Source organism: Callospermophilus lateralis, chromosome 13 (assembly GCF_048772815.1).
Source record: "Callospermophilus lateralis isolate mCalLat2 chromosome 13, mCalLat2.hap1, whole genome shotgun sequence".
Taxonomy (NCBI): Eukaryota; Metazoa; Chordata; class Mammalia; order Rodentia; family Sciuridae; genus Callospermophilus; species Callospermophilus lateralis.
The window spans coordinates 44,418,801-44,562,979 of record NC_135317.1 but is presented as its reverse complement, the minus strand read 5'-3'; the positions used below and the strand labels follow the sequence as shown (position 1 = coordinate 44,562,979).

The following is a 144,179-nucleotide window of genomic DNA, read 5'->3' as shown; positions in this document are numbered from 1 at the left end:
AATAAATTTCTGTTTTTAAGTCACCCAGTTTATGATATTCTGTTATAGCCACCCAAACTATTACTACCCTCTTGATATTATCTGTATTTTAACAAAATACAGCACTTTATAAAAATTAATTGCAAACCTGATGTAAAGAGGTCGTGGGAGAGGCAGGGAGTGGGGTAGCAAAACCCTTGCTGTTGGTATAGGGTAACCAGAAACATTTATATTCTTCAGGCAGAATCTAAACTGTTCTTGGCACCCTTAAAAACATTGCCAATACCCTGCTGGGGCCATTTCCTTAGCCTCCTTTATGGTTGCTGAGTAGTACCATCTTGTAGATTATGGTGATAGAAACAAGAGACAGACATTTTTTAAAAAAATGTTTTTACTGGTGAATTTTAATTATACATGATGGTGGGATTCATTGTGACACATTCATGCATGCACATAACATAATTTGATCAATTTCATTCTCCTGAACCTCCCTTCGTCCCTCCCCCTCCTCCCCTTCTACTTTACTGGTCTCCCTTCTATGTTTTTTTTTTAATTGATGCATTGTAGTTATATATAAAAGTGGTATTTATTGTGTACATTCACACATGCACATGTCATAATTTGGTTCATTTAATTCCCCAGTACCTCCTCCTTTCCTTCCTCTCCTCCCTCCTGCTATGATCCCTTCTCCTCTACTGGTCTCCCTTCTATTTTCATGATATCCTCTATTTTTAATTCTTTTTTTCCCCCTCTAGCTTCTACATATGAAAGAAAGCATTGGGCCTTTGACTTTCTAAGTCTGGCTTATATCACTTAGTGTGACATTCTTCGGTTCCATCCATATTCTAGCATATGACATTATTTCAAACTTCTTTATGGCTGAATGAAACTCCATTGTTCATCTGTTGACAGACACGTAGGCTGGTTCCATAACTTTGCTATGGTGAATTGCACTGTTATATTAATATCCAGAATATTCAAAGAACTCAAAAAAACTTAACACCAACCCCCCCTCCCCGCAAATAACCCAATCAGTAATTGGCAAATGAATGAAACAGACATTTCTTAAAAGAAGAAATACAAATTGCCAACAAATACATGAAGAAATGTTCAACATTCTAATAATCAAGGAAATGATTCAAAGTCACACTGATGTTTCATCCCGCTCCAGTGAGAATAGCAATCATCAGGGATACAAATAACAACAAATGCTGGCAAAGATGTCAGGGGAAAGGCACATTCATGCATTATTGGTGGGACTGCAAATTAGTACAAAAGACAAGGTATGGAAACAGCATATAACACAGCTATCCCACTCCTTGCTAACTAAAATCAGCATACTGTACTGATACATGCATACCAATGTTGTTTACAGCAGTGCAATTCACAAGAGGTAGGTTCTTTAGCTGGAAGTTAGTTTACCTGGATAGGAGACTAAAATTCTGGTGGGGTTAGGCAAAATCTGATCATATTTTAATCTCTACTTAATCCTATTGAGAATTTAGAACAGATTTTTAATTGGGGATGGGGGAGACAAAATGCTGCCTATCTAGAGAAATTCCCTAAGCCTGCCACAATAAAGTTGAACTCATTGAGGAATGCATAGACCATGCATTAAGATGCTTTAAGACATCACATAGTGTGACACACACATACCCAACTCTCCACCACCACCCCCCACTGCCCAACCAACAGTATCAACATCACCTGAGTACATAGGAGAAATGCAAATTCTCAGGTTTTACCTCAGACCTAATCAGACAATTTGTAGGTTAGGGCCCAGTGATCTGTGTTTAACAGGCTTTCCAGAGAATCTGATATATTGGAAGGTTTGAGAACAATGACTCTGGATTTAGAATGTGGTTGAATTATAATTGAGAAGATGGGTCAAGGCTATGGCTGGTGCTGTCTTCACGTCCCCAGATGACCTATTGTGCCCAGTCCTATCACCTGTGTTGAGGCCAACCCTGGGCTTGTGTTTTGAGAGCAGTAAGATTCCTGAAAAATGAGATATGGATTGGTGGGCTTCTACTAGCAAAAAAAAGCCAGAAACAGAGCTAAGAGTTACCTTTTTGCCCCAAACCCACCTGCATGAGAAGGAACTGCAAAGATACATTGAGTTTCCTGCTCACCAAGATCCAGTATGGATGAAAAGCCAGGTGCCACCTGTGGATAATAGAGGGACCAACTTCCTTTCCTCCCGAGAATGTGGGGGAAGACGTAAATGCTCTTTAGTTTTGGGGTTGACTGATTTTAAGAGCTAAATGTTCCTTTAAAAATGTGACATCAGTGGTAAGTACTCTTTTAAAAAGCAGCTGTCCTCTATTTCTGTTTTGGTAAATCAAAAACATAGTTTATCTTCTTATTCAACAGAAATGTAAGACAGTTGAAACAGCTGCTCTGCGTTGGCCTTAGAAAGTGCTAGCAGCTGTGCGGTTTGCTGGGCTGGTTTTAAAACCCACTCCTGTTCTGCTTTCCTGTGTGTCCCACTAGTTGTGCTGTAAGAGGTGAAAATGCACAATGACATCAGGAAAACATGGAGGAATGGAGTGGCAAGGAGAAAGCAGCAAAGGAATGATTAGGGCCAGCTTGGCACCAGAAAAGAAATGCCAAGCCATTGTTAACAAAAGGGTAGAAAAGACCTGTGTACCCTGGGCAGGGCTTCTCAAATGTGTCTGGGTGTGCCAACTACTGGGGAGCTTGCTAAAACACAGATTCTGAGTCTGTATGTCTCAGGGGAACCCCAGAGCCTGCACTTTCTCATAAGCACCCTGATGGTGGTGTTGCTGCTGGTCCAAGGGCTTCACATTCAGTCTTGACTCTGGAGATGTCAAGTGGGTATGATTAGGTTGCCCTCTAGTGATGATCCCATGCAAATCCAAGGTATTTCTACCTTAACGGAGAACCAGATCAATTAAAACATTTAAAAAAATGTTAAGATTATTAATAACACATTAAGCAGAAATTTAAATAAATCTATACAAAACAATCAATATCAGGCTCTTTACTACTTGTGTCACTTTATGATCTCCTTTATCATAAAAAAGAGAATCTTTTATTCCTAATCTGCCAACTTTTGAGACCAACAGTACGAAGAGTCATCTTTATCCCACACGAACCTTTATCCACATAATTGCAACTAATTCCTATAGATACTGTTTTTGTCGTATTGATTCTTGTCTTGAAAAACATTTTGCAGCTCTCCTTATCCACAGTGTTAAGATTAAGCTCCACAGCCTGGTACCCTATAGCTTCCATAACGTGGCTCTCATTATTCCAGCCTTGTTGGAATTGGATCATTATATATGCCTAATAATTCTATAATACTGTATTAAGTGTATTTATACTATAGAAATTACTTCTGTTGTCACATTTAAGGAGCACCAAATCTGCCATGTGCTGGGTGCTCTGGGGACTGGAATATACAATCCTGCCATCTACTTATTTATATTTTTTCATTCCACTCTTTTTCATGTACCATTAATTTATAGAAATGCTTTGAGGTATTGACAAGTCCATTGTGTAACCATATATAGTGTTTGAAATTTAAAAAAAATTGTAGCTGTAGATGGACAGAATGCCTTTATTTTATTTGTTTATTTTTATATGGTGCTGAGGATTGAACCCAGTGCCTCATGCATGCTAGGCAAGTGCTCTGACACTGAGCTACAGCCCCAGCCCGAGTGTTTGAAATTTTTTGATGTTATTAATATGGTACTATGTACACATATGTACTTTTCAAGGAGAAATTGGGAGAATCTATCTTCTTGGGCTATATGCCTTAAAGTTGAACCAGTGAATTAAAATCACAGTAGGTTCCATAATTATGTACTGACATATTTCATAAGGTTGAAAATATTTCTAGGTTACCTATTATATATTTACATTAGTTTTCATGCACTATTTACTTCAATGTTTTTTTTATAAATTCTAAGTATTTTGGTTACTTTGACAGATGCATTTGTGGGTCACCGCTAACTTGTCAGGGCCTTTGTGCAAATGAGAAGAAAGCAGCTGTGCAGGCACAAGGCATTTTGTGTGTATTGGACAGACACAGCCTCGTGGCAGGGCAGATGACTTTGTGGTGGAGCATGGACTAGATCCACATGAGAAGCATCAGCCTCCTACCCACTTCTTCACTGTGCATACCCTGGACCTTCATGGGTCTGTGTTTATTTAACAAACATTTTGAATATCTGCTAAAAAAGTAAAATCATAATTTTAATTCCAATATATAATTAAATTATGTCAAAGATTTTTATGCAACTCATTAATAAACAAAGAAGCCAATAAGATGTTAATACTGGCTCTAAGGACATTTGTGGAACTGGACATTTTAAGCAACTTGATAAAGTCTTGTCAGGATAAGACTGATAGGTTAGATTTTTAAAACTAATATTTTACAAGGCAAAAAAAAAAAAACTTGACTTTGGAGTTTATCTTTTCCATCAGACAGAAATTATCTCTTTCTCTACCAGCCCTCTTTAGGTTAATCTTTAAACAGTTGCACAATAGCCCAATTTGATAAGAAAATAAATCAAAGAGGCAACCTAGCATTACACCAAAAGAACAATCAGAAATCTCTTCTGCCTACTTCCAAGTATAGCATAATTATTCTAACAGTCTCCCTAATTTTCAATCGGAAATAATCTCCAAAGATTATACTCAATCATAAAAAGGCAGGTCTTATAATATTAAGTTGGCTTGATCATTTACAGAGTGTAGCAAGAATAGTAATTAACTATTTGCTGACTTGAGTTTACTCTGTGCATCCAGAGCCACACAATATTGAGCAGCTACCAGATCCAAGACACTACCAGATGTCACTTGCAGTACTTATTTAGACTTAAAAAAGAGATATTCTTTCTTTCTCGAATATGGCATTCAGATGCGGTCTTCATCACACAGTTGATTTTTCCATTATTTTCTGGTAAAAAGGAGGACAAATATTATTGAACATATACAAATAATTACAGTTATGAAAAGTATTTTTCCCAAATTCTGAGGGGTCAGTGAGAATCAGATACCAATAAACATGTTTCATTTCAGTTTACAAAAGCATAGGCTACTAAATGGAGAGTTCGCTATAGCTTAGAAAAAAGGGCTTCCTCATATTTCCATGAAATCTAAACTATTAAAAACAATGCCAACAATACTCCAATCAAAATTCCATATGGTGCTACTGTTAGTTGAACATTATGTGATTGATTCTTGTGTAGCTGGATCTGTAGGCGGAGATCTACTTTCACGAAGTCTGTATATCCATACTTTTGCAACTGGACAGTAGGGTTCTGGATATCCTCAGTCAGCTCATTGTCACAGTTTGAATGTTATCAAGCAATGTCACTTCAAATTTTGTGTATGAGAGTCTCTTCTTTCTTTCTTTTTCTTTTTTGGTCGTTGGGTCGTGCTGGGTATGAGACTCAAGGACTTGCACATGCTAAACACATGCTTCACCACTTAGTTATAATCCCAGTTTGAGAGTCTAGTCTTCAAAGTATCAATAATTTAAAGTACCTGTTGTAGTCCTTTCTGTGTGATTCTGCAAGCGTCCTTTCTTGAAAAACAAATTCTAGCTTATAGCAGAGCTTTTGAGAAGTATCTGAGGGAAGTAGACTCCTCCGCTGGTAATGAGCCTGCATAGTTCTTTACCTTATTACATCAATGGTGTCATAATGGAAGACGAGGAAATTCTCTGTTTTGGTCAGTAAATAACTATGTCATATAGTTTAATCAATGTTTCCCTGAAAGACAGTATATGATATAGACAGCAAGAACATTACGAATATCTGAGTCTTCCTATAAAATATTCAAGTTCTGAAATTTTTATATTAATGACATTTTACTGATAATAACTTAACCTAGGGAAGGATGAGCATCTGTTTGGATTTGACAGTTTTTTCCATGCACCTTTTAATAATACTGAGCTAATAAAGAAATAGAGTATTATATATAAAATTATTTCTAGCATCCTCCCTTTTTATAAGGTAAAAGAATAAATCTTGGTAGTTTCCAAGGGCCATCTGAGAAAAGATAGTTTAGGTATAAAAGGTAGCTTCCCTCCTCTTTTAAAAATAATGTTAAGGTCAGATTTTCAGAAGACAATATCAAAAGAATAATCAGAGGATATCTGTATACATGATTATGTGTATGAGAGTCTTTATGTCCCCACTTTGATTTTACAGTTTTCATTGATTAGGATCATTAGGGGGCTTGCGAATCAATGCTTGGTGGCTTGTTCAATCAATGTTAAAATATTTATAGAATTAACCTAGAAGAAAGCCACATGATTTTAAATAAACCGCTCTTTCACTAGTGAGGAATACTCTACATTTTGTTTTGTTTTAAATAATGAAGGACATGATTTTGTGAGGTTTGAATCTCTGTTACCTGGACAGATTACCCAGAAGGTAAAGAATAACGTTATACTACACCTTGGTAAAAACCCCAGGGCCAACCTGTTATTTAACAGAGAGAGAGTCAACTTTAGTTTTACATTAATATTGTACCAGGAAGTAAATGTTTCACAATGCCTGTCCCTTTAAACAATCGTTTAATGAATAAGCCCATCAAAACAAGGCAAACTTGAACATATGTCATGGTTTCTCTTTAGACTTAGGTAGTATTAACCAGGGCAAATAGAATCTACTTCTCTTGCCCTTTGAACAACTTGCTATTCTTTCCACTTTTATCTTTTGTATATGCTTATATATTCTGAACATATTTTATCTTAGGATAAAACTCCTCTTTTTTCCTTGAAAACAAAACCTCTTCCCATGTCTGCATACACAGTTGTATTTTACTGTCCCAGAACTGTACATATAGTCTTAATTAACCATGCATATTAATCATGACTTTTAACCCAAGTAATTAAATTATATTTCAAATAGAAAATTGGGTGACTAGTAACCGTTTATATAGACATATATACATAAAATCATTTCTGCAAACTAGCAAAACTCACAGGTATATATAACATAACTGTCTAAAGCCACACATACAATCATCCCTTTTATGTCTTTATTTAAAGTGGCAAAATAAACGAATTTCTTAGCTTTGCCCAAGGATGTAGTAGCTCTCTCACATACAAAAACAAGGCAAACTTGAACATATGTCATAGTTTCTCTTTATTTAGACTTAGGTAGTATTAACCAGGGCAAAAGGTATATGAACTTAAAATCATAGTGAGTTAATGAGTGTTTCAGTATTCAGTTGTACTTAAAAATTAGTCATGTGTCAAAAGATTATTTATTAAATATTAATCCAAGTTGTTAAGTTACCTAAGAATCTTGGAACCATGTTTAAGTTGATATGCTATAAACAATCACAACTATTTCAAAAACACTTGTTGAAATTATGATTCTATCAAATTGAACATAAATGCATATTTTTAATAACCTTAAACATTTTGTGGATGTAATTGTTAGCATCTTCCATAAATCAATCAATATAAAATGTAGAAAGTTTCTGTAACTAAAATGCTGTTAGAATGAATGTCCCTCCTGCTGGGGTACTTCTGGTTTATAATTTATTAAAATCATAATTATTACTGAGGTTGATTTCTAGAGAGACTTAGTTAATTTTTATCATAGTTTTAAAGTAATTTTCTCTTTGTAGCATTCATTTGAATTAAAAGTCTAAGGGAATATTTTCAAGAACATTATAAACTTATAGGAGGTTTATCTAGAAAACAAAAGAATATAAAATGTTTCTACATAGTTTAATGATGATGAACTCAGCAAAAGTTGTTCCCACTTTGATTTTACAGTTTTCATTTGATTAGCTCTCTTGGGTCCTAAATTAAATTAATGTCCAAGTCGTTGGAGTTATTTTTTGGTGGCTGTAAGGCCATCGCTGTAAATGAAATATCACTTTTTGATTATGTTTTCTTAATGTATTTTGTGGCTAGAAAGGATGTAATGGGTTTTCTGGTTTCTCTTGCAGGAGACTTTGGATAAGGTATAATCCCATGATATGATTCCAGGCCCTGAGGTTCCCTTCTCCACTTAGAGGCAGGTGAGTGATGATCTTAGGATTCCCAAGATCTGAACCTGTGCTCCTAACTGTCTGGAGAGAAGTTAATAAACCTCACTGTGCCTTTGTTTCCTCAATTGAAAAAATGGGAGTAATACTATTTAGGAGGATGGTTTTAGCCGAGGAGTTCAAGATTGACCAGGTCAACTTAATGAGACCCCATCTCCAGAAAGAAAAAATAGGAGTAATGACAGTAAATGCCACCTAGGATTGCCAAGAGGGTTGACTGAAGTAACATGTGTGCAGTTCTTAGAGCCATAACTGGCTGAGAGTGAGCGGTCAATAAGTGTCATTATCAAGTACTACCTCAAGTTAAGTGCAGGCAAAGAAATGGAGAAGCTCCTCAGAGTTTGGGAAAAGTGTGTATCTTTGGTGATAGGCCCCGAACATCCCAGGTTCACCTTGAGTATTGGATGTAGAGGGTCTGCGTACACTTGAAGGCACCAAGTTATGAAAATCGCCTTCTGGCAACCAGGGAACACTGTAATTCTGATCCTTTTTTGATCATTATTGCAGTCTCCATAACCAGTGAAATTTTACTTTATAGTGTTCATTTAGTAAACATTCCTTATTTTATTTTGCATTGAAAGAGAGAGAAAGAGAGGGAAGGAGGGAGATTGGTCATATGTTTCAAGATCAAAACCCCTTTTTTATTTTGCATTCAGAAAGAGAGAGAGAGAGAGAGAGAGAGAGAGAGAGAGAGAGAGAGAGAGATTGGTCATATGTTCCAAGATCAAAACCCCTTTTTTCTATTCCATATGCTGTCACAGTCATTGGTTTTGCCAATGTTTATTGTGCATTATGTTTTGCTTCAATTGGCATAATTTCATGGTACATTAGCCATATGAGGAAGATTTATGGCAAATGATATCAAACAATTTCAATTAGCAAAGATGCCAGGTGTGTGGTGTTGGAAAATTGTAATGGGAAGATTCTAACCTTGTTTGTAGAGCACCCTAGTTACCCAAAACATTCTTTTAACATCTGTTCAAGTCACGTTCATTAGCAGGCATTTGCAGGATGGTGAATGGAATACTGATTTCCAAAGACAAGGCAATCAACAGTTGCTTGATTTGGAAACCAAATGGTTCCTGTTGATTTGCATGACACTGTCAGAGCGTGGCTGCAAAGAACACTGTTCTGGTTTTGACTAAAAGAAAGAGGAGTTGACTGCAGGATCTTCTAGAAATCTGGTTCATTTGGGGGAAGAGCTGGAGAGGGCCTTCTGTTCCCCTGCACATTCATCCATCACTAAGATCAGCAGATTCTTTGCACCTGGCCATTGCTCCTACCTGACCATCCTCTCCATCAGCTCTGCTCTAGTTCTCGGTCCACAGACACCTGTCATTGTCTGCCTCCAGCTTTGGTCCCTCCAATGATGTCTCTGCATTGTTCTTGCCTGAGTGATTTGTTTCTCATGTACAAAGCTGAGTATTCTACTCCCCAGATCAAAATTTCTCAGTGACTACCTGCTAACCATATGATACAACCTAAACTTCTGTGTTTGGCATGCAAAGGCCTCAGGCTTGCCTCTGCCTTCCTGTTAAACCTCTTCTCCTTCTCTATTCCCTTCCATAAGCTTCATCCTCTAGAGTATGGAACTGCTGTGGTTCCCATTCATCTCAATTGCTTTCTTCCATAAAGAATTCCCTGACCCAATCGGATGTGGCGGTACATGGCCTGTAATCTCAGTGACTTAGGAGGCTGAGGCAGGAGGATCACAGGTCCAAAGCCAGCCTCAGCAACTGAAGGAGGCCATAAGCAACTTAGTGAGACCCTGTCTCAAAATAAAAAAAATAAAGGGGGGGAGCTGGGGATGTGGCTCAGTGGTTAAGCACCCCTGAGTTTAATCCCTAGTAGCAAAAAGAAAGAAAGGGGGGAAGGGAGGGAAGAAGAGAGGGAGGAAGGACTAAGGAAGGAAGAAAGGGAGAGAGGGAGGGAAGGAAGGAAGGGAGGGAGGGAAGGGTCTTCCCTTCTGCTCCAACAGCAGAATATACTTTCACAATAGAAATTGAAACATCATGTTACTGATGTTAGTATCTCTCTCCACTAAAAGGAAAGCTCTATGAAAGCAAGGGCTGTTTCATTCATTTTACTGTTTGAATTCCCAAGGTGTGTTGCAGGCAGGCAATATCTAACTGTTAAATGAATTTTAAATTGCAAGTTAAATGTAAATATCAAATTTCACAATAATTGAAATAAAAAATAAATGAAAGTGTTTTTTAAAAATGCTATCTCCCTTTCTGCATCCTATTACCAAGCATTTATGCAAACATTTTATGTCAGAGTTCTCCAAATTTCAATAAATACAATTTTCTTTAATTTGACCCACTTTTAATAATATAAATGTATTTTAAAAGACAATTTTTCTTTCTTCCATGTGTGGAAAACTGGTATCACTTGCCATGAATGGAAATAAAGTAAATCATGTAATATATGCCATAGAATAACCAATTTGTCAAAGTGTTCTCCAAAGAGAACAAAAATATTTAAGATCAGTTAAGATTTCAGCTCAATTTCATATAACTTTAAAAAATCATGAAGGTCTACATTAATAAAAATTGTTAGTTTTGATGCAAACTTGAACCAAGAATTTTAATTCATGTGCATTCATAATTTGAGAGACGATTACATATAATTTACTCTCTTGGCAGTTACTAACCAAAGTCATGTGAGAGACATTTCAATGAACTTTAGTTAAAAGAACCATCTGAATAGATTGTCAGAATTTGTCCTGTGTCCACCTAAAATGATAGAAAAAGAATTCCTGTTCCCTCAAGGCTGCCAACAGGATTAGAACATGTCTATTAAAATATATTTTAAAATTCTTTGAGTTCTTTCTTTGTTTGAAATTTTTTCAGCAAGATTTTTGGCAGAGTAAAAAGATCAATTTGTTCAGTTAACAAACAGTAGCAAGCATATCACAATTGAGAAGTGCCCCTTCATTTAGTTTTATGCCCAGGTGTACACTGTCTTGCCTAGGGGCCACTGCTTTACAGGAATAAATTCAAGTCGTTCAATCAGCAAATGTATCTGAGGGTGAGGCTAACTTGCAAAGTCATATGGTTATGCATATCAACCCAGAGAATAAGTTTCTCTCAGACTAACTTTCTCTTCATGATTTGGAATGGAGACTGGGAGATTCTTTTGCATTTTCCACTGTTCACCTTCCTGTGGCTTTTTCAGCCCTGGCCACTCTCTGAAGTATCCCTGTTGCCTTCACATTCTGGACTCGCCCAGGCTTCCTTTGATGCTGTGTGTCTCTGAGTAGCCTTGTCAACCCAGGAGTGTGCTACTTCTCTGGGCTGCTCAAGAATGGGGCCCAGATGCACTCTGTTCTAGGATACACAGTTCCTTTGCTGTCATTTCTCTAGCATGGGGGAATGTCTATCTTGCTGAGGATCTTTCTCCCTCCATGTTCCCATGAACTTTCTTCATGTTCATCAATACTCTTCCCAATCTTAGGACTTCAACTTTGGAAAGTAAAATCAGAAGAAGGATTTGGTTTTCTAGGCTGGGGTTTTCTTTATAGAAAGCTCTTTAGCCATGCATTCAATGTCTGCAATCGACACTGAGCTAATCAGGGTTTCTGTTTCTTCTTGAATGAACTTTGCTAGTTTCTGTTTTTCAAGGAATCTTCATTTTATTGAAGTTGTCAAATTTATAGGCATACATTTGCTTATATTCCCTTATTATTCTTGTAACGACTTTAAAAATCTTTAGAACTGTGTTTTCTTTCATTTCTGAAAGTGGTGACCTGCCCTTGGTCATTCTAGCCAGATGTTCATCAATTTTCTTGGTCTCAAAGAGTTTCTTTTTATTTTATTGTTTTTTTCTCCTGCTGCTTTTCTATTTTCTATGTATTGATTTTTGCCATTACGTTTAGTATTTCCTTTCTTTTGTTGTTTATTTTGGGTTTAATTTGCTCTGCTTTTTGAAGTTTCTTAATGTGGGAGCTTAGATTGCTGATTTTATTATTATTATTATTTACTGTTATTATTTGTAGTACCAGGGATCAAACACAGGGCATTATACAAGCTATGCAAGTGCTCTCTATCACTCAGCTAGGTCCCCAGCCCAGATGGCTGATTTTAAATCTTTCTTCTTTTCTAATATTAGGATTTAGTGTTGTAAAGTTCCCTGTAAACACAACTTTACCCACATCCTACAATCAGAAAACATACTTTGATTTCTTTCCTTCAAACTTATGGAGGATTATATTATGGCCCAGAATATAGTCTTCCTTGATCTAATTTCTATGTATACTTGAGTGTGTATTCACATGTATTGTGCAATGGTTTGTGGTATATCGTTATGTAAATTTTAATTAGGACATGTTAGTTGACAGCATTGTGCAAGTCTTTAATGTCTTTAGCGATAGTTTGGATTTGTTGGTTTTGTAGCTGTTCAGAGAGGAGTGTTAAAATTTCCAGTTATGATGGAGAGTTAGCCCTTTATCCTTCCAGTTCTGTCAGTTTTTCCTTCATGTAGTTTGGGACTCTGCTATGGGTGCATATAGTTTTAGAATTATTATGCTTTCTTGACTAAGTTCATTATGAAATGTGGCACTTCATACATGATAGCATTCCTTATTCTCTCTCCTATTTTTTTCTGATACTAATCTGGACACTCCCATGGTCTTTTTGATTAGCTTTTTCTTTCTGTATCTTTACCTATCCTTTTACATTCAAATAACCTGGGCCTTTGAATTTAATGCCACTTTCTTATAGTCAGCACATTGCCAGATCTTGATTTTTACTCTAATTTGATAACCTTTGTATTTTAATTGGAGTGCTTAACAATTTATATTTGATGTAATTATCAATATGGTTGTGTTTAAATCTGTCATCATTCTATTTTTTTTTTCTAGATCACTCCGCTAGAGATATCCCTCTTTGCTTGATTGTTTCTGGATTGAGTATTATTTATAATGTAATTTTATCTCCATCATTGATTCACTAGTGATATCCCTCTTTATTTTTTTAACTAGTGCTCTGGGTTTTACTGTAATCTAATATTATATCACTTCACATAAGGTAGAAGAGCTTTCCAATAGCATATTTCTGTTTCCCCTTTGTCTTTTGTAATATATTCATGTATTTTACATCTACATATGTTATACCCCCTAAATATGGTTGTTACTATTTCTGCTATAAACACTCAATCATCTTCTTTTTCCCTGGCAGTGCTGGGGATTGAACTCAAGGTAATTTTTGTACAAGGCAAGCTCTGTACCTTCTGAGCTATATCTCTATTCCTGGTTGTCTCTTCAGTAAATTAAAATGAAGAAAAAACTATTTTATGTTCAGTCACATATTTGCCTTAACCTGTGTTACTCATTTCTTTGTTTACATCCAAATTTCCATGTGGAATTTGCACGCATGCGCATGCACGTGTGTGTGTGTGTGTGTGTGTGTGTGTGTGTGTGTAAAGAATTGTTTTCAACATTTCTTGTAAGCAGAACTCTGTTACTGGTTAATTATTAAAGTTTTTGTTTATCTAGAAATTCTTTATTTTACCTTCAACTTTGAAAGATATTTTCTTTTGGTATAAAACTCTAGCTCTAAGAATGCAGAAAATGGTGTCGCATTATATTCCAGCTTCTCCTGTTTGGGATGAGAATTCTGCTCTGGTCATTCTGATCTTTGTTCTTTGCCCATAATGTGATACTTGCCCCTCAGGTGGCTAAAGGTTACATTAAAAATCATGTCCAAAATTTGAAAGGGTGACAAAGTTACATAGGAAACTGGATTCAAGGGCTGTAAAGTCTCCTTTGCAAATTGGGATGTGTTTCCAAGGTAGTGTTTGTCTAGCACGTGGAAGACCTTAGGTTTGATCCCTGCGTGTGTGCGCACATATGCGCACTCCACCCCGGCCACCCTTCTCCTTTCCTGAAGTCAGGACTCTGGGATGTGGCTTGATGGGTACGCTTGAAAACAATAAAATACCGGAGTCTGTTGAAGATGCTGGCAAACAGAAATCGACTCCAACTGCCTGGTGACCATGCAGAGTTCTCACCTGAAGCATATTGCCAGATGATGCTTATCCATCTCAAAATCTGCCTTTGTTTATCCTCATTACTTCTAGACATATAAACACATTTGGTCCTTATAAAGATTTAAACAGGAAAGCAAAGCATTGTCTCTGGAATGAGATAAGAGTGGATTATCCTCCTTACCCTCAAACCTGCAGGACTTGGGTAATAGGTACCAATAGGAATAAGGAGAGCAAGCATAGGAATGAATATGGAAGATATCATGTGAGTGGGTGGGGGAATGGGATTAAATCTGAATGGGGGAGAGTTCATTCATACGGGGGTTCAGATCAGTATGGATCTCCCATGACTCATGATTTAACTTCCTGGTCAGGATGGCTGTGGGCAATCCTCATATACAGCTGGACTGCATCCTTGAAACTTGGAGATAAAGATGGCCCAAGTGAGCTGAGATAGTTTCCAAAATTGTCCTAACAAAATAGTAGGAATAGTTCTGCAGGTTTAGAAAGCTAGAACAGACTTGCCATATAGGACCTGGGAACTTGCCAGCTCACTATGTTCTTCTCCAAAGTAATAAAAAATGAAAGCATTTCATAGGAATCACCATGAAAAGTACACATATGGAAACATGCTCAATTAGGCTGAAAAGATTAAATTAGAAATGAGATATAACTGTATTTGTAAAACTTTATTCATTCAAAAGTCTGATAATCCCTTTTGTCCACTACCACACACCACCTTAAATCTTCCTGTGATTTTTTTTTTTGCCCCCAACTTTATTGACAGTCAGTTTTCAACTAAAAATTGTATGTATTTTTAAGGTGTACAATTTGATAATTGGATATATGTAGACATTGTAAAATATTAACCACAATCAATTAAATAACATCTTCATTTCATATATTTACCTATGTGTTAAGAACACTAAAGATCTATCTTCTAAGTAAACTACAAGTATGTAATATTGTTGACTATAGTCACATTGCTGTGTAATAGCTCTCTACAGCTTATCTTACCCGCTGAAATGCTGTACTCCTTAACCACCCTCTCCCCATATTCTACTCCTCCCAATCCCTGACACTCACCAATTCTACTCTCTAATTCTACAAATCTGGCTTTTGTTTTTTCAATGCTGGGGATTGAATCTAGGGCCTCGCACATGCTGGTAAATGTTGTACCACTAAGCTACATCCCAGCCCTGAATTCGACATTTTTAGAATCCACCTGTAAGTGAGATCATGCAGTATGTGCCTTCCTGCATCTCATTTGACTTAGCATTATTGTCCCAACTTATATTCCCACTAACAGTCTACAAGGGCTCCTTTTTCTCTGCATTCTCTCAAACAGTTGCTGTCTTTCATCTTTTTGATAACAGCCATTCCATCAGGTGTAAGGTGGTATCTCTTTGGATTTGGGTAGCATTTCCCTGATGATTAGTGAGATTAAATTTTCTTCAAACATCTGTCAGTCATTTGTATGTCTTATTTTGAGAAATGTGTATTCAGATCCTTTGTCCAATTTGTAATATCTTTTCTAAGTTGCATGAATTGCTTATATATTTTGAATTTCAACCTCTTGTCAGACATATGGTTTGCAGTATGTCTTTTCATTCTGTTAACTGTCTCTTTTGCTATGCAGATACTTTTGTTTTGTTTTGTTTTTGTTTGTTTGTGACTGTATCTTCTCTGTATACCCTTTTATTCTGTTAACTATGCTTTTGGTATGACATTAAAAAAGATGCCCAACTAATGCCAAGAATTTCCCCTGTATTTTTTCTAGTGGTTTTATGGTTTCAGGTCTTATATTTAAATCTTTAATCTATTTTGAATTGATTTTTGTATATTGTGTGAAAGGAGTATCCAGTTTCATTCATCTGCATGTGGAGAGCCAGTCTTTCCAACATCATTAATTGAAGAGATACCCTTTACCATTGTGTGTTCTTGGTACCCTTGTTGAAGATTAATTGAATGTAGACATGTGTATTTATTTCTGGGCTCTCTATTTTATTCCATTTGTCTATATGTTTATTTTTATAACAGTATGATACTATTTTGGTTATTATAGCTTTGTAATATATTTTTAAATCAGGGAGTGCGGTGCCTCCAGCTTTGTTCTTCTTTCTCAAGATTGCTTTGGCTATTCAGGGTCTTTGTGCTTTCATATGAATTTTAGGATTTTTTTTTTATTTCTATAAAGAATTCCATTGGAATTTTGATAGTGATTGTGTAGTATCCATAGATTGCTTTGGTCAGTATGAACATTTTAAAAACATTATTTCTTCTAGTCCATGAACATGCAATGGCTTTCCATTTGTTGATCTTAATTTCTTTCAACATTTTATAATTTTTAAATTATAAGTTTTTTGCTCCTTTGGTTAGGTTTATTTCTAAGCACTTTATTGTTTTTGTTGCTACTATTAATGACATTTTCTTGGTTTCTTTTCTTTCCTTTTTTTTGACAGTTTTTTGTGTATAAAAATTCAATTAACTTCTATATGTTGCTTTTATATCCTACAACCTTACTGAATTTATTTATTGATTTAACAGTTTTTGTTATTGTTGAGTTTTAGACTTCTCTACAAATAGGATTGTGTCCTGTGTAACTTGAAACAAATGTGCATCTTCTTTTCAGATTTGTGGCCTTTCTTTCTTTCTTTCTTTCTTTCTTTCTTTCTTTCTTTCTTTCTTTCTTTCTTTTTGGTTTGCTTCTTTGTTTTTGTTTAATTGCTGTGGCTAGGACTTCAAGCAATATGTTGAAAACAGTGGCAAGAGTGTGTACTGTTGCCTTAAACCAGATCTTTGTAGTGAAAACTGAAGTTTTCCATTTCTTCCCACTGAGTTTGATGTTAGCTGCATGCTTTTCATGTATGGCCCTTGACATGTTGAGATGAATTGCTCCTATACTTATATTGTGATTTTTAATCATAAATGAAAGTTGAACTTTGCAAATACTTTTTCTTCACCTGTTGATAGGGTCATGTTGTTTTTTTTTTTTTTCCTTTTCACTTTGCTAATTGATTTATTTACCAATATCGAGTCATTCTGGTATCCCAGGTATAAATCCCACTTGGGCGTGTGCATGATTCTTTGTGTTGTTGGATTTGATTTGTTAGTATTTATTGGGGATGTTTGCATGTATGTTCATCAAGGATATATTGGCCTGTTTTCTCTTCCTGTGGTGTCTTTGTCTGGTTCTGGTGTCAGATTTATGTTAGCCTCATAAAATAAGTTTGGGAGTATTTTCTCGTATTTTTTGGAAAAGCTTAAGAAGGCTTGGTATTAAATTTTCTTTGAATGTTTGGTGATATTCATCCATGAAGCCATCTGGTCCTCAGATTTTCTTTATTGGGAGGTTTTTTTTTTTTTTTTCTTAAATGATGGTTCACTCTCCTAGCTGGGTGTGATGGAACATGCCAGCAATCTCAGCTACTCAGGAGGTTGAGGCAGTAGAATCACAAATTTGAGGTCAGTCTGGACAACTCTGTGAGACCCTGACTCAAAATAAAACATAAAAAGAGTTGGAGATATGACTTGGTGGTAGAGGTCTTGCCTGGCATGTATGAGGACCTGTGTTCCATCCCTGGTACAAACTATTAAACTAACAACAAATAAATAAATAATAAATAAATATCTCAGTCTCCTTATTAGTTATTGATCTGTTTAAGCTTTCTATTTCTTCTTGATTCACTTTTGGAAAGTTGTTTCTCAGAATCAATCCATTTCATCTAAGTTACCCAGTTCATTGTCATATAATTCTCAAGTTCGTCTTTTTTTTTTTTTCCAGTCAAACTTTATTCCATAATGAGCAGTAAGTTCTTGTCCATGCTGACTACAGCTTTCTGAATGTAGTAACAGGGACATTGGCTACGAAAGTATAGAACTGGTTTGGTGGATATTCAGCCTCATTATATTTTCTGAACGATCATACATGGATAAAATTTCTTATTCCTTTGGCCAAGAAAGCTTTGTTAAGCCTCGTATCAATGCATATATCTGGGGCCCCATCTCTTTCGTGGCAAATTTCTAGATCTCCTTGAGTGACTAGGGGCACATCTTTTGAAGCCCATTCCATGGCTGTGCTTGCTAATGTTGATGGTGCGTTCTCAGGTCACCCTTGCTGTTGACAGAATGGCCCTTCTTACCACCCATCTTTGTGGGGGCCATTCTGCCTGACACAACTTGGAAAAAAAAAATAAAGCTTCTGTTTCTTTTTATTTCTGAGGATCTGTTGTAATGTCTTCCCTTTTATTTCTGATTTTTAAAAATTTGAGGTTTGTCGGTTTTTTTTTTTCAAAACCCCAACTCTTTGTTAATTTTTTTTTCTTTTCATTCTCTACTTGATTTATTTCTGCTCTCTAATCACTATTCTTTTCTCTAATTCTGAAAACTCTGGTCTTAGTCAGTTGTTCTCTTTCTAGTTTTTTGAAGTGTAAAGTTATGTTGCTTGAGATCTTTCTCTTTTTAATATTTATTTTTTGGTTAGTCACAATACCTTTATTTTGTTTATTGTGGTGTTGAGGATCGAACCCAGGGCCTCGCGCATGCTAGGCGAGCGCTCTACCGCTGAGCCACAGCCACCGCCCATAGATCTTTCTTTTTGAATGTGTTTACTGCTGTCAACTTTTCTCTTAGTACTGCTTCTGCTGCGTCCCACAGTTTTTGTTATGTTGTATTTTCATCCTTATTTGTTTCAAAATATCCTTTAAGTTCTCCTTTCTGTTCCTCTATGACTCAATAGTTGTTCAAAATTGTTGTTTAGCAGAGTTAGATAAAAGTAAGAATTCCTAGTGTTCTATGGAACAGTGGGTTGACTATAGTTCACAATAACCTATTATGCATTTGATGAATAACTAGAAAGCTCCAAGGCTCCAAATGCAAAGTGGTGATGGGGGGATGGAAACACTGATGACCTTGATTTGATAGCTTTTGTTCTTGAATTTAGATCACTGGGCTCTAATGTGTCTTGAAGAAGATCTCTTGATTTTCAGTCCAGGTGGGTTCTTGGGAATCTTGATCTGGATATTCATTTCCTATCCTCTTTTTAAGATATTTTCTGTAATTGTTTCTTTAAATAAACTTTCTGTTTGTTTCTCTTTCTCAGATCATTCTGGGACTCTCAAAAAGTATGTATTGTTCCATGTCTTACAATTCATATAGATTTACTTTACCCTTTTTCATTTTCTTTTTGCTTCTCTCATGGGATAATTTCAAATGATCTGGTTTTTTTGTTTTTTTTTTGTTGTTGTTGTTGTTTTTTTTTTGTGTGTGTGTGTGTGTGTTTGTTCGTTTGTTTTATACTGATTCTTTTCTTTTGCTTGGTCAGTTTGTTGTTGAAGCTCTCATTGTATTTTTCAGCTCCAGAATTTTCATTTAGTCATTTATCTGTGGTCTCTTGTAGTTCACTGAGTTTCTATAAGATGAAAATTGTGATACCTTGGAGATACCATGTTTTCTTGATTTTATTTTCTAATAACTTTGCATTAATGTCTGCATATTTGAGGGAACAGATGTTGTTTCCAGACTTTATAGACTGGTTTTGGTGAGAAAGGAACTTTACCTATGGGTGTGGGTAAGGGTACTGTCTGCATGGTGTGTACAATTCTGAAACCAGGTAGAGATCAGCAGCATAGTGTCCATACAGCTGTGCCAGCTGAGGTCAATGTTGGCCAAGATTGTGGGGTCAAGGCTAAGTGTGTCCAGGACAGTGGCAAGAGCTATTGACCTCCTCAGAGGCAAAGTTTACCATGGTCTTCCTATTTTTTTTTTTTTCCAGTGGGGAGCAACTAAAGCTTTAGGATCCAGGAATAGGTTTAAACACTGCAGCAGTGACTCCAGTCTTTGAAGTACAGGTATGCCAACTGAGGCAGCAGCATCTGTTTCTGAGGCTTGGATGCTCATGAGTAGCAGTAGGCTGGGGTGTGGAGTAAAACCGTCTGAGGAGCAGCTGTGGTTTCAAGGTCCAGGTATGCACATAAATGCGGGCAGGGTGTATGTGTGTATAGGGGGTGACAGTGCTAGCCCAGGGTAGCCCAACAGTGGCTCCTTCTCCAAAGAGGTAAGGTAGCCTGTCCTTGTGAAGTGGGGGTTTATGGCAGCTTACATGGCTGTTGAGGCCCTTGGTGCCAGAGGTTGCTGGGGTACCCCACAGAGCAGGCCACTGGGGACTGCAGCAGTATCTGCTGCACAGCTGATTTATTAACTAACCTTCTTTCTTCCTAGCTGCCCCCAGATGTCTCGGCTAGCCGGGAGTGGTGGGGCACGCCTGTAATCCCAGTGGCTTGAGAGGCTGAGGCAGAAAGATTGCCAGTTCAAAACTAGCCTCAGCAAATTAGTGAGGTCCTAAGTAATAAGTGAGACTCTGTTTCCAAGTGAAAAATAAAAAGGGGCTGTGGATGTGGCTCAGGAGTTAAGTGCCCCTGAGTTCACTCCCTGGTACATATAGCTGATACATATATCGGCTATGTTGATCTTCCCAAAAAGAAGACCTGGGTGGAGTGAAACTGAAGCAGGTCCCTCAGGCAGTGCCCCCAAAGTCTGAAGAAGCTGGTTATTCACTCTGCTCTCCTTTTCCTTCGGAGAGGAATACATGGACCAGGGGTTTCCCTCTTGGCCCTGAGTGGTAGTTTCCTGTAGGATGGGATAATGCTAGCAAGTGCATGAAGCTGTTACCCTTTCTTTAGTTATTCTTTTTTCTCCCACTATTGCTGCAACTTCTTATCTGGACTCCTGAACTCTCCTAGAGCTTCTTGTTGTTGTTGTTCATTGATATCTGCCTATTATTTTACATGGGAGGAATAAAGCTAGGATCTCCTACTCTGCTGTCTTGCAGATGTCACTCAGATATTCCTGAGGTCTTAGCAAAAGGTAGCAAAGCCACATGTTTGATTTGATCATTACATTCAGGGCATTATTGCTCACTTGAAAATATTTTGCAAAATAGAGAGATATTTTTACTTTCCATCCCAGAAAGTCCTGGCTCCTCTATATTTCCTCTAGATTGTTTCCAAACTAAATTGTGTTTCTAAATTGTGTTTAGAAACACAATTTAGCTCATTTCTCATTGTCTTTACCTTGTCATGCACGACTTGAAGATAACAGACACTTTGAACATTCTGCTTTCAAACCTCTTTAATCATATCTGAAATTATGCTTGGTGTTTTTCTTATCTTTCAAGTCAGTGCAGGAGATATTCCTGCCAGTTGGTTAGCTGCTGAATCACGTGGGTCATCATTTTTTCCTGCTGCTCTATAGCAATTTTCTCTTTGTTCCACTGTGTTCATTAACACTTAATTTGTCACTTTTTTGAGTTTCACTTGCGGATTCTTTACTACATTTTTCCACCTCTGCCTACTATCCAGATCTCAAAGCCAATGCCACTTATTTGGAGTTTTTATTGACATCTTAACATTTTTGATACCAACTTATATATCAACTATCCATTGCTGCATAACAAACATCCCCAAAATACAGTGACTTCCAACACAACCATTTTAGTGAGCTCAAATTTCTGTACATCAGCAATTTTAGCTACATGGTCTTGCTGGTTTGGGGAGGGCTCAGCTGTTCTCAGATGGGTTTATGCATCTCTCTAGGTTATAGTGCTTGGCTTGACTTGTATATCTGGAGTATCTGGATCTTTTGTTCAGTCAGTTTCTCAACTTCTAGTAGGCTAGCTTGAGCTTGCTGCTACAGTAATGGAAGCATTACCAACAGCTAGAGAGAAATTCCCAATGTACCATCTTTTCTTGTCTCTGTTTCTATCAAGTATGTTACTGTCCCATTGGACACAGGAAGTCACAAGGCCAAAGGAAGTGGATACAAGGATGGAATTATAGTGGCTCTGTCTAAAAAAAAATCTACCATAAAACAATGTTTATCTTTGTAGTGATAATCTATAGGACCGTTTTTTTAAATCAGGTGAATATCCTTTTTCTAAACTTCTTACCTGATTGTTACAGAATCCATCACTAATCTTTGGTTATATTTATTACATTAGGGATTCCAAAGTGGTGACTTTCTATGTTATCATTCCTTCTACATTTACTAGTTGGCATTCAGTAAAGAAAAAATTCTTCCTTTTCCTTTCTTTTCTCTCTTTTTATGTTTATCATTACATCCTCATGAATTACCAAAATTCAGTGGATTATAATCCATAATTAATAATTTTTCTTTCTTTTTTCTATTTATTTATTTATTTTGGTGGTTCTTGTTCTATTGTTTCCCAAATGTCTCAAAATTAGCAGGTGGAATCTCCTTCAAACTGGCTTCTCTTTTCTTTTGACATGACCTTGTTAGCCTTTGAGCTCTTCACTTTTTTTAGAAACAAATTATTGATGTTTCATATTTACCTCAGACTTTCCTGCCTTGGGCTTTGAGATCAGCCACAGGATTTCTAATTTCTCCAAGGATCCACAATTCTTTTTAATGAGCAATGATATTTAGAAATCAAGAATTGGGCATTAGATGCATTCAATATTCTGAAATATTGTTGTTTTTAGATCCTTTCTATAGATGGAGCTAGAAAAAACACACACACACACACACACACACGATTTATACTGAAACTTCCAACTTAAAATAGACAGGATTCTGTACTTCCCATTTCGTATCTAGGTACATGAGGGAATTCAGTATGTGACAAAGATAGTACTTCAGATCTGTGAGGAAAATATGGTTCATTCAATACGTCATATGGAACATTTGGCTATCAATTTGAAAATAAATCTTTCCTTAACACTAAACAAATTCCAAACTGGTTAAAGAGCTGTGAAAACAAGGATGAAAAGTGTTAGAAAAAATAATGGAGAAAGACATATACTGCTGCAGTCCGGCTGCAGCAAAATAACCGGGGGTAACGAGCAACTTGTGTAGATTGATATAGCAGGAGTGGGAGCCGTTTATTGTAGGACAGGAGGGGTATATATACATTCCGCACAGCTTATCTTAATTAACATAAACTAGATACAGCAGTCAACCAATAAGGAATCTCCACACTTAATGGCTCACTGGCGTTACTTCACAAACCACTCCCTCTGCAAAATGCTAGGCGGCATCTTGACTTGTTTACAGACTCTAACAATATACAATTCTGGAGAGGAAAAAAAAAATCCCTCCTCACAAAGACAAAATCCAGAAAAACAAAGGAAAAGCTCACGTGTTTGGCAATGAACCACACTGCACAATATTCCTGTGCACAGGAGCAAGAAGCAGAATCACTGGTTCAAACTCATGGTGGGTTTCCACTTTTGAGACAGTGTTGCATTTCAAATAAGAAACACATGTTTAAACCAAAATAAAACCACCAGCATGTAACTAGGTATCTCCTTAAAGATCTCCAAGAGACCAGGGGACAGATTCCAGACAACCACTTCAGAACGCTGCTGAGAGAGACCTGCACACGGCTGGCAGCAGCGGGAGGAGCCCCAGAATCAGTTGACTGTCTTCTGGAGTCCTAAAGTCTTACTTCTGTTCCAGGCCTTTGTCACCTGCTCAGATCTCAGCCCCAGGAATTTGATTATTCTTTCCTGAGTCTGCTCAGCATCCCTGGGGTAGAAAAGGCAGTGTGTCCATCACAGCAGCTCTAGGGACCTGAAGTACAGAGGAAATATTAGAGATGCTGAACACATTTCAGAGAAGGAAAGATGAAGTCCTGGCTTTATTATTCTGACAGGATCAGCCCTGGGTTGGGGTAGTGTGATGGGACCTTGGAACCACATGCCAACATGTGCCTATGGCCAAGAGTCTGAGGGACATATGGTGGTTCCTCAAAAGATTAAACATCGAATCACCATTTGATCCAGCAATTTCACTTCTCGATAAGTACACACAAGAATTAGGAGAAGGGACCTAAACAAATATGCATGTACCAATATTCATAGCAGCAATATTGAGAATAGCCAAAATGTGAAAACGATCCAAAGATTCATCAGTGAATGAATAGAAACAAAACGTGGTCTATATCCACAATGGAAGGCTATTCTGCCTCTAACCTGGATGGACCCTGAAGCCATACGAAGTGGGATTAGCCAAACAAAAAAGGACAAATACTGTGTGGCTCCTCTCATATGATGATATGAACTGAATTGTGTCCCCCACAAATTCATATGTTGAAGCCTCAAACCCCAACATGATAAGGCCTTTGTGGAGGTAATTAAGATTAAATGAGGTCATAAGGATGGGACCCTGAGCCAATATGATTAGTGTCCTTATAAGAGACACCACAGAACTCTTACTCGCACTCTGCCATGTAGGGACACAGTGAGAAGGCAACAGTCTGCAATCAGAAAGAGCCCTCACCAGAAACCTACTATGCTGGGATCCTACTCTCAGCCTCACAACCTCCAGAACTTTCAGCCTCTGGAAAATGGGTGTCTATGTATTTTGTTACAGCCACGTAAGCTAAACCATATGAGGAATTTGGAATAGTCAACTTTGTAAACACAGCAGGTAGAATAGTGGTTACCAGGGGTTGTGAGGGAGGGGGGAAGGAGTATTATTTTTTAGTAGGTCTAGAGTTCCGGTTTAAGCTGATGAAAATTTCTGAAGGTTGGTAGTGGTGGTGGCTGCACAACAATGTGAACATACTAAATGCCATTGAAATCTCACACTGAAAAGTGGATAAACTGGTAAATATTGTTTTGTATATTTTAACCACAATTTAAAAATTAAATTGAAGACAATAGGAGGGACATCTTCTGGCCATTCTGAAACCTTGCTTCTGCACAATCATTCTAGGCCAAAGTGCCACCTCTCCGTCACTTTGCCACAGGCCTGATGAAAAGGTCATTCTGAGCTGGGGCTTTGGAATGGACAGGGTTCAGCAGACAACGAAGTGTAGAACATTTTAAGTTCTTTTAAATGAGGTCTAGAGCTCTGCTGTCACTGAAAGTACTCCCCCACCCCCCACCCCCGAAACACACAGAGGGAAAGAGTGAGGGGAAAAAAAGTATTTGCAGCTGGAGCCTGAATTAGCAGTTCTGTCTCCCAAGACCGGAAAACACCTGGTCCCAGCAGACTTTCTATTGAATTTTACACAGCTTTCAAAAATAGACTAATTCTTAGCTGACTGGCAAGAGTTAGTTATGTTTTGTTGTCTTCCACAATTTTATCTAAGCTCAAGCAATCACACAATATTTTATTTATTTTTTTAGCAGGAAGAGGGATATACAAGTTGTATCTTTCCTAGATCAAGTTGTCATTTTGATAACTCAGGACGCTTTATAACAGCAAAGCACATGTGTTTTAGTCAACTTTTGTGTTGCTGTAGCCCAGAGACCCGACAAGAACAACTTAAGGGAGAAAAGGTTTATTTTGGCTCATGGTTTCACAGGTTCAGTTTATGGTCAGCCACCTTCATACACAGCTCTGTGCCTGAGGTGAGGCAGAACATCATGGTGGAAGTCGGTGGCAGAGGAAAGCAGCTCAGGACAAGACAGTAAGGAATCAGAGAGCTCTGTTCATCAATGACAAAATATAAACCTTAAGTTTACGCCCCCAGTGACTTACTTCCTCCAGTCATACTGTACCTGCCTATAGGTACCACCCAATTAAACCATGCCAGTGGATAAGTCCATTATTAGGTTACACCTCTTGTAATCTAATCATCTTTACCTCTGAAAACTTTTGCATTGTCTCACACATGAGCTTTGGGGGGACACTTCATATTTAAACCACAACAATATTAGAAGACACTTGAAGCAGGGCACACAACTGAAATGGACTCAAGACCAGGCCACCCTGCTCCTGGGTGCTCTTCTACTAGCAGCATTAGCATATTCTGTTTGTGAGAAATACACACTCTTCACCCTCAGCCCAGCCTTACTGAATCAGAACGTGCAATTTAACAAAATACCTAGGAATGTTCATTAAAGTTTGAAAAGGACTTCAGACGTCTCTCAGCTGAATCGCCTGAATACTTCTTTAAAACACATATCCCTGGAGTCAGCCCACACCTGTGAAAATCACCTTGCATGACTCTTAGACAAACAAGCTTGAGAACTGCTGCTGTAGGTGTCTATTTAAAAAGCTCCTCTGGTGTTTCTAAGAGCTATTCCCATTCCCTTTGGGAACCACAGTTCCAAGAATTCGAGGTTTCTCAATAACCACCCCCCAGAGGAGGGCTGACTAAGAGAAGTGAAACCCTCTGTGCTAGTGAGACTTGAGGGGCCAAAACCCCTAGGTCCATTGGGTTTTTAAGGACTTGTCTATCATTTTCACTTCATTCTTTCTATCTCAGTTTCTCTTCCCTACTGCCAACACACACACACACACACACACACACACACACAAATAGAGTTGCAATAAGGAAAGGACTCAAAGGAAGACGATTTTTGCACTTACATCTTCTGAAGGATCAACTCTGAACTGACATGAAGCTCAGACCTTTCACCAGGCTTATCTCAGAGTAGCCGCCTGATGTGTGGTCAGCACTGGGTGTGGCTGTAACGGCTCTCCCTCTCGGCTTTATGCAATCCTGTAAGTGACCTGGCAGCTTCTTCCTGCAAGGGTTAGCTTTGAATAGCAACATATGTATGCGATGACACCCAGAGGGCTGGGGAAGAACCTCTCAGTCATGACTGGATTCTATCACTTGAGGCTGTTTCTTCAGGTTTCACACTGGGCTGTGCAGATTTCTGGGAGCACCCACCTCTGCAAGCTGCTGCAGCTAATACTGTGACGGGGATTTGTTGATTCAGGTCTTTCTGATCCAAGCCTCTAGTGCAGAGTATGGTCCTACTGGCCTGAAGTAAAGGTCCCAAACTTTGAGAGAATGGCTTGAGGCATTGGGATACAAGGAGGGAAAGGGAAAAGGAGAGAGAGATGTCACTTACTCCTTAGGGTCTGAAAATCAACGTTGGTAGGCTTAGATGAAGGCACCTAAGGGAGACCTAATCTCCCTACCCCAAATACCTGCGGAACCTGGGTAAATATGACCTCAAGTTAACTGAAATGGACTCTGTAGCTGGAGGGGACTGCCCATGCAGTGTGTCTGTCCTGCCATTTACTCTGCAGATGAGGATCCTGAATCCCTGAGAAGCCCAGGCAACCTCAGTGAATAGAGTGAAATGGCAGGGTCTGTCTAGAACTGTGGCTCTGATCTCACAGTGCAATGTTCTCTCAAACACCTCTTTCTGCCTTCAGGCAGGAAGCCAGAAAACAGGGTCTATAAAAACAAGTCCTAGTCTTGCATGTAATAGTAAACTTTATATCTACAGCCAGATCACAGGCAGCATTGTATGTTAACTAAGAGAAGAGCTGCTGTAGTATGGATCTTAAATATCCTCCAAAAGACGGTATTAAAAGCCAGGTCCCGAGCCCATGGTGCTTTGGGAAAGTGGTAGGATCTTTAAGAGGTGAAGCCTAGTAGAAGATCTTCTAGTCATTGGGGCCCAGTCATTCTTCTTCCTTTCTCTTTGCTTCCTGGCAGCCATCAGATGAGTGTCTTGCTCCACCACGGACTCCCTTCCATGACATGCTGCCTCACCATAGGCCCAACACAACAGGTAAATCTAGTGTGGACTAAAACTGTGAGCCAAAATTAACCCTTTCTCTTTATAAGCGGATTATCTCAGGTATTTGTTATAGTAATGGAAAGCTGACTAACGCAAAGGATTTCAGTGTCACATACACATATGTTTATGGATTCAAATAAGCTCTACTTATTTGCTCATGGATCACAGAGCAAGTGATAATTCTGTGTTTCACTTCTCACATCAGTAAAATGAGGATAACACTGTCTGAATTGCAGTGCTGTCAGAGGATCAATGAAGTTACCTGAGTAATGTTTGGTTTCCTCAAACTAGAGTGAGTTTGTGAATCACCTGATGATCATGCTAAAGTGCAGATTCTAGATTAGGGTTCTTGGGGGGTTTGCGGAGAATCTGCATTTTCTCAACTAGTTGCCAGGTTCTTACCAATTGGGAGACTTATTATTTTTCTTTTAGTTTAAAAACTAAAACTTTTTATTTTGAAAAATTTTGTATGTGCAAAAAAGTTAGAAAGGGGGCTGGGAGTGTAGCTTTGTGGTAGAGACCTGGGTTCAATCCCAGCACCCCCGATACACACACACACACACACACAAAAAAAAAAAAAAAAAAAAGGAGGAGGAGGAGGAAGAAGAGAAAATTTGCATAAAATAGTGTACAAATAATTCCCAGAGAACCTTCACCCAGCTTCCCTAAACGTTAACATGCTAGATATAATCATAGATCAATTACCTAAAACAAGGAAGTTGGCATTGAAACAACACTATTAACCTTCAGTCATTTTTCCAAATTCATTAATTTTCCCACTAATGTTCATTCTCTGGCCGGTGATCCATTCAGAATCACACATTACGTTTAGTAGTCCTGTGACATCAGTCTCTGATCTGGGACAGATTTCTTAAGGGACATTCAGTGAAAGACACCTGTCACAACAATGATAATTCGGACTCCTTACACTTGTTTGAATTCACATGGTTCTCAAACAGTGTTAAGGCTCACCTGAGGAGCTGATTTTAAGTGTTCACTCCCAGAGAAACTTATTCTGTAGGGTTTGGTGATGGTTAGAGGACGGGTGATTTACTAGCATGCTGGGGGATTCTGATGCGGGTGATCGGAGGACCAGGCTTTGAGAAACCATGTTCAAGAGGGTCTGGCAGAGCTTTATGAACTCCTGCTACGATCTCTCCTTCTGCAAGGACGAACTGTCTCTATTTTTTGAAAACTCTTTTTGGAAGCATTATATTCACGGGGTAACATTCTAGAGGCAGTCTTTCTCTTCCTACCCAGTCCCTACCCACCTTCATAACACAAGGGGAAGCACAGCACGCCCTGTTTCCGCCTTTGCCTTTTCACCTAAAGTGCCCTTCCATTTTCCACCTTTTCTGAACAGCCATGCGGTTTTGCATTTTCCCATAGTTTGCCACTAGGGGGTGCCCGTGATATCCTCCTTCCACCAAGTGCTTCCTGAAGTCACCGAATTAGCAGTGAGCAAATGCTTGCAGAAAGAGTCCTAGAATGTTTAATTAGCCCGTTTCCCACCTATGGCCTCAGAGATCTGGATCTTTCCCCCTCTGATTAGGATGAATTCCAGAGCTGCCAATTTGGGGGCACTTTTCTATCGTTAATTATTCAAGAGAAATGTTTGCCTGAAGATGCAGGGTGGGTAGGTGGGGACCAGACCTGGGAATTCAGCACAGGGGTTTGGTCTGAGCTGTCCTGGGTGCAAAGGACATTCCGTGAGCAACACATCACCTAGGTCAAGACTCCAACACAGACCTGAAGGCTTGACACACGTCCACCACCAGGTCTTTGTGTCTTTTTACTTCCTTTTATCATTTGCATCTGGAACATTTCCCCCAAAGACTCATGTGTTGAAGGCTTGGTCCCCAGCATAGAATGTATAGAGGTGGGGCTTTGGGGAAATGGTTGGATCATGAGGGCTCTAACCTCATCAGTGGATAAATCCATTTGGATTCATAATTTGATGGTTTTCATAGGAGGTGCTAGAAACTATAGAAGGTGGGGGCTAGTTGGAGGAAGTAGGGGTATGCTACTGAAGGGTATCTCTTGTCCCTGGAACTCTGACTCCTGTGCCCTCCCCTCCCCTCCCCCCTTCCCCCTCCCCTCCCCCCTTCCCCCTCCCCTCCTCTCCCCTCTCCCTTCTCCCCTCTCCCCTCCCCCCCCCCTTCCTGGATGCCTTGAGCTAAGCAACTTTCCTCTGCCAAGACCTTTCACCATGATCTTCTGCTTCACCTCAGGCCTAAAGCAATGGATCCAGCTTACTGTGGACTGAAACCTCTGAAACCAGGAGCCAAATAATATTTTTCCTTTACATTGTTTTTCTCAGGTATTTTGTCACAGCAATGAAAAGGCAATACACTTTCCTTTTCCCAAGCTTTTTGCTCTGAAAGAAGCCAGTTAACAGAAAATCAAAAGTGCTTGGGGGGGGGGGGAGGGAGTAGCTTATTGTTGTTCAGTGGCAGAGAGGACCCAAATTCAAATTTATGTGGTGTGTTGGTGAATGTTTAACGACCAACTCTCCAAAACAAACAAGCATTTTTTTTTTTTTCTGTGTGTGTAGGGATAAATACTCCCTTCACACTATCAACATGATGTCACTGAATGCTGAGCTGGAAAGAGAAGTACAGAAGTCCACCAGATGTCATTAATCCCATGTTCATGAGGTGAATCAAGTTCAGATGGCATACATTTTCACTGGGACAGTGAATCCAAGGTCAGCTGAGAGAATCTTCAAGTATTTCAAATGGAATGATCAAACTTTTGATTAGATCCAGGTCACAGGTTTTGTTTAGAGCTTCAACCTGTAATAATGTCCTTGGAAAACCATCTTGTAGGCACTGTTTGCCACCTGCCGTTCTCCAGCTCCCATATCATTAGGCACTTGATTAGGGGAAAAAAAGACCTCTCCCTAGCTACTTCCTTGTGGGTATTGGTGTTCTCCTGCAAGAAGTGGCCACTGGATTGATGCTGGAGGCCAGAGTTTTAGGTGATCCTTTGGCTCACAGTGCTCTGCTTGAGTCCCAGTGGAGCTGTGGGGTGACCATGGGCAGGCTGAGCAGGGCTAGAGGGTATCATGGACAGGAGTCTGAAAATCATTGCCTTTGCCAGTAGTGGGGCAGCCAAACATGCAGCCCAGTGTCCCCAGGAACCCTGTTTCTCAGCCCCTGCCTCTGACACCTTCTACCTGCAGGGGGACTTGCCTGTTTTTTATGATAAATATATTTTTAAGTTTTTGAGTGACTGCCATACCATTTTCCATAGCAGTGATGCCATTTTACATTCCCACCGATGTATGGAAGTCTTCCAGTTTTCTCCATCCCCTCTAAAACTTATTTCATCTTCTTTATGTCTGCTTAAAAAAAAAAAAAAAAGTAGTGGCAATTCTAACGGGTGCAAGGCAATATCTCATTGTGGGTGGCTTTGATTTGTATTTCTCCATTGATAGGAATGTTGAGCATCTTTTCACATGTTTTGCCATGTCTTCTTTAGAGAAAATGTCTATTAAGGTCTTTTGCCCATTTTTAAAAATTGGGTTATTTTGTTGTTAATGATGATGTTGAGTTATAGGAGTTCTTTATAACTTCTGGATATTAACTATTTATCAGATATATGAGATATTTACATATTGACCCTAAGACAAATGTCTTCTCCCATGTTGTTAGTTGCCTTTTAACTGTTGATTGTGTCCTTTGATGCATGGAAACTTATTTTTTTTATTTAGTCCAATTTATTTTTCTTTTATTGCCTGCACCTTTGATTTGATTTCTAGGAAATTGTGCCAAATCAAAGAAACTGTCCTCTTATGTTTTCTTCTAAGAGTTTTATAGTTTTGGGTTTTACATCTAGATCTTTGATCCAATTGGAGTTCTTTTTATATACAAAACTGAACAGTGTAATAATGGAATATATTTACATATACAAATAATATTTTATACTGTTTTGATGATTGTTACTTTGTAGTAAACTTTGAAATCAGAAATGTGAGTTTTCCAAACGGGTTCTTTGTTAAGATTGTTTTGGCTATTTAGGGCCCCTTGAGATTTATTTCTATTTCTGCAAAAGTTGTTACTGGTGTTTTGTGTTAAAGCTGTGGATTCACTTTGTATAGTGTTGACATCTTAATGATAGTAGGTCATTCAGTGATTCCTGTTGTTCATAAACAAGACTTGCCTTTCTATTTGTGACCTGAATAATTTTTTTCCGGTAATGTTTTGTAGTTTTTAGTATATAATGCTATGATGTCCTTGGTTAAGTTTATTCCTAAGTATTTTTTTTTTTTGGTGCTATTATAAATGGTATTGTGTTTGTAATCCTTTTTCATGTCATCCATTCTTGGTTTATAGAAACACAACAGATTTTTTGTGTGTGTTGATTTTGTATCTTGCAACTTTGCTGAATTTATTAGGGCTAGCTGGCTCCCTGCCCGCCCCCAAAGCATCTTTTAAGTTTTCTATATACAAAATCATGTTATCGGCAAGTACAGGCGATTTTCCTTTTTATTCCTAAATTGGATGCCTTTTTTTTTTTTCTTTCCAGATTACTTTGACTAGGACTTCTAGATTTAATTCATTTTACACTAAGTTTATGTAATTTACTTCTTTAAAAAAAATAATGATACGTACAACCAGATAAATGAAAAGTTGTACGCCATTTGTATACAATCAACTGAAATGCATTCGGCTGTCATGTATAACTAATTAGAACAAATTAAAAAATAAATTTAAATTTAAGAAAGTGAAAAAAAAAATAACGATTGCTTACCAATTTGTAAAATTCCTGAAAATTTAACAATTTGTTCTCATGAGCCATGGTGAACAGGCTGCAGCATGCTGTTGGTTGGACTTTCCACATCTATTGCCCTTCCGCAACTTGAGCCTCAATAAACTGGAAGAATCACTTAATTTCTCATAGTGATAAAAGAACAGGAAACGAAGGATATATATATACATCCATGTCAACTTATTTGGCAGAAAACACAATAAATATTAAGCTGTGTTTGGTCCCCATCCAAACATTATCTCACCACATGAAATTCCTTTCATGGAGGAAGACATTATGGTTGGTTTTTTGTTTGTTTTTTAACACTGGCCTGAGTGAGTTCTTGCATATTTTTATTTAACCCTCACAATAATGAACAATATAGGTATTATGATTTTCCTCATTTTAGAGAAGATACTGATGTTTAGAAGGGTTAACTCAGGCAAAAGCAGACCCCCACATAGTCAGTGGTAGCTAGGATTTGAACCAGACATGCCTGGGTCTCAGTTGTCATTTGATCACACATTGCACATGCTGGAGTATTCATTGCTCTGTCTGATCTTTGACTGTTGATACAGAGCTGCGTTCTTTGGATGAAGAATCTCTACAGTTCTGGCTCCATCTAAGCTGCATGCACATTCTTAGAAGCATAGGGAAAATTGTGGCTCCCCTCCATTGCCACTTCTGGGTCACAGGCAAGCTAGGTACATATCTCAGGCATTAGTCATCTAGATATATCACACAGTCATTTTGGGATTCTCATTTTGTGATGATGTACTATCTTTAGTATATATTATTGCAATTGGTTTGCTAAAAATTTTGGATTTCTTTGTATTGATGTTTATGGGCACATTGGTCAGTAGTTTGGTTTTTTTCCCCCTTATAATTAAAAATCTATTTCTTCTGGATGGAGCATTATTATTAATTTGTGTCTTTGAAGAATTTTTTTGTCAAATTTATCATTACAAAATTTTAAATATTTTCTTATTTTAATTCCAGTAGACTCTATTCTAATTACTCAGCTATAAGTGTATAATCTTCATGATCTACTGAGAGAACTAGCTTTTGGTTCCATTGATTTTCTCTGTTATTTCATTTAAATTTTCCCCTGATTTTTATTTTGATCTTATTTTCACTACTTTATATTTAATTTGCACTTCTTATTTTATCTTATTAAGGAGGTAGAAAGCTAGGTCATTGATTTCTTAATTTTTATATTTTTACTTTTTTCTGTAAATTTCCCTTTGAGCACTATTTTAGCTATATTTCACAACTTTTGATATTTGTGCTTCAATTTACATTTAATTAAAAATTTTTACTGATTTCTTTTACTAATGTGATATTTAGAAGTTTGTATTTTGTTTCCAAATATTTGGGGATTTTCTAGACCTCTGTTTATAATCCTAATTTAATTTCATTATGTTCAGAGAAGATACTCTGTATGATTTAATCCTTTAAAATTCATTGAGACTTGTATTATGTACCACAGTATATCTTGGTTATTGTGTCTTGTGCATTTGAAGCAAATATATATTTTGCAGTTGTTGGATGGTGCTCTATAAATGTCAAAACACAGTGGTTGATACTATTGAGTCCTCAATGATTTTCTCCCCATTTGTTAGGTTTATTAAAATTTGAAATTGTGTGGATTTTTCTGTTTCTCCTTTCAATTCCATTAGGGCTTTTGTTTTTCCCAGATATTTTGAATTTGTGTAATTAGGTACATAAATGTTTAGCATTATGTCTTCTTGATAAAATGATCCTTTTATCATTATGAAATGACCTTCTTTAATCTCTAGTAATGTTCCTTGCTTTGAAATCTACTTTGTCTGATACTAATATATCCACTCTAGATTTCTTTTGATTAGTGTTAACATGGTATATCCTTTTTTCATCTTTTTTTTTGTTGTTGTTGTTGTTAGGATGGGCATCTTAGTTTGTTTTGTGATACTACCACAAAATACTTGAAACTGGATAATTTATGTAAGAACAGAAATCTATTTTTCACAGTTCTGGAGACTAGCAAGTCAAGATTAAGGTGCTGGCAGGTTTAGTTGTCTAGTGAGGGCTGCGTCCTCTAGCTGAGAGAAATGCTATGTCCTCACATGGTAGAAGGGCAGAACAAAGTAGCCACATGCTGTGTGAAACCTCTTATAAGGGCCTTAATCCCATTCTCATGGGAGGAGCAAGCCTTCATGGCCTAATAACCTGTGAAAGATCATACAGTTATGCTATCACTTTGGTAACAGCTGAATTTTGGAGGGGCCACATTCAAAACCTAGCAATGTTAGATATAAGGTGTCCCCTGAAAGCTCCTGTGAGACAATGCAGGAATGTGCAGAGGTAAAATAATCAGATTGTGGGAACTATAATTAGTGGTTTGATCCATTTGATCGGTTGATAATTTGAATGGATGAATGGGTGGTAACTGTAGTTAGGTAGGGTGTGGCTGGAGGAAGGAGGTCACTGGGTGTGTATCCTTGGGGATCACAGTTTTCTGGGCTCCTTGCACACTTGCTCTTTGCTTCCTGGTTCTCATGAACTGAGCAAGTTTTCTCCTAGGCCTTTCTGCCATATTCTTTCTGCCTTTCCTTGGGCCCGAAGTATGGAGTCCAATGACCAAGAACTGGGAGCCAAAACAAACTTTTTCCTCCTTTAAATTGTTCTTGTTAATCTTTTGCTTACAGTGACAAAAAGCTAACACAAATTGTTTTTTTTTTCCTCCCTTCATATTATTCAGTTTTTTAATTGGTTCGGATGAGAAAGTAATACTCTACTAATGCCTAGTAGAGCAGATCTGCTTTTATTTACTCAATATACTGATGTTCTGTATATGAATCTTTCAAAAGGGGTTCTACATTTAAAAATATTTTGAAAATAACAACAAAAATAGGGGAATGAATAGACAAAAATAGTACACTGATCCAACAAACGTATATTTCATCAGATACTTTCATGGACTTGAATCCTCTAAGTCTGATTTTTCATTTGTGAATTATAGAGAAGAGCATCATTTACATGGGACCACATAGATCACAGTAGAATAACCTATTCAATGATACACAACAGCCTTGATTGTGAGAATTACAGGAAATAATGTAAAGAACTGTGGACAGAACTGGCATTAAATAAGTTTTCAATAAACTTTAGCTGATAGTAGGGCTGCAGTAAAGTAGAGGGGATTTCCAGGTGGGTCCTGGATGCAATCCAATATTTCATAGGAGAAAAGGCAGAGGGAATTTTGAGATGCAGAGAAGGCAATGTGAAGACAGAGATTGAGAGATGCATTCATATACAAGGATAACCATGCAGCCACCAGGAACTGAAAAGGCAAGGAACAAATTGCCCCTAGAAGCTCCAAAGGGGAGGAACAACTGTTTCAATTTAGTGACATTGATTCTGGACTTCTGGCTTCCAGAACTGTGAGAAAATATATTTCTGTAGTTTTAAGACTCTCAGAAACTAATAATATATGTGGTCAGAAATAAAGCCTTCCGTAAACATCAATGTTCTCTAGTATCAATGATCCTAAATAAGAGCCCCCTTGTGGTTTTTTGTTGGTGGTGGTTGTTTTGGTACCAGGGATTGAACTCAGGGGCACTCAACCACTGAGCTACATCCCCAGTTCTATTTTGTATTTTATTTATAGAATGCAATTCATTTCATATTACACATAGAGGGCACAGTTTTTCAAGTCTCTGTACACAAAGTATTCCCACACCATTTGTGTCTTCATACATGTACTTAGGGTAATAATGTCTCATTCATTCCACGTCTTTCCTACCCCCATGCTCCTTCCCTTCCCTTTGCCATATCTCTAGTTCCTCCATTCCTTCCATGCTTCTCCCCGCCCATCGTCATTATGAGTTACAATCCTCATTCATTGGAACGCTTTACAAATTTGCGTGTCATTCTTGCGCAAGGGCCATGCTAATCTTCTCTGTATCATTCCAATTTCAGTACATATGCTGCCGAAGCGAGCACTACCCCTGCCCCTTGGTTTTTAAACTACAAAGGTAGGGCAGATCATTCTCTAAGACTGGATTTTTAAAAAAAATGTACCATTTCATATTAGCCTCTGAGAAATTTAATTTTTTTAGCTTTTGCAACTATTTGTTCAAAATATACTGGAACTGTCATCTAGTTCTTTCAATATACATTTCATAAATAATTTCCAAGGCTGAACAAGTGTTACATTTATTTTCAAAATCCCAAGTGAGATGGTTCAGTTAGATATTTCATCTAATGTTAGTTTTGCCTAGCCTATCATTCAGTACATATCCTACTAGATATGCAAGGTACATGGAGGCAGGGATTTTGATCACGACTGTGTTCACAATATCTGCAACACTGTCTGGGCACAGTTAAATACATTTGTTGGATCAATATGCCATATCTGTTCACACTCTATTGCTGTTGTTTCCAAACTTAAAAAAATAGCAGAACCCTTTTGTTGAAAGAATTCTTAAATAGAATGATAGATATATAAGTAGATCTGCTCTTCTAAGCATTACTAACATGTTACACATCACTCATGTAAAAAATAAATTTGTAGTTCAGAAAAGTTTATGTAATAGTCTTTTTGGAAAAATGAAATTTATACCTAGGTAAAAGGTATAAATAAAAGGTATAAAACCCTCCTTGGGGGATTTTGAGTTTCTGCTCGTGAAATGGACAGAAACATAACAATGCCAGGGTAAAGGAATTAGTATCCATTTTGTTATGAACACAATGGGACAGAAGGTTACTAAGGAAGCTATGTTCAATTTGTGTATCCACAAAGTAATGGTAGAAAAACTGCAGCGCCTTTGGAGTCTAGCAGTTATGACTTCAAACCCTGGACTGTCAATCACTATGTGATCTTGTGTGAGTCTCAACTGTAATATGGTGATAAACCTAGTAGCTTCTTAAGTGGGTTACTATGAGGATTAAATGAGATGATTATGTATAGGGTTTGTTACATTATAGATGCTAAGTGGTAGTTTCAACAAGGCATCAGGTTTTCCTGATGATCTATTTCCTACTTTCCCTAAGGTTTTTGTGCTGAAATTGCTCTTTTGTATTAAACCCTTTACTGCAGACTGTTATAACACTGGTAGTCAAGTATATGGCAACAAAATATATGGGAAAAATAGAGGAAATTTCCTTATTTTGAAATATACATGATATTCATTTGTATTTTCTCTGCATCTGAGTTGGTGTAATCAAATTGGAGGAGATACATGGATGCTCATTGTCACTTGCCTGTCACTCAGTCCCAATGAGGACCATTTTCTTGTTCCTTATCTATTTGTAAACTTGCCTGTGGACAGCAGGAACACTATACACTCTGGGAATCCAAGTCTCATTCTCTCTGTGGGGTGTCACTTCAGAAATTTTACTCCTAATCTCAATTATTATTAAGTACATTAAAACCAGCAGTTTACACTTTATATTTTGTCATACTGACTAGCTACTAGGCCTGAATGGCAACTTTTAATATTTTCTCTTTAAAAATGTAGAGCAGTACAAGCAAAATTAGTTACCCATGTTGGAAATCCAGGCCTTTCTGGCAAAGGATTCTTTAAAATGTAAAAACGACTCTATAACACTCCATCAATGACAGGTATAATTCAGAGTTGATTCTCCTCTTTTGGGTGATCTCACCCAAATTCATGGCCATAAACTTCAACTGTGAATATGACTCTCAGATTTTTATCTCCAGGTAAACCTTTCTTCCAAACTCCATACTTTCATGTACTACTACTTACTAGACGCATCTGGATATCTAATGGAGACTCTACTGCTGTTCTTTTAGCATATACGACACACTCCTACCTCTGGATCTTTGTACTTTTTTTTTTCTCTCTGCCTGGAACATTTTTCCTTATCTTCATGTCTGTGGTTAAGAGCACTTGTGAGCTCTTTCTTGATCACTGTATGAAAGACTGCAACCTCTAGCTCATATGGCACTGCTTTTTTTCTTCCTTGCTTTACTGGGGACTTGATAATACTTAGTATAATACATCTTACATTGTATTAATTTCTATTCTCCAATTAGATTATAAGCTCCACAAAGGCAGGGATTTTTTTCTCTTTTCACTTTTTACTGAACCTACAATAGTCCTAGGCATAGTAGTCATTCAATAAATAATTTTTGAAAAGAGTGGATTTGAAGTTATCACTCCCCACTTCCACACACCCCCCAAACTACTGAATGATTGTAATCAAAGTCACACAAAAGTTCTCAGGTTGAAAATAAAAGCAAAAGACCACTACACATTAGTTTGTCAACATGTAATGCCCTGGGTTTATTTTGTGAGAATTCTATCACAATTTTTCCAGGTGGGATTAAAAACCTTAAGGATAATGTATGCCATTGGACTGGGCATTCAGACTTCGGTACTGACAAAGCACTAGTAGTAGTCTGTTAAGTACCAATCTCTTCACAGAAGAGAGGTCAAAAATTTCCAAAGGAAGGCACCCGATATTTGTGGTTCTGGCCTTGCAGCCTTCTGGAGAATCTTAAAAGGAAAAAAGCTGGCTGGCTGTTTTTAGAAACTGGAATGATGATACACGTACAGCAATTACTGCATTCTTCTCCCTTATATCCTTTTTGTAAGAACAAGTAAAGAATGAAGTCTTTTAAACAATTCGACAATAAAAAAGTACATTTTTTTTTGTGCTAAAAAAAGGGCAAGACAACATAAACTCCAGTTGTAAGGACTCCATTTGCATACTTGATTTAACACTTTTTGGTGTGGAAGGAAATGGGACTACTGGGCTGTTTGTAGAGCAGCAACATAACATTAGTGCTTTAAGTACCAGAAACCACCCACAGCTCTGTGGGCCAAGTGGGGATGGGAAGATTCAAGAGACTTCATTTTTAGCTTGTTACTTGTCCTAATGATAGTAGACCAGGAAGATCCCCATTTAACAGTACATTCCCCATTTTTAAAAAACTGATGCCTTTTTTTTTCTTTTTTTCTTTTTTTTTTTGTAAAATTCTGTATGTATGTCACCATTTTTTTCACATGATACACAGAAAACTCAAGGACCCAGAGGGGAACCAAGTTATGTTATACCATTTACAAAATACCAAGGAGTCCACAGCTACCTAACACATTTACTACAGCACAGGAACCAATGAAGGTACAGTGTACAAAAAACTGTAAACACGGCACAATAAATAGATAAAACAGCAGGTTCCGCACCATGCACATGATGTGATGACACTTCATCTCTATACAATCTCACATCTCACACTCTTTGTTGCAATTTATTTCCCCCCCACCCCCCACCCCCAAGTGCAAAGCATCACAAATGAACATTTCTGTATTCAAGTAACATATATACAAGGGTATTACAAATATGCAGTACTGTACAGATAATTGCTGTATTCTTAATTTACAGATGTTGATTTTTTTTCCTATTAACAGTAAGAAAAGAAAAATTGAAGCATGAGAGATGAGCATTGCTGTTAAGTCCCCACAGCTGCCACAGAAACGCATGTGCTGCATTCCATCATCCCTTGCATTCAAAATGCTACTGATGCATAGCACCTAATCAAGTCCCCAGGCTGCAGTTCCACTCCTGAGGAAGCTACGTCACCTCCATTGCCACTGTATTGTCTGCTATGTTGTTCAGTGCTGGCTTTTCTGATTCATGATTTTCCCTGTTGAAATAAAGTTCAACCAATTACTTATTTGCTACTGATAAAGATTATCTTCCCAATAAAAAGTTTATTTTTAATAACAAGAAGAAATGATTATTGGGATAAAATAGCAGAGAAAGGAATATGAATCATTATAGTTTATTATCAAGAATATGCAGTCAGAAATCAGGCCGATGTCAACTATAAATCCCACGGTCAACTATATCACCAATAAAACTGTCATAGCACCCAAGTAATCTAGATGTTAATAACACAAAGAATTCCCAAGTTTAGGGTGACTATAGTTTCACTTTCCTCTTATATGAAAACTTTTATAAGTAGGAGTAAACATGCTATCATGTTAGGACTTTAAGTCAATATCCTAATACATGCTGTTAAGCAGGACAGCTACTGAGCTAGTAATAATCAGAACACTAGTTTTCTAATTTTATAAAGGCCGATGTATCTGTCAGATCTGTTTCCTACCTTTAAACAAAGGGATAGGGATATAAAAAGCTCCATACATACATACGTGTGTGTATGTGTGTGTGAACTATACTTGACTGATTGGTTAGCTTTGACTAGACCCAGTAAAAATGAATTGGTATTCAACAGGCAATGACTACTGTTTTAATTTAGAACAGATATACGTGAGTTTGTAAACTAAAAACTATAACCTGTTGCTACAAAACTTTGCTCTAGGAAGTCAAATGTCCACCTGGCATTCAAGATGCTCCACAGTCTAGCCTTTCCCTGCCATTCCAACATCAACCACTAACATTCCCAAACCTCTGGGAGAGTTTACTTATTAACCACTAAACACTTTCCTAACTTAGTATTTTCATTTCCCATTCCACCTAACTGAAATGCTTTTTCTTCTTTCCTGATATAGTATCATACTTTGAAGGACATTCCCAGAACTCCCCTGGAGTGAAACGATTTCTCTTAGTATTGAAATTACATCCATCATCTGTATACCTAATAAGCACAGAATGCTTTAAGATACCTGTAGACAATTTTTCCTACATTAATTTTTCAAACTTTAAAGCTTATTTTTTAACTAACCAAAAACTCTTGTCTCTTTTGTTTCTCCTTTAGTAACCTTATAAACAATAAGATTTTAATTACTGTTAATATTTAAAACAAAGACTTGAGCAAAAATCCCAAAATATTGAAACTCAAAAAAATAAATGAGCACAGGAAATAATAGCTTGATTAAAAACTGATCTGGAGTATATTCTCGAAATCATCATTAAGAGCAGTTTTAGTATTCTAGTGGTGGTAGTTTCTGTTGATTCTAACTATTTACACAAGAAGTTATGGAAATAAATCATAAACATGAGGAACATTTTAAAGAGAACATCAAAAGGATAAAGAAAAGTGAGAGCATTATAAGCTATTGTTATCCTAAGAAAGGGGTATTCAAATCATATATGCAATATTCACTATACCATTCAGTTCAATTTCTTCATTAATATTGAATTACAACATTCATCTGCTTAGTCCCTGAATCAATTATCATCTATATGTTTTTTGGGGGGGCGGCGGCGGGGGTGGGGGGGTTACTAGTGACTGAACCCAGGGTCACTTTACCACTGAGCTACCCTCCAGCCCTTTTAATTTTTTATTTTGAGACAGATGCTCTTTAAGTTGCTGAGGCTGGTCTTGAACTTGTGACCCTCCTTCCCTAGTCCCCCAATTAGTTGGGATTATAGGAGTATACCACTAGGCCCTGCTTCATCTATACTTTTTTTGTGGTGCGGCGGATTGAACCCAGGGCCTTGTGCATGAGAGGCAAAGAGCTATGCCCCAGCCCCCGTCTATACATTTATAACATATAAAAGTCAAAGAACAAACAGAGAAATAGGTAAAAATTTTAGGCTTAAAACAACTGCTCACCTTGGAACTGAGTCTACAGAGGATGAAGATGGGACCTTAGAAACTTGACAGTTTGCTGCGGCAGCCAGCTTTAAGGCAGATGATGGAACAGCACTTAAAGTCCTAGGTATATGTCGTGCATTTATGGGGGCAATAGCGTTTACAGGGGCAACTGATGAAGGTACAGTTAATCGAATCTTGTTCCCAATCAGAACCTGAGTTGTTGCAGAATTGGCAGCAGTTACTTGATGACTCAGTGCACTGTGGGAACCTGAAGTCTGTGTAATATTTGAAGGCTGTAACAAAGTTGAACCTGCTGCTGATGAACTTGTATGTACAAGTGCTGTTGGTGTAGTACTACTGAGGTGTAAGCCCTTGTATACTCCTGGAGAGAAAAAGAAAGAAGTGTCTAAACATTATGCAACTTGTGGCTTATATTACAAATGTTACAAATATAATCAAAGCCAACTTTTAAATGTCTTTATCCTTACCTGAGGCTGGAAGGACACCATTCACCCCAATTCCAAGCACCACATCATCCTTCATCTTGAATCCCATCAGTTGTTCTGATGTCATCAAAGCAGAAGCAGCAAATTGAGCACTAGCAGAATCCAAAGTCTTAGAAACAAAACCCTAGAAAGAAAATGCAAAAGAAATCTAATCAGTATAACTTAGTCTCAAATTAATAGTTAAGCTACAAAGGTATACCAAAATCCATTTGATTCTAAACAAAAATGGCAAACCACTAAATTTCTCTTTTGATAGTCATACATTCAAGGAGTGAAAAGTTTGTCTAACTAAAGGGTTATAAATTTTGATTTTATGCAATAATATATATGTACAAGTCAATTACCAAAAAGGCCTTTTTATAATGTGGGAATAGCAAACTTCCAAACTCCAATCCAAAATGCTGGACAAGAAATATGCCACTACAACATTTCAGTGATTTGCAAATACACATAATGAATGAATGAATATGTAAACATCTTTTCAGCTAACACATACTCCCACACACAACCAAAAGCACCTTTGGGATTATAAGATAACTACCCCCTAAGAAATGGAGGTAGGAAATGATGACATCATTATTTAACCTAAAAATTGAGAGGCTTGTTGAATTTTTAACAATAAAGTTTCCTGAAAGATTCTTAAAGAGATTGGAATCTCAGCCTTTTAGCATTAAATGTGTCTAAATGGCAAATATTTATCATGCTTTAGGCTTCAGAGAGTGATCTCTTTCAAGAGTAAAAGAGGTCATTTTGGTATAACATTTAAAATCTTAATAATTAAAAGGCATAAGATAATGAACTGGGTAGGGTTACATATCAAAAAGGCACATTAATAGACTACAGGTCAGACTCGTAGACATTGTTCTCCATTTCATTTAACTATGCTTTTTTATTTTTTTAAATAGGGAGCAGAGGCAATAGCTTCCATACTCACCTGAAATGTTCTTTCTAAACCCTGTATATTCAGGCGAAAGCCACTTTTCTGCTGGTTAGATGCAAGGTTCTATGACAACAGTTGGTAATTAGAGATGAACTCTGGTGGGAAACAATGAGGGATAATCATAAGACAGACAAATCCCTCACCTGTGAAGTGTTGGTGGAGGAATTACTATTTGCTTGCTGTTGCTGAATTTGTGCAAGCTGCTGTTTCTGCATTAGTGCCAGTTGCTGTTGGTGTTGCTGGTATTGTTCGGCTGTAAATGCTGAACATAAAATGAGGAAACACTTTATAAAAATGTACAAGGTATTATATACATCTTATAATACTAAAATAAATCCAATGTTAAAAAAGTTTTTGTGCAAAATTAAAGCATTTGATAAAGGCTCATGATCCTGTTAAAGATCACTTCCAAATGGAAATTTCAGCATTTTTGCTACCACATTTTATGAGAATGGCTTTTATTTAAAGAAAAAGAAAGTTAAGCTTCCTGATATAAACATAGGAAAGAGAACTGCTCACTTCCCAAGTTTCAACGCCATTATTTTTGTAAAGCTGTGACGCTTGTGTTAGACAGTGTAGAAAAGTCATATCAGCTTTTTTAATCCATAGATTTGGAATTCAACTTTGCACTGAAATTGAAAAGAAATCTAATTACCATTTGGTTTCTATTTTATCCACATTACCTTCCAATGCTTTCAGATGATCCCTAATAGTTTTGTGTATAAATACTAACTTCTACATATTTTCTAATTTTAGTCATTACAAAGATTTCCTCTACATGAAAGGTAAGGTTTTGGTTTATTTCCTTTTTTTTTTTTTTTTTTTTAAAGAACCCATTCTTTTAAGTTTAACAGGAAGAAAAGAGGTTCCAATGTTAAGGTTAATTAATTTTCCCCACCCAATTAACCCACCTGGAAAAAATCCAGTCAATAAGAACGGAGTTGTTTATGTTGATTTACTGTACAGAATGATGTCTGAGGAAAGACACTGTGTTATGCTACTTATGTTTGTCTATGGAGAGCTCAGTTCTAAAAAAAACAAACAAAAAAATGTTCATTTATTACCCCCCCAAAAAGTGTGTGCAGTTTTTAAAAAGGAAACCTTTTTCTTTTTTAAATTTTTCTGCCAATTAAAAAAAGAAAGAAAGAAAAAAAGCACATACAATCACAATATACCTAACTTTAAAGGCTTCTTTAAGAAGCCTGTCATGTCTGAGTAAACAAAACAAAAAGAGGTTATCATGCATCCCTGGTACGAGGGAATCTATAAATCATGCAAATTTCCTCAATCTAAAGTTTGATGTTTACAAAATACTTCACCTACTTTGTTGTTTAACTGCTAATAATTTAGTTAAAATATCACTTCATCAAGTTTTATAGTTTTTACTTATAACTAAATTAATCTCTGGCTATACCCCAGGATATTGTTTCTGTCTGATACAACTAGAAAATGTTTAGGTAACAAATTCCATAATATTTTGAATGGATCAGAAAATCATGAAATAGAATTCAAGGAAGACTCCAAAGTTATTCATGTCTAACCAGGCTTTTGTACATGAGCTGAACTAAATTCTTGTTCTACAAGAGCAAAAAAGTAATTTCTTCTTCTAAAAAGTCTACTGTTGGTTTTCTTATTTTGTGTCTGTGTTACAAATTTGTCCTTTGATTAATTCCTTTCCTATTATACTGTAATCTACAGACCTGAAATCTACATAAGATTTATTGATGTTAGATGAATACTAGTAGAAAAGTAACTTTCATCAACATGACCAACCATTTCCATATAACAGGGTCAAAACTTGAAGAGACTTTACACACGTTAATGCTTCCCTGAAAGAATGTTCGTAATTTATATAGTATTTATCCTTATGTTTTGAAACATTTCTGGAAGATCAAGTCATTATTTATCTAGAAAAACAGTAATTTAGCATTCACTGAAAACCTTCATATAAACTTTCATTTACATGAAAGAAAGTATTCTTGAAATTCTTGAAAATGTTTGTGTTTTAATTAAAAATTTAGTGATAATTACTTGGAAATCAATACAGAATAAATATTCCAAACATTTTTGTTCTATTTAAATTAACATTTTAATGAGTCTTGAGAATTTGATGAATTTCATTTTTTAAACAACTGTTAACTTCCTCCTAATATGGGTTTAGAAATAAAAAAGCAAGCAACAATTAAATCACAAATTACACAACATTTTAGAGCACTGTTAGTCTATTTCTTAGATACTGTTATACTGTCTACAGAGTTTAGTTATAAAATTTTGACTAATGTTTTTGCTAAATGGTCTAAAAGAAACAGCAACACAGAGGCTGGTAGGGAAGGTAATAAAAAACAATGGTTTAGGGGCCAAGATACCTGGGTATTTGTAGCCCCTAGCTCCACCATAATTGGCTGAGTATTTTTGAGCAAGGTATTTGTTTTGTGACTCAGTATCTTCATTTAAATGTGAAAGAGATTAAATTAGGAGATTATTAGGTTCTTTTCAACTATATGAAATACTAAGATTTTACTTATTTTTTTTCCTGAAAAATAAAATTCCAAGCCAAAAGAAGGATGTATGAATGAGTAGAAAAACTTGGACAATGGTAAAATAGTAAATTTGGGCAAATATGATCTGAACTGGGTTTTATATTATTATGGCTACAGAAAATCAGTAAGCGCTCAGTTGTTATAATTCAAAAATCTAATTGTTCTGGGCATGGTGGCGCACACTTGTAATTCCAGCAGCTTGGGAAGCTAAGGCAGGAGGAACGAGAGTTCAAAGCCAGCCTTAGTAAAAGCAAGATGCTAGGCAACGCAGTGAGACTTTGTCTCTAAATAAAATACAAAATAGGGCTAAGGATATGGCTCAGTGTTTGAGTGCTCCTGAGTTCAATCCCTGGTACCAACCCCGCCCCTATCTAATTAAATGCTAAGTGAAAAGCAAAAATGACCATACTGCCCTAAGTCTCACTGAAGTAGAAAATTTTGTTGTACACTTGCCTCCAGATATTGGTGTGGAGGTCAAATATATAATTCACACAAATAGGGTTATTACGGACATAAAACTAAATCTAGAAATAGAACACTTTCACAGTATCAAACAAAGAAACAAACAAAAGACTGAGATCAGGAGAAACTCTTAGTATTTCCTCATATAATCTCATATTAGAGATCAAGAAATTTCTGCAACCAAACAGATATTCAGTAGGGGAAGAGAAAAACAAAAAATCCCCATCAAATCAATCAAGTGTTTTAACTTAAAAACAAATAGAAAAAAAATTTGCTTTAGGTTTAATATCATTTTCAAGAAATAAACTTTTATGTACCAACAGTATGAGTCAAGTAATTTAAAAATCACCACATGTAGAGCACCTGACAAGACTCTATATAGGAGAGAACAGTCATGTGCAGGCTACAATTAAAAGCTGAGGATATGTAACTGGGGATTAGGACTAGGGAAGGAAGCATGCCAAGACTTTCGTATTCAAAGGGCAATAGGATGTTGGAGAGTAAGCATACTCACTCAGATGCTTCCACAGGTAAAACACAATCTTGTAGGTTTAAATTTAAGGAGACAACTTTTGATTCACTATATGGACAAACTTTCTAACCAAAATCACTCGACCTAAAATAATTTGATTTAGAAAGATGAATTTTTCCCTTATTAGAAATTCAAAAGATAGAACCCCCCGCCTCCCTTTTTTGGTAGCCTCCTAACTAACCAATTTTCTGGGAAGGAATTTGTGTGAAATCACCCGACTTTACGAAACCACGATGTGGCCCAGCAGCACCTGTTGCTTAGTAGTCATACTCCTATAACTGGAGCAACTCTACTAAAATGCTCTAAAAGGGTTAGGTGGGAAGGGTGACAGGTGCTTAGAAAGAAAGAAACTATTTCAGGGGCTGGGGTTGTGGCTCAGTAGTAGAGCTCTCGATTAACACACGTGAGGCACTGGATTCCATCCTCAGCACCACATAAAAATGAAATAAAGGTTATTGTGTCCACCTACAACTAAAACAAATATTTAAAAAATTTAAAAAAAAGAAAGAAATAAACAATTTCAAAATTCAGTTAGGGAAGACGGAGTCTAAATTATCAAAAGGTATACTTTGTTAGAGACAAACAAACCCCCCAAAACCCATTTTAAAAGATACTGCTGAATTAGAAATTTCTTTGAGCAGTACACAGGCAGAAAATTATTTTAATATAAGAAAAAGGTAACTTCAAAAGAAATAAATACAAAGTGAAATGAATCCAGGTAGTTTACTAAAGTAAGATTCCATAATTAATGAGCTTTAATTGATAAGGTTCATGAGCCCTTTTCAGCCCTTTAGAAATCCAATTTGAAACCCAAAGTTTGTTGTCATTCATTTGGTGGCAAACTATGAATAGACTAGAACACATTTGATTGTGGTTGACCTGAACATGAAAATTATTCGTAGTAAATATTGCTCTTAGTGTGACATTTCTTTAATGTTGCTTTACAACTGTAGAAAAACTACTAGTGAATTTTACTACATGCTCTGCTTCACTCTGCTCATTATGCTGTGCACTGTATCTATTTTCTACTGTGAAAAATACATTTTGAAACACTGGAATAACAATTAAGGTCCTGCAGAGTTACAAAATATAGTGATTAAAATATTTAGTGCTCAAATCTACAGTTCCTTTTCCATAGTAAGATTAAATATCTGTTATACACTGAAGTGGTTAAGTTATACCTACTGAGATTTAAAATAAGATTCTAGTCATAGATCTTCTCTTCACTTATGAAAACAAATCAGATCTGTAGTATAGATATGTGAGCTTAGAAAAATTATTTACAGTGCTGCTGAAATTTTATTGGAAACTAGGAATTAAAATCCTGAACGTGATCATTCTGGTTTAAATGTCATCTTCTCTTTTTAGTTTTTCTGAATTAAATTAGGAGTATGTAAGAATTTCCTCTAGGTATGAAATATATTAATGTTTTTATTTGATATCTCCCAAACTCAAACACACAGAAATGAATACTGAGTCACTGAAAAAACACTAAATTTTCAAAGGTATTACTGTATATTTAAAAAAAAATAGATAACTGTACCTGGAAACTTTCCAAATAACATATTAATTAAAAAAAAAAAAAGCAATTTAAATACGAAAACCTAGTCCCAGAAATTCTAAATATACATTCAAGTCTTTCTAACTTCCTCAACACTGTGCTATTCTGCTACATAGTATGCAGAGGACCAAGTACTCAATAACACCTGAATTAGAAGGCTACCTAACACCGAGTCATCAGCATATCTTTTTGCTTACATAACTGCAAAATGGCCAAGACTGTGAAGAAAGCAAAACAGATTCTGAGCAATTGAAATAGAGGTTATAAAAGCTGGTGTGTTAAAATTTATGCATGTCACTAGATGACCAGAAGGCATCATTAGTGTCATCACATAAGTATAAATCTTAATATTTATAACTGGATAATTTAGAATTTTCTATTTAAAAATGAGATGGGCTGGGGCTGTAGCTCAGTAGCAAAGCGCTTGCCTAGCATGTGTGAGGCACTGGGTTTGATCCTTAGCACCACATAAAAATAAACAGATAAAATAAAGGCATGCTGTCCATATGCAACTACCCCCTGCTCCAAAAAAATTTTTTTAAATGAGAGTAAAGAAGACCTCAAACATGATTAAAAGGGAGTCGGACCAGAAGACATCACTAGTGTCATCACATAAGTATAAATCTTATTATTTATAACTGGATAATCAAAACATGACTAAAATTATAATCCACATATTTGGCTTAAGCAACAGGGAAGTATATTAAGGGATTCATATATGATATGATAGGTAAGTCAGTATAGTCAAAATTAAGCCTTGAAAATTCCTTTGGAGTATGTCAAACTTCTCTTTCAATAAACTAAACACAGTGTTTTCTCTAGTATCAGATCAAATCAGGGTTTCATGGGTTTCTTTAAGTCCCAGATGAAGAAATGTGGTTTCTGTCTGGGGACCATGCTGTATGAAAAACATTCTTTTTTATAACTACAATGATATAAAAGAGGAGAGATTTTTAATCTATGAATAAAGTAGCAAATTGGAACACTGTAAGAAAACAGCAAATAGATTCTCTTCCCCCTTTCTAGGCTCACTCTGGAGAACCCATTCAGCAGAAATGCTTTTATAAGTAGGTATAACATGTAAACTGCTAAATTTTAGTTCTTTTCTCCAGGGGCCAATAGTTGGAATTCACTTATCTCAAATACACATTAGATACAACTTAATTGTAATTTAGAGTGTAAAAAAGAAAAGCTTTAGGTCTCTGGGATATTCACAAATATGAAAGAATAAATATTGTTAACCTATAGTAGTCTGTAGACATCTATTCTATATAGAAAAATCTGGCAAAATTTAAGAGAAAATTGAAAAGAAGTACCTATAGGAAAAGATACCTCCATCTTTCAATAAACAAAATAGATATCTAGGGGAAAAGAAATGATTAAGAACAACAACTATGAGGTTACTAAAATTTTTTTTCAGCTCATTTTGGTAATGTTCACATTTTAAATGTCAAGTAAGTTTTACAACTGACATTCATATGCCTATGTAAGTAGAACCCAAAAAAAACCCCAAAATAACCTACATGAAAAAGATCATAATAAAATCTTTAGAATATATAAGTTCATTTCTCTCTTTAGAATATATGAGTTCATTTCTCTATTTTAGGGAGGAAAGTAGATGTGGACTGATGAAACAGTTATTTGAGAAGTCTCAAAGGATTTTATACAGCTCAAAAAGGTTAATTATCAGAAACTATTATAAGTTTATACTTTTAAAATCTCCATACTTACAATGTATGTAAGTCTTCATATTGGAAGTTTTTCATTTTGTTTTTAAGCCTATACAGCAGAGAAAACCTGGCTTTTTGTGATAAAGACACTAAAATTAATAGAATTATAAATAATGTTAGGCCTCAGAAAAGCTGTTTATTTTCTAGTTGATTTCTGAAATGTGATAATTTTTCTCATGAGCTGAAAGACTCTCATTTCATGAAAGTACTTCTTTGTAACCAAAGTAAATTAGTTTTTGGAACATTTTCTTGAGGACTTCAAGAATAAGAGCAAATGTTCATATTTGATTAGGGAATAAAGACCTTTTTAATACTTTCAAAAATCTGTATTTAAATTCCTTAAAAAGTTGTAGTGACGTGCTTGTAACAGTGTATTTCTATAATCTGTAAATAGAAAGCTAAGGGCTGGGATGTAGCTCAGTGGTAGAGTACTTGGCTAACAAGGTTCATTGACACCTACAACTAAACTATATTTTAAAAAATAATAATAGAGGCTGGGGCTGTAGCTCAGTGGCAGAGTGCTTGCCTCATACATGTGAGGCACTGGGTTTAATCCTCAGCACCGCATAAAAGTAAACAAGTAAAATAAAGGCATGCTGTCCATCTACAACTACAAAAATAGTTAAAAAATAATAACAATAAAACAGAAAGCTAAGATTAAAGGAATATTTTAAGTAGAGAGCATTTATTTTATGTACGTTTCACAATATAGGCATAATAATAAAGTCAATATTATGGAAAAAATTTAAATACTAAAATAACCCTTTAGCTTAAATTTTTTTTTCTGAAAATGTAGTTTGTTTCTCATAGTTTTCTAAATTATTATTGTGTCAGCATGAAAGTTATACATACCTGTTGTCTATTCATCATTACATTTAAGCAGACTAAAATAAAAGACTAGAAGTATTCAAGCATAAAACAGTTAACAAGTAGGCTCCATTTTCTTTTCATATTAACTGAAAATGACTGATGAATGTTGTGGTTCACAGACTTCATTCAGGAAACAAATATCACACATTCAGTAGTAACAAATCACCTTTGTATGTGTGGGTAAATGAAGACACACACCTAGAGACTACAGCAATAGTATGACTGAACAGGATTCAAAAAAGTACTTATTACAACAGACCATATACCCCCGCAAATTGGACAAGCCCAACACTTTATATCTATAGAAATGTACATCACAAATAAACATACCAAAGTGTGCTGAACCACTGCTACTTTTACTTTGCGTGGAGGTACTGCATGTCTGGGTCCCAGGTTGTGCTGTTCCTGTTCGATTTATACTCCTATATAATTTTCTACTGGAGAGTTCATCATTGTCACTGTCATGTAGGGATGGTGTCCGAGGCCTAAAATGCCGCCATCTACATGATTTGATATTGACTAGTATCTGACTGAGGTCTTTAGAGAAAGATTTGTCCGAGGTATTTGTTTCTGAGGTATTGGCAAACTGATTGACTGGAGAATATTGTGGTGAGGAAAGCATTTCCAAATCCAGATGGCGAAACATACTGTCATATTCTGAATGAGCTCTGTCCAGTAAGACCCTATTAAAAATAAGACATGTAATGTTTACTTAAAATCGCAATTCAGAGATTATATAAAAGATTTTTTTTTCTATCTCAACTTAAAAAAAATGGAATAAAAGCATACTAAGTATTTAAAATCATAAGATAAAGTTGATTATTTCAGTTTTTGGCTCTTTTAGGCCAAAATCTCCTTTTTTTAAAATTTTTTTGGGGGGGCACTGTGGACTAAACCAGAAGAGCTTAACTACTGAGTCACATCCTTAGCTATACCGCCCACCCCACCTTTTATAAATTTTTTATTTTGAGACAGGATCTTGCTAAGTTGCTTAGGGCCTTGTTAGGTTGCTAAAGCTACCTGCGTCAACCTCCAGAGTTGCTGGGTTTATAGCCACATCAGGCTCAAAAATCTCAATTTTTGATACAGGTCCTATTTTTCAATTGGTTGTCAACCAAAAATTTTATTTATCTTTGTTTTCAGCGACTCTGCAACTCCTTTCGTTCCCCAACAACTCACATAAAGGTCTTTAGACTATGTAGGAAGAAAAATTAAATCCTGACAAATTGGGATGTAAAGATTGGGTCACATATGGATTCTTTTAGTTAAAAAGTTAGACAAACCATTATCTTAGTTAACATGACAGTTTTGGGCCTATTTAAGTCCCTTCTCCCAGAACCCAACATTTTTTTATAGTCTTGTTTAGCTTAATACAGTATGTGCAATAAGGATTTATTTACATTCATCCATTGCCTTTTCTTAGAATTCTATCCCTTGATAATTTAACTGAGGTATTCCATCTTGGGAAGAAAAGGAAATTCATTTGGGATTCATTAATATTATACATTATGTAAGCTATGGTTGTATATGAAACGAATAGCAGAGGCAAAAATATTTCAGTCAACAAATCAGTTAAGAACAGCAAATAGTAATTGGTAAGCTGTTTAGAAGGACTGTCTTACTTTAAACTCTGAATTTGATTACTTTACTGTCTAAAATATTCTATACTGGGATGCTGAAATACCTTACCTTCCACCGCGCCCAACCCGTCTTCGTGCAAATCCAATACACCTTTGGGGTACGGTGAGAGTAGTCAAGCAGTATCTGTATCGCACATCCCCTAATCCTCCATCCTTAGGACTAGTCCAAGGCCAGTTGCCAGTTTGGTCTAAGTGAGGCTAAAAGAAAGTCCAAATTATTTTATTTCATCAGTTAAATGCAAATAGAATGTTATTTACAAATAAGGTCTGAAACTTACAGCATAGTACTGACAGCCTGCTTTCCTACGGAAAGCAAAAGGACCATCAGGATCATTCTCTTCCTCAGCTTCCGAAGAGCCAGACAAAACCTTTAAATACAAAATAAATGAAACAGGTTAAGCATGTGACTTTCTACATTCCTCTCCTATGTTAATAGAGACATTCTCATATTTTTACCTGGGAGAGAGGTTCTTCATCTGAGCTGGGAAAGTCATACTGATTTAAATCTTTAGCATTAAAGACTGGCAGTGCAGGACTTGTCTGTTGAGGAGTAGCAGCAGCAGACGACGGTAAGACTTTGGGCTTCTTTTCGTATTTCCGTTTCGGTCGGATAAGATCAGTTTTATCTTGCTGCAACAAAGATGTGAATTAATTATGCACTAGAAACCATGTTTTACAAAACTTCAGTTTTTTTTAAATTAAAAAAAAGAAGCTTACTGCTATGATGAAGGTGTTCATATTCATAAGGTAAGACTTTTATGTCTGGTCATCTTACATTGTAAAGAAGTTGATCTCTGTGAAAGCATGAGTATATTGTACAATCTAACATAGTTCTATAAATCATTTTGTTTTAAAGAAAGTATAAAGAGAACAGAAGTTCTCCAGTATTTGCCACTGGCTCCCATAATTTCTGTTTATTTTCTGTGAAAATTCTGGAGTGGGGGTGATATGTAGGCCTCAGTCTCAAACAATAACAAATCAATATAGGAAAAATAATAATAAAAATAACTTTACCCAAACACAAAGCAAACTACAGATAACTGTCAAGAAAGTAGTAAATAAAATTATAATGTTGAAGAGTAATAAACATAAATAGTAAGAACTTGCTACCCGAACAATAACAAGTCTTTCTGGAGTGTTAGATTTTGAGCAGTGCCAGAAGACAAAGATATAAAAATCATTAAATAAGGGAAACACCAGGATAAAACAGAGGCAAGACTAAGTTGACAGAACACAGTGCATGTTAGAAATATGTATGTTAGATGATGGCAAAAGTTAGGATAAGTATGAATTTGACATGTAGGCAAAAGGTAAGGAAGATTAGAGGCAAACATATTTGTTAAGAAGAAAAAGGTCATGGCAAGAATTATGGTATGTAAACATACTAAGAATTCATATTAATTCTTATGTAATTTATGGTAGTTTACTGGGAAAAGTTAACTATTCAATTATAAAGTATCTTTCTACAATTTCTACTGTTGTACTGAGAAGAAAGACTTGAAAGCTAATTGCACAGCAAAACATTATTCAAAAGTTATTATAAATGGTCTCCTGTAATGGCTACATTATTAGCTACCATTTTTCTTTAAAACATGATTAAAAAGCTTGATCTTATTCAATAAAATTTGGGATCCAAACACCATAAAATAAAATGATCAAGATAATGAAACAGTCCCTTTAAGAATTCTGTCTTAATTTAGAGGAATTTTAAAGTACCTGCAAGTGTGAGGGCTCATATTTCTGGCACATAGAGAGAAAAGTAATATCAGAATTAAATAAGAGTTTAATCTGGAAATATAACTGAAGGGTAACTAACACTGGATTCAGGTAGGGGAAAACCACACAGGAGAGTCAGATAGGGGAACCATAGATTTAAAATACAAAAAGTAGGAAAATAGCCATTCAATTTTAAAGGCATAGTTAAATTATAAAAGTGGAACATTAAATTTAGATTAAGTATAAAATTTTAATGTCCATGGATCATATCTTTATATAAGTAAAAGGAAAAATTCTTGTATAACCCTTACTTTCTAGATGTACTATCTATATTACAAACTATTAAAGAGATACACCTGAATTACTATTTATACTTTTTATTTTGCTTACGTATAGATGTGTTCACAAAAGATAAATTTCACGTATTTCTCCCTAAACCTTCATATTTTATTTGTATTACTTCAATGCCTGATAATCCTACTACTAGTAAAATACTCCTTTTATCAGATATAGTAATAAACTCTACCTTTATAAGGAAATAACCAAAATAAAAATAAAGTTTTAATTACAAATTTCTGCTTTTTTAATAAGCAGCATACTTCATGGTAGGGTTTTTTTTTTTATGCGCTTTTACTTTTTTGGGAGGGCGGGAGGCGGCGGGGGGGGTATGGGGATTGAATTCAGGGGCACTAGACTGTAAGCCATATCCGCAACCCTATTTTATTGACAGAGAGGGTCTCATTCAATTGCTTAGTGCTTTGCTTTTGTTGAGGCTGGCTTTGAACTCCTGATCCTCCTGGCTCAGCCTCCTGAGGTGCTGGGATTACAGGTTTGTACCAGTGTGCCCAGATGTGTTTTTACTTTTTATTCTCATTCTAATGATAAAATATCATCCCATTATCTGATACTATTATCACAAAAAAGTTTAGTCACCTTATTAACTTTAAACTCCTTCACATCCATTACTTCCTGATGTTTAAACTGACTGCTATTAGTAATAGGGATGATGGGGATGGCATAAGTAGGTTTCATTGGCTGTCTCTGTGCCATAACCTCAGACATGATCTCTCCATTGTAGTCACCCAAATTATACCTGAAATGATAAAAAACGAAGTTTAAAACAATGATATACAAAGAGCATGTGATGTTTTGATAAATATGCATACTGTGAAATGATTACTATGATGAAGCTAATTAACATATCTATCACACCTCACAGTATGTAGGGGGGTCTGATTTCCTTGAAGCAAATTTCAAGAATACAATACATTGTTATTAACTATTCTGTACATTAGGTCTTCAGAACTTATTCATTTTATGACCACAACTTCATACCTTCTGATCAACATACAAAAATGTACAATCTTTACTTTTCAATTATACCTAAATAAAGCTGGGAGGAAAATAAAGTTTAAAAAAGTTACTTTTAAAAAAGTTACTTATGACTATTTATAACTGAAATATAATTATAAACATCAATTGGACATAAGGTAATTAAGTCTAAAGCTGAACTATTTGCTGAATATCTTTTAAAATTAAAGATTAAATAATCCTTTTGTTTCTTCCTTCTACTTTTTTGTCTCATAGCTTTTTCTTGACACATAATGACATTGGAAAAAAAGAATACTTGGAATCCTGCCTTAACAATTTTGGTGAAAGATTGGTGGAAAAGTAGAAATTAATGCATAAAATGGTGTTGAGAAATTTCCTACTAATTGTAACTGTCTGTACTAAAAACCAAATTTCTTGTGATTTCTTTCAGAAAAATTAAACAATGATTTTATTACTGAGAAATATGGCAATCAGACTTGAAGTTTTTGTTGTGTACCTCACTGCCATTCCCCCTTCTTTTCTTTACTTTTTTATTAAAACCACCAATTATTTAATGGGCTGGGGAAATAGCTCAGTTGGTGAAGTACTTGTCTAGCATGCACAAGGCTCTGGGTTCAATCCCCAGTACCACAAAAACGAATAAAACCCAATTATTTAAAAAGTGTGTGTATACATACATATAAATAATTAGTACTATCAAGTGAATAAAACAAAATACAAAAATGTTCTCTCTCTCAAAGCCCTATACACAACAACTAAGAACAAATGAAAGAGATTTCAAAATGGAAAGAAATATCTGATACATTTCACAGTTAGTGAGCCCAGTCACTTTTAAAGAAAATAAATACAGGAATACATGTAAAATTATACAAGCTTAGTATCGCATCACACATTTAAACAGTTTCTATTATTAAAAGTAGATATTCTGTGATTACAGATAATTGCTCAGGAAATAAATTAACTCAATATACCAAAATGCTACTGTTACCATACTTCCTAATACTATTAAAATATACTTTACCTCTTTTCCATAATTTCCAGTGTTAAGTGCAATAGCTCCCTTTTACTTTTTTCTCTTCTTTTTATCATTTCTAGAATAGTAACAGCCCGACTTAGATCTCGACGCAGCTTAAGCATTTTTTCATAAGAGGCTTCATCATTTTTGCGATTCTGCAAATATTAAAGTTACTTGTTTAATGTCAATAAGCACTCCTAATTAGTAGCACTGTGAGCCAAGTTATTGATACTTAAGAATGTATACATTTGAAGGGTTAATTGGAATTTAAAGACATTGGAAGAGAGTATGGATCACCAGGAAATCAATTTTGTATGAGATTTTTAAGGGTATTAACATTAAAATATACCAGTACCAGCTCTACAGTAAATCTTAAGGTCAACTTATTTTCAATTATATCTTTCATTATAATTGTAAAGAGACACATTTAACAAAAATTAAAGCAAAGAATTGAGATTAATTACTATAAATAATTTTTATAGATTTAAAGAAAAAAAAATCCAAAGTCACTTACTTTTCGAGTCTGCATTTTTTCAGTGCGTCTTCTAAAAGCCACATAAGGATCATTTGTGCTGGAACCATCTCGCTTTTCTTGTTTTACTGATGGGATAAGAGATGGCCCTCGACAGTTTTTTCTCTTTTTAATCCAGTATTCATAAACTTCTCTAATTAGTTCATCATCTTCTTTTAGCAGTAGTTTGGCTTCTTGCAGACTGACTGGCTAAATATAAAAACACTGTGTCATTTTCATATAATATATAGGGTTCAAAATTGTTATTTCTCAATTTAAATGACAATAATCAAAACTACAACAGTATTATACAATAGCAAACTTACATATTGTACCTTATACACTGAGCAGGTGCTCTAAGCACACTCATTATTTTATCTAATTTTACAATAATACAATGAAACAATAATACAAGGAAACTGAGGCACAGAGAAATTTAAAGATATTGCTCAAGATTATACAGGTTAATAATAGGCAGAGATGAGATATGAATTCATACTCTTTTTTTTTGGTTTGTGGGCACACATTTTATTGCACTTAATTTTTTATATGTCCATTTCCCCAACAAAACATATTTATTCATCATTTTAATCCTCATAGCTCAGCACAGGGCCTGGCACAGAGTAGGCACATAAGTTGACCACTTATGCAACCATAATCCCCCTTCTACAGTATGAAGTAGGTAGATATTCAGCGTTCAGCTACTTTTGATGTACATTTTGCAGAATATATAATTCCCAAATTATATTAGTGATTTCACACTTTAAAAAGCCAGCCCATATTGCCTGCACACCACAACTTTTACCTTCCCTTTATTTTCTTTGTTCTTTCCATTTATAAGAGCCCTGGTCCACTGAACAATTTTTGATCCTATAAAACTTTTTTAGTTCAGTTTTTGTCACATATAAAAGCTGTGTGTCGAGACTGAAGATTATCCACTATCTTCTTTTCTATCTCTATACCTTTTTCTACATCTTCCTCTGATAGCAACAACTTGGTTTCTGAGTCTTTGGTAACAATAATAACAAAGGAATGTATTGACTCAAGGATATTAGCCACCACCAGTTGACGTTGATAAACTTCCAAAGCATTCCGAGCATGATTAATTACCATGGAGGGGTCGGTCTCCAACTTAAAGGAAATTATAAAGGCTTTGGGAGCCCAATCTTTAACCAAAGAATAAAGCATTTTTGGCACCATCTTCATTATTATCTGCAGTGGGTCCCCAGATGACTGGATCTTGTGTTCAGACATTTCAGAGACAGGAACATAGAAATCTGACAGGGCCGCAGCTAGGTAAAACCTCGCAGAAGGCCCTAGAGGACTGAGCGCTTGGGCAGCAGCCTTTAGCAGATGCAAATAGTCTGCCAAAGTGGAGAACTCTACAGCCAGGAAGGTGTCGGCAGCCGCTGCCTTCTTGGTAGCTCCGCAAAGCCACAGCGAAGCCCTGGAGTGCATTCTCCTCGGCCTCCAGGCTCTGCACGCCCAACTTGGTTGGGCCAGAAGGCCGCAGGGCTGACAGCTAGGTCTGAGGCGGGAAGCGGTGGGCAAAGGGAACGAGCGTGGTACAAGAACAGGACCCCATAGCCTGCAGCCAGGAAGGCCTTGGCCAAAATTGTACCGAGCCGCCCCATGCTGAAGTTGTCCAGAAAGCGCACTGGCCATGCTTCCAGAGGGACCTTGGTGGCGCCTGACGTGACCAACACCACCCGCCAGCCCTGTGCGCCTAGCCCGGCTCGAGCCGTAACCTCGGCAGAGCGAGCAGCACCGGAAGGCTGCGGGAACTCGGAGACGAGGTCCATTTCCTCCATCAGCACGCCCCTGAATTCATACTTTTAAACATCAAAGCCGGCTCTCTTAGCTCCCTTCAGGATCACGCAATTTCAATAAAATATAGGCATTTACACAGTACATACATACATTATATGTAAATGGAATTGTACCTGCTGACCACTGCCTTTTTCTAGACGGTCAATCATTTCCTCAAATTGCAATGGACAGATGTCCATTTTCTTTTTTAATTTATTCACAAATACTTCATCTTCAGAATCCAAATCATAATCAGGCTGTTCAGCATCCAAACTAAAAGCTGACAGGAGAAACCATAAACAATCATTTGCTGTGTGAATTCATCAACAAAAACCTCTCACAGATGTCTGGATAAAAGCAAGACCTGGATTTTCTAAGGAAAAAAGATTTTTAGATTTTGTTTCAGAGCCACAAACAATCTAAGCTCACAGATATATTATTCATATTCATCTTTACTACAAATACAGATAAAAATGATAAAAGACAATGAATAGGATATCCTCCATCCACTCTAAAAGCAAATAAACTAGAAGTCCTTCACTAAAAACATCAAAGGATTATTAAATGTGTCTGGTGGAACCATGTGGAAATGCCATTTTTGTAGCTCAAAAATCACATATTAGCAATTTCATTTAGTTTACCATAATATAAAATGATAAGGTCCTTATGTCATTATTTTTAAGTCCTATCTTACAGATCATTAAACTACTTTACCAAAAGCTTAGGGACTGGTAGTTAAAGATGAAGTGTTAAAACCCACTACCAATAACAGTGACAGCTGTCAGTGAGTGCATTCCTGCCAAGGAGACTTATTCTCCTTGAGAATCACTATCATGACAATGGAAATGTGAGGTTTATTTCACAGATCTGTCATCAAGAATCACTTGCCATTCAATTATTTATCCAAATTAAGCTAGGTTGTTATTGATAAGCAAAAATATTAAATAGTTTGATATAAAAATATTTCCTGCCCTTCTCTTGGTTAATTCCTTCTCCCTTAGAGTCTAAATACTCATATACTAAAATGGTATGAAGTTCTTTTTACCTAGTCTCTCTAATGTCATCTGTACTTTATGAACCAGCAATGTCAAACTTTATATATTTCATAGAGTGTGCTATTAGCTGTTTTCTGACTACCCACAAAATATGCCAATGCCTATTTAATGTTTTTAATATTCAAACATCACTCCTTTGGAATCCTTTCTTGACTGTCCCTCACCCAATAAGTGATTCCTAACTTTCCTTAGTAGAAACTAGGAAGCCTCACGCCAGAAAAATAGGTTGTATAAAAGTGTACACCATGTTATATAAATTACAGGCAATTCAGACATGTACCTAAAAGTTATGGCACACAGGTTAAAAAAATCTGCTCCAGATCACTTTCTTTCTATCATACCATTTTCTGGTATGATATATACTTCATAATGTACTTGTTAAGCATGTACCTCCCCATGATCTCTTTTAAGGGAAAGCATATGTGCTCTTTTTATCTCCACATCTCCAAGTGGAAATAAAGTAACATGTTTCCTCTTGTATGTCATCTCTGCTTGAAAATTAATAGTATTCTAATGTTATGAAAAACCGGTCATCCATTAGTAAAGTCTGTGATAGATTAAGAGGAAAATATTTGGCTACCAAACACCAGCCATCGCGCTTCAAGCTTAACATAGTAACTGACCCAGAGGAATCCAGTATATACATGAAGAATTAAATGTATTATTAAACTATTTTATTTTCTGCTTTGACCTATACCACTTACTTAACATTCCTGATTTAAGAAAGTAGATATTCAGACCCTATAAAAATATCTAGATATTAGTCTCTCTGAATCCATGTCACTTGCAACAATAGGCACTCAATGATTTTCCATAATTTCATTTTGTTTGCAACTATACATGAACACGCTTTTGGAAATCTTTAAGGAGACTGAAACTGTTAGATTAAAAACACTTGATTCTTTTTGTTCCTAACCAAATTAATTCTGATCTGTGTTGTCCCATATGGTAACCCTAAGCTATATGTAGCTAATTGAATTTGTATTAATTATGTAAAATTTAGTGTTAAATATCTAATGTGCCTAGTGAATATTCTGTACTAAACACCAAAGATTGTCTGTCATTATGAAAAGTTCTACTAAAGAGGGCTAATTCAGATAGTCCAGAAAGCCAAATTCACAGAGACTAACTACCAATATTCTGCCTTCCAACATTTGTATTTTGAATATTTTTAGGATCTCATCTATACAATATACTTTGGTATCCTCCACATAAAATTTACTTTTCTTTAGATCAAATCACAATCACAAAATTTAACTATTCATAAAAACTGAAAAAGCTTATTTAGTATCACCTTTATTTTTACATCAAACAACAACAACATACTTCTGGTATAAATTGTATTATCAATGACAAATCACATTCAACATATCAGGCAACTGAAGCAAGACTAGAAAGTAAGATTTCTATCACATCTATCAGGGAACTCAATGTCTTTTTCATTGAAAGGATATGACAAAGTCCTCTTACCTTTGTAAGAGGATTTTCTAAAATAATAAACATGAGGCTACTTGTTAGAGAATATTAAAATCCTATAGCAAAGCTAACATGTAAAGATCTACTTTAGACTACACAAAGCTCTCATAAAAATTTACTTTAGGATGATATTAATGTATAATTTAGCATTAGGTGAACCTGCAGCTTCCAACTACAGCTCAACCTGAGCTGGTAAAGATACAGCAATTTTTACCACTGCCTTAGAAATAGTATTGCTGTAGACTTTCTGGACTCGTTAATGAAAAGAAAGGGATGATAAAAACCTAATTAGGTTCTGTTAATTAAAATGAGACCTACCTAGTCAGTTGTTGTTAAATAATAGAAATGACTCTTTAAAATACCGATAAGCCCAGATTTATATATAATTAAAAACAACAACATGCTGAGGGTGTTGTGGCTTAATGGTAGAGTCCTTGGCTAGCATGTACATACTAGTTCCCCATTCAATCCCTAAAACCACAAAGCAAAAGCAAAACCAACAGTATTAGATGTGATTCACAGATGTAAATCTGTTATATAAGTCTAAGGGAAAAGAACAGAAAATACATAAAAATCGGTTAGATATTTTTATGAGGAAATAAAATGTGGACGATGGCCCCTAGGGGATGCCTAAAACCTTGGACAGTATTCAAACCATATAATTAATGTCTTTTCCAACTTAACTAAGTACTTATCAAGCACTGTGGCCCTAACTTTTGCAGTGTGAGATGCAATAGCAAAGCTAGTATGAATTTCTTCTTCCTTCTTCATAATTTTGCAGATAGGACATTCATTCTTACCATACATTTTAGCAACCACAGCATGTGATTTTTTTTTTAAGTTGAGATCTTTCACCTTTTCACTTAAAGGAAGGACTTTATACCTTCTCTTTGGCATCATTGCTTTTGTCCTTTGGGGCTTTTATCAAATAAAATTAAGGTTACTTGAACAAAAGCACAGATGCTGTGACAGCTGTTTTGATAACCTAGTTACCTATGAATGGCTAATGAAGGGGTAGTATACACAATGTGGATACATTAGAAAAAGGAACACTTTATGTCTCAGGAAGGATGAACTATAATTTAAAACTCATGAATTGTTTATTTCTGGAATTTCCCACTCAATATTTTCAGATCATGGGTGATCATGAGTAACTGAAACTTTATAAATAAGGAGGGGTTACTATATTTAGAGTCTAATAATAGAGGTGCAATGATATGAATATCTATTAACAGTGCCTTTCATGGGTCAAACTAAGAGTACATTGAGTGGATATGTCCATAACTCTAAATAGCATTCAGAAAAGGCAAGACACAAGTAGTGAAAGGATATCTGGGTTCAAAAAATAGCACAAAATATGGATTAGGAACAGAATATAATCCCTGACGCTGAGGAGGAATTTCTTATACCAGTTTTGATGCAAACATTATTGGTAAAGTCAATAATAGGGGTAAAATTTTCCAACTAATATTTGATGAAATGTTGATACATAACATGTAATAAAGAGATCTGAAAAATGATGGATTAAAAGTTAAATAAATTGAATCTCAAGACTGTAAGAGCCTATAAAACACCACTAATATGCATATGACTCTGGGTGTTGGGGGAGGGGAATAAAATATGCAAATTCCCAAACATATTTAATCATAGTCTTTTCAGGGAATACAAATTATCTATTTAAAAACTCCAAGCTTGTGTAATATTAGTTTAGGAGCAAACTGGAAATTGGGGTACTTGAAATGAACCACTTCATTTGTTTAGGTAAAGTTCCTAAAGAATTATACATATACACTATACATATAATTATAGAGTTCCTAAAGAATTCAAGAACAACTTACTAGATCACCTAGCAGCCTGTATTTAATTTTACCTTTGTAAAAATTTGCACTATAGCTTTTCCTTATTTTAGTATATTAAAAACTAATACAGGGCTGGGGTTGTAGCCTCAGTGGCAGAGGGCTTGCCTAGCTCATGTGGGGCACTGGTTTGATCCTCAGCATCACATAAAAATAAACCAAAAAAAGGCATTATATCTATCTACAACTAAAAATTAAAAAACAAAAACTAATACCAATTTTTAAAAATTAACATCATTTTAATTCAATTTCTTCTAGAAAACAAAAGAGAAAGAACACTTTCCAGCTCCATCTATGATGCCAGTATTACTGATACTGAAACCAGACAAGATAGATACTGACACCTTTCATAAACTGAGATGCAAAAATCCTTGGTTAGCAAAAATTCTATCCAATGTATGAGAAAAAATATCTGAGGGGCTGGTATTGAGGCTCAGTGGTAGAGTGCTGCTTGCCTTGTACGTGTGAGGCACTAGGTTCAATCCTCAGCACCACATAAAAATAAATAAAAGTATTATGTCCATCTACAACTAAAAACAAAAAATCATAAAAAATATAAGATATATTCCAAATATGGAAGTGTAGTCCAATATTTGAAAATCAATAAGTGTAACCTACCATATTAACAGGCTGAGGAAGAAGAAAAAGAAAAAACCACAGGATATCAATTGTTGCTAAAAGAGCATGCAGAAAAAATTCAACATCCATTCATGATAAAAATTCTCAGTATGAGAACGAGGGGGAACTTCAACCTCATAAGAAACCACATGAAAAAAAATCTACAGGGTCTGGGGTTATGGCTCAGTGATAGAGCACTTGTCTAGCACGTATGAGGCACTGGGTTCAAATCTCAGCATCACATAAAAATAAATAAATAAGTAAACCCTACAGCTCTCTGCACCATGCACAGCCAGAGGAATGAGAAGTTGTGCTCCATTTGTTTATAACGAATGTGTCAAAATACATTCTACTATCATGTATAACTGATTAGAACAAATTAAAAAAAAGAAAAAACTAGAGCTAACTTCATTTTTAGTAATGACATTGAATTATTCCCTTCTAATAGTAGAAATGAGGCAAAGATATTAGTTATCTTGCCACTCTTATTTTTAAGCTCTCATCACTCTCATTACTCACATAGTACTACAGTGCCTGCCATTATAATAAGACAAGAAAAGAAATTAAAGGCATGCAACTAAGGAAAAAAGCAGGGGAGCTCTAAAAGACTCCCAAGATAATTCATAATTATACAGTCAGAATTTAATATGTTGTCTCTTTTTTCATTTTGTTGTTGTGATCTGTTATGAGATAGGGTCTCACTGTGTTACTCAAGCTGTGAATTCCTGGGCTCAAGTTACCTCCCTCTTTATCCTCCTGAGTATCTGGGACTACAGGTACATACCAGACCCTGTGTCTATGTCTTAAATGTAATTAAACAAGAGTGTACAACTAAAACAAACTGCTTGTGGTTTACCATAAAGAAACCCCTAGTGAATTGGAGAAATTCTTCTTTTAAAGGAAATGAATACTATTAGGCCAAAGAGTTAATGATGAAAAAAAAACACAAGTTAAATAAATATCAGAATGTCAATATATAAAAGCCAAAATGGACTACTTTTGGTTTTTATATTTAAAAACTGTGAAATTAGTGTTTATAATCTGGGACAGAAAAAACTGAATCATATAGGGAAAGGGTTAAAAGAAGCAGAAAACTAGCTAATGAGTTAAGAATTAGTTAAAACTGGTTGTCAATGAGATTACATGGATTAAAAAAAATAAAAATAAAAAACCCACAAAAACCCTAAAAATAAAGATATAGTAATATATTAAGACATATTAATATATTAAGGCTACAAACTCTGTTCATTATCACCAAATATGGTAGATATTAAAGGACCATTTCTACTGGAAAAAAACTAAGAATACCAAGTGAAACAAACTCCCAAGTAGAACAATAAAGTTTTAAAAACTAGCATATCACTCTGCTAGCAGAAAAAAACACACCAGGGCTTAGCAAACTATGGCCCATAGGCCTACTCTGGCCTGCCACCTATTTTTATGAATAAAGTTTTATCAAAACACAGACATGTTGATTTGTTTATGTATTCTCTACAGCTGCTTTGATACTACAATAGCAGAGATGAATAGTTGTGCCAGAGAATGAATGATACCCCAAGTCTAAAATATTTTTTTATCTGATCCTTTACAGGAAAAATTTGCTAAATCTGACTTAAGAGTTAACACTTTTAATATTATTAATTCTGAGAAGAAAGAAAACTATTTCCATTCTGAGGCATATTCTTTATCCTATTTGTCTAAAGCTGCCTAAGATCCCATAGTGGAATAAAACTGAAAGTCTATGATGAAAAATGCTAATAATTTTTGGTCAGATATCTCAAAAACCATTTTAGAAGGAGAAAATGTGGTCTAATAACTCTCAAGTTGATGTTAGTCATAAGGTATCTATGAGGTTATATAAATATGAAAAAATAACAATCATTAAAAAAAGCAACTACTTACGCTGTATGTGAATGAGCTGCTTTGGCATCTTAAATTCCCCAGGATATATAGATTCATAGTAAGCAATATTACTCTCTGCCTCTGGAACTGGTATAACCATGTTATCCCTCTTCTCGCCATACACCTGCTGTGCTGAAATAGCCCGCTGAAGATGATGTTCCTAAAAAGAGGGGGAAATAATGTAAGCTTATGTATTTAAGGAGCAGCAAATAGAAAATACAGTCATCAGAGGTTTTTGCTCATTTGTGTTTAAAACCAGCTATATTTTAGTAGTAGGTCTTGAAAGCATGGTGTTAACAATACAACTAATGGTATAAGCATTTTAAGTAGAAATGAGAAGATTTTGCTACAAACACTTGACTCCTCAGTTTTTCTGCACCTTTACTTAAAAGGTACTACACCAAATGGAGTTATAAAGATTTTTTAAAAGTTTACTAAAACTGAGATGAAAGAAAATATCTGAACTTACTACATGAAGAAAGCAAGCTATGTATAAAAATTATTTTATTGATTCAAATCTATTCATACAGTACTTTGTAAATCTAGAATTTTCTTTTAAACAAATCAACTGATAGAATCTTTACAAAGACGGGTAGAAATTATTATCTTCTCCATTTTTAGTTTATGAAATTGACACAGATTAAAATCCTGGTCATTTGTCTTTCCTGGACAGCAGCAGAGTTGTGCCCTAGACCTAGACTCAGGCCGCATGGATTAGAATCTAACTCCAACACTGAAACAAACTGACTCCTGGCAAGAAACTTTAGTCTTCTAAAACTGTTTCCTCCAGTAAGAGATAAATGCAATCTACAGAGTAGGTTGGAGATTTTAAGTAAGATAAATGTGAGTAAAATATTTAGTATAACAGATGCTTAAATTTTGGTTGTTACCATCCAGAAAGGTTTTATTAGTTTGATACTAGCACCAGCTGCCATAAAAATATTGTTCTCATCCAGTTATATCAACACTGAATTTTCGCATATACTTTATTAAACAATTATAGGTACCTGTGTATTATATAAATGTATCACTAGTGAAAAAACATTCCAACAGTATGAAAAGTTTCAGTCTTCTTAGGCAGTCCCAGTTAAGAATGCATATATTCTTCTAAAATATATGTGTATAAATATATGTATGATCCTATTAAAGAGTAATAGTGTTTTTATTTTTATGTAGTTAAGAACATGACTTCTGTAAATAATACCCTGGATTCAAAAAATGGTTTCACAGTCTACTAGGTCAATGACTTTGGGACTTGTGAAAAATTATTCTCTCCCAGGATAGTTTTATTATCTATAAATGTACATTACATGCCTACCATATGGGACTGTGGTTAAGAAAAAATGCCTAAGATATAATAAGTACCCAATACCTGGTAGATGATGGCTATCTTTCCCCTATTAATGAAATAAAAGTTTTACATAGGTTTAGTTATCATTTATGACATTGTGTATGAATAATATTCTGTAAAAAATCACTTTTTATTTACGTTTATATCAATTTTTCACAACTATGAAATAAAACTTTTGCTTATCAATATTACAGTGAATACTCAATGCTTTAAAAATCTTATACGTGTTTTATGTTGTATAGTACATCTCACATAAATAACTTGCTCATATCTTCAACAGTCAAGAAAATACTTCCCCTTTGTATATGGTATATAGTGGAAAGATGTCATAATGTATGCAACATACTTTCTACAGTTCCATAAAACATGCAGAATTCATAGAAGAAAAAAACTGCAAAATATTAACCATTGTAGAATCTAGGTGGGTGGTATGGAGATGTTCATTGTATTGTTAACTTTTATACAAATCTGAGAAAATTTATAATGAAGAAACAAAGAAGAGGGTTCTAATTCTAAGGGTCCTAGATGTATATAATACACAGCAAAAATGGTTAAGTTATTCTATTTTTTAAAAGTCTCAACAACTGGGGTAACTATTATCCTATACAATTTATATTTATTTCCTCCCAAAGTACTAAGTTTATGAGAAAGGGAGGAGACCAAATATATCAGGGTAGCTGGAGAATAGTGAGGTGGGATAGTTGACAACTGCATGTACATGGGGTTTATGTGCCAGATCATGCACTCCTAGGGGTCATGTAAAGGATTTCCTCACACACATACACATATGGTTAAGAAGAACAATATTTAATGACATTGATAATTCTGTAAGTAAAAGGGCTAATCTGAAAATTGTATGTTAAGGACATTTAATATTTTAAAGACACAATTGAACATATCTAATATGTAGAAATAGGTCTAAAAGCACATACATACATAAACTAATCAACTTTTTAACTTTTATTCCTTTCTTTGCTTTATTCTTTTCATTGCACTTAATCTTATAATATGCTGTATAGTTGGTGTGTTTACTGTCATCACCTACCAGTTCCTTTACTTCCAATCTAAGCATCATGAAAGCAGAAATTTTTGTCTATTTTGCTTTCTGCTATAATATCACTATTCTGAAATGGTGCCAGAACAGAGCATGGTGCTTAAATGATGCATGCACGGGTGTATGTACACCCACATAAATATACATGCATACATACACATATAATTTCAAAGTATAATACCAAAAGATTAACAGTGTACCTCTGGTTGGCACACTTTTGAAACTTACTCTTTCATACTTTTATTTCTCATATTTTCTAAAAGATACTTGCAGTACTTTTCTTTTTTTACACATAAAAATCTGAATTTATTTCACTAAATGATTTTCTAAAACAATGATAATTTCTAAATTATATACTTTACATTTGTTATATGTGTAGCTTTTCAGGTAAAGAAAATATTTCAAAAAACTAAATATATACATTTATTTCCATGAAATAGCATTCAATTTTAAGTGAAAAACGGGATTGTTTTTGCTTTGAGCAGGGAGATGTAAATTACAAAGTCAAGTAATAAATCAATTAGAATATATGCTCTATACTCAATTATTGACTGAATGCCTTGATCAAATACCTAAGATGATACAACTCTAAAGTACAATTATAAAAAGTTCAGAAGTTCCTTGAACATAGTACCTATCAGTGAAAGTTTTAAAGCAATCTATTTTCTGCTCTGAATAGGCTAGCATCCCCAAACTTTGTTCCCTGGGATACTCATTTCAAATTATCAACAGGTAGTCTAATAAAGGTTTTAATAGTCTACATCCATGAACACAGAACAATTTTTCTAAAAAGAATTAGTCATTAATAGCTCATACAAAACTTTTATAATACAGTTAAGAAGTGATGGTATAGAAAGAAAGCTAGAGATATAAAACAGAACATCTGGGCTTAACTTTGTTTATTAATTAACAGTATGTTTATTTAGTGTGCTAACTTGGTGACTGGGGACACATGGTAAGTAAAATAAATATGCCTTACATGTTTACACTGCAGTAGGGAGGTAAAGCGTAAAAATTAAAGTGCTATGAAGGAAAAGAATAATGCATTTTAGGAAATAGATTTGGGGCTGGTATACCTTTCACTAGAGAAGAACATGACATGTAGGATAACGTTTGTGGGAATAAGAATTAGGTAAAAAATTGTTTTTTAAGAAAAGGGAAGAGCGGTTTGAAAAACATTTATTAGTTTATGATACCTTAGGGGTAGTTTCTTTATATTATTCAATATTTTCAGTAATTAGGTTCAGTTGTACTTCCAGAGTTAATTACCAAAATACTATGATCAACTTCAATTTTTCATAAAATAACAAGTATAATCTCTCAAACCAGCCTGATTTTACAGAACAAAGCAAATAAAATCATTTAAGGAATTCTTTAACATACAATCTTTAAGAATGGAATTAGAGAAACAATTTATGATTTAACAAATTTTTTAAAAGCCTATAATTTAAAAAAATAAAAAGCACATCAGAAATGACTAAGCAATGACCTTGAGAAGTTCAGAGGCACACTGTCAATCTCCATGAACCTTGCTACTATGGCACTGACCAAACATACTCACTTTTGTTCCTTCAGTCTGCCTAATGCAATGGTAATTTAGGCTTTAGAGGCAAAGTACCAAGTATGCATTTTAGATTTAGATTCCTTATCTTACTCCAACCCCAGCAAATTACCTGCCATGTATTTTTATTATGTGCATAATAAATATAGTTTTTCTTGTACCTTTTTCTTTTTTCTTTTATTCCCCTCTGTTATTTTTGCTTACCCCATGAAACCACACTGCCTTTTCAGGTAGATTTTTATGGTCTATTAAAGGCAGGAGTAATAATTGCAAAAGAGTTATTAACTGGCTTTAAAGAGGCGTTATCACTAATATTTGGGAAATCCTAAAACATCATTCTTGCTTTCACCCACCATGGGTTAATTCCCATTCTTCTTCCAAGTCAATCTTAAAATTATCTTTATTTCTCTGAGGTAGGATCTCTCCCTGATTCGTGCTGCTACAGTAATGTATTTTATACTTAGAAGATTGTGATAATTACTCACTGATCTCTAAAATGTGAGCTTTTTAAAATTAGAAGTTATGTCTAACTTACTCTTCTATCTTTTCCTTCAAAAGATGTATTCTCTTAATGTAAATATTTGAGGACTAAATAAGAATATCTTTGTAATCTACTCAGCATCTAGTATAATATTTTGGCTTATTGCCAGTGCTTACTATCTTATAAAACATCACTAAAGAAAGATAAGAAGGACCAACCTAAATAAAAGCACATTTTAAAAAAGTCATTTCTACTTGTTCAGTATTAAATATTACAAAACTAAAATGAGCTATTCAAGATTATATCACAGTTTCCAAAACAATTATACTAATTTGTTAATTTTTTAAAGTGAATAATGACTTTAACATAGCCATTATGACAATTAGACATTTAGACCTTTTTTTAGTCACCAAGTTAAAAACAGCTTATTACAAGCAGTAATAATATAACCCTTGTGCATAAATAATAAGTGATGACTAATTCCATTTAAAAAGCTATTTAAAATTTAAGAGGTTTAAATCTGATTGTTTATACATATTGAGCTAGACTCCACTACTAACAATGAAGAGGTCTGAACTGAATCATTTTCTCTTCTGGGTTGTTTTCAAATGATATTTCCAAGAACTAAAACATTAACTCTATTCAGGAAAGGAACATTGTTTTGGCAAGTGCTCCCTAGTTGTTCTTCACCTATATAATGAACTCTTGCCTGGCTCATTATAATAACCTCCTAATTAGTCCCTTTCTCTAGTTAGATTAGTTCTGTTAATTACAAGTTAGATCATGACATTCCTTTACTCAGAATCTTTCAATTATTTCCCATTTCACTCAGAATAAATGCCAAAGTCCTTAAGGTTCCACACGATTTACAATCCCCTTTTCATTGCTATCTCCCTGAGTTCCTTTACTATTCTGCTCTTCACTCACTCTGCTCTAGTCATACAGGAATACTTGCTGTTTGTCAACTGTGAAAGAAATAGCTTTTCCCTTAAACTTTTTGGTCAAAAGTCATTCTTTTAAAATCCTTCCACTATATTCCAGGTATAGAATCATGCCTAACACATGCAAGTATCAAATAAATACTTGTTGAATAAATGAGCAATGAACTGTATGCATCACTTAAGGTCCAGAAACTATCATGGTTTGAAACAGACTTCATAAAAAACTAAGATAAAAATTTCATAAAGGCAAACAAAGAAACAAATAAATAAAAATACTTTGCTTTTGCACTGAAAAAAACTCAGGGTGAACAGTCAAAATAGATGAATAGACAGCACACTTGGCAATTATAGCAGTTTAATATTATTTTCCACAAGAAATAAATGATAAGAAAACCTCTAATATTGCTCTCTATCTATCCTCCCACTGAAAGCCCAATATTCTGAAATTATTTTTTAGAATATGAAATAATAAAGGAAGACCTTTGCTAAGGTACAGATAAAATAGTTCAGTTTTAATTTTTAGTTGTAGATGGACACAATATCTTTATTTTATTTATTTGTATGTGGTGCTGAGGATTGAACCCAGTGCCTCATGTACCAGGCAAGTGCTCTTCCACTGAGCTACAACCCCAGACCTAAAATGGTCCAGTTTTAAAATTTCATTTTAGGGTAACCCATTTTTCTCAATTTGCTACTTTCTTTGCGAAATAATCAGGACTTATTAGTTACTAAGTAGCACATTCCAGAACAGCTCTAAGCAAAATTAAGTTTAATTTTGATTCTTGCCTTCTTATGACCCTTATTTGTAGTCCTTACATCCCTCTAGAGGGTTGTTTGTGCTGTGCTTATTAAGTACCTACATGCTCATTTGATATTTGGCTAGTCAAGAAAAAGAGAGTAAAATAATAGTCTTATTTTATTTTTGGAAAAGTTACAATCCAAATGGAATGTTTCCCTAAAAATTAAATTTAAAAATCAACTTTAAAAAGGCCCCAAAAGCTGTTTTGTTGTTATTGTTGTAATCCTCATGTGACTGACTTCCAGGCCTCCCAAGTAGGCCTCCCTCTATAGCTACTACCCTCTACAGCTATCTTTATAGCTACTGCTATCTTTCTAAAACAGTTTGAACACATTACCCTCCTTGGCTCTCTATTGCTTTCCTGTTGAAATTCGAGCTTTCTTGGCACAACAAACAGGGCCCTTTATGATCTATCTCTAGCTCATTCTTCTAGTCAACACTTTACCACTTTCAACCCTAAACTTCAAAACCCCACCTGTATACTCCCTGTCTTTAATTTAATCTATACCCTTCTCTATTCTTTATAATTTGACTCAAGTACATACCCTTCTTTTAAAATATCTTCAACAACTATTATGGAGTACTATCACAGTGGTAACACAGAAGCAGAGGTGATTTTAAAAACATCTACATTCGTATTCAGTTGAACTCTTTATGAAGTAAAAAATTAAGCCAAGTCAGAATCCAGAAAAAATTTCGGTGATAGCAATTTCATGCTCCCAAACTACATGCCTCACACATTTCAGAAAGGGCAGGAATAACAGGTATAGAAAGAAAAGATAAGACCGACCAAGTTTAATAACAAGATTTTTTTTTTTTTAAAGGAAAGTCAATCACCTTGGGCAAAGTATTAATTAACTTGGAGGAAATGATTTTGTGAATTCTCTGTCAGCTTTGATTTGCGAACCCGCAGAGTTTGTTAAGTCTATTATCCATATTCCCAGAACTAAAATAGTAATAGCTAACAATACTGACCATTTATTATATGCCAGATCTGAGTATCACATACCTTATTTCATTTAAAGTTCATAGCAACCTTAAGATATAGCAACTATCAACCCCATTTCACAAATTAGTAAACTTGCCCAGGTTCTTAACGTTAGCTGGATTCAAACCTAAGCATTACTCCAGAGCAAGAGCTCTTAACAAGTTTCCTATTTTAAATCTCAAAACACTGGCCATAGATTGCTTATTTGTTGTAAGGGGAAAACAGTAACTATACTGAAAAAAATTGAACAATACTTTGTGTAAGATATCTTGGCTGGTGCTATTAAAATTCCTGTGGCAGAGTCCTTCAGACACTTAAAAACATATTCTCTGGGTTAGAACAAATGTAGTCCTGGCAGAGCTATAATTTGTCATTTTTCTATTTTAAGAATATGGCCAAGTCAAAGCTAACACAGAATCACTCTATTAAAAAATGTATTCTTTAATACACATGGTAAAAAGACTAACCATCCCTTGAAATAAATATTTACAGGTACAGGCCATGATGATACGATATAGGCAGCAATCCTTTAGGTTATGTACTCTCAAATTTTTTTTTTTTTTAAAAGGTGTGTGTGTGTGTGTGTGTGTGTGTGTGTGTGAGACACACACACACAAAGGAAGAGAGAAAAAGAATGAGTGCATGTGAGAGGGGACCGAATTGGGGTGGGGAAGGCAGGAAGGAAGAAGAAGGGAAAGAGAGCAATAATGCAAATGGGGAAAAGAGTTCAAAATAGGTGTATCTTGGTAAAGGGTGTTCAGTGTTATGTATAGTATTCCTTTTCTTTAAAATTTTCTGAAATTGAAAAAAAAAAACACCAAGTTTCTTTTTTCACGAGCCAAGAGCAAAAAGAAAAAAACAATAGATTCCACAGGTAAGAGATACAAGTACTTCTTTTTATAATTGTTTCCAAATAATTGCATGATTTTCATATCAGTGAATATTTCTGACCATATCTAAACCAGATAGTTTCAGAACAGCATCTTCTGAACAGTAGTTTCAGAGACATTAGGTTATATGAGAATTTCTATGCTTAAACAATTTTGGCAAATGCACAAATAGAGGGATAAACAACACAATTGTCACCTTTCAACCATTCCATCTGGCAAATGCCAGGCATCATTCTGACTGGGCTGTGGCTCTCAACACTGAATAATTTCTTTATAGAACAATCCTCATATATTTTACATTACACCAAAATTCACTAGGCTGAGGCAGCAGAATTATGAGTTCAAGGCCAGCCTTGGGAAATTGGTGAGAACCTGTCTCCAAATAAAAAGAAAAGGTCTAGGGGCTATAGCTCAATGGTAAAGAGCTTCCAGGTTCAATACCCAGCACACATGCTCTCACACACAAAAATCATATTTCTTAACCATTTATTAGATCACTGTTAGGGTGATATTTTTAAATGTTTCATGAGTTCCAGTTTTAAATTTAGAGGAATAAAAATTATGGTAAGCATTCTCTTTGCCACAGACTTTTATCAATTTTGGGAAACACAACCTTGTGACCCCTTATACTGTTGAACTCATAATGATATATTTTACAGTTTTTTCAAAAGGGGGGTCTGTTTTGACTGACACTGCAAATAACTTTTATGGGCAAGGATATAATTAGAGGTTAGCGAACTATACCCTGGGGTTCAAATCCAGTCTATTATCTGTTTTTGTAAATAATTTTACAGGAGCATAGCTATGTTCAATTGCTTAAATATTTCCACAACTGCTTTTGCTCTACGCCAGAAAGAGCTAAAATTGAGTAGTTCTGACAGAGACCGTAAGGCCTAAAATATTTACTATGTGATTCTTATGTAAAAGAAATGCCATTTATTGGTTATAAATTTTATCATTATATTTAACCCTACATTAAAATACTTAATCTTCACCCTGAATATTTAGTACTACTTAGTACTATTCCCATTTTATAGGGAAAGTGGAGCTCAGTAAGATTAAGTCACTTGCCCGAGGTGGTAGAAGTAGGATTTGGATTGAGGTCTGACTCCAGAACCCCATGGTCTTTCTACTGTGTTTAATTCCTCCTTCTTGTCTTCTTTTGCTTTCCCCATCTAGGGCTGAGTTCTGGTTGGTACAGAATACTAAGAGAGAAGCAAAAAGGACTTTAAACAGCTGAAGAGGTGATCAATAGTATCATGGTACAAGGACCACTGGGAAGCTATAGTCAACTTATGGAAAAAAGAGTGGATTTGCTAACTCATGTCAGGATTCTCTTTGGAGTACTTCTACTTGATTAGAACTCATAAGGCTCAACTGCTGGTAATGTCCAGGCATGCTGGATATGAAGGACAAGACTAGGAAAATTTAGTCACAAGAAAGCCAGTCCAGTTATATGTAAGGACTTATGTGATAAACTAAGTTGAAATACAGTGTCAAAATAGACTAAATTTAAACGTGCCCTGTTCTATCAAAACCCCAAAAAACAAACAACCCCCCCCAGATTTATCTATTTTGTTTTCCAATCAATGGTACAAGCATGATTTAGCTATTGTAACAATTATTTTATTACATACTTTGTTTTATTCAACTAAACCAAACCATTAAGGTTTGTATGAATGCTAAGATTAGTGCAGGTTTAAGATGAGTGGAAAACTGTAATATAGGAAAAAGTGATAGTTCATACAGCATACTTATTAAATTCAGAATACAACTGAAAATAACCTTACATATTTTTTTCCTTTCTTAACTTTCATTAAGTTTCCTGGTTTCAATAAAACCACGAAACCCTGGGATATTTGTAATAGAAGTATATCTTTATATAGTGATCATAAAATGGGCTCTGATATTCTCAAAAACTTTGTTATTCAATTATGTTTCTTCATTTGCTCAAACTCATCCTCTCTTCTACTAATTAACACAGTAGATGATTTGTTTTCAAATCATAATTTCAAATTATTCTAATTTGCTTAATATTATTTGGTAATATAAATTCTTTTTTAAAAATATAAACATGGTGCATAGAAAAGTTTCTGATACTATATTTGAATGCTCTATAAAATAGAAAGGCATATAAAAAGTATCCTATTTAACATCACACACTCTGAGAAACCTGCATTGGAATCCCAATTCTGCCATTTACTAATTATGTACTGATTTCCCTAAACTTCAATTTTCTTTTTAGTACAATCAGTTAATTGTCATTGTAAGGACAGAATGAGATAAGAAATATACATAAAGCTCAGCACAATACCTAATATTTGAAGAACTAATATACTTGAAATTTATATATAATTATATATGTACAAAACATAATAAATTTAAGAACTTCCATTTAATTTTTATTAGCAGACTATCACTGAACAAAATAACTGTCAACCTCTAAAAATTATCAAATCCCACTACAGAATTTAAGAATTTTATGAGACAAATCCAGGTTATTTAGAGACTACAGTAGTCACATTAGGTTTTACATGAGAATGAGCTCTTTCTACTCACTTTAAAACATAAAACAAAAAGAGAAAAAAATGCATAAAAACCATCAGGAAGTCTTGTCCTCGCATCTTTCCTGATCAAGTTGGAAGTTAATGTCAGCAATTCATGTCAGGGTTGTGATACCCTACGAGTCATCCCAAATGGATGAGATAACTCAGAAACATTTAGAAACTTTGCTTCTAAAATAAATCCTGTAACCTCTTCCCCAAGGAAACAGAACAAAATACGTAATGATTTCAATCAGGAGAGGAAGAGGTGAATGTTTGCAAAACTTAAACAACATACCTACAGTAGTTGCAGATCTAATCCTAATACATTTAAATCACTATCTCTTTAGTTGGTATTTAAAGCCATAAAAGGGTAATTACATTTCTTCTTGCAAAGGTCCTTAGATTCATACAGACATCACAAAAATTCCTTCCCTATTTCCAGCAAAAAGAGATGAACTACCTCAAATAAATAAAGATTCCAGATAATATTTAAGACAAGTTTCTCACAAAAATATTAAGGAAATCATGTTAAGTCTGAATCATCTTAGGAGCTACCTTAAATTTGGTCAGAATGAATCTTCAGGTCTAAACAAGAAACAAGTAATCACATCTCATTTCATCTCAAAGAAACAACTTGTGGCAGACAGTGCCAATTTTTTTTTAACTCTTTGAGGGCAAATTAATTTTCCAATAATAAATGGTAGCAGAGGACTGTAGTTACAACACCAGTACTGAATTAGGAGTTTATTTCAGTGTGATATTTATCAACCCAGCATGCCTGCTAGTAAGGAAATGGTTATTGATGCTTACATTAAAACCTAATCAAATCACGGTCAGAATACATTATATAGGACAGAATAGATTAAAAACATAAACAGATAATACATGGCCCACTTAAAATATACTGCTGAGAGTCGGGTGCACTGGTAGATACATGCAATTCCTGTGACTTGGGAGACTGAGACAGGAGGATCACAAGTTTGAGACCAGCCTCAGCAATTTAGAGATCGTGTCTCAAAATAATAAATAATGAAAATTGCTGGGTATATAACTCAGTGTATAAAGCACCTCTGGGTTCATTCCCCAGTACAAAAGAAAAAGAAAAGATACACTTCTAATTTCTCTTCACAAAGGCTCTCTAAAAACAAGAGGACAGTTAGCACACAGCCAAAAATGCAAGGAATTATAGCATAAAATCTACAACATCTCATCTTTCCTACCCCAATACACAAAGATGAATACTGAAAGTGCATTCAAATATTTCTGGAACAATTCTCCTTTCTGGCTCGCCTGTGGTTAGGTGAAGCTATAAGACTGATTCTGGTCAATGAATTAAATCAAAGTGACCCATATTACATGTGGACCATAAAATTTAATTGCTGGTGAAAGATGTGAAATCTTTCAAAGCCCTCAAAATTATGAGTCATCACTTTGGAGATGTTAACTGTGGTATAAGCCTGGTTCCCCAGTTGACCCATGATGATGAACCAAAATGTGTCATGAACAAGAAAAAAACTTCTGATATCAATACACCACTGAAGACTTTGAGTCTATTTTTTATCCCAGCATAATCTGGCTTCGTCTAATAAATAAAAATTAGTATTCAGAAGTGGGGTACTTTCATAACAAGAAAACAAACTAAAAAATGAATAACTAAAATATAGGCCATTGGTTTGAAGATCAGGACACAAGGAACCCTTTCAGAAGCTAAGGATGGCAAACCACACCATGCAGTGCAAATTATTTGGTAAAAGTCAGTTATGATAACTTTTAAAAATCTGTAGCCCTAGGGAAGGAGGTAAAAAAAAAAAAAAAACAAAACCTGAACATTAAAATGATGAATTGGTGTTCTGAGTTTGATATTACAAGAAAGGGAGGACAGACAAAGACAGTGACAGAGACACAGACACTAAGCATCTAGCTCTTCCAGCAAAAGTTCAGTGGGTTCACAGTAACAGCATTAGGAGAAAAGACAAAACAATACTAGCACACTGAGCTGAATCATTAGCACATTAGAAGTCTAAGCTATGCTGCCAATGAACAAACCAAAGACCAAAATCTTGATTGATTTAAATAGTATGTTTATGTCCCCAACTTTTTAGAGAGTGAGAGAGAGAGAATTTTAGTATTTATTTTTTAGTTATCGGTTGACACAACATCTTTGTTTGTATGTGGTGCTGAGGATTGAACCTGGGCCGCACGCATGCCAGGTGAGCGCGCTACCGCTTGAGCCACATCCCCAGCCCTGTCTCCAACTTTTTATAGGCAAGAAGAAGGTTATAAAGTGTTTTAGCTTCCCAAAAGGGCACATTTTCCACAGTCTACTTCAGATTAGGCTCAGAGATGATGGAAAAAGGAAGATCTAGATATTACTACCAATAGTGCCCCCGCCCCCCCCCCAAACACAGTGGGACTGGGTAGCCTCTCCAGGAGGGCAGACTTAATGCCTAAACAAGAATATTCCCCATACCCAGGGGTGGGGGCCCTTGTAATGGCAGCTTGGTGGCCTTTTGAATTGTTATCGATCAATGCATCTCTCAATCTTCCTTTATACAGATGGAAGTATTTATTGTAGTTATCCTATTCCTAATATTCCAGTGTATACTGGGGTAGAAGAGTTGTAGATAATGTTTTCATTCATAGATTTCCAGATCAAAAGGCAACACATCCAGATCTGATATACAGAATAATATGTATCACCTGGAAATCCCGAGACTTCAAGTTTCATGCTGTCATTAATTGGAATTTTGAGTTGATTTCACCGGGGAGGAGAGGAGTGTATTTTGTTTATGAGAAGGGTAAGCCAAGTCTTTGGTCGACCAGAAAGACAGATATGTCATTAGTATTGTTTGCAAAGTATTTTTGTTTCTGCCTTTTGGTCATATACTAGGACTGTACCTCTTGGTACCTCTACAATTAGTGGAACTTTTTCTAGTGAAATTCTGACCAGAGCATTTTTTTAAAAAATATTTTTTAGTTGTTGATAGATCTTTATTTTATTTGCTTATTTATATCTGGTGCTAGGAATTGAACCCAGTGGCTCACATGTATGAGGCAAATGCTCTACTGCTGAGCTACAACTCCAGCCCCAAGACCAGAGCATTTTAATACCTGACACATGACAGGAGATTTACCAGGACTGTCTTTCCTCTACTATGGCAATGTTCAGGATGGAGGCTGCCCTGTCAATATGAATCCTGGTGGGGGTGAGACCATGTAGAACAAAACCCAACCCCCCAAGTCAACCTAAAGGGGAATATAGTACCAGAAATACATCTGCCACAAAGTCACTAAGATTGGGAGATTATATGTTTACAGTCTGACCTTTCCAACACATTCAAGGAAACCCTTAAACCCACTGAACATTCAAGCCAGAGGCAAGGTTATAGATTGCCTAGTTCAAATTCCCTCTGTTAAGTGATAAAAATGAGGGTAAGTGATATAAAAGGAAGGTTAAGTGATTAAGAGAGTTGTCCAATCACACAGTAATCACATGACAGAATCATTATCTTCATGTAATCCTAAATTACAATAGGAATAATGCTCTTAATCTCTAAAGATAGCACTGAGTTAGGCCAATCCAGTCATTCATTTGGTAAGAGAGGCATTTAATTTCAATGCTAGAGTACTTGGAGCTTAGAGTTCTACAGTAAAAGACTATAATCAAATAACCACCTAAATAAAAATGAAATTTACAACACTAATTTCTATGAAAGATTAGATTATGAGAATCTACAATAGACAACTAATAATGCACAACTAAAGGAGTGATCCTGAGCTAGGATCTGAAGGACTCCTGGGAGATTACTAAATTAACTCAGGGGATCAGTTTTTAATACACAGAAATAAATAATAATTGATCCTAAGGCTGAAGGAAACTTGAAGGCTTTGGAGGAAATAAAAAGAGGTAGGGAGGGAAAGAGGGGCAGAGGACAGACCACAGAAAGCCCAGTATACTTCCCACTTGAAAACAAAGGGAAAAGGTTTTAGCAAGAATGACACAATAAGATTTGTTTTCAAAGGACCACTGGTTGTGTTAATACTGGAGAGGTAGCAGCTGCATTCTTGCAAGGATTATTTAAAATTTAGGCAAGAGATGATAGTACCTCAAATCAGCAAAGTAGTAATAGAGATAATAACATGAAATACATAGCAAATAAAAATACCATTATACTGCAATTTTAATTTTTATTTATTTTAAACTTTTACCAGCCTATCTAAAATTTCATCCTAGTTTTCTTTTTCACTGGGATATACAGTAAATCTGAATACATTATGAACAGAATTTTTATCTCAACATCTCTAAAAAGCCCCAGCAGGCCAGGCAAGATAGTGCATGCCTGTAATCCTAGTGGCTTGGGAGGCTGAGGCAAGAGGATCATGAGTTCAAAGCCAATCTCATCAAAAGTCAGTGAGACTGTCTCTAAATAAAATACAAACAGGGCTGGAGACATGGCTCAGTGGTTGAGTGCCCCTGAGTTCAATCCCCTCATATATTAAAAAAAAAAAAAAAAAAAAAAGAAGAAGAAGAAGAAGAAGAAGAAGAAGAAAAGAAAGAAAATAGAAATCAAAAACCCCAGCAATCCTTTTACTTTTATTTTTTGTGGCACTGGGGATTAAACACAAGGTTGCTCTACCACTAAGCTACATTCCCAACCTTTTTTACTTTTTCAGAGAGAATATAAGTTGCCCAGTTTTCATAATGAATGGACAACTAAGTGATTTAGTGCTGGGAAATGAAGGATTCCTGGGAGATTCATTAATAACCTAACCTATAGGGGAGCAATGTTTCAATGTATAGAAATTTATAATCCTCCTGCTTCAGTCTCCTCAATTATTGGGATTAAAAGTGTGTACTACTACCACCTAGCCCCAGCAAGTCTTTTAGAAGACATATGTATATTAAGAATGAGTGGTCATCTTGTTTTATGCCATTTCTTTTAATAAACATTAGATTACATTCCATTATTTCCCAATTGATAAGGCTTAGTGAAAACTGTTTATTTCATCACTATAAAAATTATACGGAATTTCTGAAGTCATGTCTACTGTACAAATCACAGCATAAAAGTTCAAGCAAAAGATGAAATAAAACTCCATGATTTAGCTGGGCATGGTGGCATATGATGCCTGTAATCCCAAATACTCATGAGGCTGAGTCAGGAGGATTGCGAATTCAAGGTCAATCCCAGGAATTTAGTGAGACCCCTCTCTCAAAATAAAATGGGGTGGGGATGTGGCTCAAAGGTTTAAGCACCCCAGGATTCAATCCCTGATATCAAAAAATAAAAAAAATATTCATGGATATTTTACATTAGTATTAGTGTACAGAAAAATCCAAGACAAATGAATCAAGGACTATATATATTAAGAGAGTTAATTCTATAAAATTCCCTGGCACACAGAAAATTAAGAAAACAAACCTTATATTTTAGAGGAATTGTATTTCAAAGAAAAAATTTACAAAAGGAAAATTTATACAGAATTCTCATGTGCCACTATGATAGATGAAAATGAAACTTCAAAGAAGGTAATAAGGTAACTGCAACCAAAATTTTCATTTTCAAACCTGTCAGATCAGAGAAAAAGAACATTAACATAGAAAACAAATTAAGAGTAATATAATTGATTTTTATTTTACCTGATTTATTGTACTTATATTTAAATGGTTAAAAAAAAGATTATTTTTCAGGCACTAATTATTAGTAGTTGGCTTACACATTTTTATTAGACTAAGTGGTAACATACAAACTAGTCAAAGTGAAAATAAATATTTTTGATCTTTACAACAGTTAAAAAACAAAACAAAACAAAACACCTCAGACAGTCTTTATTTGCCATCTGAATTATAAACCGCCTGAAGGAAAAGATATGTTTGTAGACCCCACAGTGCATAGGGAAAGTCAGCATTATAATTTGAAAATTTAAGTTTACAAATATTTCATGTATGAGTCATCTCATACATTAACACAATATTCAACAGGTACTTTTGGGAAAAGGTCATGAAATTTTCTCTGGCTAAAAATTCTAGTTTATTAATACCAACTCATTTCCTTCCCATAAGACATGGTTTAAATCCTATTTCATTAGCTTCACTCCAAAAACTCAAAGACAAACAAAACAGGTATTTGATTACCATTTTAGAAGACACAGTTATCACTAAATGCCTGATGTTTACAGAAACATTTGTGTCACTACAATATTAAACTTTTAAGAAAGACCATGCTTTTATTTTCAAAGGGCTTATATAATAACCATAAAAACCAACTTGTTTTCTAAAGTTCAGGAGCTATAATGGGGCTTGGGAAGAGTTGACAGTAAAGCGGCTTGCTGAGTGAATATAAAAAAGGAAAAAGAAAAAGCAACGGGGGTAAAGAGGAACGGTGTAAGCAAAGAGATGAGAAAGAGCATGCTCAACAACAACAACAAAAACATCAAGCATAGCAATAGTTCAGTTCACTGACAGGGTCTGTGGTAGCCAGTCTCCAAGGCAGTACTCAGTGACAAATGCCTTTTGATATTCGTACTTTCAGGTAGTTTCCCTATGAGCTGTACCATTGGTTGGGCCACGATGAATAGCCTAAGGCAGAAGCGATGGTATGTCTCTTCAAAGATTTGGTTATAAAGATTGCAGCTTTTGTCTTGGGCATGCTCTTACTCCTTTCTTCCATCACTTGCTCTTGGGAAAGCCAGATGTTGTGAGGCCTGTGTGATGAGAACAGAAGCCTCCAGCCAACATTGAGAGTAAGCCTGAAAGGAGAATGTAGAGCATTTCTGAACCTACGCCAGAGCTAGCCAATAATAAGCTGCTCCTGAATTCCTGATCCTCAAAAACGGAGAGAATACAATTGTTTTGAGATGCTAAATTTTGGATAGTTGTGTAACTGTACATATGTTGATAGTGAGTCCCCATTATCATAACAAAAACTAAAATATGAGAATGGCCTTGGAACCATAACAAAAACTAAAATATGAGAATGGCCTTGAAACCAGAACGATGGGCATTGATGAAGAAGCTCCTAATAAAACCTCATGGTGTTTCATATGGCTGAGGTAGGGATAGAAAGTGAATTGGAGGAAGGCAAATCCCCTGTTAGGAAGGGGATTTAATTTAATAACACTGATACCATTAAGTTATGTGAAAAGTGGAAACTTTACCTAATGAACTGGGTGACTAAGGAGAATTTTCAACCACAATTACAAGTGCTGCCTTGTTTTTTCTGCTATATACAGTGAAAAATGAAAATAAGCTAAATCAAGAACTAAATCAAGGGGCTGGGGATGTGGCTCAAGCGGTAGCACGCTTGCCTGGCATGCGTGTGGGCCCGGGTTCGATCCTCAGCACCACATACAAAGATGTTGTGTCCGCCAATAACTAAAAAAAATAAATAAATTAAAAAAAAAAAGAACTCTTAAGGAAAATTTGCAGTCTCTCTAGACTACAAAATATGCTAAAATTTAGAAATTGACCCTGAGTCAAGATAAAATCCAAGGCCCCAAAAACATGGTGCATAAACTAAGTCAAGGGAGTAACTGTACAATCTTTTTGTTTTGTTTTTGGTTCTAGGGACTGAATCCAGGGGCATTTAGCCACTGAGCCACATCCACAGCCCTTTTTTATTTTTTATTTTCAGACAGGATCTTGCTAAATTCTTGGGGCCTTTATGAGTTGCTAAGGCTGACTTTGAAGCTGCAATCCTCCCGAGCTGCCAGGATTACAGGCTTGTGCCACCATGACCAGCTGCAACTGTTAATTTTTTTTTAAGACCTCAGAAAGATTTAAAAAAAAAAAAAAAAAGGTGCCTCACAGTACTGTTAGACAAATAGCCTGCTTCACAGATTCCCTTAACCAAACAATAGGGCATTGGGGAAGTTTAAGAGTGTTCTCTCAGCAAAGCTTAGTAAAAGACACAAGAGTAAAAGAATTTATACATATGGTTTCAACTAATGGATAGACCTCTAAAAATTCACAGAAAATTAACAAAAATTTTAGAAGAATTATAGTATACTGAACTCAAAAAACAAGAGCCAGCAGAAAATAAAAATGAGCCCCAAATTTGGGACAGAAGCAAGCTAAGAAAAGCACTCAGTTGCAAACATGTGATACTTTTTTTGGGGGGGGGGCTAAGGTGGGGGTGTCAGAAGTCAGAATCAAAAGCCCAAAAGGCAAAGCTGAGAGCTATGCGTGAATTATTCCTAGGAACTGAGGCTCAACCAAGGAACTTATTTGTCTGTTTTTCCTTTTTTTTTTTGGGGATCTGTTGTTCTGGAGGAAGCCAGCTGCCGTGATATAAGGACATCATGACAACCAGTGGAAAAGCCCATGTAATGATGAACAGAGGACTTTGGCCAACAAGGAATTGAGGCTTGCACCAAGTGAATGAACCTGGAAGCACCTTCTCCAAACCCAGTCAAGCCTTTAGAAGACTGCAACCCTAGGCAAGAGTGTAAGACTCTGGGCCAGTATCACAAAGATAAGTCACTCATAGATTCCTAGCTTTCAGAAACTGTGAAACGGTATTTGCTGGTTTGGCTACTAAATTTGGGGATAATGTTATGTAGAGCTAATAACTAAAACAGGCTTACACAGAGAAAAGGGAAAACACTGAAAATGGAGACAGAAACCACATCATGCAGGGCCCAGTAAATCCTATTAAGGAGTTTCTGTATTTTAACCTATGAGAAAAAAATAAACAATTTAAGGATTTCATATATCAACGTAACAACTAAATTTATTTCCGAAAGATCATCCTAAAAAATTGGAAGGGGTTGGAGTTGTGAAAACTAAAAATAGGAAAACAAAATAAGCAATTATAAACCTTCTTAAGAGGGTATTCTAACACTTGAATAGGAATTCTTAGATTTAAATGTATTAAGTGGCAGAGCAAACTCAAAAACTTAAAAATTACACAAACGTACATCCCTTACTCAAATGTTCAGCCCTTACTAAAAGGTGTAGAACCCTCCACACACACACGACACATACACACCTGCAGCTAACAGTCTTCAAAACATTTTCTATAGCCTATGCATCCCACTGGAAACCAAGTGTATATCTGAGAAAACAATCCATATAAACCAACTCTCTTGCCCACATAAGGCCATGTTTTTAGATACCTTATGTCCCACTAAATGATAAATAAAACTAGGCATATACAAAAATCAGTATCTACTCATATTGAGACACTCTATAGTCAATATCATGTTATGATGAAAATGTGTTAAAATTTAGCCTTTTTAAAAAACAGTTCCATGGGCTGGGGTTGTGGCTCAGCGGTAGAGCACTCATCTAGCACGTGCGAGGCCCTGGGTTCGATCTTCAGCACAACATAAAAATAAATAAAATAAAGGTATTGTGTCCAACTACAACTAAAAAGTAAAATATTAAAAAAAACAAAACAGTTTAAGCCTGTAATCCCAATGGCTCAGGAAGCTGAGGCAGGAATTTCGCAAGTTCAAAGCCAGCCTCAGCAACTTAGCGAGGCCCTAAGTAACTTAGCAAAATCCTGCTCCAGATAAATAAATAGGGCTGGGGATGTGGCTCAGTAGTTAAGCTCCCCTGGGTTCAATCCCCAGTACCAAAAGAACCTACCAACCTACCAATAAAGTTCAATCCTTTAAAGATTAAAAGCAAAATTAAAATAAGTTTAAAAGATCTGGGGCTGGAGATGTGGCTCAAGCAGTAGCGCGCTCGCCTGGCATGCGTGCGGCCCGGGTTCGATCCTCAGCACCACATACAAACAAAGATGTTGTGTCCGCCGAATACTAAAAAATAAATATTAAAAAAAAAAATACTACTTAAAAAAAAAAAAAAAAAAAAGACCTGAACACTTACTACATGAGCACCATACTTTTTTTACTTATGGTAAGTAGCACAACTAGAATTTTAACGGAGCCTAACTCCATAGCTCATATTTTGAACCCAATAAAGCAGCTGTTCTCAGACCTTTCAGACTCCATTTGCTCACTCTTTTCAAATCCTTTATTATCCTACCTATACAAACATTGTTCAAATAATAAATTCAAGGACCTACTTTATATAAAATAGAGAAGGAAAAAATGGGAAAGTAACATATATGTATTTTAATTTAAATCTTGGGCAACCCAAGAAGACAAAATGAGGTTCTCACAGATTCTTACAAGAGAATTCACTAGGAACTTAACAGCTAAAAATAACATATGTTTTACAGGTATGTACTATGGCTATTTAAACATCACAAATGGTGGTGTTGTTGATGAAATAACTCCTGCGAAGTTCTGAACAAAAAAGTACATTATTCTCTTACTATGTACTAGATGCATTCCTGAAAATTTTAGTGCATGTAAAACCTAAAAAGAATCATATGTAAAAATGAAATTAGGTCCTAGACTCAATTAATTTATAAATGAAATCTCATCTACTGGAATATTTTGCAGGACAGTCAGAAGTCACATTGGCAATTTTTTCTTTTGTGGAACTGTTTTTTGCACAGTGGGACTTGTATAACTATAAGCCCTTTCCTGCTACTTGCCACTGATATCCTTCAATACTTATGAAAATCAAAAGTGCCCTCACAAATTTCCAGAATGTTTCCAGAGTGGAAGAACAGTATATAGCTCTCAATAAGAACCACTGTAGAGAAATAAGCAAAGGTCTCTGGTGTTCCAAACAACCTTTAAATCCATTGCCCAAGCGGTAAAATAAGTGTGCTATACAAAAATTCATTTTTGTAACAATATTTAATCAACTGAGCAGCAGGGCAGATATTCCCTAGAGTTCAAAGGACCACCAGTTTCTCCCCAGTGGAACTGCCCTCCCTTCAGAATTTCACACCATCTCAAGCTACAGGATTATTCTTACAGCTCAGAGTTCATTCTTCATATTCATTACCACTCTGAGATGTAATAGGATTGCCCTGGCTCTTGTCACCAATCTGATCTCTATCTTTTACTCTTCCCCACTCCCAAACTCTTACACTCTGTTCTGTGAAACAAAAACATCACTGCTTTCAATATTTCCCCATCTTTTTACTCTACCTAAAGGCTGGTAGTCTCCCACAAACACTATGAGTCTCCTCACAGCTTTTTTCTTCCTATATCCTCCAAACTAACAGATGGGTTAAGCATTCATCTTCCTTGCTTCCCACTGCTGGTTCTATATAATTTCTTCCATTGTCATTAGAAAAAAAAAATTATATAACCCCTTATAAATCAATACCATCACTTTTTTCCCAAGTTGTCATATGTAGTCTCTTGGTCACAGTCACTGAGCTCACCATCTTCTCAAACCCCACACTTCTGGTATCCTGTTTTTTATTATTTTTATTTTTTTAAAGTTGTATATGGACAATGCCTTTACTTATTTTTATATGGTGCTGAGGATTGAACCCAGTGCCTCGCACATGCTAGGCAAGCACTCTACCATTGAGCTAACACTCCAGCCCCCCTGGTATCCATTCTTCACAATAATATTCATTTGAATAATCATCTAATATCATGACCTTCACACCCACATTGATCTCTTCTATTCCATCTCCACCACCACTCCTGTGTTATACTCTAAATCTTGCCTTCACTAATAACTATTACCACCTCTGAAATCTTAACTCAAGCATGTAACCACCACCTACCCTCCTGACTTGTCTAGCTTATTCTAACACCCTTACTCTAAGAAATGACTCCCCTGAGCCTTCCAATCCTGAGAGTCCGTCAATCTTCTACTACTCATTATCTCCATGATGCCTTCTTTCCCTGCTTACCCAGTTTAGATTCCATGGTCCATCACAATAATCTACCTCATAAATACTTTTGTCTTCATCCTTGGATTCCTCCTTTGTACTTGCTCAACCCTAGATGAACCCTACTTTGTGCTGGAAATCAAGTTGAACTCCTGATCTCCATTCAACTGCCCAAATAAGCTGACTGGCCTGATTTCTAAATAATCACAAATACTACACCTTCAACAAATTCATCAATTCTACTCCTTTCTCTAGTAAGTTAGCTTTCCCACACCTACCTTCCTCTCTCTTAAGGTTCCTTTCTCACTCTCAGGTGATGACCTCACCTCCTACTTCATAGAGAAGTAGAATCATAGGATAAACCATTCTGTCCTCTCATTACCAACTCCACCAAACTACTGTGCATTTTTTCTCATACAACTTCCTTCTTCTCAAGAGGGGAAAAAAGTATTTCTTCCCTAATTAGATCCCTCCATAAAACTGATCCAGGAGAGACAGGAAATAGTTATTAGAACAAAGTCCTTGAATCAGAGAGGGGATGGAATTATTTCATCCTTTTAAATGGTTCTATTATACTAGTTCTATTCTTTTACACTAGTTACAGTACATTCTTTTTAACCCTTTTAACATTAATTTACTAATTCTGTTATAAGGCTTATTGCTAGGCATTTTTTTTTTGGTTGATTCATTTTTTTCTAATTATGGGTCGTATTCTTCTGCTTCTTTTGCATGCCTGATAATTTTGATTGAAGGCCAAACTCTTTTAAACTGTAGAATCTTTATTCCTTCAAACAGTTTTGGTATTTGTTCTGGGACACAAGTTGTTTGAAATTTAGATTGTTTTGAGTTTCCTGTTCAATCTTTATTAAGACAAATCCAGAAGTATTTAGTTTAGCACTAATTTGACTCTACTATTCAGAGAATAACCCTTCTGAGGACTCTCATTTGATGCTCTGTGTAATAACAGCCCTTTCCATTCTGGAAAGCGGGGATGTAACATTTCCAGCCCTGTGACCTGTCAGAACTGTCCTCCCCAACCCCACCACTCCTTTCTCCCTTTCAAAGACCTGTTAAGTTTCCACATAGGCTCAGATCAGCCATCAGCCAGACTGAGGGAAATTTCCACCATTCCACTGTTACAGGCCAATGGCATATATCTAATCAAATTAAACAACCACTTTCCAGTACTCATCTTCTCAGTGGACATGACTAACCAATGTCCTTCTTTCTTGAGACACTTTTAGCCTCATTTTCCTCCTCTACCTGAGCACAGTGTAAATTACCAACCATATGTTAACGACTTCCAAATCATACACTTGAGCACAAATTGCTCTAATGTACAACATTCTCACAACTCGAGCTACATTTGAACAAGTAAAAGGCTTTTCAAACTAGATTCTTCCACCCTTTGTATACCATCCCTCCTCTAATTTTCCCTATCTCAGAAAGTAACCCAATCATCGATCTACTTGCTCAAGTTAAATCTCAGGGATTCATCCTAGATTCTTTCTCTCCATCTCTGAACACATCAGTATATCCAAATCCATCAGCAAGTTCTGTTGGTTGTACCATCAAAAGGATCTCAAACCCATCTAATTCTCTTAATTTGTAACTTTACCACCCTTCTTAAGGCCATCATTCTTATCTAATATGACTCATTTCCCACATGGTAGAGTGATCTTTTAAAAAATGTTAGAACCTGTCACTCCTTTACCTCAAACTAATGGCTTACTTCATTTCCAAGCAATGTAAGCTTGTTATGGTAGCCTACAATTCCTTATCTGATTGGTATCCCCTGAATGCCTGTGGGTCCTCATGGCATAATAACCATCCCCTTCCTCACTTTGCTCTACTCCTTTGGACTTCCTTTTGTTCCTACTTCAGGCTCTCTGCCTAGAACTTTCTCCATCCAGATATTAATAGGTATTAATGTTGGGCTTATTCACAACATTCGAGTCTCAGGTCAAATGTGCCTTTACCACCAATGCAAAATAAATCCTCCTCTTTCATCTATCTGAAATTATGTACTTCTTGTTCTACTGCCACATACTTTTATCCATTTCTCCCCCCCCCCCTTTTTGGTCTATATTCTTCCATTAGAATTCAGTTATTCAACTAAACAAATATTGAACACCTACTATGTACCAGGCATTATTTCAGGTGCTGAAAACATCAGTTAACAAAGTAGATAAAAAAATTTCTACCTTCTGAGCCCAGAGTCTATAATGTAAAATCCATGAAACAATCCCTGTTTATTCATTGTTGTATCCATAGGGCTTGTAACAGTATCTGGCTCATAGCAAATAAGCAATAAACATTTGCTACAACAATCAATAAAAAATGTATTTATGTGTTTCTTACACAACGTACCTCACTCAAATCTCTCCACTCAGTTATTAGAATAATGATGAAATTTTTGTTTTAGTCTTCAACTAGCTATATTTATATTTTATTTCACCTCCACACACTATTATCTTACAGGTAAACCATCAATCTGTAACCATCACTACAGAGTTCCATCTCTAAACTCAAAATCTTTACAATACTGCTATAGCATCCACTTGTAAATCCCAGAGCTTCCAAAGACTAAATTGGAACCAATTACCCATGTACCTAGACTATCTTTACTTCTTTGTAAATTATGTTCATATAACATGCAGGGGAAATCACTAAAGATTTAAAGACTTATTTTGTAAGTACATAACACACATTTGAAAAGACAATATCAACACAATAGGCTGACTGCAATAGAAATAAAACCATTTCTTCATTTTTGAATGAAGAAAATTTGGGTTTGAGGAAACATGTATGTATACCTACACAGGATGAGAGGTTAGACTAGGACATATGTCTCATAAATCCCAGTTTGATGTTTTTTTCAATTAATAATTGCTTAAATTAAAGAGTTTTTTTCTTTTACATATATAATATAGCTATAATGTAAAACAACTATATGTCATCCATATGACAGTTGAAACTTTGGGTTATCTTTGTCTCTGGATTTACTCTAAGGCCACATCTTATTTATTCAGCTGGTACTTGCTAATGCTGAAGAGAATTCAATTAAAATAATTTGCTTTGATAATTCGTTGCAAACAAATGAAACAAATTTTTTTTTAAAATTCATTGCAAAATTCAGCAAGCTATGGAAGAATGCATCAAAATTGAACCAATTTTCTTTTTAAATCTGAGACAGGGTCTTGCTCAATTGTCAGAGCTGGCCTTGAACTGGAGATCTTCCTGCTGCAGCCTCTGGAATTGCTGGGGTTATAGTGTGTGCCAAAACGCCCAGCTGAATCAAACACCAAACATTTAAAAGATAACCTTCATTACGTCTTCAGAATAACTCATCATTTCTGCATTCACCAAAGCTAAGATGCAGATAATGTGTCAAAGACTTATTAAGGTCACCAAATTTGTTTTTCATCTATCTACAACAGTAAGGCTGATGGATGAAATTTATTAAATGCATTTAAAGTTGGATGTCCACTAAGTTTAAAATACTGTAATAACTCAAAAGACAATGTCTATAGAAATCATTGGTTTTAAGTTAGGAAACTCGATCAACAATTTATAAACACATTAAGCACTACTATCAAATTGTCTAAAACATTGAGTTCTTATTGAGTTCCCTAAAATTTGTAGTTCTGTCTTTTAAATATTTCATGTTTTCGTACCACTTTTGTATTTAGAAACTTTTTTTTTCCTTTCAATACTGGGGACTTAACCCAGGCCTTGTATGTATGCTAGTCAAGCATTCTTACCACTGAGCTACATTCCCAGTCCCTCACAATTCATTTTATTCCAGAAGTACAATATAAAATTATCATTACCTTATGGGTTCTCTATTTCTAAAAGGTAGAATCACAAACTATATAATTATTCCATATTATTGTTCCCTTTAAAATGATGTTCACAATGAAATTCCCTTAATTTTCCAGGAAATTGAGTAATAAATGTAGTCAGGATTCACATTTTAATATATACAAACAGGACTCTTGAACTCTTAGTAAGTACTTAAAAAACACTGTCATATGTGTGTCTTTATGGCTTCTGTAGCTGTTTACTACTTAAATATCAGGACATAGTAAAATTAAAAATGTAAAACACAAGCCCAGTCTGTTTTTAATAAAATAATAAGATTGGTTGGTAGACTATTTAATTCTGCCCCACAATCATGAACCTTTAAACACAGCTTTTTATCCTTTGCTTACTACTCTGTATAATAAATGATGCTTTTAAATCTTATTGAGGTGAAAGAAAATTAAGTAAAAATTCCTCTAGTGATCATGAAGCACCCACAAAACACTTTTAAATACATAACCCCATTAGTTTTTATTATTGCTAAGAAAACAAAGCCTAAATAATTTGAAATATTAAATTATATACTAAAATGGAAGTTAATTCTAATACTTTAGGCACCTAGACACTTAGATTCTCAAGAGGTCCCTTTTATAGTTAAGTCTTCAGTGTCTTCCTGGGTTGCCTACACTTTTTAAAATATTTCAATTATCCTGTTTCTAGTTACTGTCAGATTGGACAAAACCAAAAGAACTCCAGGACAGACTACCTTAACTCTTGAGCTTTCTGACCTGGCCCATTACTATTTGCTTGAGGGACAAGTATGAACGTTCCCTCTAGAAAAATATATCACAAAATTTTATATGCACATTGTGCGAATCCACCAACTTCCAGAACTATTGTCCCCATGACCCTCAGAACCTAGGAACTTCTACTCAAAAATGTCTTAGACAAGTAAAAAGTTGAAATCAGATTGTCATCTCTGTTATCTTTGGCTTTATCTGGATTGTTTATTCTTTAAAGCAAAAATCTCAAATACTCTCCAATTCCTTTCTAATCCAAACTATCTGTTAAACTTTCCTTCTACTATAACTGAGATTTCAGATATTTCTCTCTACTTCCAAGAGAGTGGACAGAATAGAGAAATCTGGACTGATGTTTATAGCTCCAGATGGAAGAGCTGGTGGTTTAGAATATTAAAGGTTAAAAACAAAAAGATTTCTTTAAAAACTAAGAAATCAAACTTTCAAGCTTATCACTTAAAGCGATTTAAACTTGCTTCTATGAAACTTCTATTGAACTCATAAAAATTTAAAAAATTTTGGAATATGTGCACATTGCCACTTTAGCCCTCATTAAAGCAAAACAAAAAGAAACCTCCTATCAACTTTATAATAAAGTGTTTAACTTGGACTTAATAACACTGTATATTGGGCCAGTAATGAAGGAGACAAAAGGTAGGAGTGTAAGACTATCTTGTCCAGGTAGAACCTTATAAAGATAAGCTGTCACAGTATGATAGCTAGACCCTGCTTCTGAATTGGTTGATATCATACTTCACATCCCAAATACATCAAATATCATAAGTCTCTATTCCTCACAAATGGAAACATACACCAATACAACCCCATGAAAAATGTTATATGGAGGATAAGTCACTCCAACTTGTTAAACAACACTTTAAAAAGAACTTTTTCAGATGTATCCCAAAGTGGTATTACCAAAATGGAGGATTTAACTTAAAACTCCAATTTTAATCAAAATAAGTCAATTTAAAAAATCTGAAACTGGGCGTAGCTGTGCACATCTGTGCTCCTAGTGACTCAGGTGGTTGAAGCAGGAGGAAGGCAAGTTCAAGACCAGCCTCAGCAAGTTAGGCCCTAAGCAACTTAGTGAGAACCTGTCTCAAAATAAAAAATGAAATGGGTTGGGGATGTATCTCATTGGTAACGCTCCTCTGGATTCAAGTACCAGTACCAAAAAACAAAGCAAAACAAAACAAAATCTCATAGGACTAATCTTTTTGGTAATGTACATCATTTCAAATAAATGTAAAACTGTGGCAATAAATAGCATAAAGATAATAAAATTGACTTTTATGAAGTTAGAAATGATAAATTATAATGGGACATCTGCCTCCAACTTAACCTTTTGTTCAATACTCAAATGGATTCATAGAGGTGATGATGGTCCACTGTTTCTCAATCATTTAAAATTTATATCTGTAATTCATTAATACCAAGTTTTCATCAAGTTATCTTTTGGATTACCAACTTGCAACTTACTTCATTGAATGAATTTAAATATTTGCTCCCTAACATCAGGATCCAGTAAGTCCTTCAATCGATTATAATCTAGTTATTTTTCAATTCTACTACAATAATAAAATAACTATAAGTTCTAAAGTTGAGTAATGTTTTTCATTTCCAAAAGACCAGGGGCAGGGAAGATGGATGAGGGATTTTACTTAAAACTGTTTTCTTTAAAATTAACAAGCATGACTATTTAGACCAGTGTTGTTAGCTTTGATTAAAATAAGCTAAATGCGAGTATAAGTTATTAAATCCTTTTCATATGTTAAAGATTTGTACTAAATTTACCACAAATATAATAATTATTAGGTATATTTCACATGACAATTTTGCAGATGTATTCCAATCATTAATAAAGTGGTATGTAAAAAACTATCCTCGGGGCTGGGGATGTGGCTCAAGTGGTAGCGTGCTCGCCTAGCATACGTGAGGCACTGGGTTCGATTCTCAGCACCATATTAAAAAAATATACTATGTCCACCTAAAACAAAATAAATAAATAAATAAATATTTTTAAAAAAACTATCCTCATCTAAATCTGCCCCCAAAATAAGAATATGTACTTTTGCTAAGCTAGCCAGTCAATTCAGATTCTAGACTATGGGGAGCTAACAGAAGGCATAATCAATATGTTAAAAACAGAAGTCTGTTTTAATTAACTTTTCCTCTTTAAATAAGAAGTACTTCCAGCAAACTATGTACAGTTTTGTTTTTTCTAAGGTTGACTTAGAATTCAATTACCTTTATGTTTACTATATATTTTCAACAATGTATAACATGCTTCTTTCAAAATTGTGATTTATATGACCTACCACTAAGGACATGCAACCACAGGATTACCAGGAACTTTTTACATTCTTCTATTAAGTTTAGTACCTATTCAGCTTCACTGATCATACAGCTTTGGTTGGTTGGTTGTGAAGTGAAAACTTTTAAAACAGGTGATGGAAAAAGGCAGCATGAAAGAAGAAAAAATCCCTATGTCCCTCAAAAATAGGGGATCCACACGCTATGACCTAGTGATAGCTACTGTACTTCAGTGAGCAAAAATTATCTGCAAAATTTAACATGCATGATACTTCAGTTGAACTCTGCTCTCATTTTAGGTTGTAGCTCTTGGGACTGTCCAAAATATTCATAGAAGCAAGACTTAACTAAAGTTCTAAAGCATTCTGTATTGCCGTCTTGCTTTAATCAGGTTCTCCCATTCCTTGGCTGCAAAACAAGAACTACAAATTAATTTCCAGGGCAGGGTAACACCAACTCCCTAACTTGAAAGTTATTATCTGTTAAAATTATAAAGAGAAACAAAAATAAAACCAAAAGACAAGATTCTGCAGTCACAAGTACTTTAATTTTAAAAAAACAAATCACTTATTTAAAAATAAACAAATGGCACCATTCTACTCTAAGATCATACAAGTAAAAATAAAAGGTACGATTTTCTCATAGGTGATGTGCTGAAAGTACTACACTAGACAATCTCAACTACTACATACACTTAGCTTATCTGTAAAGTTGGATGCTACTCTCAAAAAGTAACATTCGACTGTCACAACTATTTTATTTTAAAAGGTTAACCAACCCAAAGAGTTTAAAGAGTTTTATTTTCAAAGACAACATTACAGAGCATAGTTTCTACATTAAAAATTCTTACAATACCAATAGAAGTATTACAGTACAATTTTCCACAACAAATTTGTAGCACACAAGTCCACGCGAATCCTTGACTTCCTTGAACTGTCAATACACTGCACCCTGTTTAAATGGCTGTACCTGAAAACCAAGGTATGCAATTCCTTAGGATTAGAAGTCATCAAGTTATACTGTCAAGGATCTGGGGGAAATGAGAGGAAGATTCTATTATCCTTGTGTCTGAACCCAACTTCCACAACAAGGTAAAGCCACAGCTATGACTGCCAATTAGCTGTAAGTCATTTAAATATTAAAATCCACCCAATTTAGACATCTCAATGTTAAGATCTCTGAACGAATTCACTTAAGTCCCGTTATGAATTAAAAAGGACCCTCTTTGGTCTTTGACATTTACTTAAATCAGACCTTTCCCTCCCTTTCAGAGACCTGAAAGCAGGCGAAATTAAATTTATTTTACAGATAAATGAATAATAAAGTTGCAGAGCTTTGGAAGAGCCACGTAGTCCAAACAAATCTGCAACATATTTTTCAGGATCAAAGAAAAAGTCAGGGATCGTCGTTTACTATCCTCCGTCTAACTGGCACAGGGGATGCATGCACACGTTCCAGAAACAGGATACTGCAAATAGTAAGTTTTCTATGAAAGTTAAGTCGTCTGGGCAAACACGGAGCATCCCGACATTTCATTGCAGGGAGAGGAGGACACCAGCCTCAAATGCCTGCAGTCCGCCTGGCCCGGCCCTCCGAGGCTCCACGTGGGGTTGCACTGAGCCCAGCACGCTGTCCAGGCCTCCGGTAAGTGAAACTCCCCGCCTGTGCGCAGAACCTGCGCTCCTCAGCGCCGGCAGCGGCGCGGAGGCCGCGATGGCCCTAGAGCGCCGCCCAGCGGCCCGCGGAAAAGCTGCAGGCGAGTCCGCGGCTCCCGGCTCGCCGCACCCCCACCGCCACCCAGCCTGTTCCCCTCTCCGGATGCACAAGGCCCAACCCAAGAACTGAGACCACAAAATGGCTGCCGGCAGCCTTGTCACGTGACCCCTTTGTGCCTTTCGGGCCCCCGAACTCCGCGGGGCCCAGGTACAAGTGACCGGGGTCGGCGGGTGGCCTTCGAGGAGGGCCCGCCGGGCCGCGACGGCCGGGGGTCTAGGCCGGGGAAGGCAGGGTAAAGGCCCGGCCGGCGACCGAGAGTCGGCGGCGAAGAGAAGATGGCGGCCATTTTGTGTGGGTCTGCTGCTCCGCCGCCGCCGCAGGCAGCAGAGGAGCGGGGCCTGGCGGTGGGTCGGACAGGGGAGTTAACACGTACCGACTCCTCTTCCTTCTCCATTCCGGTGGGCATCTGCGGCACGGCTCGGTTTATCGAGGCGTATTCGTGCAGGTCGGGCAGATCCTCACAGCGGAAAACCGGCAGCGGCTTCGAGGCGTCTAGCGCCCGCGCCCGAAACGACAGTTTACTCATCTCAGGCGCAGCAGATACCTCTCCGCTCTGGGGAAACGGCCCCGGCCAGCGGGATCATGGAGAACCGGGGGTTCGGTCCCCACTCGCCTACCGCTGCCGGGGACTTGAGGGGCGGAGCGCAAAACCCGCCGTCCGGGCACTAACACCAGCCGGGAGGGTGGGAGGCTGTGCCGCTCCGCTCCTCTCTCGCTCGCTCTCTTCAATACGCCATGGCCAACATGGCGGACATTAAAACTCCACTGTGCGCTCTTCAGCCAACCCCAGCCATTCCCCACACTGCATCGCGCAGCGGCGCGGGCACGCGGAGGGGGGGGAGCGCGGGCTCGAGGCCGGCGCCGGCACGGAGCGCGCGTCCCGCCAACCCCCGGCGCCCGCCACCTAGCTCCCCGCGCCGGGCTGCCGCGGCCCCCGCCCTCCGCCGGCCGGGGGGCGGCAGGCCTAGGGGGCAGCGGCGCTGGCGGGCGCTCGGACGCCGGGAGCCGGCCGGCGGGGACTGCTCGCCCTCCAGCGCTCCAGCTGCTCGCTCTCGCTCGCTCCCTCCCAGCGCCGTTTTCTGACGGGCGAAGGTGGCGGAAAACTGCACCCGCACGCCGGCTTGTCGAACGGCAGCGGGGGAGAGCTGTTCGGCGGTGCCTTTGCCCCGGAGTCCCGGGCTCGGGCACCCGTGTCATCCCTGCCTGGTGCTTCGAGGGGTCGAGGCCGCGGTCGCCGGGCGTCCGAGGGGCGCTCCGGAGGCGCTGCCCACATCCTACTGATCGCGGCAATTTAGGACTTTAAAATAAAAATGCAAACGAAATCAGGGGCAAAACGTTACTCTGGGTAAACTTTTTAGCAGCAATTATTTCTATGTCATGAAACTTTGAATCATTTCAAAGTATCATTTAAGTATCCATGATATTTGATCATTGGTCAGGTTCCCACCCACCCCGCTCATTATAAATGCTATTCTATTCCGATCCAAAGTAATTTTTCTCCTCCAGTTTTACATTTTAACTATTCATGTATACTATTTTATTGTAACTAATGCAAAGGATACAATGTAATCTTTAGAGAAAACATTTGAAGCATGGCCTTCGATTCTAGACCGAGTTCTTTATATCTACTTGGTGTTTATATTGGAAGCAAATGCTGTTTCGACCTGGCCACGGATTCACACTTTTCATCTGTTCTCTGAACAGCTTGATAAAATTTAATCATATAAAACCTGTAATGCACTCGCCAATCTCCCCACTCCCCACAAAAGAAAGGCTGAATTATTAGGAGAGATTAGATGATATGATAGATTACTAACATTTATTTGGTTCATATTACACATGAAAATGGGTATCCAGAGATCTCCTTCCAGTGGGTTTAATAAGTTTGGGAGCAAAATTTCAAATGTTCACCCAGAAAAAAAAATAAAATAAAATTGTCTGCTTTTCCTGCTACGTAGTAAGAATAATCGTTAAATACTGGTTTTTATATGAGGTGTTATTAGCTTAGGTCATACAGACAAACTGCTATCTTCCAGGTTGGTTTCTAGATGCCATTAATTATCACCTTTATTACCAAGTGTGCTATAACAGCACACTTGGGGAAATTCTAGCATACTTTACTACACTTCACCAGGTGGGGAGATGACAAACAGGTAGATTGCTGTTCTCCAAGATTATTTTAAAATTCCAATATTGAAAACTCACCTCTATGAGGCAGAGGAGCTTAAACCTGCCTTTCCTATATGGAGACCATGCATTTATTTATTCACTCAATGAGCAAACATTTATAGAGTCCTTATAGACTTCTTAGTGTGTTGCTGCTGACTTGTCAACCAAAGGACTCCTGGAGGAGCTCACACAGTGGGGAGCAATACAGGTGAATTCTAATTGCCACAAGCAGAGGGGCGTTTTGATGAATAGACTGGAGTGGTGTCCAATCCAGGGAAGTGATTCTAATGAAGTATTCAGAGAAGGCCTTTTGGAGGAGATGATATCTGAGTCAAATTATGTGGGATAAGTATGAAGGGAAGAAAGATATCTTAGGCAAGGGCAGTAGCAAAGACCTCAGAGCAGAGAGCGCATGTCACATTCTGGGAACCTTACAAATAGCCAGCTTTACTGTGCAATATGACACCTATTTAGCAAGATTTAACCATTCTGAAAATACTGGCTGATTATAACAATACAATAACAGTCCTCTCCAGCCTACAATATTAGATTCCTGAAAATCCTAGTAGTGGAATTTATGTTTGAGGAACTTGGATTTTATAGGACAAAACAGGGTCTTAAGTCATGAGTGAACCAAGGAAGTGATTTTTTTTTTTTAAACTTCACTAAAATAACAGCATGCAGAAAACTGTTTCCACATTTGGTTCTGAAAGATGGCTAAGAATCCAGCTAGTAATGGGAATGAAATGGTAGAAGAAAAGGTATTCGTGGGAAAACATAACTTTTGAACAATTGTTAATAATGGACACTCTACACATAAATTCCTTGTTTTCTAGAAATTCTCAAATCATCCTCTGTGGTAAGTTCACAGATTTGCTTACAAATTCAGTAGATCTTTTGCAGATCATACACTATCAAAGGGACATTCTCTTTCCCCTTAAATCTCTACCTAACTACTCATTGCCCTAGATTTCCCATTCCTAGTTCCTTCTGAGTTCCCAAGGACCCAGAGGCTTGAGCCCCAAGTCTGTCCTATATCCAGTACATGTCTTTCCATCCTAAAGGGCAGGAGTATAGCTATAAAGGTCCATATTTAATTTTCTTCAACTTTCTTTATATAACCCAAACATTCCTTGAAAAAATAGTTAATCCTGCCCTATTTTTAACTTTCCTTTCTATTTCCAACTTTAAGTTCCCTTTTTCTAAGTGTCCCAACAATAGTGACTTAATATTCTCAATGCTGCAAGAATGTATACTAGGGTTACCCCCAAATATACTAACCTTTTCTCAAAAGGAAACATGCATAAAAAGGGATTTGCAATGTTTAAACAGTTTCAGTTCATGTCACAATCATATAATCAGCGAGGTACATAGTACTGTCATTGCAGGGGACACAAATAAGGTACTGGTAAATGGATAGCCAATTAATCAAATGACAAGCAATGTAGTGAAATGCAGTGCTCTGGAAGTTCCAGCTGAGTTGATCAGACATCATAGAGAAGGTAGCACGGAATTTGGTTCTGAAAGATGGCAAAGATTCCAGCTAGTAACAGGAATGAAATGGTAGGAGAAAAGGTACTCATGTGAGAAAACACAACTGTATGTTCCAGCTGGAGGGAGGAGCAACTGCCAGGTAGCGCTGAGGATGGGGAAGTTTAGATGGCCAGAGTTCAGTAGGATACTCCAACAAAAATCCTGTTGTATGATGAAACAGGTAAGAATTTGAGTGGACAGAGTAGGATTAGAAAGTAGAGACATAAGTCTTAATGGTAATAATAACTATGTACCATGTTATCCTAATGAAATGTGATTTGTTTTTATATGAAGAACACAGTACACAGCCCTTAGCAGGGCTTCATAGTACATGTCACCAAATCAATATACCTAAAACCCTACTTTTATTCAGTATCTCCCCTTCCCCAAGCATATATTATAACTGTTATTTATTTTTTTCCTATCAGTAAAGCCAAATTCAAATTAAAGTCCTCCTATAATTTTGCCTTACTCTCTCCAACATCATCTCTCTTTATTGCTTAAGTCTTTAGATGTTCAGTTCATCTCATCAATATTTTCAGAAATCAACATATCTTCCCTGCTTCCAGATTTTTATTCTTTCTTTTCTCTCCTCTGTTAAAGTAGACTATAACCCATCTACTTCTAGCTACTGAACTCCTATTTTACAGGAATGTCTTGAAGATTAAATAAAACAATCCATGAGAGGCATTTAGAATGGTTCCTGCCCACAGTGAGTACTCAGTAGATGTAAGCTACTGTTATTATCCTTCAAAATCCAACCCAGATATTACCTCTTTAATGAAATACTATTTAATCTGCCTGGGCTCTAATTCCCTAATCTGAAGAACAAGGGAACAATTAGATGAATTCAAAATAAGTCCCAAACCTACAAGAAACTTTCTCATCACTGATATCCGATTACTAAACTTTCAGTAAGAGTAATACCTACTATTCATTGAGCACTTACTACATGCTAGGAGATGCAGAAGTGCTTTGCCTTATTTTATTTATTTTCATGCCAGCCCAATTATGTATGTCTTGTTGGGTTTAGAGAGGTTGTGTGATCTGCCTATATTCAGGATACTGAGGAAGGGCATTGCTGAGTTGAGAATCCAGAGGGAGCCTAAGAAACCTGATTAAAGTGAAGTCAGAAGACCGAACATACCATGAGAAGAGAGAGAGATTTTGAGGGCTTGTCAAAGAAAGGAGTACAGAGAGATGGTGACAGACACAGGGCGGTTATCTGGGTCAAATTCTTTGTGGTTTTTGAAGGTGGGAGTGATGTGGGCATGTTTGTAGTAAAAGCAAAAAAAATCATTTTAATGGATTAACTTTAGGACCCTCTTCCTATAAGGCAAGAAGGAATGAGGGCAAGAATAGATAGGCTTGCTCAGAGTTAAGTTTCCTTTGATGAGACTACAAGATTAAAAACCATAATACGGTCTTGGTAGCTGGAATCTAGGTTCCTCATTCCTTTAAGCATTCAAGAAATATTTACTGAATGTTTATTCAGAATTATGCAACCTCAGAGAAACAATAAGATATGATACCTTCAAACTCACAGAGTAATATACTGTGTTTATATTTAATTGGGAAGATGTGAAATTAATATCTTTAAAACATGACTACAGAACAATCTCATCAATAAAAAGTGGTAGAATGCTAGAATTGAAAGCCTGGTCAAAAGTAGTAATACTAATTAGTACATTTCACTCAAAGTAATCATTTTTTTCTATATTTTTTTATATTCATAATAAGTTACATAAAGAAATGACAGTAAATAATTCTTGCAACATAACAGCTAGGAAACTGGGAGCCCTTTATTGTATTTTTTTTTCATCTAACAAAATATTACAATTTGCATGGCAATATATTTAACAAAAACAGTATTTGCACAACTGATACTAATTTCTTTACACTGTGATTTATAGATGGATTAGTGTACATAATATTTAGGAATGACATTTGATATAAAATATAATAATTAAATATATATGTTAAAACAATCTGTCTCTAACTTAAAAGAATAATGGGCAAGGATTCAAAGTTATTTCAGTTTAACTTCATCTTCAATATAAATATTAACCAAACAATAAATAAATGAAAGAGGGAAAAGAAAAAGAAATATATAAGACTTAAACTTTGAGAATGAATTTTTTAAAATCTATAAAATGGTTTCAGCAATATTGGAATTAAAAAAAGAGAGAAAGAGTGATGTATAGTACATTTCATTGTGTGATGTAAACCCTAAAGTTGAAGAAAATTTACTCTGAGGACAGTAAGGATTTTGCCAAAATTTAGAATAACCTTCCAATCCCAAAGGGTAATTGGATAAGTTTGACTATTTTTAAGACTTGACTCCTTTAACCCTTATAAATCATCTGTTCTTTTCCTCATCATGCAGGTAGATAATTGAGACCCCTGAAGTGATGGCATTTTAATGAGGGTACAACCAGATACAATTGAAGAGTAGTGGGCAGAATAATTAGAAAACCACTGGGAACTTGACCTTGAACAATAATAATGGGTAGCTAATAATGGAGAAATTATTTTGTTGTCTCTTAATGTCATACATTACAATAATTTGCCAGAAGAACAAAAGTCCATCTTAGAAAAATTAGAAATTTAAGAATTAAACCATACATATTTTAAAAATATTTGATAGTGTGCTTTTAAAATTGAATTATATGAAATTACTGTTAACCCATTAAACCACTGACTGGCACTGCTGGATATAGATCAAGTGCATGTAAAAGGTTCTGAGGAGCAAAAGGATAAAAACAGAGGGAGGATGGGAGGAAGGCAGGAAGGGAGGGAAGATGAGAAGAAAGTAAATCACAGAATAACCTTTAGATGCCTAGTCATTGTGAGTAGATGGAACATGCTACTTGAACATTAGTTTTACTAAGACATACATATATGAACCTATATTGTATAAATGGTACATAAAGGGTGAAGGAATGAAATTTAGGAACAAGAAAAAAAAATGGTAATAACAAAACTTTAAAAGATTTAAGTCAAATTTATCAATGGGTGGCAGACAAAGGAAGATTGACAGAAAGATTATACTGAACTATTGCTTCTATGTCCCAAGGAAGGAAATTATTTCTAGCTTTGCTTGGGCCAAAGAAAGAAACTTGGGACACAGAATTATCTTTCTTACCATCAAATAAGCCAGTATTGGTGAAATAAAATGTTTCCTCTCGCTGTGTTTATTTTCACTGATCCTTTGAGTAACACTGTATCCACTGCTTAGTTGAGCACTCCCAATCTGGTTCTTCCTTGCAGAGCAGGGAAGAGAAAGTGATCACTTCAAACCAAGGAGTGAGATTATAGGTGTGAAAATGACTCAAGCAGTGAGAGGAAGAGGGCATGGAGAACAGAGCCCAGTGAGCACTCACATCCTGGAGACAGCCGAGAGAAAAGAGGCTGCGGAAGCCTGGACACAAGCCAAGGGAGGTCAGCATTTCAAGGACCAACAAGGAGAAGCAAAAAAGAATGAGGTCCTTGAAGATCATAGCAAGCAACATTTACATAGGATGTAAAATAGATTACATAGGGCAGAAGATAGATTGAAACGTCCAGAGGCCAACTGGAGGAGTCAATCATTTACCTGGCACATCAATGTCAAGTACAAATTTGAAGTGATTTTCAGTAACCTCCCATGGTAATTTTGTAGATGCTTGCTTAGAGAAGTAAGACTACCTTGAGGCTAAAGATCAGTTTAGCTTCAGGACCCAGCTGGGGAGGCAGAGTGGCTACTCTCATCAGCACCTCCCACATTAAATGAGAATACATTTCAGTAATTCATGAGTCTCTCCATCATCCTGGTGATACAGTAAAACATACTTGTATATTTATAGCTGCATAAGCTAATGCACCAAAGACCGCTGTTGTGTCTCTGAGTTACTGACAAAGGTGTGAGCCTTATTCAATTCATAACATTTCTTCTGAATGAAAGTTCCCAAACATGAAACTCTTAAAGCCAAAAACCAAAACAAGAAGACTGTGTTTGGATGTGATGATACATTTTGGTTTTAACTGATTCATTCATTGGGTTTAGATTTTGATATTTTCATTTCTGTCAGTGTTTTCTGGCTTTCTTAACTTTTATTTTTGCTTTTTTTAAATGTGCTTATTTTATAATACCAGGATAAATACCATATATTCTATTTTGTGGCCTTTACTTTTCAATATCATTTGACGATGTTCCAATCTAATTAAATATTCTTCTAAGAATATTTTTAAACATTTATTTTTTAGTTTTAGGTGGACAAAATATCTTTATTTTTTATCTTTATGTGGTGCTGAGGATCAAACCCAGTGCCTCATGCATGCTAGGCGAGTGTTCTACTACTGAGCCACAACCCCAGCCGTAAGAATATTTTTTGACAGATATTCTCCTGTGTATGTACCATAATTTACTTACACATTGTTCTCTTAAGGAATAGTGACTTTTATTATAAACCACACATATAATTTTGATATAATTTTTAAAATAAAAATGATTTAAATTTTCATGGTTTAAGACACGTGTTTTACCTGTTCTTTGAATAATGATTGTGTCAAATCTATACAAATAAAGATTGACAAGTTTATTATCCATCTGAGTAACTGGCAAAAACCTAGGTTTTAAAAATGAGTATTTCTTCCTGATATTCATTTAGCATTTCCCACAAGTATATTTCATATAACACTGAGATGGGAATTTATAAGGAGTAATATATAAAACTAGTAAAGACTGGGGATGTAGGTTGGTGGTAGAGTGTTTGTCCAGCAGATACAAGGCCCTGGGTTTGATCTCCCACACTACATCAATCAGTCAACTAATCAATCAATCTAATAAGTTAGGGAAATACTGCCTATTATATCTTTTTTCTTAAGATAAGTATAAGCTCATGAAGATAGATATTGGCTCAGAGAAGTCCTACCATTTTCTGATGCTTAGCACATTATTTTTCAAATTTATTTAAAAATGGAACCCCTTTATATGGATCATTAATTAATACTTTTCATTCTATAAGAGCACATTTTGGGAAATTCTAGTCAAAAGAATTTAAGAAAACAGAAGATTTTTCTAATCAAGTTGTTTATCTAAAACTTGAAGAAGTCTAAAGATTTAACAAATGTAGAGTACTATATTTATTGCCATTAAGATTTTTACCCTGCTAAAAAAACAATGTGAAAGAGTCATTTAAATATAAAACTGAACTGAATTCTAAGAGGCACCTAGCATTGAGCAGATTGCTAAACCTTGGCAATATATTTCCTGTTAACACCAAATTATCTAAAAATATTTAACCTTATTTCATTCCCAAAATTTCCCTAATGAAAAGAACATGTTGAACTTTGATTAAAGATGTTTTGACTCTAATTAAAGTTCTTGGAACTGTAGTTTCCCCATTCTTAAGAATGGTAAGAATCTGCTAAGTTGTTACAAGGACTCAATGAAATAATTAATGCATAGAGCATGAAAGGGCCTGATTTAAAAAGTCATGCTCAATAAAAACAAGCTATTTCTTAATGTTACTTGTACTTTATTCCTTTCAACAGATCACTTTTGTTTTCTGAGCTTTATTTTTTGCTACTTGTTTTTGTTTTTCTTGTGGCTCTAGGAACTGAGCCCAGGATCCCATGCATGCAAGAGAAGTGTCCTACCACTCAGCTACATCCCTAGTCTTGAGCATTTCTTTTTTGTATGTATGTAGGGTATAAAGCATAATATTGTTTGTAAATGCTTCAAAAACTTTTAGCTAAGGAAAAAGAGAAATCCTCAAATGAAACCAAAGACCTGAAAGATTTTATAAAACTAACATAAAAATATATTATTCATCTTCAGAATATTTTGATTTCCATTTGGTTTTGTAACGTCTGTATGTTTACATCCACAAGGAACTCTACTGCCTCTTTTCACTTCATTAGCAAATGATTATCATCATCAAATGGGTTATTCAATGACTGCTCTGCTCCAGATCTGGTCAAGCAAGCTCCCCAGGAGTTTAGGGCCTCTTGGCCCAGGTTACTATTGTTTGCCTCAGGGTGAGTGCTTTGAATAAAAACAGTCAGATGATAAGTAACAATTTGCATTCAAAGCAGCCACACAGTGTAGTGAGAGTGGTAAGAGGTACTGCATGGAACACTGGCTTCCAACTTTGAAGATCTGGATCCCAATCTGACATCTACCCTTTACCAGCAGTATGACCCTATAGAAATGGTTCACTTTCTGGGCCTTAACTACATACTATGTAAAGAACACTTGTTCTCTTTCCTCTCAGGCCTTATGGAAGAACAGAGCAGATATAATGGTGGAAAATCTTTGGAATTTCCAAAGGGCCACCCAAAAGTAAGGAAGAATAGTTTATTTCAGTTTCACTACAGAGGTAGGGAAGGTCACACATCCTCCAAAATAACACACTGAAACAAAATCCATGCCCCTGTTCCACTCATGTAGTACATCAAAGAAGATTTGATTGCTAGAGTAGGGCCCTCCGCACATTTCCTTACATAGGTATCTCTGAGACAAAACCAAAATTCATTCATTTTATTTACTTTTTAATAGTCTTGTTTTTCATTCCTTTTGATGCATTTTGCCACATTTCTTTAATATACTTCAGAGAATGTTCTGTACAGTGTAAAGGTCAGGGAATCTGTGATAAATTTGCCTTATTTTGGAATAAATTTACCAGAATTATAATTTTTTACTAATAAAAATGTTTCAACAAGAAGCCTTTTATCACTGACTGTAGAACAGAAAAGTAAATAAAAATATTTTCTTCCTGAATTTTCTCTGCTGACAATGTCTCCCATTTCTAAAGCAGCAGTAAATGTTGCTAGCAGATGATATGCATCAGTCTTAAGAAAATAAATGGCTAAAAGATATAGTGTAATGTAGTAGCTAAAAGTTTGGCTCTGAAGTAAAATATGCTATGGGTGTGAATCTCAACTCCCTTCTACCACTGTAAATTTGAAGAAAATTCTTAGCATCTCTGAGTTTTAGCTTCCTCCCCTGTAACAAGGAGATAATATTACCTCCAGGTATAATTTGGAGTAGAGATAAATCATCACATAACCAAACTTACTGAGATATTACTTTGGAGTAGGTGCTTTACATATATTATCTCATTAAATATATCAGGTCTTTTAAGATATCGGCAGTATCTGTCATGGTAAGATTTCAGTAAGTATTAGAAATCATTATTATTATTAATCCCTCCAAAGCTGAATATTTTTCTTAAAGATTAAGGAGAGAAGGGTGGAAGTCAGCTAAACCAGATCCTAAGTACCTTCATGTTAACATACATGCCAAACTGGGTTTACATTGGCTGTTCAGTCCTTCTTTCCCTTGAAGAAAACATTTAAAACCCAAACCTTCAAAACAAAAACTAATATTCTAAATTTACTAAGTGTTCTTTGCCCCTTCCTTCCTCCCCTCCTCTCCTCTCCTCTCTTTCTCTTTTTTCTCTTCTTCCTTCCCTCACTCTTTAATCTTGGTGCTAGGAAGGGAACCCAGGGTCTCATAGGCTAAGCAAGCTCTCTACAACTAAGCTATATCCCTAGCAAGTGTCCCTTATTTAATAATTTCTCAAATCGCTTCCATTCAGAAAAGTCTGCACACACACATCTGCACTCGCTTCTTCACACCAGGCTTTATAAGTGTTCTTCCCACATCTAGTTTCTCCTCTATCTTAACAAAACTCCCTTTGCCTTTTTTTCTTGAGTTGTTCTGATATCTGTGCTTTTGCAAATAAACTAAATATTCTTCATGGTCTGCTCAAAAAACAATGGCTCTTCCGCATTAATTTTGAGCTAGACTTTGTATAATGATCTTTCTTAAAATTCTACCAATTCTCAGTAGGAATAAAAACAATTTTATAGTGTCTAGTTTTAGGTATTTCCTCCTCCTGTTGGTTTTAAAGATAATTTTTAAAAAGCAGAAAGCTTTCTAAGTCATGTGATATGTGATGATTTTAAAATAAAGTCATCAATGATCTAAAAAAAAAAAATCTATGCTGGGCTAACTTACCTATGTGAAAGAGTAATTCACAAGCATCTTTTAATTTTAAAAGATGAAGGTTCCTATCCTGGATCTATCACCAACCAACTGCATGATCTTAATCTTGGCCTCCGTCTCTTCAATTTAGGAAAAAAAAAAAAAGACTAAAACTTGCTGCTTTCCAACTCTTTTCAACTCTGCAACTTTAATTTTTTAAGTTGTAGATGGAGACAATACCTTCATTTTATTTTTATTTATTTTTATGTGGTGTTGAGGATTAAACCTAGTGTTTCACACATGTTAGAAAAGTGCTCTATCACTGAGTTACACACTCCCAGCACCTCAATTCTACAACTTTATTGTTATATTTATTTTCCCCCAGTTGGTAGAAAAAAAAAATGGAGATAAATGAAGTTTTTTAAATGTAAAAAACTGAGAAAAAAATCATTTACTTTGAAATATATGATTTCTAAAGAAACTATGCCTTTAGTATTTCCTAACTATATTCATTTATGTAGTATAGGGAACACTTAAGAGCAAATAAAATCTTGGGAGATATGTCCTAGGGAGTGTAATTCAAAGCCTGAAACAAAGAGATAATGATCCATTGGTAATTTACACTTAACACTTGAAAGATTCTTTTGGGGGGTTCTACTACTAAGTACCCACTTTACCAGTAAGCTACACCCCTCAACCCCATCCCACCAAAAGGCCCTTAAAGGATGGTAAGTAAGTAGGTTTGCCCCAAGTATGGTCAATTGTGGTCTGAGAAATCCGTATAGCTTGTAAATATATCATTAAAACTGGAAAACAAGAAAGAGCCAAACTTCAAAATAAAGGCTGAAGTCAAAATGATCAAAATAATTGTTTAGAAATAAAATATCTTCAATTAGTGTGATATTCTCCCTGGAAACATACAGGGAATGTCTATGTAATAAATTTAGAAAATAATCAACACAATAGTATTATTTAGGCACTGAGGAAAAATGCCAAAAAGCAACAACAACAATAGTAACACTTCAACCAATTTAACAATTTAAAACATGTGACAGACATATGAAAAGTACATTTAAATCTAAATTTTAAAAATTTGATTATGTTTCACTTGCTTTTATAAGTTTTCCTAACCTTCTTTTGTTTATTAGCTCTCACCTCTGTGCAAGAATCATATTATGAATCATACAAAAGAAAAAGATGTTATTGACCTTAATAAACTTAGTTCCCATAAACACAAACAGGGAGCACGCTATTTGTATACTGTGATCTGAAAGGTATAATTTGATATCTCTATATTCTCAAAATTATCAATTTAGTTATTAAAATAAAATGTTTCATAAATTTACAAAGTAATTTATTTTCATCTCTTTTGATGATACTGAAGAACTCATTTTTATGTTAACTAGCGTAAGTCAAAAACTGATCCACATGATGGACAACCACAAGAGTGGGAACCTAACAGAATAAGTTATACTTTTTGTATGTATATTCTGCCAAAATACAATCCACTGTCATATCTTAAAAACAACAACAACAAAAAACTTATTGTTTCAGATCAATATTTTCAGATTAATAATTGAGTCAATATTCAATAATCATGGAATAGTCATCAGTTTATTTCCTCGTTAGAGTGACAAGTATGAAGTGTATCAATATACACAGATGGAAGTCTTTCTATAAAGTGAAACACGGTAACAGAGACCAGCACACAAAGGCCAATCCATGCACTGATCACAAACTGCAGAACATGTATGATGGCCACTGAGAGAATCATGAAGCCAAATAGATATTTTTTTTTTTCCTAATGGTGCAGAGTATGAAGCTGTATGATGACATTTTCTGAGAGAGAGCGAGCGAGAGGGAAAGAGTGAAAATGAAAGAGGAAAAGAGAGGGAGACAGGAAGAGTGAGATTTCAAGTGGGTTTAATGTAGCATTTACAATGGGCAGTTCTAGAGCTTAAATAAAAATCTACGTGAAAACTTCTGGTTTTCCACTTTTAATATCACTAAGCATTCAAACACCTAAACAAAGTTTAGGGGGAGGCGAATTTTACCAGAAAAAAAAAAAATCTGATTAAATGTAGTGTTGACAGCTTTGAATTTAGAAACTAATATTTTTTTTTCATTTGAAAGTCCAAAGGATTTCATAATCACAATCCCTAAATTTTAAATTCCATGAATTTTCCATGTCAAATAAAGTGTAAATTGAAATTCTAATTCAGTATTTAACTATAATTTTATTTTAAAGAGTTTCCCATTTTTTTCACTAGTCCCTTTAACATAATATAGCTGAACAAGTGTACTTTTAAGAAATGCCAAATTTCAGAATCATATAAAGCTATGTTTTCCATAGAAATGTAGGCTTTTGTATTGAACTCTGAATTCCTGTTCGTTTGAAAGAAAATAATAAATACACAACTATTTCTATCCTTTCAAATAAATAGCAAAGCCTTCTGCCACTAGTTAATCTAATAACAGTGTAGCTGTTATTTTTATTTTCTCTATTAATTTATATTCATTTTTTGGGAAAAAATACTGTTATTAATATAAGCTGCTTTATAAATGTAAACAAATAGTTGTCAAGAAATGTTACAGAAGCAAATTTACACTGTTTGAAGTTTTTGGTGCCCTCGTGCTGCCCCCTGCTGTCCAATGTCCACACTTACAGAAAGTTATCCTAAACTTAACTTTTCTACTTCTTTATTCTCCCCATCAAAACCTACCTGGCCAGAGATTCAGAACGCAGGAGTTTTCCTCTAAGAGGCCAATGGGTTGAAAGATTAATATCAGAAAGAGGCAGTTCCTTCCTAGTTGTCCTTCCAGAATTTTCTGGCCAGGTAGCCCAAGCATTTGAGCTCTTGTTCTAGGAATGCTGAGTGACTTCCAGATTCCCTGACTGGAGATTCCAAACCCTCCCCATTCTGGTTCACATCCCTGCTTACTCTGCTCACACTGGAGTGCAAGCTGTCTCCAAATGTCTCCTGTTTTCCCCTCCTTGCTTTTTCTCACGCTGCTTTCTCTACTTGGGATATCTTTTCTGAAGTTCTATGTGTGGAAAGTCCACCCATCCTCCAAGGCTCCAGTCAAAATCTGCCTCCTCTATGAAAGTTATCCCCCTTCCCAAAACCTCCTCTTCTCTGTTCACTTTAATGAATCCTTTAAGGCTCAGCATGTTATTTGTTTTTATGGGGTATAAGTTCAATAAAGATTTTTTTTAACGAGTGAAAAGGAGATAATAAAGAAAGGTTATCTGAGTTATTGACTTTTAATAGAGTCAATAAATGGAGAAAAGAATGAACCAGTCTAGGAAACCTCTTTAATACTACAAAATGCATATACCTGAATGGCTGTTTTTTTTTTTTTTGGATGGTACTAGGATTAAACCCATGTGTCCTTAATGCTAGCTAAGCAAGTACTCTACCCTGACCTCCATCCCTAGGCCTGGGGTGATCTTTTAATTGCCACGTGCTATAGTTTGAATCTTAAGTGGCCACTGAGGTTCATGCGTTAAAGCTTTGCTCCCAGCCTGGCACTATTGGGAGGTGGTAGAGTCTTCAAGAGGTGGGACCTAGTAGGTGGTCTAAGGCCACTAGGGGCATGCCCTAGAGAGGGATTGTGGAACTCTAGCCCTTTCTTCATTCTGTTTTGCTTCCTGGCCATAGGTAAGCAGCTTTGCTCTGCTACGTGCTCCCTGCCAATGCCATCCAGCACCTCCACCAGAAGCCTAAAAGCAATGGGTCCACCTAATCATCAACTAGAATCTCCAAAACTGTTAGCCCACACAAACCTTTTCTCTTTGAAAGTTAATTATCTCAGGTATTTGTTATAGTGTCAGAAAGCTAACCTATTTCACACTGCATAAGGTGTATTGTGATTTCTGAAGTCAGGAGTATCTATGAAAAAAATTAATTTAAAGCATATGTTGAAATATATTAACTTATTATATTCTCAAAATAGTCATGTGGGGTAAGTAATATCACCTTTTTTTGGAAACTGAGGGTCTTGACAATTAAGTAACTGGCCCAAAGTTATACAAGGAATAAAGAGGAGAACAAGGAAGTTGTTCCAAAGCTGTGAACCTGAAGTGTCCTTATAATGTCTCCAATGGGAGTATGTATGGAGGGACTTCTGTTTTTCAGTTTCTAGAAGCTAAAAAACTTTCTCCAACAGAGGAAGCTTCGAAACTGTGACCACATAGTCACACAAGGCCAAGAGGGAAATCAGAGGCCATCTAGCATCTTTAAGAGCTGATCTTCCCACAAGACCAAATGCCAAGTTCAAAGTTCTTCACATTTAAACTTAAAAAAAAAAGTTACATATTCTAAAAGATTAAAAAGTGAAAAATCCAAATATTTGTTATTTACTGTACTCACCTGTGTGGCTGAATGTTGATTCTAACCTGACTTGAAAATAGGTAAATGTACGACTTAATATCTAAGACAAATAGACCTTGAGAAAACCTTTTAAGCAAAAAATACAATGAATAAAAATAAGTCTCAGCACATCTCAGCAGTATCTGAGACAAGGACCTGGTTGGGGTTTCAACCCCAAACTGCTTATTAAGATGAGAAGGCACACCAAAAAATTCACTTTGGGGAGGGAGCACCCAAAATTGTTTGAGAGGACAAAACTGTTTTCCTAACATGTAAGTATACTTTAACTTCAGCAGGATTTGAAATGTACAGTAGAAAGCACAGTAAATACTTTTTAAAGCAAACGTAAGTAATTACACTGTTTAAGATATGTCTGCCTATGAGACTTTTAAGTAAACCTTCTAATTAAGTTTATGCATGATATTAGAACATTAAAGAGAACCCAGAAATCATCATCATGTGTAGAAGTTAAATTTCTTAGATATGTAAAATTTTCTAATTTCTTGAAAAATTTTCCTAAGTACCAAAGAAGGCAACTGTATAAAGTAAATTTATGAATTCAGTATAAAAAGTTGGGAAGTGTTTTATTAAGTAATGCTATCAATGAGACCACATTATTATTTAAAGGAATATGGCTTCTAAAACTTGCAAGATTTAGAAATATGGCAAGAGCCAGACACTAACTTTAAAAATACAATGCCTTTGAATATAAAAATTTTTTAAAAATTATATTATTTCTTCAAAAACTCAAATTAGGGATAGGGATATAACTCAGTTGGTAGAGTGCCTGTCTTGCATGCACAAAGCCCTGGATTCGATCCCCAGCACCACACAAAACAAAAAACAAAAAACCTCAAATTAACTTTAGAGTAGTCCTTCAATATATAAAACTCACTTTTTTTTTTTTTTTTTTTTTTTTTTGTGGTGCTGGGGATTGTGCATGTGAGGCAAGCACTCTATCAACTGAGCTATATCCCCAGCTCAAAACTCACTGTAGGGGGCATCAAATAACTTATAATCAAACAGGAGTTATAGGATTGTTTTTCTTTCATTATTAGGCATTTCTTTTATTGCTTCACTCTACCAACTGGTTTTGATTGTCCAGTTATTCATTCATATTCTCTCTCTCTCTCTCTCTCTCTCTCTCTCTCTCTCTCTTTGAAGGCGGGTAGGTACTAAGGATTTAACCCAGGGGCAATTTACATTGAGCTACATCTCCAGACCTTTTCAATTTTTATTTTTTATTACTATTATTTTTTTAGTTGTAGATGGACACAATACCTTTATTTTATTTGTTTATTTTTATGTGGTGCCGGGGATTGAACTCAGTGCCACTGAGCCACAACTCTGGCCCAAATTTTATTTTTTAATTTGAGACAGTGTCTCACAAAATTGCTTAGGTCCTTGCTAAATTGCTGAGGCTGTCCTTGAACTTGGGATCCTCCTGTGTCAGCCTCCTGAGCTTCTGGAATTACAGGTATGTGCCACACTGTGCCCAGCCAGTTATTCTCTATTTAGGTTTGGACCTCACTCACTTCCTAGGAGATGAATTGCAGCTTTTGAAAGATGGGGATGAGAAATAGAAGCACTAGTCTACTGACCCTCTTTCCCCAAATTTGTACTAATACTTAGCTTCAATTGTCATTAATCTATTGTATCATTTAGCTATTCTTAGCTCTAGCTGCAGATTAGAATTTCAAGGACAGCGTTTTAAAAATACTTATGCTAAGAACCATCCAGACCACTTATATCAGAATCTCTTGGGGTGGAGCACAGGCATTTTGTTTTTAAGTTTCTGGGTGATTCTATGTGCATGTTGAGAGCCACAGTTTAGTCGGAATGACATGGAGAGTGCCGGTGAGAGTTCAGCAATAAAGATTTGCTGTTTGAACCTACAAGGCTTTGTGGCAGCTCGGTTATTTTGTGCCCAGCCAGACTGAGGCATTTGGTGGCCCATATGGGGACCACCTGAAGCTTAGAGGTAAGTGAAATTGCTCGCCCCTGAAGGAGAGAGAAAGAATGGGTGACCATTTCAAAAAACAATGTATTCTTGTTTTATTTTGTTTTTATTTCAAGTTGCCTGTCCCTAGAACTTTCTCAGGCAAACTGGGGAAAATGGTTGACTCAAAGTTTGAAGTTGTTCACCCCTTAGGAAGAAAAACTGTTAGAGGAAGGAGGCACCCCAGTAAGACCAAGAACAGTTAGGGCATATGTTGATACAATACAAAAATGTAGCCCACAGCTTTTTAAAGAGGAGTTGTTAAATATATCACAATGGGACCATCATGGTATCCTGTAGAAGGATTTTTCTTCAACAAGAAGGAGATAGCTAGTTCTGTTCACTACACTTGTCTAAGATCTTGGTTTTTACAGACATCTGATTAATTTACCAAGTTAAAGTGTTGAAACATCAACCACTAAATATAAAATCAAGTATTCTTTACTTATTAAGTTATATAAGGTAATATATTTAAACATTATGTGTGTTTTCATAAATTGGTAAATGGAAAAAAAAGTTTAATATTGCTTTGTGTCTGTGTCTTTGCTGAAACAAGGTTACTAAGAGTTAAGATTCTATCAGGTGTAATTTATATACAAAGAGTATAAGTGTTTCAGTTGGGTTTCAATTATAGTATTATAGTACCATAAAAAACATAAAAATATTTCATCTTATTAAAGTGGAGTAATTTGTCTAAATTCAGAAATTTTATAAGGGTTGTTTCAGAATGTGAATTTTTAAAAAGGGTTAACGGCTAAAAAAGAGATATAAAAAGATTCAAGATGTGGAAATATATTTTAATATGAAAGGTTAAAAAAAAGAAATGTTTCTAGATGAGATAATCTTTGTGTGGTAAAGTAAAAAGTTGTAAAATGTCTAAGTAAGTTGCAAAAGGCTTTAAAAGGTTAAATTGAAGGTGGTTAAGATGCCTTCATGGCGGAGGAAAGATTGCATCATTCGAAGCCTAGTTAATCTTAAAAGCATTACTTAAAAAAAAAAAAAAACATGAAAATGGGAAGATAATAGGATAAAAGCAATTTGGATAAAGAAAATTAAAAATTTGAAGTGGAAAACTTTAAAGACAGAAGTACAGAAAGGTAAAAAAAAAAAAAAAAGATAAAGAAGATGTAGGAAGATAGAAAAGATGTAGAAAGACAAAAATTTTAAACCCACAAAATAGGAAGCAAAAAAAAAAAAAAAAAAAAACCTAGGGGGGAAAAAAAAAGCAACTAAGGGTGAATGTACAAACCTTAGAAGAAAACTAGAAGATAGAAACAAGATAAAAAATGGTTAAAAATGTCAAATAAAGGTATTTTAGATAAAAAAAAAATACAAAAAGCTAAGACAACTATTAGATACAGACATTCAAGATAGAAAAAGGTAGAAGAGAGAAGTTTAAAGTCAAATATTGGATAAAATAGAAGAACAAGGAGATTATTAGTAATTTTTTTCAAAAAGCCCATCAACCTTAATTTCTGGTGGTGCAGAAATTAGAAGTCTCAGATGAGGGTATTAAAATTTATAGACAAGAGCCAATTTAGAAAACAATAAACTAAAAGGAAATTCGTTTAAAACCACATCAAAAAATTAAAAGGATGCATATAGGATATTTTGGAACATCATCCCTGAAGAAAAATCAGTTAATGTTTTACTTACATAGTTGAAAGAGCTCATCAAACTATTAAAATGTACTTATTAAAGCAAAAAGAGGGAAATAAGAAGGGGTATATATCCCCCAAAGATAAACTTAAAATAACCCTTTTTACTCTAAACTTTTTAAATTTTGATTCATCAGGGCTTAGTGCTGCGGAAAGGCATATGTGTCCAAAAAATGTACATAAGCCTAAGGTTCTTTGGAAGGATACTCTAACAGGACAATGGAAAGTCCTGACCCAGTGATTGTCTGGAGTCGGAGTTCTGTTTGTGTGTTTCCACAGGGAGAACAGCAGCCGATTTGGATTCCAGAGAGACTAACCAAAGCGATTTCTACAGACCAAAAAGAAGATGATTTGACTCAAATCCATAACAGCTGATATCCAGAGCTCCAGCTTGGCTATTCTTACATCTGCGACAGTGATTCTCCCACACCTGGAGGCTAATGAATAATGACACCATTAAGGCCTATTTCAAATGTAAGAAACCTTGGGGCTTGCTTGTGGGAATACCTTCAGACCCATTATGCAAGTTACAGGAAGAAGGATGGAATATCAAAAGAAGAGTCAAACCTAGGTGGTAACCAAGATGCTTTTTTTCAATATCTATTTTATTATTGCCTTTTCCCACATCACGAAGTTCTATTTTATTTTTTGAGCTCATACAGACCTAGGTTAATGTTTTTCTGATCAGTTCTATTTTTTGACTGTGGAGTTTTTAAACATTGCAATGGAGATTTCACCTGTGTAAAGCTACAAGGCCTTTACTATTGTCTTATGTGTTGTATGTTATGTGTGCACCCTTCTGTTTTGTGTTGTATGTCTGAATGTGTGTATGTCCATATATATGAGGAGCGCTCATGAAAAAATGGATCTGAATATTTTTTTTTATTCACGTGATTTAAATGGTTTAACTTAAATTGGGTAAACAGCTGTTGAGGATTGTTTTAATATGTGAACAAAAAAGGAGGTTAACAGATCTGTTTGTTTACTTTTACCTTTCCTTTTCATTATATTTAATAATTCTGTTCAGGATAATGTAAGTTGTTTAGAAAATTGCTTTCTTTTAGTGCCTGCTGGAATGTTACATAATTTTTTTTTAGCCATCATTGCCAGAATTCCTATCTTCATCCCAGTGCTGGTGAAGACAAGATAAAACCAAACTACAGCTTCTGTGATAGCTATCACACAAACTGTATAAACTGATGCATCAATGAATAATAACTCAGCAAGTGATGCTCAATCAAGGAGTCGATTTACTTTGGGAGGAAATGGACATATTGATAGATTCCTCTGCTTTGAACTGTTTGCAGAACTTGCCTGGACTATGTATCACTTGCATGCATTGTGAACTATCTGTTGGTGCAGCGAATTGTGGTAGTGCTGGGGTATCTTTGCTGATGGTGTCATCAGTGGTACAATTTTTCCAAAAAGAGCCGTCATTTGGCTTGGTGTCATGGCATTTTGCATCCTCCTTCCTTCTGCTTGTGATGGTCTAAAATTTGGGGGCCAATAGAGGTGAGGCAAAGAACCTCACCCCCCCACACTAAACTGTGGCTCTCAACATGGGCAGGCAGAAGGAGCGGGTGTGGTCAGTAGTAGAGTGTTTGCCTAGCATGCATTAGGCTGTGGGTCTGAGTTCCAGCACCACAAAAACATGAATAAATTCATACATATACACAGGCAGAGATGAGAACCACTGGTGCAAGAATGTGAGCCTACCACCTTCAGAAGGACCCAGGGCCATTCTAGGTGAATGCTACCCAATAGAGCTTTCTGCAATCACAGACACATTCCATAATCCTCTGTTGTTCAGTATGGTAGCCACCAGCCTGGTGAAAGGTAGTGAGTGAGACTGAGAAACTAAACTCTAAATTTTAAATGAATTCAAATTTAAAAACATACAGCCACATGTGGCAAGTGACTATGCACTGGAAAACAAAAGTTTTGGAATTTTAGGCCACTTTATATGAGTCTGTTATTAAATAGGTGCTGACTGATTATTTTGTTATTAAATAGGTGCAGACTGCACCAGCCCAAACTTGCTACTCATGCCTCTTTGGGGTACATACCAGTTTCTTGACAAGAACTCCAGTAGTGTGGAAATATAGCTTGAAGCTTGTACTGGCTTCTAGAGAAACATAAGAACAGTGAATTTGCTGGGTTTTCCCTCATTCATGTTGACAACTTACTTACTGAAGAATGAGCGAAGGCCTTCAGAACTAAAAATATTGAAGTCTCACAGGTTAATAATGGAGCAGAGAAGCAATTACACTCTTGGAAAGAGCCCTCTTCACTCCTTGGCATATTCTAGTGTTTTTCAATTGAGGGTTGTGATCTGTCTTGGAAGATGGAGAGTTTCCAGTGGGCTGTGGCAGTGGCCCATGTTTCAAAGCTAAATATAGGTCATGGGCATGGCAGCCTCCCTTCCTCAGTCTCATCAGAGCCATGTCCTGTTGATGAATGTGGGACATCAGTAGTTGGTGGGATAAAATCTTGAGGGAAAAAAAAAAAAAAAAAAACAGCAAAATGACTCCGATACAGAAGTGCTTTTCAGATGGAGCTTCTATTTAGCAAAACTAAATCATATGTTTACTTACTTTTAAAAATAACTTGTAAATTATGGATTGCTTTTTAATTTTCATTTTCTCAACTTAAAAGACTTTACGAGAGCAAGAAAAAGTCTCTATGGCTGGGGACTGTAGAGTACTTGCCTAGCATGTACAAAGTCCTGGGTTCAATCCCCAGTTATGCAATAAATAAATAAATAAATAAATAAAGCTTCTAGAACCAGGCAGCATTCCAGACCCAAAATGGTTCAGAATCCCACCGGCCATTGCTTTTTTTTTTTTTTAAGTTAAAAACACAAACTTACATGAATTGTTGGCAAATAAATCTCAAATGTGGTATGAATACTGAAACATATTTATCATGGCAGATACCTTCTGATTCTCTAGAGTTATATTCTCCAAGAGCGGGCCTTGGACTAGCAGTATCTGTGAACTTCACTTAAATGATAAATTATGGTATAATGGTGTATTAAGAATTGTAATGCAAAAATAAATAAATATTTTTTAAAAACCCTATTTATTATCAATTATTGGTGCAAATTAATTGCAAAAAAATTATGGCTTTCTGTGTGATATTTACATAGTTCATAAAATGTACTTTGATCATATTTATACCCCCTATTACCCTTCCTCATTAGTTCCCCTTCTACTTTTATGTCCTTTTTAAATTATCATTCCCTAAATTCTACACATGAGAGAAAACATAAAATTTGTCTTTCTGAGTTAGGCCTATTTCACTTAACATGATATGATTTGCAGCAATATGCACAATGGCCTATGCAACTCTTAAAAATGCCAATTCTTACCTGTTCCTGAACCAGGAACTCTAGGACCAGGGGCTCAGCAACCTGTGTTTTAATAAGGTCTCCATGCACACTAAAATTTGAGATCCACTGATCTAGAGTGTAGTAAGACCCCCAAAAAATGCCCAAAGGGAAAAGCTCCTGCAAATCCCAAAGTTGATTAACCCAAAATTGGCCTTATAAATTATGAAGTGCAAGTCAATATTCTATTTGGATCTAACGTTATGAATCATGAATTTAACCTACTTCAACAAGGATTTGACGAACCTGTTGGATACTTTTGCATTTAATTTCAGAAATTTATAATTTGTAAAAATCTAGCTTCTGAATTTCCTGAGATGTTCCTTAACAGATGAGATGAAGTACATGTATACTTAAGTCAACTCAACCTGCAAAATTTCAGATGCAAACACAGATAAACCAGGAGGACCATTACTCATGTATGTATGAAAAGATTATTAGATTTATAAAATAATGAATAAATTCACTGGAGGATTTAGAAGTAATATCATATGGTGCATTTAAAATGCATCAATTTACAAAATACAAATTTGTAAGTACCTCATGTGACAATGATAAGAGGAGGTAAGAATGCAAGATCTGATCTCAGACTTCCCAGGTTCAAACACCAGGTTTTTCATCTACTATGTAACGTGGGCCAAGGCTCAGTTGTGCTAGTCTCTGTTCCCTTATCTGTAAAATGGGAATAATTGTCCTATCCCTTTTCCTGTGTGTGAGAATTTAAGAAACAAATAGAGGTGGCATTTAGACCACAGACTGGAACATAGTAAGCTCGAATTAAATGTTGTTGTTTTGTTGCTTTTTACATTACCCAACCTGTGACTAGTTTGATCACTATGAAAATACATCTTAATGTTTCATCAGGCAGGAATGTTTACACAGAGCTTTTAAAGTTTATACAAAGTAAATAAGAGCTAACCATATTGAACATTAGATATCCAGCAGGTGTTCCACCTTTCCAAGTGTTCTTCCTTAGCCAAACCAATCATGGTAATTTCATTTTCCTTACGGTGATTGGTTTAGATTTGAGCATGTCCTATGAATCTGGTCAATGAGTTCTAAAACACCATTATATTGTAGGGTTTTTGGAAAAGGATTTCTTCCCTTAAAAAGAGATGAATAAGAGAAACTCCTCATTTCTAAAATTACAATATAACTATATGATGCCTGGATTTGCAGCAGCCATTTTGTGACTATGAGGAAAGATATCACTGACATGATGTTAAATAATGGAATCTAATGAGGAACTTCATAATTGTTGAGCTACTAAGATAAATCTAGAACTGGCTTGCCTCCTAATTACTACTTTAGTTTAAATAATAAATGTCTTTACTTTTTATATGACTATCAATGAATTTTATGTTAGTATGAAAACAAACTAAACATATTACACATAACAACCTGGGACTTTATTCCTGAGGTCATCTTAAATCACACATATAGAATCCTTAAAAAATAGTTTCTTCTCCTTCAATTCTTCTTTGTAGAAATAATGGTCTTGATTTCCTGCTCCATACCTGATATGCTAAACTAATTAACCATTAGTTAAATGTCTATTGATTTAATAAATTACTTCTTAAAAATTCATCTTAAAAGTTTCTGTTATGTATATATAATTAAAAATTATTACAGAATATTTCAAAATAAAAATATTTTATTTCTAATATAATCTTTCAATACTAATTGTATTTCCCTGTTTTATCTTCATAGTTTATATTTACTTTGATGCTTACTGTATGGCAAGCTGAACAAAATGTACATCAAAGAAAGAACTGAGGGTATAGTTCACTGGTAGAGCATATCCTTAGCATATACAAGGTTCTGGGTTTGATTGCCAGTACATAAATAAATAAATAAATAAATAAATAAATAGATAGTGTTCATCAAATGGACCTCAGAGAGATATGCCCCAAACTCCTATTGCCAGAGTGATCCTCGAAATTTTCCAATAAGCCAATATTCTCTCTCTCATTTTGCAATAGGAATTTGCATTAGGTAACCATTTATTTATGTAGTGTCTATTTGGACTGTGAATTAAACATGAGAACTCCCCCCTCCCCAACCCAGTTTGTGACTATTAGGTGCACAAATTAGGTCCTTCAATGGAAGGACACTGGTGAAACCTTATGTAAACAAATTTAAATTTAAAACAATCTTTCCTCTACAGAAATCTTATCTGGCTTTATTCCCTTATGGGAGCCCAACACATCTAAGCCCTTAGATTTAAAGTATCTTTAGAACTTTGAACCATACTGGGTTATGAACTGCCTGTGAGCAGGGATCCTTCTCTCTTTTTTTCCCTTAATCTTGTAACCCAGCATCTTAAAACATCACACAATAGGTGGGGGGGAGGAGTAGATCTAGAACAAATACCCAAATAAAGATAGATGTCGAACAAATAAAGTATAAAACATGTTTTTATTTTTCTCAGAATGAAATCATTATCTTTGCTTAACTTTCTCTTTAGATTCTCCCTTTGAGAATCATTTTGGAAAGATCAACAAGAAAGTCATAGCACAAACACCATTTTGTATGTTATTTTCCTCTTCCTTTGCAAAACCATGCTGGGGATTCTAGGATATCTGCATAGTCTTATAGAAAGCAACAATGTGTCCAGGAAAGAGTAGAGAAGTGGGAAATACACACAAGAAATGAATAAATTTGGAAGCAAATACAATTTCAGATCTGTATTTAACTTGTTTTTGAAAGGGTAAAATTTTTTATTTTTCCTTCTACTGAAAAAGTTCATGCCAAGGTAAGATTAGATCAGTCCTGGCTCACATTTTCAGCATTTTGTGTTAAATCATCTTAATGTCTCTTAAGTGTTTTTTTCTTTGTTACCTCATCCCACCATTACCTGTTACCTAATAGGTCTGGCTAACCTGAAATTTCCTTAATATTTAGCAATACTCATGAATATAGGTATATAAGATAGGAAATTATATTGTTCATTACGTTAAGTCTTAATATAATTTTCAGTTTATTTTTTATTACTGACCAAGCTACCTAATTTGAAGTTCATTTTTCTGAGGTTTATTGTTTAGAATTCGATTTCAAAATTCTTTGGCGTCATTTCTTTTTTCTTTCTGCAACCTGTTTTTTGGCCACTCCACTCTTCATCAACCCCTCCCTCCAGCAGAGGGTTGGGCAGGATGGAAAAAATGACATGACATTTCAATATAGTCAATTCTGCTACTTGCTACTATAACTGATAAAACGTTGTACAAGAAATAAATAAGTGTATACTTGTTGACCAAAATGACATTTGAGGATTTTTTAAAATATATTTTTTTTATTATCCATGGTCTAGTAACTGCTACCCTGAAAGATTGAGTTGGTTCTCTATAGACTCAATTTAATTAATAAAGGGGTTTTTTAATGACTAAAAATGTAATTGGTTTTTATAATTCTAATCAAAATCACACTAAACTCATGGACTAAATGTCTACCTAAATGTCTACCTAAATGTTACCAATTAAAAAAAAAGAATTAATGTTCCAAAGAATCAAGAGCTAAAATGAAGCACAGGTGGATTTTAAAATGGAGAATAATATAAAATAATGCATTGTTTTTGCCTTCTAGATTTCAGCCTCCTTACTTGCATAGTGATGTAAAAGTCACATATGAAGATTATCTTTAATATATATAACTATGGTTGATTTTTTAAAGTGAAGGTTTCACTATAATGGTTACTTCATAATCAATGATGTAATAGTCAATGATGTAGGAGAACAAAGAGCATATGGACTTCATGGTATCAGTTTGTTTTTTAAAAGGGGGGCTGCCTCTTGTAAGCATTTTTAGTTTTCAGAGATTAAATAAAATTTAAAAAATATGACCATTCTGAATAACAGAGTATTTTAGCAATAAATGTGTAGGAAAGTATATTTTATTCAGTAGATCAACTTCAGGGAACTAAACTCTCCAGCTTAACCAGGTTAGATAATATATTTACACCTGCAATATTTCATCCTATCAAGAATCTATAATTTTCAAAAACCGGTCTTGAAGTGGCATTGACATTCTATAAAGAGATAAAATGTAACAGGGAACATTTTCAAATCTTTATAGCAGAGTATAAACAAAATAGAGGCATAACATAATTATTTTTGAAGTTCAAGGAAAGAGGTACACAGATGATAAGAAATACTATTTCTAGTCTTTTAAACACACTTTTACTTCAAACTGTTAAATGATTAAATAATGAGAAGAGCATGTATACTGTTTCAAATATGAATAAAGCCATTTAATTCTTCAAATTTGCATTCTTTGAAGAAATAATCTATTCAGTCATATGGAGAAGGTGATCTAGAGTACTATTTCAATTGTTTTTATTTTATTTGGCAAAATAATGTGGTTCAAGGTATAATCATGTATTCCCCCACTTTCTTTTTGAACTAAGGGCATACTTACTATCTTCATAAACAACTAAAGTGTTTACTGAGACCAGTAAAATCTATGTCATACTGTAACACATTTTTGTTCTTGGGAGGCTTTGGGCCTAAATGCCACATTTTTCTAATGAGATAACTCCCAATAAGAACAAAGATGGAAAAGATATTATCCTGAATTTAGACATGGGAACAGGAATATTTTTAAAGTTAAAAATCGTTGTGCACATATTCTTTAAAAAATCATTCCAAAACATTTGCTCTTTTTAAAACAAGGATTTACGTAAATTCAATTGAAGTATCATTTCAAAATCAAGCAAATAAGCAACAATGTCAGCATTATTACATGGCAAACTGCTAGAAAATCCTCAGGAGAGACTCAGAATAGTTATTTGAGAAATTCCTCGGTTCAAAACGAAATTCAACTTTTACAATGTTCAGGGAACTAAAACTCAAACATTCTGTTACATGAAAAGACATGTATAATTTTATAATACAAGGAAAATATAAAAATGTTCCTGGGGGGAGAGAGGATAAACTGACAGCTTATTATTGAAAACGCTGATATAGAGATAATCAATAAGATCAGATAAAACACAACTGCAAACTGCATGCTTCCCTTATGTCCCCTGGACTGGTTGTGACGACATGTCTGCTCTCACCCTAGTTCACAGTTCACAGAAAACATTTAAATAACATAACCAAGTAGATCCACTGACCAAACTGAACTTTCTTTAAGAAAATAAAGGGATAAGATAATAGATAAAATCTTGCCCCACCTCTTTTTTCCTTCCTTTTTTCTTTTAGTGAAACTGACATAAATTGTTAAGGAGCACTACAGCGCCACCAACACAGATCAATGCAAAACAAAAAAGATCTCCCACCGTGTGCAAAAAGAAAAAAAAAATTAGAAAAATGCCCAAAATCACAAAATGTCTCCCAAATGTACCTTTTTTGGAAGAAAACAAGATAGATTTCCAAAGATTTCCTAATGAAGAGCTTCCAAGAAATAACATCATAGACTACAAGTTTCGATCGGATCAGCAAATAAAAGATCCACTATTTAGTAACAGCCATAACTTAATATAAACCCGGTTATGTCAATCTCCACCTTCATTAAACCAAGGGCAGCTTTTCTGTAGTTTGCATTCAAGTAATCCATCAGGAGAACCAAAATAGGCCTATTTTTTTTTAAACTACATCCACAGTTTGCCTGCTGATAATATAGTTCTGGACAAATTAGGTAATACATAATTTTTATAAAGAGGATATGCACATATTTGGCATTACCAACATTGCTGGCACAAAACAAGTCCATTTTGAAATATTTGAGTTCCCCTATAGTTCATAGCAATTAAAGTATAATTTCCATTATACATATTTAGCTTTAACAATGAAAAAAAAACTATTTTTTTTTCTTTTGGTAAAAATTAACCACACAAGATTAGGTAGAACGTGCAGAGATCAAAGCTAAAGAAAAATACAAAGATTGGTTTGGGGAGAAGAAACACAATGAAAATCCTTTTTATCTGGTGGCTCCTTCAAAGATTTAATCACAGAAATGTTTAAAATTACAAACTTACCATTAGTGGAGGCAAAGAAGAAACCAGTTCTTGAAAAAAAATTGTAACAATATAGGCAGGAGACTTGGGTCTCTAGAAAAAACAGCTTCCAGGCAGCATATGGATCTTCAAACATCTTTAAAATATTTGGTAAATAAAAAGTCAGACTTTCTTCCATGGTCGGTGACTGAATGGGGTGGCTTCCCCCAGGATCTGTGGGCGTTTGGGAAAAATCGGAGAAATATCCACAGAAGATTAAAAGCCGAGGAGGCAGCGGCAGCCAGAAGACTCTGGGGTTAACAACTTTGCGATGGCAAGCAGGCGCGCGCTGATTGGCTGGGAGGGCAGTGTCCCTACAGTCTGCACTATCCCCCGCGGCCCCCGCCTCCTGCAGCTCGGAAAAAAATGCAGTGTGTGTGCCATTTTACACTGGGCTTTTAAAAGCACAGCCACCCGAATGACAAAAGTCGAAGCTCGCTATTAAGTGACACTGCAAAACAATAGCCCCCATGACTGCCTGTTAGCTCAGGAAAATGCCCTCCTCTGCACATCTCCAGGAACACTCTCGTCTGGATTGTAATGTGGGTTTGGATGGAAGAGAATTGTTGGTCTTAAGCAAATTGTTGGATCATTAAAAAAAAAAAAAAAAAATGTATAATCTGGATACAAACATGGCCATTTAGCAACTCTTCCCATCAAAATAGGTTTGATTGGACACCCAGGTAGTAAAGAGGCCAGTCATCCTCGCACCAAATTTCATCACTCCTTCAGCTCCTTCCTGAGAGCTTTAATAATTTGGAAAAAAAAAAAAAAAAAAAAAGATTTGTAAGCCATAATAGTTACCATTTGTACAAAAAGTAAATAAAAATAATGACTTTAATGGTTAAATTAGAAACAATAGGCATACTCCCTCTCTCCCCGCGCTTATAATTTGTGTTTCAAAAACCTTTTCTGGCTGACAGAATTCTACCACTCTGCCTTACAAACAAAATGGCTGTGGTACTGAGTTTTTTTGGATCCTCCCACTGTGCCTCCTCCCGGCCTCCAGGAAGTGGTAAAATTCCAAAATAAATACAGTACTAAAAGTACATTGTCGACTCTGAACTCGGGGCAAATCTTTGGTAGGGGGAGTTTGCTGCTTTTATTAGTTTCTTTTTCTTTTCTTTTTTATTTTTTTATTGTTTTGAAAAGAAGATCAATCACTAGAGATTTACTTGACTGTAATTTGAACTTCCTGCTTTACATATTTATAAGGTCTTTCACCTATCTTGGCAGGCTTTCAAATTAAGTGGGCTGGGAAATTTGATGCTGTGTCTCTGGTCGTGAGCAGAGTCAGGTATTTGGAGGCTGCAACGGCCTTTTAAATAAAGGCAAAGTCTAAAAGAAATTAATGTTAAACAAATACAGCATTATGATTGATTGTAAATGTAAAGTCACAAAAGTCAGAAAATATCCAAATGTGTCAAGTACTGCATATGTGTATTAATTGAACACATTCTGCATAAAATTTTTTGCCAACCAAATTTTTAATGAGCAGAAGACTTGACAGGGTCTCAAAATGAAAAAGGGCCAGGAAGTGGGGGTGCATGCCCGTCATGAGTTCAAAGCCAGCCTCAGATAAGGCAAGGTATTAAGCAGCTCAGTGAGACCCTGTCTCTAAATAAAACAAAATAGTGCTGGGGATGTGGCTCAGGGGTCCAGTACCTCTGAATTCAAGCTCCATTACCAAAAAAAGAAAAAGAAAAGAAAGAAAGAAGGAAAGGAAAAAGGGCTGGGGATGTGACTCAGTGGTTAGGTGCCCCTGGGTTCAATCCCTGATGTCAAACAAAACAAAACAAAAATACCAAAGACTTGAGGAAAAAAAAGAGGGGGTTTCATTCTTCAGGACTTTCAGGACTTTTCTCTCCCCCCCACCTCTGTCTCTCTCTCTCTATCTCTCTCTTTCTCTCTCTCTGTCTCTCTCTCTCTCTCTCTCTCTCTCACACACACACACACACACACACACACACACACACGATTTGTCTGATATTCCTGCCTAGCATTTAATTGGTAAGTAGCATTCTTAAAGCCGGGGTGGCTACATAATTTACACAATTTATCATGTTCAACAGGATACTTTGAGGGTGAAAGGGGGGCATGTTATTAATTGTAGAATGACTATAATAAACAGGGCCCATCCATGGTAAACCAGAAAGTAGAAATCAGTTTGTATTTAGAGAGCTGTCACCCACAGCCATGGGGCCCAAGCCACGTCAGAATGAGACCTCACCCCATCTCTGGCTCTATCTTCTGTGCTTGATCTGCTGTCAACCAAGGTAGATAACACAAGTAGACTCGGATTCAGTTATATTTGATGAACAATAATAGTAAGCAAAACATCTAGATACATATATTCATATATTTATACATACTTTTATTATCCACAGATTAGATCATCCTGTACACTTTGAGCAATATGTATATTTCTTTTTTTAAAATAACTTTATATTATTTATTTATTTATTTTTATGGGGTACTGAGGATAGAACCCAGGGCCTTGCATGTGCAAGGTGAGCGCTCTTCCGCTGAGTCATAACCCCAGCCCCGCAATATGTATATTTCTTATGATATACTTTCTTATGGGATAATTTCTTTGGCATTTTTGAGACCATATTTATGATACACATGATTTGATTTTTTAAAATTTTTTTTTTGTTTTTGAAAAGATACAATGTAGAGTGAAATGTTTTAGAAAAACTATCACAGAAAGACTCAGGAGAAATGATTTTGTGTCATTTATTCACACAGTTCTTCAAAACTTAGTATTGTACCATGCATACATAGGGCTTGGTGCTACATATATTCTAATGAACAAGCAGATGATTTATCTCCTTCCTCATGGAATTTATAATCTAGAGGGGAACAAATAGCAAGTATAATTGAAAATTATGCTGAGTACTACTAAGGAAACAGGGCAACTTTAGAATATATCGAGGAGAGAAATGTCTAAATAAGGAGGCAAGGAAGTTCCCTCTAAGCAGGTGACACTAATACTTAACTCTAAGCGTGTAAAAGAACCGAACTTGAAAAATACCTGATAAACAGGAGACTGGGAAGAATTTGCAATGTGTGTTAAGGCCCTGAGGCAGGTAGAGATTGGCTTTGTCCAGGAAAAGAAATGAGGCCAATGTGGCCACAGCATGTCAAGAAAAAAGGAAAATTGCATCAGATGAAGGCAGAAATGTAGATAGGAGTGAGACTGTGAAAAGAATTGCAAGCCACAGAAAGGAGCCCCCTATCTGAGCAAGTGAATTATAGAGTAAAACATTAGAATTGGAGATTTCAAAGGTTTTCCTGATGAAAATGTCCAGAGAAACTGTGGCAAACTAGAGAGAGAGGAAAAAAAAAAAAAAAAAAAAAATCAACGCTGATTTTTTAATTTACAGAGTGACATCACAGAGTTTTGGAATTTTAAAATCCACATTTCTCCCACATAGCCAAATGTTATGACTCAGTTCATAAAAACTATGGATGAGAAACAAATCTCAAAGACCATCTATATTAACAGAGAAAGGAAAAGGAGGAATTCAGACAGCTATTTGCCTCAATTTTCTGCTTCCGTTTAATAGTGCTGATTTTGGTTTTTTTTAATTAAAAATTCTTATATTTTGGACATGTTGAACAAAGATCAAAAGTTTTTATAAATGATGTAAGATATTATTAAAACTAGAATTTAACATAATTGTAATAAAAGCTTTTTCCTCCCTTTTTCAATTTGGTATCTGGCTTTTAGCAAACCAAATTCTGTGTGTACATGGGCAGAAACAACATGTTCAGTTTCTTAGATCTAAGAAAAAAATTGAAATTTAGGTCAAATCAATGACATATATTCCACAAATGACCTTTGATAGTAACAGGAATCTCCAAACACATCAAATTGTGAACAAATTAGTTTAGTTCAGAAGATCTTTAATCTCACAGAATTGTGAAGTGAGAGAAGATATTTGTAGTTCAGAACAACTCTTTTTCTTCTTCAAAAGAGTAAAAAAAGTTTTTACTCCAATTATTTATGTTAAATTCTACCTCTAAAATGTTGAACTTTGTTCATCATGTATAAAATGTAATATTTTTAATCAAAATTTTTTTATTTTTTAAAAAGTAATAGGGTATAGACTCCACAATCAAATTTATTAATGTTTTTGCTTTGAAATACATATGACCAATTGTATTAAAGTTTATAATTGCCCCACCTCTATCAATTCAAGTAGGCTTTTGCCACTAAACAGACTACTGAAACTTGCCAAAACATTTCCAGTTTTTAAAGATTTTTGGTATTCATAATTGTGGATAAGGGATTGTGAATCTGTAGATTTTAGTTCCATTCAGATGATTCTAGAAAAAAAATATTCTTAGCTTAAATCAAAGTTCATAATCCTGATGATTCTGAACAATTACAATTTGGAAATGGCCAACTTTTTACTTGTGGGCCCTAAGGAATTACATATTGTTACATTTTGCACGGTCTTAGGCAAATCCTATTAATTTTACCCTTTATTACCTTTCCCATATTTTCCTTCTTAAGAATAAAAAGTCATACTTTAATATTTCATTATTTTCTAAATGTTTTAGTGTCTTTATCAGAGATGGTCAGTGTATTTTTTTTTTTTTTTTTTACTGAACTCATTATCTGTTGTGGGATGGGTTTAGATTGCATTTATTCATTGTAAGGTTTGTACATTCCAAGCAAGGTGGCATTTCCAAGAAAGGTCATTCATGGAGCAGTTTGTGATCATTGGTGTGGCCAAGACTGCCTGCTGACTAACCAGTATCCTTCCTCCCTTTCTTTCTTGTCCATTTTATTTTAGTTTCACCACCCAAAACTGTGTCATATGACACAATTTTAACCAGTGAGATGGAGCACAAATCATTTGGTGGGACTTCCAAGCATGCATTAGGGAGGGCTGACTCATCAGGCCCTGCCTTTCTTTCGTCACCTTTCTTCTGGCTCGGCTTGCAGAGGGCAGGGATCCTACACCTGGGTGGAGCCAGGTGCTATACTGTGACAACCCAGAGGAGAGTTCATGGCTAAGGGGAGAAGCAAAAATGTGGAGCATCCCTGACGGCCTGCCATGGCTCACCTCTAGGTTTTTCTTACATGAGAGTAAAGAAAAACAACTAATTTGTTTAACACATTCTTTTATGGAGTCTGTTCTTTTTTTTTTTTCCTCCTTATATTTTACTGTATTTATTTTTATGTGATCTGAGGATTGAACCCAATGCCTCACATGTGCAAGGCAGGCACTCTACCAGTGAGCTACACCCCAGCCCAGTGGCGTCTATTCTTCATAGCTAAAAGTAATTCCTAATAAAATCAGTGTGAGTAAATCTTTATTTTCTCTGTAAAAATTAGGAACTATCTTTTTTTTCCCCCCTTTTCTTGGCAATGCTGAGGATTGAACCAAAGGCCTTGCAAATGCTAGGAAAACACTCTACCTCTAAACTACACTCCCACCTCAGTCTGCTACATTTTAATTGCTGAGTAGTATTAGACTTAGAAGGGGAACGGGGGAACCTTATTATTGGAAATAAGAATCTTCTGGGGGGCTGGGGTTGTAGCTCAGTGGTGGAGCACTTTGACTCTTAACACCACATATAAATAAATAAAATAAAGGTCCATTGACAACTAAAAAAAAAAAAAAAAGAATTTCACACATACACACACACACACACACACACACAAAAGAATCTTCCGGGTCTTGATCTGGGTTGTGGTTTTATATGTGTATATGTAAATATATGTCATGTTATACACATATCAAATGTGAGAATTATTGAACTGAACATAGATGATTGCACTTTATTATTTACTTTATTGTAAATAAATATTATTAAACATAAAGATTATTTATGAACATAAAGATTATTGCACTTTATTGTAAATACATTATCTCTTAAAGCTATCTAAATATACACAGAGAATGATAGGATTTCATAATTTGAACAAAGACATTGTAAAAGAATTCTTTTTAAAAATATTCTAAATTCTCTTTCTTCTAAGTACTCTCTTATGTACAGAACCTAGGATGACTACCCACTTTTTCCACAAAAAAAGTGGCGCTTCTGTATTTTTGTGTTTCCCTGTAATCCTGTAACTGCCACTCACTGGACTAGAAATGCGTGTTACATTACTGTGCTCCCTCTCCACATTCTTCTCCTTATGTTCTTATTTTACACTATCCATGTGCCTTCCTTGGCAGCAGTCATCTAACGTCATTGCATGAGTCCTATATCTTGGGTGACCTCAGCTGTCACTCAAGTTAGTCACACTGGTCTGGCTTATTAGAATTCTAGGCTGTGTGGTAACTGATCTGTTGTGAAACTTGTGGATGTCCAGTGATTAAAGCAGCAAAACTCTAGGTTGGTGTTTTCCTGAAGTACTAGACAGACAGTATCAGTAAAAACACAAGGGAGAATTCTGCACCTAGTACTCAATAAGCAGTCTATTCTCTTTGTATAAAACAAATCAAGACTACATAGAACTCCTTTCTTTTGCTGCTTCCACCTAAAAGATAGTCTTTTAAATCAATGGTGCTAGGGAAACTGGTTATTCATATGTTAAAAAAAAAACAAACAAAAAACTAGACTCTTGTCTCTCACCTGTACAGAAATCAACTCAAAATGAATCAAAAACCTAGGAATTAGACCAGAAACTCTGCAACTTCTAGAAGAAAATATAGGGTCAACATTCCAGCTTAAAGGCAACAACTTTCTCAATACAGGTTCTCTCTTCACCTGTGGAACGGTAGAAAATCCTTGCTAGCTATTCTTCTGACAGAGGATTAATATTTAGAATATTTGAAGAACTCAAAAAACTTTACACCAAAAAATTCAAATAATCCAATAAATAAATGGGAAAATAAATTAAATAGACACTTCTCAAAAGAAAAAATACAAAGAGCAAACAAGTATATTTTAAAATGTTCAACATCTTTAGCAATTAGGGAAAAGCAAAAAACTACACTGAGATTTCATCTCACACCAGTCAGAATGGAAGTCTTCAAGAATACATATAAACATGGATGATTAATTAGCTATAAAAAATAATGATTTTATGACATTTTCTGGAAACATGGATGGATCTAGAGATTGTTGTGCTAAGCAAAATAAACTAATCCCCCAAAACCAAAGGTCAAATGTTCTGTCTCATATTCGGATGCTAACACACAAAAGGGTGGGGGAGGGGAAGAATAGAAGTTCAGTGGATTAGACAAAGTGGAATGAAGGGAAGCGAGAGGGCACAAGAATAGGAAAGACTGTGGAATGAGTCTGACATACCTTTCAAATATACATATATGAATACACCACAGTGAATCTCTACACCATGTAAAACCACAAGATTGAGATCCTAATAAGATGTGCTCATGTTTGTATAGATAAATCAAATTGTACTCTACTGTCATGTTTAACTAAAAGGGATAAAAATTAAAAAAAATAATACAAATAATAATAAATACTGGAGAGGAAGTGGAGAAAAAGGAAAAAGAAGAAAAAAGGAGAAAAAGGAACATTGTTACACTGTTGGTGGGACTGTAAAATAGTACAACTGCTATGGAAATCAGTATGGAGTTTCCTCAAAAGTCTAGGAATGGAACACCATATTCCTCAACTAGACCTTTCCTTGGCATTTATCCTGAAGAATTAAAGTCATCATATTACAGTGATACTTGCATACATGTTTATAGCAGCACAATTCCCAAGAGCCAAACTATAGACCCAGCCTAGGTATCCATCAACGGATCAATGGATAAAGAAAATACTCAAGATATACACAATGGAGTTTATTTAGTCATAAAGAAAACTGAAATTATATCATTTGCAGGAAAATGGATGAAACTAAAGACCATTATATTAAATGAAATAAATAAAACTTAAGAGGTCAAGTGTCCTATGTTTTCCCTTATATGAGGAAGCTGGAGAGGAAAAAGGGAAAGAAAGGTGGGGGGTGGACTTTATGAAAATCAAGGTGAGATCTGCACAGGAAAGGGATTTGAGGTTAGGGGTGGGAGGATTGTGTGCACGTGATGGGATATGTAACAAATATCCCATCATCATGTACAACTATAATGCACCTATTAAAACTGCAAAAAATTGACAAACCTTATCTTGAAATTTTGTCATTGCATGGATTTATGAAGTAAGAGGAGTTAGAAGAGCTATGGTTGGTAAAGACTCTTGCTTAAATTATGAACCTTAAACAATTACAGAAAAGGAAACAGAAAATTTTTCTGTAAGGTATCATTAAAGCTTCCATACAAGAAAGATGGTTTACTGTTACTGAATGCAAATCATTATTGGAACAAAAAGATAGTCAGCAAGTGATTCAGGCCTAGGATGACAAAGGCAAAAGAGTTTAATAGGATCAAATCATAAATAATTTCCTTTGCTGTATTTAGCTAAGGGTTCTTATAATTCCTCAGTGGGAGAAGGGAGATGAGATTGATGTTGATGTCAGAATCTACACAGGTGGTCTATTGTGCTCTTAATATTTAGTCAGTTATTCTTAACAAACCCTATTGTTATTGTACTGTATTGCACTAAATGAACACTTTCAGCATTGTTTTAACCTAGATTTTGAGACTGAACAGCCCTCAGCTGACAATTGCAATCAAAATTTTGGTGCTCAGAGTACGTGGTGCAGAGAAGCAGCATACCTAACAGAACTGTGGTTTTATAAGGCTTTCCTGTCTGGCTAGGTTAACAGCTTACAGGGCCACACACTGGAAAGCATGGCCTTTATGTTGCCAGTAAGGGTAGCTAGTAAGAGGAAAGCAATTCCCGAGAAGCTAGATCTCGAGAGTGATAATTGACTTCAAAATTTTAACTGTGGAAAACAGCATTAGGGTGTGTGTGTGTGTGTGTGTGTGTGTGTGTAATATAAACATCTTTTTATCTATTTATAGTCAGCAGATATTAACTGATGCCAAACCTAGCTTTCAGACTTTTTTTATTTATAAAAGTAACTAGAGTCTAAATGACTTACTTTTTTTTTTGCATATTATTCTCTTCTATTATATTCATTTTTCCAGATACTTACAGTGAAATAAACTCATCACCAGATATTTGGATAATAAGGAAATATGCAATAAAGAGTATACTAATTATTTGTAAGTGCATTATTCTGGATCTCTTTCTAATATTTTTCCTGTACTTATTTTGGGTTGGCAAACTTTCAGAATAAAGGGTGCCAAGTCAGCGATCCCTATTATGTAACTGAACAAGTACATATAATAGCAGCCACAAAAATAACTCAGACAGGAGTGATTACATAATTAACACAATTGCACTCAACTTTGATAAAGGGCAGAGATTTTGCAAGTGGCATTAGAAAACTGTCCCACTATGCAGTTTCAAATTATTTGTAAAATCTTAGCACACATATAGACAACTTTAAGTGGAATAATAAGTTTTCTTTCTGGCTTCCAAGGTCATCAGAGCTAAATAAATGGAGTGACACAGGGGTGAATGTTGAATAATCTGGAGCATGAAACACTTGGCACATAGGAAAAGATACATAATGGGTAAAAATGCAGATATGGAATTCCTAATGAATGAAGGAGATCAAGTATCAGAAAAAACAGGTGGAACAGGGGTGGTGCCACATTTAATGACATCAGATAATTTACAGTAAAATCCAGGATATTTTCAAGAGTGAAAATGGCATTCTTAATAATTATACCAGGCTAGTGGTGTAGCTCAGCTTTACAGTGCTTGCCCGTCCTGCATGATACTTGGGTTCAGACCTTGCACTGCAAAACAAAACAAAACAAACAAGCAAACAAACAGAAAACTCTCAAACATTTCAATACCTTTCCTGGGACAATGGGTTTTAAAAATCAGGGAAATCAGTGACTTTACATACAGGGAATATCATGAAATCTGGTTCCCTTCAATCCACTTTTTAATAACACATCTATAGACATGGTGGATACTTTTCCATATTACTTAATGATTTTTTAATATTACCAAACTTAATTTTTGTCTTGCCACCATTTACTTCTTATTGTTTTTGGCTAGCAACAGTAAATGCCGATGGACACTATTGATCCTCGTTGAGGGTTCTTTAAGAGATTGCTTATCTAGGAGTTAGGGTACATTGTTAATGAGGCCCTGATCAGGTTTCGGTCATCCTGAAAATGAGTTAGCTTCACTCTATTTTAGGGTCCAGACTTCACTCTCAGAACTGCTAGCAAGATCTGTGTCAACGGTGGTTCATTTTAAGCTAAAATGCTGGACACTTTGGTCTCTTTGTTGCAATATATTCAGTGTCATCACTGAAGTCTTAAAATATAGTTTTTTTTTTTTTTTTCTGTGTCTGTTGTACAAATTTGTAAAACAAATACATCAAACCTCAATTTGCAAACCATAATTTAGGGGGTATTTACAAGGAAACAGGCCAAATTCTTTTCTGTTTTGAGCCAATTCTGAAGCAATGCTTCTGGGCCAAATTTCACCCTGGGAAGTTGATGCATAGGGCGGAACTAATTGTTCACTGAGAGCGGCAACCTTTAAGAGGTGGGAGCTGGGACTTAGCTGTTGGCCAAAGAACTCCTAAGAAAAACCATCCTGCCATTCTGAGGGTTTTTGGACTAGCATGTGATACTTGGTACCATCAGAACAGATTTATTATAGCCAAATCCCTCCCAATGTTCTTCTTTCCCCAGTGGTCAGTATCAAAATAGGACACAGACTAGCTGGACTCCCTATCTCAAGATGACCAAAGAACCCTGGGTGACATGGTAAGAATGGAGAGAACCTTGAGGGAGCACAGGCAGTACTTGGAGACTTTTTGCTGTCACTAGCAGGAGCAGAGGGCTCCAGTACTTCCTCTTTGGCAATAGATTGGGAAAGCATTGCCTATTAAATTTCAGAGAGATGACTGGGATTATAGCTCATTGGTAGATTGCTTGCCGAGCACGTATGAAGCCCTGGGTACTGTCATCAGCACTGCAAGAAAAACATTTTTTAAAGAGAGGTTGTCTGGTTATTCCCTTTGTAGGACCAGATTGTGGTGAATTTCTCAAACTAGAGATATGGTGTCTGTGAGCTTTATGTGAGAATTTATATTTTTATTTTATACTGATTTAAAAAACAATATAAGTGTATCCTTAATCATCTAGATGACCTCTGAATAAGCAAGAGCCCCCAGGAGATGTTAGGCTTGTGTTTGTTTCTAATTGAGTTAGCACAATGCATTTCTACTTTAATCAGAGATCCAATGAGAAAAGAATCAGAGACCTAATATGTAAATGACCCATTTATCCTAAGCAGAGGCCACATATATCACAACAACCTGTATGAACAAATAGTTTACAACAATTTAAGTGGAAAAAAGTGGTGGGAAATTGTCCTCTCATAGTATCTGGTAGTAACCTGACTAACTGTATACGATTCATGCTATAATTACTGATGAAGCAACAATATTGTATGCCACATAAAATTAGTGCTTTTAATAGGCTTAATTCCAATTTATAGATTTGCATTTTTCATAGCTATGCAAGTACTATAAGCATAAGAAGTTTATACCTGGTTGAATGTATGGACAGGGATGGTTAAAGAGCATGGGCACAGGGCTACATTTCCTGGATATCAATGTTAGCTCCTCCAGCTCTTAGCTGAGTGATCTTGGGAATATTACCTAAGCTCTTTGTTTCCCATTTCTTCATCAGAATGAAGATGATGGTACCTATTGAGGGTAATAGTTGAATACATTAATTATTAGAATAGTGCTGGTGAGTTAGCTTTCTATCACTGCAATAAATATGTGAGATAATCAACTCATAAGGAGAAAATATTTGTTTTGGCTCAGTTTAAGAGGTTTAATCTATGATTGGTTGATGTTTTTGAGCCTATGATTAGCACATCATGGTGGAGCAAGACCACTTTCTTTGTGGCCAGGAAGCATAAAAAATAGTAGAAAAGGAGAGGACTGGAGTTCCATTCCCCTTCAAGGGTGTGCTCCCAGTGACACAAAGGCCTCTCACTAGTCCCCACCTCTTAATGATTCCATTATTGCCCAAGAGCACCATCCTGGGGATATATTCCAGGTTATTCCAGGTCTAAAATACACAGCCTTGGAATGCTCAGTATTTTAATGGTAAAATAATGTAGCTCAGTAATTTATACAAATACCCATAAATTTGAGAAGACTGTGTATAAGGATATATAGAATATTAAGTAACATTTACATAGTACAGTAAGTTTATGAGATATATTTTCATATTCATTATTCCACTTAAACTCCAACATCTACCCTGAAAGCCAGTATAAAGGTGGGGTGATTAAAGCTTAAACAGTTGAAATGATATGCCCTCAAAACATTTAGTATTTTTTTCCCTCATGGAGAATGAATGAATATTTTGTTACTGAATATTTTCCACATTTCTTTTAGGTTGCCAGGAAGCCCAGAGCTAATTTTATACTTTAGTACACATTAGTACTTGTGTAGGACTTATTGGCCTGGATATTCACATTAGACTTTTCTCTTCTGGTCTTATTTTTCTACTCTAATTTATAATTTCCCTGGTGTCTGAAATTTTATGTGTACTTTTTCATTGTTTCAAATCCTTATAATCTGCTTCATGTACATTTTCGAGTACCTAGTATGACTTGATGTTTTATGTGTGTTCTATCATGCAATCTGCACATAAATTAGTGTTGGTTAGGTCAGTTATTCTGTCCTCATTTTCAGATGACGGTCAGTACAATATTGTTCCAATTTCTGGTTTAAACAATGGTTCTTAAGCAAAAGTATGAATTTCTTCTTCTAATTTCTGCCCTATTATTAAGCCTTGAGGGCCAGATCTTTGTATTTCCCATGCCCCAAGAATCCCCATCCACCAAGTGAGCTTTTCCTCTTGACTTTGCCAAGAGCAAATTTTACCATTCTCTCTATTCCTGGCCAGCTTGTCTGTTTCTTTGTTTGGTTCGGTTTTATGGTATTTACAAGACGGGAAGCTCAGATTGCTTCTGTCAGCATAGTCCCTGGCTAGTCCAGCCCTGGTATAGGATTCCACTTTCAACGTCTAGCCAGTGGAGGGGGAGGTGAAGTGAGCTCTGACTGGATTGAAGGAGAGAAGAAAGCATGGGTTTGGCCCTTGCCATTGTGACCTCCTGTGTTTAAGAGGCTGTGTTTGTTAGTCATCTTTTCTATACTAGACCAAAACCCCTGACGAGAATAGCTTAGAAGAGGAAAAATTGATTTGGGCTCATGGTTTCAGAGGTTCATTTCATCGGGGGCTGACTCCATTGCTCTGGACCTGGGAGAGGTGGAGCATCATGGCAGAAAGGCAGTAGAAAAAGAAAACTACTTAGCTCCTAGTGGGCAGGAAGCAGAAAGAAAGGGGAAGGGGTGGCAGGGAAAATAAACCCTTCCAGGGCAGCCCCCAGTGACCCACTTTCTCCAGCCATGTTCTATCTGCTTAAAGTTACTACCTAGCACAAACTAGGATGGACTGATTAGGTTACCGCTCTTGCAATCCAGTATTTTCACCTTCAAACATTCCTGCATCAACACAGGAGCATTTGGGGGACACCTGATGTCTGAACCATAACCAAAGCACAGGAAAAGTACCCATAAATACCAGAGAGCAGAATCAATGACTCTTGAATTTCAATTTCCTTGTTGCTGATTTACACCAGTCTTTAGTCTTTCTCAAATAGTGATGCTTTTCAAATTTTGTCATTTGATTATCAGAATTTTTATCACATCCTCACGATATCTTCACTATTATTTACTTAAATTTTCTTTAATGACAATTTTTCTTTAAATACATTATTTTAAAGGGAGATTTTATTTTACTGCTACAATAATAGAAAGACAGGGTCACTACTAATTGAAGATAATATTAAGGCCAAATATAATGATAAGATGAATCTATTAAATTCTTTCCAAACACAAGAGCAGTGTGCAAACAACATAAATTTCTGTGCCATAAGTTTCCCATTGGGAATGCCTTAAAACTATTTTGTACTTTCATTATAGTCCATTATCTGTGAGGAAAAGAGGAGAGATCTCCTGTCCCAATTTCAGGAAGTAACTGGATACTATAAATGACCCAAGAATGATTGCCAGAGACATTGTATCAATGATTCAGCTGCCAATGATGAAAGAACATAGCTTGGTTTAGGCATGAGGCAAGTTGTGGTTTATTTTAGAAGAAATGTATGCAGTAAAAATGAAAATAAATGATTACATATTATAATATTTCAATTAACTGGGCTGAGAATAAGAAGTGTTTATATAGGTAAAAGTGAAAAGCTCCAAAGATGACAATATTAGAAATGGGGAAAAAGAATGTTTCTTTAAATCAGTTGAGGAAGACATGAGGTGTAAATAGCCTTTTTTTAAAAAAAAAAATCTTATTTTGAGAGAGGGTCTTGATAAGTTCCCAGGTTGGCTTAAACTTGTGATCTTCCTGTTTCACCTTCCTGAGTAGCTGGGGCTATAGATGTGTAGCATGATGCCCAGCAACCTTGAACTCTATTACAGAGAAATGCTACATGAATATATTCAAGTAGCTGTATACCTTTGTTAAATATGGATCTAGGAAATAGCTAAGTGTTTATTACCTTAGAATTAAATTATTCCCTAGGAAACCAAATGAGGGTTTAAAAACTTGTATGTGATTAACATTTTAAAAAATCTTGTGGGGAAAGAAGAGATGAATAAATTTTATTTCTCTTCTTTCTCTTTTCAAAGCACCACAGTTTTCCCTTGCCAATTTAGGTACCATATAACCAGTTGTTATAGGCTGACATTATTGTGAAGGGTCAGAATTTCTAGGTCATGGGGCTTTCAAAAAGATCTGATTCTTTAGACGAAAAGATGGAATAAAATCTTAGCAATTATGCATGATTGAGTTTAATCTTAAACTAAGATTTCAGATTTGGTACTAAGGAGTGAACCCAGGAAAGCTTACCTACTGAGCCACATCCCCAGCCCTTTTATATTTTGAGAAAGTATCTTTCTAAATTGCGTGGGTCCTCCCTAAATTACTGAGGTTGGCCTTAAACTAGCCAACTTCCTTCCTCAGCCTCCAGAGCCTCTGGCTTAAATTAAAAATTTTCAAAGAGGATGGCTGAATCTTTCTTCTTTCTGGAGGTGTCTATACATCATGATTAGACACCAATATTTTCAGGTCTTGAAGGTGCTTTGATGATGAGTAGGCTCTCAATCACATATTAGCAAGTTCCACCGGGTAAGAGTCAGCTTTCTCTGAAATACAGGTAAAAGGAAGGATGCTCCCTCATCTGCAAAACTTCTCTAGCCACAGGATGGTGCCCACATGGTCTAGGAGATAGCTGGTTCAAAGACACAGAGTTAAGGCTAGCTGGGGTAAGCTGGAATTGGGAAAGAGGAATAAACTACAGCTGTGGCCAGGGGATATGCAGAATTCGGCCCTTCACCGAGTATGTTGAAAAGTGACCTGTGAATGTATTTTTTTTTTTTTAACCTGAAAATTTCTGGATATCCTTAAGAATCAATGGTACTTTCATTTGAGAAATCTTTTGAGGCATACTTATTTACCCTAATTTAATACTGCTATAATTTGGATCCAGAATTTCCCCTGCAAGACCCATGTAAAAGTCATAAGGCTCCAAAGACTTGTCCCTGAAAATGGTGCTATTGGGAGTTGGTGGAAACTTTAAGAGATGGGTCTTAGTGGGAAGTCTTCTGTCATTGGGGGTATGACCTTAAAGGGGATCGTGGGACCCTGCCCCTTCCTCTCTTTTCATTCAGGTCATGAGTTGAATGGGCTTCCTCTACCATGATTTCCCACTGTGATGTGATGTCTTGCTATAGCCCCAGAGACACTGGGGTCAACTGACCATGGGCTAAAACCTATAAAACTGTGAGCCAAAACAAACCCTTTTTCTTTTAAGGTCTATTTATTTTAGATATTGATTGCACTAATGGAAAACTGACTACCACAGAAAATGCATATTTAAAACTATATAAATCAAAGTGGGTATGGTGGTCTGTACCTAAAGTGCCAGCTTGTCAGGAGGCTGAAGCAGGAGGATCCCAAGTTTGAAACCAGCCTAGGCAAAATGGCAAGACCCTGTCTCAAAAATTGTGCAAATCACAAGTGTACAGCTTGATGAAATTTTCCAAAATGTATAGGATCCAGGTCAAAAGACAGAATAATATCAGAATACTAGAAATCTCCTTTATGCTCTCTTCCAATTGAGGTAACTACTGCTCTGACTTCTTACACTGCACATTGGTTTTGTCCATATTTGGATGTCTTAACATTCTGTTTGTGAGATTCATTCATGTTGCATTCACACTCATTGTTTTGTATAGTATTTCACCTTTGGATATCCCACAACTTATTTATCTGTTCTGTTAGTGGACAGTTGGGAGTCATTTTAATCCCATGTTAGAGAGAGTTGGTCCAAAACACTGGCTTTGGGACTGGAGTATTTCTAAAGGTTATCTTGGGTGCAATGTTGTTGAGGAAGTCTAGTACCACATAGATGATGGACTTATATAAAGAATAAGTTGATATTTAAAGAGGGATTCACATTATCATTAGAGTTTGCTAAGACTTCCCTAAGAGACAGTGAAGAATATTATTCATGTTTTGAAATTCTGTTGAAGTTGTCTGATCATAACTGAATATTCCTACCACACATGCCTAAAAGTAATTGTCTGTTTCTCCCTATGTGGGGTTATTTGTGCCCTAAAATTTGTAGGGCCCATTCTACATTGTCACTACCCTGAAAAAGACAAACTTTCTTACTGCTTTTCTCTGAAAAGAATACCAAGACCTTATGCTGGGGCTGTAGCTCAGAGGTGAGGCATGTGTGAGGCACTGGGTTCAATTCTCAGCACCACATATGAATAAATGAATGAATGAATGAATGAATGAATCTTCATTGACAACTAAAAAAAAAAAAAAAAGAGTACCAGACCTTTTCTAGAGGAAAAAAGTCCTGATAACTCATTTATTATATTTTTGCCTTTATATTTGTTCCCTAAGTGTCTGAAATTTGAATATAAATGCTTCTGTGGGGAAGCAGTAGTTAGTTGGGCACTGTGGAAGAGCTCTTTTTAACACAGCTATCGTGGCAAAGTGGCTGATTCTGGATGAGCCTGGGAGTGTGAACTGGGGAAATAAAACTGTGGCACACAAATGGGGTGCCTCTGTCACACTGGCCAGCAGTATGCTCATCCCCAACCAGAGTCCATGGAAACACCTCCACAGGACTCAGCGCTTGTTACTGAACAGAAACTCTGAGTTACTGCAAGAGGCACACACAGCTGAATACTGACCAGACCTTCTATTTCTTTTCCTACCTGGCACGTGGTAGCAGGATGGAACTCTTGCCTCTGATTAAGCTCTTAGTGTTTTAAAATGTACGTTCAAGCAGCCTTAAGACGAAACTATGGGCATTTCTTCCTCCTTTCCTCCCTGTATTTATCATATTGTCATTCCCTTTCAACATGGTGGGGGAGAAGGTTAATAAATATTAAGATGTTTATTCAGTAGAAAAGATGTTATTATTGGAGTTTGAACTTAAAAGGCAGGGAAAGAGAGGGAGAAAGAGAGAGACAGAGAAAGAGAGAGAGAGGGAGGAGGGAGGGATATCGAGGGTTATTCTTGTTAGAACACTGAAATACAAAGACAAAGGTTAAAATGGTTACAAGTCCTTCTGAGTGTGGGTTTGGGCTGCTTGCTGAGGCTCAGGTCTGGTGCTATGAATAGGTAGAAAGGGGCGAGAGAAGCTCTTCACAGACAGCAGGCATTACCTGGTCATGCCCACCACCTGGCATGCACTTGTTTTCAAGTTCTAGTCCCAGTTTACCACTCTAACTTCAACCACTCTAGGGTCTAGCAATGCTGAAACATTTGCAATTGTAGAACATGGCACATCTCCTGCCCCTCCCCTACGGATGAGGCACGCTGTCTTACTCTTAGTATCCCCTGCACTAGAGGTAGTGCAGGGGCAGAGCACTTGGATGAAGAGTCCCTGCACACCCGAGTGTGCACCTGAGAAAGGCCTGCTCTGTGTTCCCTGTGGCCAGTTTCGCCACCCATCCCACAGGCCTGGCTGAACAGCCCTGTGATCTGCTGACTGTGACCATATCATCAGAATTCAGGCTGGCCAGGCGGTCAACTCCCGCGGGACATTGGGTTCTTAGCAGCACTTGTTATTATTTGATGTTTGTCTTTGCCTTGAAGCTTCTGAAAGCAACGACTTGTCTTATTT

The 144,179-nt window shown here is 35.8% G+C and overlaps 1 protein-coding gene, 1 non-coding gene and 1 pseudogene across 4 annotated transcripts; all 3 read right to left on the bottom strand.

Moving 5' to 3' along the window:
* Window positions 1–36,147: 36,147 nt before the first annotated feature.
* On the bottom strand, window positions 36,148–36,254 carry LOC143379768 (U6 spliceosomal RNA). The gene has a single exon (XR_013088546.1). It is a non-coding gene; the product is annotated as a U6 spliceosomal RNA (small nuclear RNA).
* A 3,302-nt stretch (window positions 36,255–39,556) lies between these two features.
* Window positions 39,557–126,193, bottom strand: Epc1 (enhancer of polycomb 1). 3 transcript variants are annotated; one of them, XM_076872774.1, is made up of 15 exons: window positions 125,946–126,193; window positions 65,856–66,015; window positions 59,083–59,228; window positions 57,143–57,349; window positions 56,635–56,783; window positions 55,215–55,374; window positions 53,022–53,195; window positions 52,844–52,933; window positions 52,615–52,763; window positions 51,256–51,608; window positions 43,374–43,492; window positions 43,225–43,293; window positions 42,273–42,414; window positions 41,803–42,166; window positions 39,557–39,924 (listed from the first exon to the last, which is right to left on the bottom strand). In XM_076872774.1, exons 1-15 carry the CDS (start codon window positions 125,946–125,948, stop codon window positions 39,852–39,854), a joined length of 2,358 nt encoding a protein of 785 aa, XP_076728889.1. In that variant the 5' UTR covers window positions 125,949–126,193; the 3' UTR covers window positions 39,557–39,851. The 3 variants fall into 3 exon arrangements, with proteins under 3 accessions (XP_076728889.1, XP_076728887.1, XP_076728888.1); XM_076872772.1 differs by lacking the exon at window positions 125,946–126,193 and adding an exon at window positions 97,253–97,662; XM_076872773.1 differs by lacking the exons at window positions 43,225–43,293; window positions 125,946–126,193 and adding an exon at window positions 97,253–97,662.
* Window positions 58,028–58,950, bottom strand: LOC143379554 (phosphopantothenate--cysteine ligase pseudogene; annotated as a pseudogene).
* Window positions 126,194–144,179: the final 17,986 nt, after the last annotated feature.

Coding starts and splice junctions, on each gene's coding strand:
- Epc1 (XM_076872772.1), bottom strand. CDS start 97,405: ATGAGTAAACTGTCGTTTCGGGCGCGGGCGCTAGACGCCTCGAAGCCG. Junction 66,016..97,252: donor TGGAGAAGGAAGAGGAGTCG/GTACGTGTTAAC, acceptor CCCTCTTTTTAG/GAACATCATCTTCAGCGGGC. Junction 42,415..43,224: donor GTTTAGAAAGAACATTTCAG/GTGAGTATGGAA, acceptor TTTTCTTTCTAG/GGTTTTGTTTCTAAGACTTT.